Source organism: Xiphophorus couchianus, chromosome 16 (genome assembly GCF_001444195.1).
Source record: "Xiphophorus couchianus chromosome 16, X_couchianus-1.0, whole genome shotgun sequence".
NCBI lineage: Eukaryota > Metazoa > Chordata > Actinopteri > Cyprinodontiformes > Poeciliidae > Xiphophorus > Xiphophorus couchianus.
Genome location: NC_040243.1, coordinates 11,615,853 through 11,760,031, shown reverse-complemented (window position 1 = coordinate 11,760,031; position 144,179 = coordinate 11,615,853). Strand labels below are relative to the sequence as shown.

Sequence of the window (144,179 nt, the reverse complement as noted above, 5' to 3'; positions counted from 1 at the left end):
CAGTATATACATTATTTGCATCTCTGCTAAAAATATTTTATTTATTTAAAAAAAAAAAAAAAACGTTTGCTGCTCTGTGGATAATTTTGCCTTTAGCCTTGAAAGAGTGAACCTGAATGACCACAGTTGAATTGATTGACTCAGTCACTGAAAAATATTTTACTCCGTCACTTATAAAAAGACCTCTGATGCCCTTTGGGTTATCTGTATTGAGAAACACAGTCCAATAATATTTACTGAATTTGACAGAATGTGAGGTGACAGTCCTCTAAATGACTTCAGAATCCATCTGACTGCTTCTGTCTCCTGTCACATCCATGAACAGTAGTGACACAGTGCCATTAAAAGCCACATGTGACTATGCCACGGCATTGCCTCTCAGGGTTCGTCATTGTAGTTATGTTGTGTTGCTACAGGCTTTCTCCAGATTTTTCCTTTTTACATTCTGATACAGACTGATGTTAGATTCCCTCCAATTTTGTGGGGTTGGGTCAGCTGTGTCCTTTTGTGGTCAGCCCCAGTATTTGGTTTACATCTCTTGGGAAAAGCCATGTATTTAGGTGAGGCTGGGGAATGATGTACTACCTGAAAAGTGTTCTTCGCTTTCCACGATTCTGCACAGCAAAATTCCCATTCTTTCCCCAGTGTTGTTAACTGTGGATCTGACTACCATCCGTCCATCCCTTCAACCATCCAATTTGTCTGCCCATTTATCTTTTTTGTGGAGCTTAGTCGTAAAATACTAAGTGTGTCAATTTTCCTATGAGCTTGTTTCTAATTCAGGTTGTGTGCAATCTAAAACCAGACATTGTCTGCAGCAGAGGGAAAAACGGGATGTGTTTTGCTGATGCACATCTACTTGTCTTCATTTCTAAGATTCACCTAAGCCCTCTAAACATGACTCATTCCTATATTATTCTTTTAGTCAAATGGGATAAAAACAAAAGCAATAAAAGAAAACCTTCATTTCAGCCAGAAACACTGGAATGCAAGTGAAAAGTTAATGGTAGAAATTAAAAATGATTAAGAGTGTTGCTGTCATTTATAAGTGCTTTTATTCCTACAATCAATGACCAGTTAACTTGCTTTAATGTAAAATACAATATGTGCAAGCTGATGAGTTTTAGGTAGTTTTAGGTAAAGCAGTAATAATTTCAGTAGAAATTATATATTAGGACCAAAATGACCTTCAGGAATAATATTTCTGTCCATTATCAAAGCTTATAAATGTGTACCAGTACATATAAAATGCACCAAAATGATGTGTGGGGTAGAATATTGAATCAGTTGCTCAGGTTTCTCTTTGCCCTCTAATTACTATGAATGATCAAGGGCCTCTCTGATTCAGACCTCAAATTGAGGGGATTGATTAGGCATCTTGCTGGGGTAAATTGACAGACAATTAGCCGCCCAAGGCAGAATCAAAATATTTCATAAATACTGCCGAGGCTTTTTTGATGTTTCTGTAATGATTTGGCTTTGGAACAAACAAATAAAGCAGGCAGATCAGAAAAGATTGATGTGATGCGATGGCAGAGAAAAAAAAAGATTTTATTTACTCCAGTGGCTTCAAGCAATCTGGTGTTTTTTGTTTTTTTTTTCATTCTTAGATTCATTAAGTAAGAAACAAGGCTTTGACTTTGACGGATCGGAAACTTTGTGCCTCTTGTTGTTTTCAAAGTCTTCAAATCAAAGCCACAGGAAAATCTGTATATTTTAAATTAAAAAGTAATTATTTTGTGATAAAAATATTTACTGATTGTCATCAGTGTAAGGTAAATGTAATTTCTCAATTGTCAGAGCTGAAGTCAAACTCTCATTATTTGCCTTGTAGAGAGACCTGGCAGCAGGACTGACTGAATAATGAATGCTGTTGGGTTCCTTACCTGCTGTTTGATATATTTCGCATAACAGTTCAGAAAGAACAATTGTGTCTGGGACCATTTCTCTGATATTCTGATTCATCCGATCAAAATCAAGCATTTTATATGACCACACTGACAAAAATCCATCTTGTTTCATTATTGTGACTCTTATCAGCCGGGTCAGTCTTAGTCACAAGTCTAAGCCAATTTGTGTGGTTTGCTCTATCTGTATTCTTTAGACACTGCTGTTTGTTTACATAAAATGAGCCTGGCTCCTGTGATAAAGCTTTCTCTGGCTGACTCCACATTTCACCGGCACAGCTTCAGCAAATGTCTGATTCTGGAGTATGCTGATACCCTGACACTTTTTGATTTGTTTTTTCAATTAATACATTAAAGAAATGAACATTGGAAAATGCAAAAAGAAATGTTTCTTTTGTTACGTTATTTGTTCATTATTTTCATACCTGAAGTCAAAGCAAAGTCCAAAACCAATCAACCTGCTGGTTGATTGCTTGACTCAGTTTAAATTTTAAGTATCTTGGATGTTTGGTAAAGTGGTAATATTTCATTTTTTGTGAAAACCGCAACTGTATTTCATTGCATTTACTATCTAAGAGTTATTATCTAACACAAGTTGCAGATATGCAGCCAGTGGTTGACATGGGTCATGTGCTACCTATGACAGCTGAGCAGATTTCATTCATCGATGCGTACTGTTGATGCTGCACAAAGCGGGGAAAGAGCTGGTGACTCATCCTCACAAGCACTTTTCGGCAGCTCTTCAATTTTTTGGAGATGTTTTTACTACTCCTAAAAGACAAGTTCCCTGCCAGAAAACCAAACAATTTAAGTCAGCTTTATCAGGAAGGTCTTCCTATATGCAGCCCATTTTATGAATAAAGCAACAAAATTGTTGATAGCTAGCTTTGAGTTCCACAACTGACTAAGGAATATTTAGCTAAATGTTACGTAGGGGTTATGTGACTGTATAAGCTTAGGCCTGTATGTGTAATTTTGGTTCTGTGTGGATTAGAGAAATTACACAATAAATTTAAATGTGTACACCAAACACTTGGGTTTAAAATTCATTAAAGTTGATTGTTATGTCTTCTATAAAAAGATCATTCAAATGCATCATGAAAAGCCCACAATTAATATGACACTCATGCCCATGAGCGTGCACAAACTTCTGACTGTCATTACCCTGACAATAATTCCTGGATTATACTTCACATTTCATATTGCTGTAAAGGATAAGAAAGTGATTCTGTGTTCGCTACAAAAATGTCTGCATCAAAACGAATCACTTTCATTATTTCAGGCACTTGACAGAGAATGAGATTAAAAAGTAATTTCAAATGTCTCAAAAAAATGTGTCAGTGATATCTGGCAGCATGCAAATTCCAAATTAAGCCGTACACTTTTACTTTTTCACCCTGAATTCAATTATACTTGAAAGTGTGAATGCAATAAAGCAGGCACTAATCTGCAATGAGACTCAAGCTTTGTAGCACAGCCAGACACCGGCTGTTCTATCATTTTTTATAAAATACCTGACAGCTGGTCAGTTCCTGGTGTGTGGCTGGAACTGTGCTCAGAAAGCCTCAAAGGCTTGTCAAAACCTATCATCCTGCATAGAAAAGGAGTTGTGTATCCAATTTCCATTTCTTATTCTTTTATTTTACTGATGCTAGGTGCAAAACAACCATCTGCTTTAGAGTCACTGATTAGTTGGAAGATATTGACTTAAAAAGGCTCTCGACCTCGATTCAAAAATTTCCTTCATTAGATTAAATTAGATCCACCTGACATTTTTTATGTGTGAATTGTAGTCAAAGTCAACCAATTCCAGATTTGAATCATTCTTTGTACAAACAGAGAGCTTGTTGTCCTCTGAACTGTGTTGCCATAAATGTAGGGAGGTGCAGCTTGTGGTCAGGGAGTTCAGTTTTCTAACCTTATGAAACCAATTGGTTTTTCAGTCTTCTCTTCAGAGCCCAGATATGACAGATAATGAAGCTCATAGAGCAGAATAGCCAACGGATAAGATCTCTTAGGTGGTCTCTGCTTGAATAGGCTGTCAGTGACACAGACTACCCCATGTTACCCTCCCTGACTCACTGCAAGAACTCCCCTCTCAAACTCCTAATCGGGTGCTCAATGAAAATTAAAAAAAAGATTTTTAAAGAAACATTCTGGTTACTTTATATCCTCCTGAGACCCAGAGAAAAAAAAGTTTCTGAATTTATTTTTTTTTACACTACATGACTCTTTGGAGTGAAAAAACATCACTACAATTGAAAAAACTTCAAAACATGTTTTTATTTATTTTTTAGAGTATGTCCTTTGGAGAGGACATCGGGACTCTCTTGTGGCAAATATGAACACATTTCGAGGCCCAGGATGTCCTCTCTAAGGACCAACAGGATTTAACACAGTGGCATGTATGGTTTCAGAGTTATGAACAAAAAACCTATGTGCTCCACAGAGGACAAAAATGTATTGCTGGGTCTTATGTAATACTATGACAATATATCCTATCCTATGAAATGTTTTTTAAAAGAATAATATTTTTTATGTTGCACTGCTGTGTAATATACCGTCCAATTAACCTGTTTAAAAGACAGTGTATGCTTTCTTGTGTCTGTGAACCTAATGTATTAACATTCAGGCAACGACAGCTCTGCCTCTATTTCTCCTCTTGAGGTGTAAACAGAATGCACAGCCATCTGTACAACACAGAGCTCTTATGCACCGAGCTCCACTTCAAGACACACTGACATTTCCAACACTCATTCCAGTAAATGAAGCCTCATTTTTCATTGTATGAAATAGCTGTCTGTGATCCAAATATGTCTGTTTAATTCCTATACCAGGTGGTAGATATATTTAACCTGGAGCATCTAACATCTAAATGTTAACAGATTTTAAGAAAATACATCTTAATGTCAGACTTTCCAAGGGTGTGCCCCACAACGTTTCACAATCTTAGAACTACTGTATTTTACAAAAATCTTTAAATGTTATTATTTTTACATTTTTCTTTTGACGTTGACTGGAATTTTAAGATCCTTATTCAGTAATCTATGACTTCCTGCTACTCTTGGGTGCACAGTGCCTATGAAAAGTATCCACCCGATGGATGTTTTATCATACTTATCGCTTTCAATCAACCATGAGCAACAAAATTTAACGTTTTTGACTCAAATAATTACAAAGAAAGACTTTAATGTCAAATTCCAAACAGATTTCCACAAAATAATTGCAACTGAATAAAATATTTAGCATAAAAGAAGTGCATAAATATTTGCCACCTTCAAGTCAGCATTTAGGAGATGCACCTTTGGCTGCGATCACAACATAGAGTCTGTGTGGCTTGGTCTCATTGAGGCTTGCACATCTGAACATTGCCAAATTTCTCCATCCTTCCTTGAACTGTTCTTTCACTGCATGATGTTTTTATAGTATAAAGCACTTTGAACTGCCTTGTTGCTGAAATGTGCTATACAATTAAGCTTGAGTTGTGGGGAATATATCTCACAGCATGTCCACATGTCAAACAACTCATACATAATATTCCACACAAAACAGAACAGCGGAAATTATATAACTCAGCATCAACAAAGCGCAACGGAAGAAAAATGACGACACTTATGGTTTTGTATTAGTAATCAAAGCAATTAATCAGGTATAAAGGAAAGTTTAACATGTGAAAAAAGGAAATATGCAAAGATTGGTCCTTTTGCAGATATATTAAAAAATATTGAACAATGAAAATTGGAAGCTACTACCTCTCTTTTGAAAGCATATTTATTGCTGTAATTAAATGTAACATCAATCTTCTCTCTGTGACCTCTCAGTCTCACACTGCTTCATACCCAAATCTTTTAAGCACAGCTGTTCTATGATGCAAATACATGAGACCTTCATCCTTTATGAGGAACCGATGAGATTCAGTTGAGGTCTTTTGAAGCTTTAATGTGAATTGTCTGATTTGAACACGAGAGTGTAGGAAAAACCAGCAATTAGATTGAATTAGATGTGACCACAAAAAAGGGTGAAAACTGATCTCTTCACAACTCCTTCTTTCATCGTGTTTTCCTAACAAAGTATTGTGCTAATTATTTGTAGTTCCCACCTTTGAAATTGAACAATGCACGTCATTTGCAGCACATTATGGATGCTGGAAAGCCATGCAGTGGTCAAGCAGACAGCATACATGAATACATCATAGAGGAAAGCAGTGATGGTGCTTATAAACTGTTAGAGGAGGAGAAGTGATCGGGTGTAGGTGGTTTTCTAATGCAGACTGTTACCTGTTTAAAACCATGGCTTTCCTAATGATCACAGTATTCAGCTTCCAGCCCTGCAGGGATCCCACAATGAGTGAAAAAAAGCATTAATATTCAAATCTCTCCAGCCTTCCCTTTTAAATAGAAGGAAGCATTATGCAAAAGTCTGTGTGACTCATGATCCTGTGCAAAAGTATTAAGTAATCTATCATTTCTTAACACTTTTCTTCCAAAGAGCCATATTTTCTAGTTATTAAAGCAATGACAGTCTCTCATATTCAGCTGGGCACCCAATTATTTTTCAGTGCACTGTTTTTGTTATTTACTCACTTAACTGTTGAGTATGAATAATTTAGGCAAATAACTGCTAAACTCACAATACGAGGAACAACATCACCACTGCATAATGCTGCCTCTCTCATTTCTCCACTGGGGGTAATACTTCATTTCCAAGGTGTTGTGCAGTGTTAACTTTCAGCCACACAAAGTTGCATGTACATAGGTGTTATGGCCCCTGGCCTCTTGAGGCTGTGCAGGCCCCTTGTTTTTTTCCTGTTATGCAGGATCAGCTGTGCGGGCACACCTTTCTGATTGGCTGCCTAGAGGCTGCAGGAGAGCAGCCACCCCATTGGATCAGCAAAGCCAATCAGACGTTGATGAGGCCCACCTGCACCATATAAAAGACATCTGAATTCGTTCCTCCAGTGGGGCAGCTAACAGGAAGAGGTTGTGTAAAGCTGACCTCCATCTTCTGTGTTTGGTGACTGTTTTTGGACAGTTTGAACAATTTTGTTCTTGCTTCTTTTGCTAAGTGGTGAATCTGCTTTAGATAAACCTTGAACAAGCTAAAGTCTTGTTCAAGGTTTGAACATCTTGTTATTTAATTTGCACTCAGTGATTTCTGAATTTGTTGGTCCTTTACGTTTGTTTAATTGGGTTAAGTTGTGTTGTGTTTTGGTTCTGTGAAAACCATATTTTGTAATAAATCATTTTTTCATTCCACTTTTTCTCTGGACACATTTTTATGTTACCGCCCCTAAACCCCTAGACCTTGGGGCGGGGGGCGTAACAATAGGACAACAAGAACATTGTAAGGCATGTAGCAAACTGGCATTTTTTTTCCCTACACACTATTACATAAAATAGTAAAAATAATTTATGGAGTCTACGACTAATAAGTATCCTGCTCTCCCACCTGACATTTAGATCTCTCTAGAGTTTACCAAGAGTTATCTTAGGAATTAGTATTTACTGCTTCCTTGATTAATGATGTCCTTGCCTATATTTTTAGGTGGTTTTGGTAGTTTGCAGATATGCCCACCGTTTTCCATTTTAAGATGATGAAATAAAGAATCAGTGCTTTGCTCTATTTTTATAGTCTGGGCTATTGTTTTAAACCTCTTTCCAACTTCATCACTTGCCTGTCTGGAATGTTCCAGTCCATTGTATTTTTATGAGAGACTGGATTGACTAATTACTAATTAGGGGACTTCTAAAGGCATTTGGTTGCACTGGATTTTATTTAAAGGTATCAAAGTAAAGAGCTCTGAGCAACAATGAACAGCACACTATTCAATTTTGTCACAAATTTGACAATCTTTCATCTTTACCTTTCTACTTCACAATTATGTAGTACTTTTTCTTGGCCTACTGCAGAGCTTTCATAAAATACATGAAAGTTTCAAGTTATAATGTAAAAAGATTGAACATGATAGGACACTGTAATTCAGCTAGTCACACATTCACCATACTAAGGGCAAATCAGCCTGACAAGCTGCACTCTAATGGGAATCCTTAAAAGTCAAGAGTGAAAAATAATAGTCCCCAAGTGACTTGAACCAGTGACCTTTCAGCCTGGAGGAAACTGCTTCCCAACATGCATCTAAACACATACAAATAAATAAAAATACCTATGATGTATAGAAAACAAAAGGAGATACGTTAACTCAAGCCTTCAGAGGATATATCTGCTTTTTTCTAAAACTGTCTCTCTGATTTTGACATATGTGCATTTCAGAGTGGAAGTCCAAATTGACAGGTTGAGTACCTGCAAATTGAGCTGACAGGCAAGTGCGATGGATGGTGAGATGGAGCAGGCAGACGTGACAAGGTGACAGCGGTGATGGACCTGAGAGACACGGAGAACAACGAGAGTAACAGGTAAGTAATTCTGACTGATTGAGCACAGAATCCTCTTGAGTTTCAGAATGCAGTCCGAGTGTTATTCCAAACGTCCATCCCCCCACCCCCCTCCCCCAACACACACACACACATCCTTTTCCAGAGGCAGAGATCAAGGAATAGCAGACAACAGGGAAGGGTGAAAAAACAGGAGAGTGAAACCTCTGAGTTTTCAGCAGTTGTGACAGCAGAGGGATGTGAAGAGGTCACCTCAATGTTTCTCTGACTGTATCTGAAGACATGCAGATGGTCTTGATCCATCAACAGAGAGGGAAGCCAGAGCTGTAGGTCAAGCACAACTTAGTAGCTTGACTTTCTCCCATCTGTGAATGTACAATAATGTACAATAATTGACATGCCATTGCAGAGCTTTCTGCTGCTCTGGTTGTTGTTTGTGATTTTACTTTTGAAGGATGTCAGAATGCCTAAAGAACTGCTTGAATGATCGACAAAAGAACTGTCAGACGATGGTTGCATGGCAGAATCTTAATCTCCTGTCTTTTGATTCGACATGCTACTCACTTCAATGAAAACTTCCATTTATAAAGTGTTGTGATGTTACCAAACGACTGGCATGTTTCTGCTCCAGGTCTTACAGCTACTTTGATATGAAACTGGCAGCTCAACAGATTGCTGATGCAAGACAGACGGGGCATAAAAGCTGCAGGTTCCACTTGTGTAAGAAGTTGCTAAAACAGGCAAGATCAACAATAGTTTGCTGTAGGCTTATTGTTGCAAGTGTACATGTAAGTGTACTGGCCAGTAACAGGCATTAACGTATACCAAGGTTACAAAAATGAAAAAAAATTTTCATCATACATTTTGTATGGTTTAAAGTCCTTTTAATGTGATGCCAAAGATGGCAACCAGATTATTCTGCTGTTTGATGCAGAGGAATCAAAGCAAGTTTATCTGTATAGCACTCTTCATTCGCAAGGTAATTCAAAGTAATATATGGGAAGAACAAAGGATTTTAGGCATCAAATTCAACATGATTGAATTTTATAGACAAATTCAATTATAATGTTATAGACAAAATAAATGTTATAGACAACATGATTGGAACTGTGATCATGAACAAATGTATGATTTTAGCAGCAGTTTGAATAATAACAGCATGTCATTTTTACACATGGTTATAATATAGTTATATTACATATATATATATATATATATATATATATATTCACGATTTCAAACAAAGTTAAATAGAAACTGAACATTTAATGATAATTTGTAGGTCAGCAAATTATCATTAAATGTTCAGTTTCTATTTAATTTCGTTTGAAATTGTGAACTTCCTGTTGTTCCAATGTTTCTGAACTAACTGAACTTTATATCCTGGTCAGGGTCCAGTGCTGTGCAGAGCTCCTCTTGGTTCTGGATGTTTTAATCCAACTAGAAAGTTGTTCTTGAAAGTATAGAATGAATTTCTAGACTAGTCCAGTTCAGTTGGAGAGGTGTGAATAATCTGGTCTGTCCACAAACCTCGGTCTGTGTTTGATTTAAGTGAACTCTGTTGCACCTCAAATGCATATATGAACACCAAGCTGACCAGTGACCGCTTAAAAGCAGGAAGTGGATTACAGTGCAGGGGATTCTGGGTAAATACAACCAAAACAAATGTGCTATCCTAGCGATAGCAGGAGAAATATCCTTAGATTTATAAAGTCAAATTAAAACACTGTCAAAAATTGTAATCACGGGAGAATAAAATGTAGTGAGGGAGTTTAAAAAGGTGAAGAAGCATTTAGTTGTCAACCGAAATCCCAAATGCATCATCCACACTGACAAAAACACTGTGCTGCAACTCAAACCAGCAGAGTGATAAAGTGCACAGCATGCGAGGGAGATTGTGCTAAGAAGGGTCTTACACTGTCAGTGCCCCAAGCTCTGAGCTGCTAAAAAAGACAAAGAACATTCATATACTGAGGCAATATCAACCAAAAGCACCTTGAGGCTCATGAGCAGTGACTAACACACCGGACAGCAACAGCTTTAAACAAAAGGTCGCCTTACAGTGAAGCACCAGGACAGAAATTGCAACATTGTAAAATGCAAACTTAGATTAATCATGCATGCTGGTTACATAAGAAAAACAATTAAAATTCTGACCAACACAACTGTAAAGGTTACTAAAGAAAGGGAAATAGACTGCACGCACGCACAGACACCCCGACACACAATAGTTCACTCTGATTTATAATTCTATTTCTTGTGCTTGTGTTTAGTGTGTGATTGTTTGCAGCACACAGAGAGGCTGATGATGTTATCAGTAAAATCATCTGATTTAGAGCAGGCCTGTTTGGTGAGCAAGTTTGTTTATAAAGCAGAGCTAAACCAGAACCCATGTGAAAGGTAAACCTTAAACCCAGCCTCAGGGAACGTAGGGGACAGAGCGTATCAAAAGGACAAAAGCAAAAACAAACAAAGTCAACAAGCAATGCACTAGCAAACTGCAGTGAGGTATTAGCAGGAATAAAAGGATCAGAATTCCCTCCAAACATCAGCAGACCTCAAACCAAAGTAGCATTTAAGAAAGAATAAGAATGCACATCAAACTTATACTACTTTCTGTGGTTTTTAGAGGCAAAATAAAGGGAAATGACAGGCGAAAACCCCACTGACAAGACAATGCACAAAAATGGCAGCAATCAGAAAGAAGGTGTCCAGTGGAGATAAGAGTGGAGCTTAGAGAATAGCTACAGTATTGTTTTACATTGGCCTTTTACAGCAGGCAGACAAAGGAGTGGTTGCCTATTGATTTTGCAGCAATCAACCTGAATGTGCCAAATAATTTTTAAACACCCCCTCTGTTAAATAACATTGATAGATATACAGTGTTTCCTGTGATTAATTTGCCCTTTTTATTAAACAGATTAATTCTAGCAATTGTCTGGTTTAACAGAATTTTAAGAAAAGTATACTTAAGAAAAGTAAAAGATTTAAAGATTGTTCGATTTTCTTGCTCCTATCTCTTATTACAACACCTTCAAGACAAAAAAAAAGACAGCAGCATTACTGATGTTGCCTTCAACTTGTTTTCTAGCTGTGCAATTAATTGTGTAAATCATCTTATACTATTCTTCTACTATTCTGCTTTAATGTTTGTATCAATATCATGAAACTATGACTCAGTTGTACTTTTGGCTAAATAATTTTTTTTAGTCTGCTGGGGCGACTCTCAAACCTTGTGCCATCTTCTTTTATTTCATAATGATGCACTTCTTTGTTTTAATCCATAACATGAAATCCTGTTAAAAGACATAGATGTTTGTAGCTGTAGCTCCACAAAATGATTGGCTCAAGGGATATGAATGCTTTTGAAAACTGTAAATATGTATGTATAAAGGTTACAAAGTTATATACAGCTGTAAAGCTTTGCACTTTATTGAGTTTCAGTGATATCTGAAAATGGCAATATAGCATAGTACTGCAGAATGTGGTTGTGTGCAGGGAGGGGAAAATGCCCACCCTTGATGTCTGTAATGACATGATTCTGTAATTATTACTAGATCTTTTTAAGCAAGTGAGCTCTACTACTAACAGTGAAATTAATTAGCATTCTTAGTTGCTAATTGCTCCTTAGAAGCAGTAAAGCTGCTTATAAAACCTAATTGCTGACAGTTTTGATCTTTTGGAGAATTTATAAAAACAAAAAGACTGGGGACATAAACAAGCCATAGACATACTGAAGAATAAAAAGTGTAGAAAATGAATCTGGGTTGAATTGTGCATATTTTCCTATATAAATGTAAATGTCTCTTGGGGAAAAAAAAATCAAATTTTATTATCCTTGGTTACCCTTAAAATGCAAATTTGATATTACTATTTACTTTCCAACAATGACTTACAATCCTGTTAGGAATAAAAATAAATACTGAGGCTGACTTTTTTTGTGCTTGCCTCTCTATTTAGAACATATTTTCCCCAAACTATTTGCTTGCATGCTGTTGCAGCCAAGTGAAAAAGTCACGTTAGCCAGTCATGATGTCATTCATCTGCAATCATATTCATTGCATGTATTTATTTACTTGCACGGTTTATTCATCATATTGCCCCCGTAGAACAACCAATATTTAATGGATGTGCAAGGTGCCAAGTGACAAATGAGTTAAAACTCTGATGGTTTATGGATTTAGGCTTCGAAAACTGTATCTACAAGGGACGCCTAATGTTTGCTCGGCAACACAGACCACAAAACACACAGGCAGGGGGACAGATGGCTGTGTGAGGACAAACACTGCAAGTGGCAAACTGAGATGGAGCAGAGGAAAGGGTGGGGACGGAGGTTGGGAGTGGGGAGGGGGGTGCTTACCTTCCTGTGGAAGTGGCAGCGTGTTCCCTTGTACAATCTGAAATGGAGTGACAGAGACGGAGAGCCTAGACACCTTCCGCCTTTAATGAATGTTTAATATTGAACAGCTGGGAGCATTTGTTGAAACTAAAATCTGTTGTGTGTTTGGCAAGTATAATTGTGCAGACAATGCTATTGGGCTCAGAAACATGAGTCACCTGCAATTATATCAAACACAACAGATCACAAACATGACACCATTTGCCTTTATTGTATTTCGTGTATACTGTGCAATGCTTTAGTCGTATTAGTTGTCCTTCATTAAAGTATGATAAGACTGATTACGCGGTCAAATTGGTTGCATAATTGCTGTGCATATATGACAAATCAACTTAGTAAAATGAGATGAACATTGCAGATGAATACCCTCTCTGACTTACACGTTCAGAAAAAAAAACAACCTCTGAGAGAACAGACTGCCCACACTTTTCACACCAAATGTTCCCTAGTAAGACTCCCTTCTAATCACTGCCACACTGCCCTAGTAAATAGCCAGAGCCTGTTGCTTATGTTCGCATGATAGTTTTGGACTCTGATGCACCCAGTCGCCTCTGCTGTGGTGAACGGATCCGGACGGATCGTCCTTAACGGAGCTCAAACTGGGAAAGGGAAAAAAAAACAAAAGAAGCAGATGTGACTTTGTCTGCCAAACATCCGGCTGTCTGCGGAGGAGATAATGTTCACTGGTGTCACTCAGGAGTTCCTATTGTGTGTTAACATGCTCACATGCAGCGGATATTAAACAGCAGAAGGAAATGGCATGCTCTGTTAATGTACAGGAGGGTGGGTCATGACACTGTTTTTCGAGAATTTGTTGTGTTGATGCTTTGGTGAAAGTTTGTAATTATATTTATCTGTAGGGAAAGACGTCCAACTTTTAAATTGTACCTGTTGACCTCTGTCTCTGCTTAATCTTTGGTATGATTGCTCCACTGTAATTCTGCATGGATTACAGGAAATCTGAGCATCAAAGGCAGTTCAGATTGAGAAATCCCAAAGCGGGGGATTTATGTTTTGTAAAGTCTTATAGTATCTACGTCTGTAAAACAGTTGTAACAATTTGTATGCATTCAGCTATAGATATAGATAGATATATTTTTGCATTTAATCCTGTCTGCAGTAAACTAATCCTTTGCTGTATTATTCAATAGCTGGGCAGTTCCAGCGGGGAACATAAGAGTAGAAGGACTCTGAATTTTTTTCCATAAATATAATTCTAATGTCACGATTGATAGGAAAATCACACCAGGTATCAGTAGACAAGGACTTGCATATAAAAAGAGACTAAAATGAATAAGTTCAGTAATATATATGTAAAATCATGGAATCAACATATGAAAAGCATTGAACAGATGAAGGAAAGAAGAAGCAAAAAGGCATTAAAAGCAAAAAAATGTATATCTGAAATTGGATGTTTTTTAAGAAACAATCCCTCACTCCAGAGTTGAGTGACCTGTTGATGGAGTAATTCAGCCGTTTGATTCAGGTGTGCTGAAGCAGGGATGTTTGTGTTGGACAGTGACTCTTGGGGGCTCTTGAGAAATGTAGTCTGGTTAGATAATACCAACATTTCCTCTTCTCGGAAATCTAGAATAGGAAAGACACTACATCACACTAAAGCTATTATGTTTAATATTAGGAATGTTTGGAGATGAGGGGCTGATGTTTAGTAAATGACAGAGACACATGACTTTCTGAAGGAAGGAACCAGATCTGAAGACAGTTTGGTCAAAATAACCCTCAGGTGTTATTTTGACCCTGTCTGTTTCTCCATGCAGGAGACATTTTGAAGTTGTCAGTTCCAAAAAAGGTTTTCAACTAAATAAGCTTCAGTAAACAGGTAAATACTTGTGCCATTTTGCGTTAGTTATCAGAAGTTAATTAAATATTTGTCTTAAGAAATTTGTATGTGTGGATTATTTAGTTGAGAGTGTATTTTATGTCAACAGGCCATTTAGAAAAATATTTACTGTGAAAACAAGAATGCATTCAATCTGCATTGTATGTGGTAGAAAGAGCGCTAATAGAATAATCATGAAATTGCAGGACGTTAAAGTACCTGCTTGACTATGACTACAATTTTTAATATGATGTGTTGGAATATTTTCATCATCCTCATCAGAGCCTTGTTTGTAGTTTTTATGTTTGTTCTTTCAGAGCACTGCAAAATTTCTGGACTCCAAATCAGCAAGAGTCACCCCTGAGCTGTATACACATTAATCACAGCAAGTGTCCAGATTCATTCAAATCTAAATGTGCAAAGGCAATATGCTCACACGTCTTATCCTCGTTCCTTTTATTTTTCTTGACTTTAAGCAAAGCACTGATGTTAATTCATGAGGAAAGATGAATTTGTGTTGTTCTGAAAGCACGAAGCAGAAAGTGAGACACAAAAAACCAGCTGTCGTGGAGCCACACAGAAGTGCAAAAATAAAGTTGAGCTGACAAATGTGTAAAGAGATCTTTGTGGAGGCAGAAAAAAAAAACTTGAACAAAAATAACAACAGGCAACATATTGTTCACAGAGATTTCTACAAGAGAAACTATATTCCATGCTGCTATTTTAGAGGCATCTCTTTCATGATGGGACTGAAAATAGTTTTTTCTTTTTTTTTTTTTTTTCCCCAAGTAATGACAAGGGTTTAGTTTTCATGAGCAATTCTGAAGTCAGCAGTGACGTTAGAGTGAAGTGAAACAGAGAGCTTAGATTGGTAATGCAAAACAACATTGTTTTTTTTTTTCTCTGTGTTTATTTTTCTTCCTTTTGTATCTGTTTTTTGTAGAAGCAGAGCGGGCTGATTTTTTCCTCTCACTACCTCACAGAGTTGAGGAGATTTTAGAAAGCTGGTTGCATCTAACACTGACATTCTGATATATATAAACTGAACATGACACGGCTTTCAGGGGAAAGTTATTATAACTAGTTACTAAAACATGTGTTTGATACAGATTAAAAAGGTTAATTTATTTGCCATTTAATCTCAGTATAAAAGCAGCTGTTTGGTGAAGGCCTTAGAGAACCATAGAGAACAAATGACAACATGAAAACCAGTTAACACAGGAGACATGTCAGGGAGAAAGTTTTGAAGTTGCTTGAATCATTGTTAGGCTTTACAACAATATACCAAACTGGTTTTTACCAGGCTAAGTCTGACCCTGTACGAGCAAATACTTCGGTATCTGGTTGTTCAAAACCGGTTCAGATATCACAGAGCACAGGTGTCAAACTTTATGATAGGTATTTTGTTTACCTAAATACAAAGAAAGAACCACAGACAACGTTTATGAGTTTTCAACCAAGCTTCTGAAGAAGGAGAAAACATAGCAAACCACTTCTCCAAGGTGTTCACCATGCGTTCTGACTCCCTGCAGCAGAGCCTGTCTTTTTATTAAGCAGGAGAAAGAAGGGAGTCGAGAGTGAAATGTGGGAGAGTGATAAATCAAAGAATGGCTATTCTGAAACAAGGAAGAACTACATTCTACACACAAGCAGTTTAAGGAGTATCCCAAGACAAGAAGCAGCTGCACCTTCAAGGTTTAGGGAAAAAGCAAGTTTTGTCTTTCACACGGTTTAACAAATTCCTCCTCTCTGGGGTGTGAATACTAAACCTTTAAATGAAAAACAAACTGGTAACTGCTTATGTAAGAATGATAACAAAACATAATTATTCTAACACTTTAGTCCTAATGGGCTGGCTTCATGCAACTTTAAGATGTGTCTCTCTATAGCAGGGCTCTGTAGAGTTTGAGTACATAAGGAGTCATTTGATTCAGGTGTGTTGGACTTGGGACACATCAAAAAGTTGCAGGCCACTCACCCTAGAGAACTGGAGTTTGACATCCCTGCCATAGAGATAAAACACCTGCAGTTTGAGCTGACTTTATAAATCATTCACTCGGGAGGACTAAATTCAAATGAGCGCCACAGTTTTGAAGATTTATATTCATCTAAAAGAACTAATAAATCAGTAATGGGATTTTATGGAGCGATTCACATAAGATCCCAGTGAAATACTATGACAAAAAAATGTCACAAAACATAGTGTTTTGTGACAGTGATTGCATCAAAAACTTGAGGGATTCACTTTGTCACTACTTAAACATTTATATAGAACAGCTCTCTTCTGCCACATCAGGGATGTGAAGAGATTCATGTTGCTCCCACATTTTAATTAAAAATGACCTTCCTTGTCACATATGATAACCTCCTTTAGTACTAACATATGCAGCTTGGTGAACAATATGAGATTGCAGTTACGTCCTGATAAAATACTTCAGGTTTTTAAACACAAACTTCAGGTCTCCTGAGCTTCAGTTGCACAAGCCTTTTTTGTTTTTTTTTAATCTCACACACACAAAGTGCCACAGGGCATAATAAAGTGTTGCTAAACTGCCACGGATGACTCATAGTCAAGGTGAGGAGTGTAATCAAGTATAGCCATGGGATATTACTGCTTGTGATTTATGCAAGTGATCGTCTGAATGTAAAAAGTTCAGTTCTTCTCTACGGTGAGCAGGAGATCTAAGAACGGTTTCTATTTTTCTGCTAAATCTGTTTCATATGGTCTTCCATCACTGTCATCATTATCAGTACCTTTATGATGAAGCAATATTTCATTTTGCATGAAATGTTTTATCAGACGCTCTGAAAAAGATTAAATTATGTAATTTTGCCATTTTCCTGACTGATTGTGGAAACAAGGAACATGTTTTCTACACTATAAGGAAATATTATTATTATCAGAGATTCTTTTACCGAAATAGCTCTGATAAGTGTGGTGGGGATTTGCATTCGTCTTGTGAAGAAACTGTAAATTTTGCTTGTTAGAACGTAAGGAAGAAGTCTAGTGTACTAGCTAGTATTCACAATCTTTCAAGATAAATTATCAGTTACATTAAGTAATGTAACTGAAGTTCAAGAGCATAAGTTCATTAGAAGATATATCTATTAATAAAATTAATTATTTGATAGGTGTGATAAAGTTTCAAACAATTTGTTTTCTATAAGCAGTTCTGCAAGTCAACACAACAACCTGCTTTTCATGATCCATTAATTTGGGGTTATTTTATCTTTTTAATTTGTGCTCAACCTATATTTCATATCAGTTCACTCTACTGATTTCAGCTTAGTTTATTCTTGATTTCTATAGTGTTGCCCTTGGTTACAATGACTTTCTTTCCTGTGACTGCTCTGTGCAGCTCCCCTGGTATTTTTTGAAAGTCTCCTCATTTAGTTTTTCATTTAACACTTTCTAATATTTAGAACATCCCAGCGCCAGAATAATTTACAAACAGCAACATGACACTGCTTAGATGAAGTTGAGAAAGAAAAGTGGCCTCAGTTTCTCAACAGAACTTGAAAAAGATTTATGTTAAAGTGGATAAAAAAAATGAACGGTGAAAACTCTGAGTGTCATTTCTCAAAGCACATTCTAGCAAAATAATATAAATGATAATTACATACTAATTACTGAGTGAGAAGTACTTATTTTGAAGCCATCGATTTATTTTAAAATATCCAATTTGCAGCCCAACAAACCATATTCATCTTGGAGGGATATCTATAGATGTACGCTTATTTCCTGTTTTCTCCTTCTCCAATATAATATGAAATTATGTCAGTAACCTCTTTCATGACATGTCCTGACAGATCTCAAACATCCCATCACCAATTAGGTTAAGCCTGCTGGGATAAAGATTTCATTCTGCTGCCCTATTTATACACATACATGTCTGTGTATGCCTAAGTCCTGCTAGCTTATGTGTTTGAGTTAAAAAAAAAAAGCTTTAGAGTCAGGAGACAGGAACATGTGTTCAGAGTCTCAAACTCAGAGTCCATCAGAACAACAGCCAAAATGCCAACAGTTTTTTGTTTTTTTTCAGCAAAACTCTGATTCCAGGAAAAGTGTGCTGGTTAGACCTAAATTTCTTTTATATGTATCGATTTATTTTTTATAGCATCTCAAAAGTCTAGTAAATTATCGTGTGATATCACAGGCTAAAAATTAGTTCTATTTTCCTTTTACTGATTTCATTTCTCACATCTTGATGTGAAGTGTATTTTTGTCAAAATAACAACCTCATGGAGTGCACATGGCGTCAAAGCATCTCTTTTCCAAAGCCCATTATGACTTTTGTAACCATCATCTTAATGGTCTGATAAATGACATATTTCAGAATTTTTTCTTACAGTGCTCTACATGGCCCAGCTCATATCCCTTCATGTACTGAGAAAAAAATAAGCCCCAAATGAAGGCTAGAGGGCTTTATCAGACCATAACAGTTGAGAGGGATCATTCGTGTGCAGGGCTCAGGCCTGTAGCTTCTGTACTGAGATGCAATAGCAGTTTGATCATACAGCACTTACACTTTTTTGTAGTAAGTGCTGTATTAATGGTTTGCTCAGATCCATTTATAAATCTCCAGCTATGCTGTGTCTGCTCTATAACTGCTATTGAATATGTTGTTAAAGTGTATTGATATTTGTTCTGTCAGTGTGCAGCAACACTGTAAAATATCTGCCAATGGTTTCTACTGCTGGCATTGATATTGATTACAAATTTATTAAAGTCAACTACATTATTTAATAATGATGTTCAACACATCAGAGTCCACTGAACATTACCCCAAATCTAATCAGCTTTTATTACATTGCTCTAACACAATAGTGAACAGATACTCTGAACCAAACAGGTGTAAATTTGTGAAAAAACAAACGCTGCTGACATTTTTCTTTTTTTTTCTCTGAAAGGTTAGAATTTAACAATGTATTCATTGACACTCATTATGGAGACGGATGGCAGGCTTGATGAGAATTGCTTTCATTAGAGGTTTGGCATCCCGTCTTTCCCCCACAGTCAATATAGAAGCAAAACAACACAACAGTGGGCTGTGATTTGAAGTTTGGGTTAGATAAAATATTCAAAAGAGGAATGTGATGAGATTGTAACATATTATAAATATTTTTTTTAAGATTTCTGGTTACTTCCTCTTTTCCAATTAATTTTGTTCTCCATAAATTTCAATTTCAACTGATGGATATTCAGCAAATTCAGCATTTTTCAGCAAAGCAGATTGCAATTGTATTATGTGATTTGTATAACAATAATTTATAGGCCTGTGAAATGTAGTGCTATAGTCACAACACATGGTCTCTGTCTCAATAAGTTGGAGGCCAAGTAGAGAAATTTTTGGGTTTTTTACAGCATTTTTTGTCACTTGCTTCCTCAGTTATACTGTTGCTTGAAGAGATATTCTCTAAGCTTATATCAAAGCACATATTTTTCTAGGATTTGTAGAAACAAAGACAGAAACGTGTCAGGGAGACTGGCAGTGACATTGAAAGAACTACTAATATTGCTGCCAAACACCAGCTGCTTTCTTCTTCTGTTGACTATCCCCTGTATTCTCAATTTGTCTGGACTAAGCTGTAGTGTTGAAAGATAGAAAAAGACATCCAGGCTGGGCTATAGTCCTCCAAAACTGTGTGGCAGATAGTGTAACATTCTGTTGCAGACAAATATGAACTTTGAACTACAAACATAAAAATTTACTTACACACAAAAACATTCACTGTGAAACATGATAATGGGAGCATTGTAATCTGGGATTGGTTTTCTTTACATGAAAATAGGTTTGTTTTTGTTGTGTAAAGGAATAAATAGTTGCAATTAACATTCAAGTTTAACCAAAAAGCTCCAGTTCTTCAAAATGTAACACATCTTATTCAAATGACTGAATTACCTCCTACCTGTCCAGTCAAGTTCTCCAGAGTCCAGTTAATGACCTCGTTATTTGCCTCAGGTGCGATGAAGCAGAGACTCACCTATACGATGCAGAACAGCAGCCCTTGAGAACAAGACTGGAAGACCCCTGATGTACAACATTGCTAGGTCTGATCTCAAGGATCCAGTGGTTTTAGAAGATTGCACCTACACATTATCTCTCCTCTAGGTGGAGCCACTGTTCTCCCTCTTTCTGAAGAATAGAAGCGTTTCAGTGTGCTGAAAAAAGTCTAACGTCCATGTCCAGATGGCAGGAGCAGATGTTACAGGATTCTGTAATGCGGGGCACTGGATACAAAACCCTTAATTCATGTGGTTTGACTAGAACCTTAACAATGTTTTGAGGCTGTCATGTACCCACTGCTTCTACTATAGAGCAACTGTGACCACAGCAACAGCTTTATTCAATACATCCACCAAGCTTTATCTATGCAATCCCATCAAACTGAAGTACTGTCTATGAATTAATTCTAGGTCTCAGCAACAACAACATTATTCTTGAATCTGTTTCCCCCAAATGGAAAGATAGGTGTCATGGTGAAATCAGGTATAAGATGTCGGTCACCAATTTCCTACTAATATCTTGCTATATCTACATTTCCTCTGAAAGGAATAAATTACTGAATGATGCAGAGCAAACAGTGTCTTTAACCCTGTCATCCTAGACATTTCCTAGATATTGCACATGGTGCAGCTGCCTCGTAAATGCTATGTATAAAGTTGGCACTACTTTGTACAATGTATTCCCACAGAGAAGGCCTCAATTACCTTTATAAGTGACTAATCTAACATGCTTTTTAATTTGTTTACACACCAAACGAATCAGTCATTCAGTCTATGTGTTACTTAATTTTTTGTGCAGCATACAGCTAAGAACCTATTTTTACATTCAGATCCAACTACCAGTCTTTCTGGAAAATAACCCCTCAGGCAGACATCTCAAACTGCATAAATGAACAGTTGCTCAGACTAAAAGAGAGCTCACTGGAAAGTAAGACATACCTAATTACAGAGCTTACAAGAATCAATATTTTCAAACCATGAGTCATTTGAAGTCTGTCAGTTTTATGATGGAGCAAATTCTACTTTGAGATATTAGGTTTTCATGATGATACGAGTAATTTGTTCTGAAATGTAAGGAAAACTCTACCAACTTACAGCAAGATGTAAGTTTTTGAATGTGACATAAATTGAGAAGCTTGTCATGCCTTTATTGGAATTAAAGTTCTATGCTTGAAGTTTCAAACCTACAACAACATAAACCGAGAGCAAAAGGGTACAAACAATAACATTTAAAGAGCCCTGTTAGACATTGACACCTTAATACTGACCAGCTCAGTGGTGCTTTTATCTACACACAGACTAATACTCATGTATTTATAACTGCCAGAAAAAAATGGTTGCTTTTAAGATGCAAGGATGTCAGGTCCGATTTTAACACTATCCTCACCTTTGTTTTCTTCCATACATTCAAATGTGCTAAGAACAGGGTTAACTACTGTTGGCAGTCCTTACAACACCATCCTTGCGGTTACAAAATGTGATGCAGAAATCGAGATGTAGCCATTTACAAGGTCATCAGAGCAGTCGGAGGGAGTCAGGAAATTCTCGCCTCCTGCTATTCCTGTCGATCCGGCTGCCTCTCATGGCAGACATACTGTTCCCAGTCAGTCAGAGAGAGAAAGTCTGAACAAACTCTCAGTCTGCATTAACAGTTGATGATTCAAACTTTGAAGGTATTTACCAAACAAACATGTTAGCATCAAGAGCACTTTTATATTGAAAGGCAAAAACCGGACACAAAAGCAGATGTCAACGTCATTACATGATACAACAATAAGAAAGAAATTGGGCAAAAACTTCCCCCAAGAGCCTTTCAGGGCCAGAAGTCAGACACACATAAAAACACATCATATTTGCTAAATAAGATCGTGAGAAGCAGGCCATGCAAGATGACAATGATTTCATATGCACCAGTATGAAGTATGAAACAGATTGGTAAATGGCTTATACTTGTGTAGTGTTTATCAAGTCCATAGGACCCCAGTGCACTGTGTGCTTTGTCTTTTTTTTTTTTTTATCAGTGTTTATGTAAAAAAGCAATTTAAAAAAAATGCTTTTAGGGGAGTAATGTGTTGGTACACAGATCACTGCTGTGCTTTTCAGCCTATTTTGTAACTTTAAAATTGAGATACTATTATTGCATCATGTCTCCCAGTTCCACATCGCAGTAAATCATTATCAAGTTTGCCTGAAGAGAAAGTCAAAATGGGCCACCGAGAGGTGACACTGCACAGAGAGAGGGAGCGAGAGCAACATAAGAGGAAAATCCAATCATCCTGATAAATTCACCATATTTGACAACCATAACACACCAAGAACCACTTGAGGCAAACCTGTGTGTATTATAAATGTTGTTTACTTTTGATTGTTAAATATGAAACCTTTTTCTACAGATTGTGGATAAAATTGCTTTTTCACAGAGCGCTTTATTAGTTCATGTGGTAAATGTCAATGGGCCACCTCTGAATAACATTTGCCTTTAATAATCTAATCACATGTCTGTTCAGTGGCTCTTCAAGGCAGTATTTTCATGTTTTCATGGTCTTTCTGTATGCTGCCTTTTCTCATTATTGGTGAATAATGAAATCTGAGGGAGGAGATATGAAGTGGATCTGTTTATTTTCTTTGTTTTCTTTTAATTTTAGAATCTACTATATTTGTATAGCTGTCTGTGTTAATAAATTGTTAACTACAAGCACAATGCAAAATTTAAAATTCAAAATCAAAGATATCAAGGTGAAAACCTAACATTGCTTTTATTTATCATGTAACATATGTTATAAATTTTAAAGGTTCAAAAATCACACCAGCATGCTATATTAACAATAGCAACAACATACAACAAGATAATAACATATTACTTTGTATAAGTAATATGCATAGTTATGAATTTAAAATTCAACAATATGAGGACAGAATACTGGAAAAAAGTGCAAAGATTTGAAAAGCAGTCAAAAGTGCCGTACGTTTTTAAACATATCATTCATTTTATTTACTCATAAAATATGAATAAATAAAATCTACATAACACAGTTGTGTGTTACAATTCTGAAGGTAAATGTGTCAATTAGGGAAGGACACAACATTGTGTCATGTTTATGTTTGATTTTTTTTGGCCAGAACGGCTTTAATAAACGAGGCAAAGAAATATTAGTTCTTTAGCTAATTTTGGCAACAAGACAATTAAAAATGTTTCATGTGATAAAAACAAAAGACCAAAAAAATGCAGTAGGCCTACTCTGCAGTGACAATAAAGAAAAGTTGTGAAAATTACATCAAAGTCTAAACTACATGATGTTCCAGTTAATATGAATTAAAGGTATCGCTAAACAAATGTGTTTTTAGCCTGGATTTAAAGGAACTCAGTGTTTCAGCATCTTTTCGGTTTTCTGAAAGTTTGTTCCAGATTATCAGAGGACAGAAATTGAATACTGCAACCGCATGCTCGGTTTGGATGCTGGGGATACAGAAAAAACTGGAAGGTTAACATGACAACAGACCACTAATTTAATTTGGTATTTTGGTATTGAGGTATGAATTAACCAGCAAAAATATTTTGGAGGCTAATTTGCTAGGCTAAAGCTAGCATGTTAATTCTCTTTTTTTGATAAACTTTTGGTGAATTTATTTTCTTGAGCAGTTTCCATTTAGCAAAACTCTTGAAATAGTATTTCGTCATGTTCATTTTTATACACATACATGAATGTAGTAATATTCTATGACTCCCCACTCTGAAAATATCTGAGCACAGCTGGTAGAGCAGGTAGCCAATCTGGAGTTTAGTTTTGTTTGGGCACAAATTGCAAAATAACCACACAGACCGAGAAGGTAATCTATTCCAATTGCAACGTTGTCATGACGAGTGAAATAAAGCAGTAGCATTTTGATTTTCCGCTAACATTAGACAAAACTAAGCAGGAAACAGGTGAGCAGAAAGGAGCAACGTGTCACAAACTCAGCAAGTAGCACAGACACCTTTCGCTGAATGAGCGTTGTGTGTTTTTTTCTTTCATTTTTATCTTTTCTTTTTGCCTCATCTTCAATACCATAAAAAAACATTTTTTTCTGTATATATTGTTTTCTGTGGGATGTGATCTTTTTGCTCTTCCAGATTATTTTTAGTACAAAGTGAAAGACATAAGAAACACTCATCTTCCAGCTATGCTTATGAGGGTGTGCATGTCTACGTGTATCTGACAACTTGCAATTACTTGGCTGTAATCTCAAATGTCAGGCAAGAATAAAGGCTTTTCAAAGGCTGGCATTATAATGAATATCTCCTCATTAGCTGCTGTTAAATACCACAGGTTTGACCTGTTGATCCTTATTCTTTCTGTGAATGATTTAGGAAGAGACCCAGCTGCTCTGACAGGCAGTATTTAAACACGACAATGCTTTAAAGTAAATGTCAAAGCCAGCATGCCAACATGCAAAACTATGCAGTAAAAGTATATCATATTACCCATTTAAAATAATAAAAACAAACCAAAAATACTAATTGGCACTGAAAAGACACTACTATCAATAAACATTTCATTAGGTGAAGTGAAATTACTTGAATCTTATGAAATATAAAAGTATTACACATTTTTGGAAATATATTTTCCACCCTGTCACAGTTTGAGATATTTATGTATATTCTTTCAAACCATGATCTTCCTTTAGCACCATGTACTCAAAGGTAAAAGAAATGAGGACTAAAAGATCTAAAAAAAAGGCTTTTTTCTCAGTTTATTGATTTCCATGTCCCTCTTTTTCACTCATCAGTAGGTAAATTCCTTTTGCATTACAGACAAAGGCTCTTTTATTTGCTCATGTGCTATATGACATGTCCCCTCAGGTATTTTTCAGTTAATATTATTCTGCTCATTGCCAGTTCTGTCATGCCGTTCCCTTTTCTTTTAGCACACTGTGCAATTCTTTCATAAATGTTTACATTTAAGACATGTGACCAATAAATTTTTTAACTGTGGTGTTACAACTCTAATGTGGCAGGAAGGCCCATGTTGTCTAAGGTACCAAGCAAAGTTTAAAAGATCATGTGCCTTTCTTAACCTTCTTCTACTTCAGGGATTCTGCAAGAACAAGACTCTAAACATTGTCAGACACTCATCACACCCTCTGAATGAACATTTTGCATTTGGCATCCAGAACCAACACATTAAAACCAGAATCACCAGACTGCTTTTGCCCGACTGTTGTCACCTGAGTTTTCTGCCTTAACCTGTTAAAAAACTTAAATACTGTTGAAATTATGAACCTTGTATTCCATTCAGTTCTGTTGAAAAGATATTTTATTTCCTGTGGTGAATCAAATTATGTAACTTAATTTATTCAATATACAATTATTTTCAAAAAGTTGCTACAGATGCTGATGGCTATGTGCCTGAAGGTTGTCTTGTGTCAGTCCGTATCACAACCGTTCTGAAGAAGCACCTGACTGAAGACACTGTTATTTATTTCATTGAGGATTTTTTATCTTTTCAAAAGTCACTCTGTTAAAAAGCTCAGAGAGTAAACTTTAGATAACAGTCATTGTTCTGCTATTAAAGCTGTCCAATCAAACCATTTACCAAAGATCAGCATTAATGGTTTAAACTAAACATGAAAGCCCAGTTGGCCATTTTGTGTAGAAGAATTATTTACATAAAATGCGAATTCACGCACAAAGTTTGTGCTTTTGGTCAGATATGCAGTAATAAAACTTCTTTTTAAGACATTCTTCCTTTAAACAGCTAGAAAAAAAAAAATGCACAATCAATGCAGAATAGCAGTTTTACCTAAAATTTGTGCCTAGTCACGATTGCATCCTCCAGCGTTTTGTGCTTCACTAAATTCGTAGCAATTTAGTTTTGTCAATAGTTTCATGTTTGCAAAATGAAGAAAGAAGTATTGGTTGTTAGATACAACCATCAGGCAGAAAATCAGTGCCTCTCATTTCGTACTCCAGACTTTATTCTTAAAATCAATGTAACACATAAGACAGGAAGGAGAAAAAGTAAATTGGAAGGCGTAAAAGGCAGATGGTGGTTTTGGCTGATGGACAGTGTCTTGGATCAATCCTCTAAGGACTGAAAAGACTAATGTTTCAGCCTGCCTTCATTTGAGCCTCTTGAAATAAGCTCCTCTTGAAGTCAATTCCCAGCTTTTCGGGAAGTCGGCGTAGATCATAAACTAATTTTTGAAACTGTATTTTAAAGTGATCGCTGTTGTTCTGTATCTGTTCCCTGCAAATTCCAGCACATGCAAGGGGATGTTGTTCAGCTTTCCTTCCCAGATATTTCACACTTATGTTGCTGACTGATCTTTAGTGGTGTCAGTAACGATGGCCATCGATGTGGCTCGGCTGTACATGCCGAGATGCGTGATTAGCGCCCACACAACAACAACACTTCCATCAAAATGCCACTATCTGCACTTACTCCCGCCACATCCAGAGCTTTAGATGTGCTTGTTGATACAACAGCAAATAAACAGCAACCTGAGCAGGGCAGAGATACAAAAAATAACCCAAGACAATGCCCCTATAACTTATGATAACCACAGCAATATCCTGCAGTCATGCTTAGATGTGGCAGTATTGATTTGACGAGGGAGAAAAACAAATCTGAAAGAAACACTCTTCAGTTATTTTCTTTGAGCAGACGGCTTGAAGAAAGAGCACAGCAGATCTATCAAGGAGATTTGTTCTATCTAGAGGCACATATCTCACAAAGAAAGAGAAAGAAAAGAGAGAGAGAGAGAAGGTGGAGGCACAGAGAGAGAGAGATTTAAGAGATTAAACTGGTCCTTATTGCTGTTTTTTACAGCGCTACATCGGAGATAAGAGAAATCTCTCTTCAGGAATTGATGGATGCCTGTGATCTCCGACTGCTCTGGCAAACCTCACGCGGAATTATCTGAACATAAATGAAATGTCAGTCATAACAGTTTGATTTTCCATGCAACCCCAAAAGAGATTTTCAGAAGTGTATTCTTTCAGATATCCTTTCACAATTCCTTGGAAGTGGGCCTCTTGTTCTTATGTTCATGAAAGTCTTGACAAACATGCAGTGACATAAGAAATTAGTTGATTATAGGCTCTGCAAGCAAATCTGCTTCAAAGATTCACAGATGGCTGTTGGCGATGGTGGTGCCGTGTTACCAGCATCCTGTGGAGTCGGTACAGAGGTGGAAACTGTCACTGCAGAAGATGGTGAGACTAGAGGAGGGAACAAGCCAGTCATGTCTGTGAGCTTTACATCTAGCCCTCAGGATAGACATAAAGTATTTATGTTGCACTTCAAACCAGCAAAGTTGAGTCTTTGCTTTTGTTTCTTAGAGTTTCTGCTCAGATATTTTAGAGATATTCTATTATTTTGCACACAAGTGCAAACATGATAATAACCCATGATTTGTTTTTTATCATTTTGAGACGTTACAAGCACATGTGAATGGACTTCATTAGGATTTTATTAAATAGACAAACAAACAGCTATATAGTTAGCTGATGGAAAGACACGTTGTTTCACAAGGTGTATTAAAATGAAAATTCTCAAAGGAGTGACAATTTTCTAAAACAGCTCAGTTAGATTGGATGGAGAACCCGTGTTAAGAATGATTCAAACAAAAGAATATAATTTAGGCTAAACTGTTACACTGTAGCTTTGGCTGTATGTTTGGAGTCATTATGCTGCTTGAAGCTGATCCTTCACCCCAGACTAAACTCTTCTGTAACTTCCAACAGTTTTATCTTTTCAGGATTTCCCTTATTTACTGCCATCCATTTTCCCATTCATATCCTTGTTGACGAAAACAAAATCCTCTCAGCACAATACTGTCACCACCATATTTAACTATGGAGATGGTGTTTTCAGAGTTTTACATACAGGTAGATCTAAAAGAAATTGACTATCATAAAACAGTTCAATATTTTTTGTCACTCTTTCAAAAGTGAAACTCATATTGGACTATTATTTAAATTGATCACATGTAGAGTGAAACATGTACCCTTTATTTCTTGTAATTTTAATGACTATTTAAAAGCTCCAAATCTACAGTCTCACAAAATTAGAATAATGAATAAGACAGAACAAAAAAACTGATATTGTAAACAGCTGTGGATACTTTTGGTCATTCAGTAGTTATACTGAGGATTTCTCAGGTAATTATTTTATTGGAAGTAAAAACGTAAATGTATTTGGAAGCTATTCATAATGATTAAGAGGCAACACATTCTGATCTGTACAATTTAGAAATGTGTATATATTGCAAAAACACTAACAAAGCCTGAACAAATGATTTATCTAGAAGACAAAAGACTCTGCAAGTGGTGAAAAGTACAAACAATATGTTGTTTGGAAGTAGTTTGCTTAAATAGCTTTGTGTATTATTGTATACAAACATCCATTAGTCTCTGTGCTGTGTGGTGATGCCCCCTTCTGGAAGTAGCATGGTTGTGCATCATTTCCTAAGCAAAAATCATCTTTGCAAAACATTTTCAAGCAATTTGTTCATATGTTTGTTAGTTGTACATGTTGTAATTATTTAACTTCTGCATTCACTCACTTTCTGGAAATGCTCACCAAGGAGGTTAAACAGGATTTCATTCATTCATAAGAAAGGAAATATGAAGTGATGTGTCTTTCAGACGTTGGGTGTCAGTGTCAAAGTTCTGCACCTGTGTTTGTCTCAAATTACTAATGAACTCAGTCCCACATAGGTCACCAACTGTGGCCATTCTTGCCTACAATTTTTCCTTTTTTCTTTTAATTTTTGATAAAAAGGAAACTAAGCGAGATGTGGAACAAAGAGTGTACTGTGACTCCTGGAGATACTGTATTCGTCATTTGTGGTAACAGTATGATGTAGTGGGGCTGGGATTACAAGGGTTTAGGAATGTGAAGGGCGACAGTTTGGACAGAATGGCCTGTTGTGAAGGGTAACACCTGAACTTCTAGGAGAAATGGAAACTGATTGAGGCAAGATTGGAAATGGTTCATCTGAGGTCAAACAACACGTTTGGTAAAAGTCCTTAAGTATTATGTATGATCCCTGATTTATGAATGGGATATAAATCGAAATGCTGCTGACAACATAACAGCAGCTGAATATGGAAAACTTAGAACAGGTAAATGTGGAAAGTGTGTTTAATACTATTTACAGACCCAGGCCTATGTCTTTCATAAAAAATATAACAAATACACCGATGTTATCACTCTAAAAGGCTAGACCTGTGAATTGCAAGAAGTGTTTTTTTAACTTTTGTAAAAATCCTTTTCTCTGCTAACACATAAAATAAAAATAAATAAATAAATAAATAAATAAAGGAAAGGAGATAACTCATCTCAAACTCAACATTTAATTTTATTTTCCCAATTTTATGCTTAGGCTTGGTGAAGTCTGTCCCTCCCTTTAGGTTGACAAAGCTGCTTCAGTAAAAAAATTGTGTTGTAATAAATCAACATGATAGCCAGTATATTAAAAAAGTGCTTTTATTTGGGGCCTTACAGTTACAACATGTTCAGATGTGACAGCTTCTTTGGACAAAGTATGTCTGTAAAACTCAAAGCAGAGCCATATAATTTACACTGAAAACTTTAAGACCTCCACCCTCACAGCTGTTCCACCAGACTTAGCTGTAACAAACCCTGGTGGGAACAAAAAAAAAAAAACAATGCATCCAGATGGGATGCATTATGGTATTGCTCATTTTTTGTAGCAGGTTTGTGCCCTCGTATGTTTTAGCAGGCCAGCAGCTGGGACTTTCAGATCTCTCCTTACAAAAACAAGGAAAAACATGCAATAACATTTGGTGGGTTGGGAATATTTTTTTTCACATGTGTAAGGTGTATGTAGTGCAGGGCGGCGAGGGGATGTGGCAAGAATAACTGGGAGAAATGGGGCCCTGTGGAATGCAGAAGAAACCACAGTTGAGAAAGGTAAGTCAGTAAAAGGGATAATTATGGTAATCTCTGGAAGTGGTGCAGTTTAAGGGGCAACAAAGTTTAAAATGTCAAGTTCAAACCTTGTGCTTATTATGCATAAAAATAATTATTTAATGGAAAGGAATATGAAGCATCTAAAGTAAGTGCAAATAATTTTTCTTCATAACAATGTTAAAAAGGTCTCTGCCCCCTTTCCTTGCAGGGTTCTGGAGACAGGCCTTCTGCAGGTGTTATGTTTTGCCCTGATTGGTGCTCTGCTGGTTTAAAGCAGCAGACAGGAGACTTTTCCCTCTCCCTCCTCAGAACTCCATTTGGTTTGGTTTGTATCTTATGGTTGGGTTTTGTTAGGTTTGTCTTGCATTTGCTTATTCCTGGTTAGCTATGGATTTTTGCATTAATCTGTTTTGGTTTCTCATTTCAGGTTTTCCTTTTTCAGCTTGTATTTCTTTAGTATAATTTAATAAATTCAATTTTGATTAAGTCTCCTTTAACCCTCCTGTTATGTTCCGGGTCAAATTGACCCGTTTTAAAGTTTAAAAATTTGTTTAAAATAGTTGGAAGTATTTTTTTTTGCATGAAACTTTTTCTATTTGTCTTAATAGGTACACTCTACATATAAATTGAAAATTTATTCATTTTACACATTTGTACCAACCCCTGGGTCTACTTTTTACATAGATACTGTTTGGGTCAATTTGACCCGGCAGTCAGGTTAAAGTGCAAAAAAGATTAAAAAAATGTCCATTTCTATATGTTTCCTTGCAGCTATGAGCCATATTTCACCACAAACAAACCACACCCATACATGCACATGTGCCCCCACACAAGCCCACTTTCTCACTACTCTCTTTACTTCAGGTGTTCACACAACTTTTGACGAGAACCTTTTCTGGTCCTGTGGACAAACTCCACCCACACTGAGTGGAGACTCAGCAGAAGTGGAGGAAAACATAAATACTCTCTGCATGACTCATTTATCTTGATTTTAATCAGCGGGTCATTTTGACCCTGAACAGTATGTGTGTCTCAAATTCAATTATAAAGATCACCCATTGAAAAAAAAAAAGTGTAATATAAAAAAATTTACCAAAGGTCAATTTCAAGGAAATTATAGTTTATTTGTGTCTATGTTTTTTTCAGTGGACATTAAAAATGTAAATTTCATTTTTTATGTCCAAATGAGTAAATGAGTTGGTTGTCGTCATTGATCCTTAATTTGTGAGAAATAAAAAAACATCATTGCACAAATATTGATTGAAATGGTTAGTATTGATACAAAAATGTTTTGGAGGAATTTTTTGGTTTCTGTCACTATTGCATGATTAAACACTCTGTGTTGCATTGCAGTTATTAAAGTCAGCAAGAAAGGATTCTTTGTCACAGCCATCATCTAAGCCCAGTCACACGGATCATCTTGAGCCAGAGAGCCGAACTCATTTTTACCACTACATTCCTGGACTGTTCGGTAAGACCCATAGGGGTCCTTTTCCTCCCATGCTCTCTCCTCCCTCTTCTTCCAGATTCCTTCTTCCATCTTTATTTGACTCCAAACAGTAAAAGTACTTTCATTCAGCGGAATGTTTCCATTACTTTACCTCCTGTGAGTCCACTAACCTAAATCAATGGACTTTGTTAACTAAATAGCAGTTTTTATTCAGTTTATTTGTATGGCATAACTTTTTAACAAATGAGAGAAACTGCACAAGACAAAAAACAAAAACAAAAACAAATATTCATAGCCAGTTATGCACATCCCAGTTCTGTGTAGACTCAAATGAGATCAGTACAAATCATTCCAGTACAACCATGTGGTGAGAAATAACATTCAGCAGAATCAAGCTCTGGATAAGTGGCCACACCATTTATGACTGGCTCCCAATGGCCTTCTAGCAAAGGGTTAATTGCCAAATTGTTTGGCTATTAGAAGTTAATTCTTAAAAGTAATAATACAAAGCATCATATTAAAAAATAGTGAAATAAGACTACATAATGATAAATAAGTTAATTTCTAAAACTACTTCTTTTAAAACAATGCAAAAAAGATACTGAGCAGTGTATGATATACAGGTTTCAGTGTTTGTTGAACCCGCTACTTAAACAAAGGCCATTTATCATTCATATCTTTGTCTCTTTTGAGTCATTTTATCACATAATACGAAGAAGTTTGAGTTCTAGCCAATTGTTTGAATCCTGGCGACAAACTGTTTCAAAACCGAGGTCTTTTAACGTAGAAAGACAATTGTCCAAATTATGTTTTTTTATCTTACTTAACTACAATATCTATTTACAGAGAGATTTATCTTGCGTTGACTCTTTCTTTGGGTGGTTTTGAAATGATTTGATGAATTATCTCTGGGACATGTTTATTAACAGACTTAGCCAGAGGTAGATTTTAGAAAGAAAAACAGAGAGTACACAAAGTTAATGGCAACAATAGTTCCATTAATGACTCCATCAATGAGAAAAAAGCACAACTAAAAACATTAGCTGATAAGTTAAATTGATTTGGGAAAGAAAAAAGTGAAAGATGGAAAAGTTATTGCCAGTAAAAATGTGCATAACTGGTGATTAGCGAGCAAAAAGATCAGTGACAAAAGATGGTCTTTAGGTTGTCAAGGGGTCTAATTCTATAGCTGCATATTGACACAAATAACTCAGAGAGAGCAATACAGAGATCATTTAGATACATGACAGGAACACAAATAAAGTTAATAAAAACTAACTTTGTCTTTTTTGCAATCATGCAATTTGCATCCACACGCCATACTAAAATCTGATGATGGTCTTATTCCTTTTTTAGCACGTAAAAAACAAAACTAGTAAAAACAAGTTATTCCAGTTAGTCAAAAAATCAAGTATTCACACAGCTGAAGAAGAAGAATGTTGCTGCTGATGGAGAAATATCTGTTTGGACAAGGAGCTCGAACATTGGTGTGAATCCAACTGAACAGCTTGTTTCTACGAATAGAGGGGTAAAGTCTCTGTTGGGGAGGACACTGTCTATTTTTGTTAGTTGGAAGACCAAAGAGGAGTAACCAGTTTTATATAGAGAAAGTCAGATAAACAGATAAACACTCAAACCACTCTTATTGTTTTCTCTTCATCCAGTTGAAAACAATGAGCTGTTTTCAATAGGCTGAAACAAAAACAGTACTAAGAATGAAAGTTCCTGGTAAGGCAGGAAACCTTAAGTGACACCTCTTGTCCTTAAAGCAGCAGCCATCTCATCTTTTGTAAGCCATGACCAAATTTGTTTAAGAAATTTGTATCACTCAACTGAATGAGGTTATATCCCAAATCTGGGACTCTGTCTCCTCTAGTCCTTTAGTTTTGTCTTTCATAAAGTCAAATGTCTTTGTGGATTTAATTTAATCGTATTAAGTTTGCCTCCTGTCTGACTTTGATCAGACCTTATCTGGGAGGCAGGCTGGAGGCCTTCTGACTCTCATCTGGCACTTGTCTTGGCAGATTCTTACTCTATTATCAGTTTAGCTACACTGTCTTCTCCTATAGCACATTGTCAGCCTGTTATACCAATGAAATCGATAATTGGAACAGTAATGTTTGTGCTAATCCACAAATTAACACAAACATATAATGTCTCAACTTTAATAGTTGATGTGGCTGATACTGTTCAGCATTCAGAGGTGGTAACAAGTTGCTGGTTTTAATAACTTAAACTGGAATTAGATTGATAGTTTTCACTTGTATCTTCCTTGTAATTTGAGAGTGACATCCTATTCTTGTGAACTAGCACAACGACACCACACCAGTACATATGAAAAAAATTAGAATATTGTGTAAAAGTGCAATATTTCTTGCCAGTAATCTCAGAAAGTGAACTTATCATTTTATAGAGCTTCAGTACACATAGAGCTGTTGGTTTTGCAATGTTAACGATTGTGGCTCACATGTAACGAATCCCCAAAATTCAGTGCCTCAGAAAATTTGAGTATCGCATTGAACAACTAATCAAAAACAGCTGTCATGCATAAATGTACATTTATGTGCACTCAATACTAGGTTGGGCCTCCACCTGCATGAATTACTGCATCTATATGCTCTATATATCATGGCATAGAGGCAATCAACTTGTGTCACTGCGTAGGTGTAATGGAAACCGAGATTACTTTGATAGCTGGCTAAGATGACTGTCAAGAAATATAGCACTTTTATGCAATATTCTATATTTTTTAGATTTCCAAGTAATGTCCTGTCAAGTTTGAACCCATGCACTGCAGGTTTACCCTCATTGTACCTTATTTTTACATTAGATTTCTTTCTTGAATTCTTTTGTATACAATGTACTCACATAAGTCTTGAGTAAAATCTTTCTGTCCTGAGAACTGGTCGGAAAAAGCCTTCATACTTTTTCAATGAAACATTTATGTAAACTTTCACAACTGCCAAGGTACAACCTGGACTACAATGAGTGATTTGTTGCGCCTTTTTTTACTCTGAACTCATGGAAACAGAGAGTCGCTAAGTTCTCTTTGACTCGGCAGGTGCTACAAGAGCTCATTTCATGAACACCTGCTGGGAGTTTGGAGTATGTTCAACTCTGCGGCTGACTGACACTGGAATGCATTCGTCAGCATAGGAAACATATTCTGTATACTTCTGTTAGCTATTTCAAATAAGATATGTTCAGCCTCACCATAAGCTCACGGATACGCCTTAAAGATTCAGCAACTGTATCTGCAAGAGATCCTGGATCGGCCTGACCTCCAGTCCTGACCTCAGGTTTGACCTCTCTGCAGTTTGGCCATCGGGACAACCTAAACTTCCCAGGATGAGAAAACTTTAAATCTAAATGTTATTCTTCTGAGCCCTCAAAGGATACATTGTGTGGGTATCCAGAAGGACATACCAGGCTGTGAAAGAGGCTCTTTCTTGTTTTTTGCCCATTGGCCCCCTCCCAGTCTCTCTGGGGCGGCCTGTCTCTCTCCGACAACAGCTGCTCGCTGCCTGTGGAGCCCGGGGGTGAGCGGCGCAGCTCCAGACATCTGTAGGCCCCGAGCCTGGGCCGCCTTGGTCTCTCTTTCTTTTTCACACACACATACATTGGAGGCCACAGTCTGCCCAGCACAAAGAGCTACATTCATTCCGCTCATACAGTCTCTACTGGTGAGGAGACTGTCTGAAGCTCACAGGCTCTCACTCTTTTTATATCACCTGTCATTCTCTCAGGTAGCTGCTCTCTTTTAAACTTTTTGTCGATCTAGGGTAAGGTGATTCCAATAATAAACTTTAGAAGCTGTGAGGGCTGAGGATTGCAAGTAGATAGGGTGCACCTGTTTTTTGGTCTCCAGAACATGTCCAAATGTGACTGTCTTTGAGAAATCCGTGGGAAAGCGTATGCTTACAACTTTGTCCCTCAGTTAGCATTTTACCTCCTCACCCTGAGAACAGGCATTCCAGTGCTAAGGGCTTGCTGACTAAGTTCACAAAGGGATACTGAGAGAGGCCAAAACGAACAGAGATCCTTTGTACTGGGTGAATGTGGCCATGAGACGTTTGGAAGCAGCATGGTTTGTGAAGCATCACAAAGTTGCTTTTTAAGAGCAACTTCCCACTGATTACAAACTTTTACTTTCAACGCCAAAACTCAAGGCCGACCCTATAGGCCGTGCGTCGGCTTTTACAGAGCTAGTCGCCCTACACCACAACAACATGGAGTTAGTGTGAGAACTTACCTTTCCCCGAAAATGTGCACTGAATAACATATGCAAGTTAGTGCTGGGATCACAAATTTGAGGGCTTCAATCGATAGAGAGAGTTGTTCATTAACACGGCGGTATTTGTCACATTTGCATCTGAATCTTAAAACATTTGATTTCTGGAACTATTTGATTGAGCTGAACAGATTTCTTGGACACAGTTCGAGGATGGCAGTGTCATTTATAGAAAACCTTTTGTTTTTAAATTTTTTTGAATGCAGTAGAATAGTTAATACACATTTTTTTGTGAGGTGTTTTGAAACTGAGGCTGGGCACTTGAGTCATTTGCTTGACATAGCTTACAGCCACTGGAAACTTCTACATCAATGCATCAGTGCTTTTTTTCCAACAAATGTTTGTTCCCTGGTTTGCAAGATGGATTATTTACAGCTTCAAGTAGTCAGTCTACATATACACCTGCAAGTAAGAGACTGCCATGTTTTGGTTATGACTCTCTCTCTGGCAGCACATTTGAATCCAGATGGGCTTACTTAAGGACTGGCACCTAGAATTCTTTCATCCAGATGACAAAGTGGTGGGTCTACAGCAAAGAAGTTCTGATGCTGTGGAACATTTACTTGTTAAAACTTGAAACAGTGATGGGCGAGCCAGGCAGTCAATACTACAGGTTGTTACCGTCCACACAAATGTTCAAACATTATTTCTCACAAACCCATAAATTGTACATTGCACATTCCTAGGGTATATGAAAAGATAATATTTTACCTGCTGCTTGTTATGTTAGACTGACATTATTTTTCAAGAATTAGACTTACCTGTTTTAGTGTCAACAACTTTTTGTTTGTTTTATGTAATTGCTCACAACTCAAGTTTTGTTTTATTTCTTACACCATCAGTTTGCCTTTCAGATTTAGCTGAACTGTGTACACTGTGGGGGTTGCTAGTAGTGACACAAGATGAACAACATCAGTATTAACCTCTGTACTCTCTATACATTAGAGCAATTCACTTTGGACTCAAGTTCGCATGATTATTATACTAGACAAAAACCTATTGCGTGTCTCTTCTGAAACAAGGTGGTAGATGATTTTACTTAAGCAAAGCTAATTTTAGCATTATGACAAATAATCCCTTTTTGCTGTCCTCATGAACCTTACAAAGTTGGCCACCTACAGTCCTGCTCATACAAAGTCTTTTCTGCACACGTCTAAAAGGAAAGATTCACTGCAGCCTAAACAGGTTGTATACTGTAGGTTACCAATTAATGTGATGCAGTCCTGTGTGTAAAAGTGTTTTTTGCTACAATTGTCGAAACGATGTTCACATACACTGCATAAAAGATACAGACCACTTTTTTTGCGTAATGTCTGATATTAAATCAAACTGAAGTTTTCCTATTTAAGGGCAGTTAGGATTACCAAAAATATTTATATTTCCTCAATACCAGAATAAAGAACATGAAAGAACTTTTTTTTTCATAATTTAATTTTAGACGTTTATTGCCATATTGGAAAAACCCAGATGATGACAAACTATTTCCAGCCAGTTCACCAGCAAAATCATCCATGCCTTGACCCAAAGTAAACCTCTCACACAGTCAATGCAAACTTCCATTCTCATCTGCTTCTGATTAGTGTTGACATTAGCAACAGCAAATGGGAGATATGGATCTCATTCCTCTGCAGACAAAGCCTTATTCACTGGCAGACAGCTCAGATGTGGGAAGATGATTTTTGTAAGCCGGACGTGAGCCAGTATGCTCTGCTCCCTGCTCACATTGTCCTTTGAGCTATGGGGTTATTGTAACATGGATAAGTAGAAGAATGTTGACTTAGACATGGAAGAATATGAACGCTTACAAGAGTTTTGTTCCATCAGAGAGAGCATATAAGGAAGTTAAAGCTCATCTGATGTCAGGTCGCTATTCAAAACATGTACATATACATTCTTGACCCAAGAAGAAGTCCATTATTCTGGATAGCGACCAAACGTATGTAAACTTCTGAACTTAAAGAAATAAACAAAAAATGTCTAAAAAACATTCTCACCAAGTTTTCTGCATTAAACAAATAGAAAATTTAGGTAATTCTAATTAACTTAAAGCCAACCAAGTTTAGACAGTAGGGAAAAAAATCATAATTTTATTCGGCCTTAAAACTAAATAAATGAATAAAAGTACCTTACAAGGAACAAATTATCTGCACCATCTTTTGATACGCTTATATTATGAACAAACAGACCTGTGTGTTTTAGATCACTTACAGTGCATCAGTAACATTATCTTGTTTACGCAATTTGGGTTTGGCCCTTCTTTGGTTATGCTCTGCCTACAAAGTAAATGTATATCCTTGTCAAATGTAGATGTGATTAAACAGAACAAAAAAAGCTCCTAATGACAGCCTTGTCCAAATAACTATTTTTTTTACTGTGTGACTCTGAGGAGCAGCAACTCCTGGATGATTAGTTACACCACACATAAGTAAAATCCCAAATATTAAGAACAAGACAGACATAGACAACGGTAATGCAAACATAGCAGTGAGTTAGAAAAAGTAAGAAATTTAGGTCTCTGTGGTCACTGCGATTATCACATCAACAATGGCAGTAACGGCATTCAACAACTCTTTACTGCACTGGCTTTTACAGTCAGATTGTAAAAGTGTTGCAGAACAACATATTAAATCAAGTTTAGAGGCTGTTGACCTGTAGCACAACTAAATTCTGACATAAACAGCTCATGTGTGACCATACAATCTTAGATTGGCACTGTTTTAATATTCCACAATCATCCTCTGTAAAATCTTTCACCAGCAGTAAAAAGAGTCCTCCTCTTTGACTGTTTTAAGATAAAACCTTCACCGGTTGATTTACCCCCAACCCCAACCCCAAGTAAACATTAAAAGCGCATCTCAAAAATACACGTGTAAAGTTGCACATGTGATCAGCTTTACTTCAATAGACTCTTTCAACTTGGGCGTGCTGAGTTTTGTGAGTTTGCTTTTACAGCATTGATAAGTGGTTTTGAACAAAACCAACAAACGTTTTCCTATGTCAACACAAAGGAGACTTCCTGTCTACCAGTGTTAAATAACATTATATATTTGCTTATGATATACAGTATAAGACATACAGTACCAGTCTATCCTGACTCAGAATAAAGTTGTTGGAGATCTAAGGCAAACGTTCATTTGGTGGTGGGACTGGGTCCCCAAAGCAGCCAGCAGAGAGGCCCAGACTTCCTTCTCCCTAGCCACTCGGGCCAATTCCTCTGGGGTAATCACAAAGCTTTTCCTCCTTAGTCGAGAAACATATTCCTTTCAGTTCATTCAAAAGTACAAGATTTTAGATTTTTCTATTCAGCTATGTTAATTACAGTGTTGATCAGAAGTGTACATACACCCATCTCAATCAAGAATCTAACTAAACTTGGCCTTGATATTTAGAACCATTTTTTCCCCCCATGATGGAATAGTTCAAAATGATCTCAAAGAAAATTGTAATAAAAAAAGAAAGATCTCCTGAGCAGGGATGTGCACAGATAGAATCTAGTCGAACCAAGTCAAGTTTTTTTGTGCAGCACATTACAACACTGCAGTTCAAAGTGTTTATCACAATAAAAGCATAATACCGTACACAGTTATGAAACAAGCAATAAACATAAAATTTTGTCAAAAGCCATCCTCAAAATCATCAAGCAAATACTGTATATCCAAATGTAAAATATCAAGTCATTATTTTTAGCAAAGTTGAGGAATTTGGAGTTACTCCTTTTTTTTAGTAATTTATCCACTTTGTGAATTGCACCAGTACCAGGCTGATGGTACACTGTTTTTAGGCATAAAAGCCTAACTTTGACTCCTCCAACTGTCACTGTGGCCCGATTACTCAATCTTTGTCAAGACTAATGAAAAGTATTTTCCAAATTATGAGGGCTCTGCCCTGCGACAGACCAACGACCTGTCCAGGGTGACCCTTCCTCTCGCCTGAAACGTTAGCTGGAGATAGGCAACCAGCACCCCTCCTGACCCCACTAGGGACAAGGGTGTACACTGTACAGAAAATGGATGGATGGATGGATGGATGAATGGATGGATGGATGAGGGCTCTGGGTTGGGTTGAGTCTGTATGGTGTAATCACTGAACAGCAAGAAGGGCAGGGCTGACTACTGTGTTCCTGGAGCATCTACAGTCCATTAAGTCATGTTACTTGGATCATTAAGAGAGCTATTGACGCCTGAGTGTTATGTGACTTTTTGAGTTCTTTAGCCTACTTCCTGTTGCCAGATGGGCTCTATTAAAGTAATTTCTTAATTTTATGGGTCTTGAGGTTTTTAGGCCTGGATGGGGCCAGTGAAGCTGAACCAAAACATTTTTTATTATCCCCAGTTAGTTCATAATTTGATGGAGGGGCATTTATATTTTTACATCAGGCCAGATCACTCTGGGTCCCTTTTTTACCTTAACCCCCTTAAGGGTTAAGGTGACTCACAGGAAGAGCATGGCAGATGTCATGGTCAGACAACGGGGAAGCTCACAGGGGTCCAGTTGACCCCTCTTAGGATTACTGGAGGGTTAGTAAATTAACCTATCATTTGTAGCTTTAAGTTTTTCAGGTTCTGTTATGTAGATATTTTTGATGATATAACACATGTAAAAGTTAGTTAAAGTAAAAAAGGAGACATCTATAAGAGGCAAATTCTTTTTTAAAGTATTTTAAGTTTTTGCTCCTACTGAGAGCTGTGCTATGTGTAGCTAAGGCTTCTTCCACCCTTATCTCACTGGAAAGCATTGAAGCCAAAGCAGGAACCTGACATGCTGAGAGTCAACTCTAAAAGATAGGAGTCCAACCCAGCTGAGTTTTCTGTACCCTGCGAAACAAGCAAAGTTTCAAACTTTTCTCCCCTCCTCTTCACTGCTCAGAGCAAGGTTCATTTGAAAGGCACTGTTTGTTAAGGCTTTAGCAGTTAGTAAGTACTTCCTTTGTTTGGTGGGAGCACGGAGACGGGGGTTAATATCTCCCAGGGAGCGCCATACAAAGAGGGCCTTCAGCTCTTCTGGCCGGAGAAGGGTTGGCTGGATGAATGAGGCCAGGCCATGGGGCAAAGGTGCTAGGGAGGGCATTTGAGGGTGGGAAGTGCAGGGGGCAGGAGGCAGGACAGAGCTTCACAGGTCACTGGGGTATTAAAGAGGGATAGGTCAAGTGCTTGGCAGAGAGTAAATGATTAGAGAAGGTATTATTTACATCTGTGTTGCAAAGGTTACAAGAGTTACGATGGGTTAAGGTCACTATCAATAGGTAACTAAATACAAACAACACAGAGGAGATCAAAATTATGTGATTATGACCTCTGGCTGTTTGTTTTGTGAAATAAAACATATTAATACACAGTGGTAATGTTTCAAGAATGCTTAGCATTTGTGCTTGTTTAGACTACGTATTACAAGTAATGCACCAGGGGGTAAGTGTACATCACTATAGACTGTGCTACCATTACATGCCATGATCGAAATCGTGACATTAAGACTTTTTACTCCTTCAGTTAGTCAGACACTTCTGACTGTGAAGGGCTTTGGGATCCTCTGCACTTGACAAAGCTCTATACTAGTACAAGCCAATTAGCATTTACCATTCACTAGTAAAGCTTTACAGCATCTTTCAAAGTATTCATAGACTTTGATCATCTGTTGTACTCCTTAATAAGTTTTCTTCTTCACAGTTTCATGCATCTTTTCATCAACTCTTACCTTATTTTGTTCCTTCTGAAGAAAGACATTTCCTCTGCATGATGCTGCCACCACAGTTTTTTTGTGTGTGTTTTTTTTTATCTTAGAGATGTTTTTGCTCAGAGTTAGATTTCCAGCACACTTAATGTTTTGCTTATAGGCTAAAAAAAATCATTTTATCCCCTCAGAGCTATTATTGGCTGCTGTCGACTGCTTCTCTAGTTAATACTTTTCATACTTGGTTGGCTATGTCTTGGTAGATCTCCATTTGTGTATTTAGCCTTTCCATTTTCAGATAAAAAATCCTGACCTGTGTGTTTTTTTGTCTCAATGTAGTTTCTGAACTAATCTTGTTCAACAAGCGTTTGAAGCATTTCCAGAAGTCTGTGCAGAACAGCTTCCTCATTTTACTACTGTGCTGACTCCCAGAGGCAACTGGTGGCAGCGTTGTGAGGTACCAGATTAAAGTGGAAGAATGCCAGTCCATACTTTCAGATTTTTGTCAACATTACTTTGAAAATGACGTCTATTTTCTTCCACCTCACAGTTATACTTACTTTCATTGTCCTAGCAAATAACTTCCAGTTGCTGCTGTAATGGTGTGATGTGAAAATATTCAAGGGTATGAATTTGTTTGCAAGACACAGTGAGTTAATATCTATAATTAGGAGCCTACATGTAGTGTGTTAGTGCGGTACGTTAGAGCAGTGGTTCTCAAACTTTTTTCAGTGATGTACCCCCTTAAAAATATATTTTTAGTCAAGTACCCCCTGACACGGGCAAAACATTTTTGGAACTAAAAAGAGGTACAGTGCTGTAAAATCACTGTCTGATTTATTAAAGCCAAACAACTTATATCAGTGAACCTGACAAATACATCCATATTGCAAACATTGCATGGTAAAACAAAATAGAAAAACAGAAGACGGTGACCACCAGGAAGGTATAAAACCATTCAAACCTTTTTATTTTAAAGGATATTGAAACTAAATACTGAATATAAAATTCAGTGCATGAACACACATTTATATTTTATCGAACTTTTTACAAAATAATTTTTCCCAAGACTTATTATGAGGAACCTACTGATTTTTTAAAGATATTTTGAAAAGCTTCACGTACCCCCTGCAGTACCTCCACGTACCCCCAGGGGTACACGTACCCCCATTTGAGAACCACTGCGTTAGAGAACAATGGGATTTCTGTGATGGTTTTGGATGAGAGTGTTACAATGGGAGTTGGGTCTAAAACTTTTGGATTGCAACATGTGCTGACACTGGTGATGAGAGACGATGAAATAAGAAATAGCAGGGAAATGAGAGATAAATGTACTATAGCGAATCAAAGAAAGGCAAAATAAACTTGCACGCTTTTTTCAATGGTTATCCAACAATGCAGAGAAGAAACATATGGTGAACCTCATTAAAAATGCATTGTAATAATTACAGGTAATGTTGTAATAATTACAAAGAATTCATGCTGGAGAGCAGTTCTTCTAATCAAATGGGGTGTATCCATTAATGTGTTTGTAATTAGTTTTGCTTTACTGTTTTTTGCACCGCAAAGGTGCATATCTGAGAGTTGGGTAGGAGTCTCTGATTCAGTACTCAGTTCTACTCTTATATAAAGAACATGGATTTAGTTGTTTCAATAGGAAACTTCTCATCGAAGCAGCAAAAGTCACATACTGGGTACCCCAAGGCTTAATCCTGGGACCCCTCCTATTCAGTATCTATATGTTCCCACTAGCTCAAGTTATAACAACAAAATTAAGATTAGTTACCATAACTACACAGATAAAACCCAGCCCTACATGTCATCAGGTGGCTCTGAACCCATCCATGCACTGAACAATGCTTAGAACAAATTAATGCACGGATGAGGCATAACTTTCTCTGGCTAAAAAAATAAAAAATAAACAAAACTTAACAGAAGTTATTGTCTTTGGATCTCAAAAGGAATGCTCTGAAGTCAGCACCCAGCTTCAGTAATTACAGCTAGAACCTAGTGGTCAGGCCTGGAATCTGGGTGTAGAGATGAACTCTAACCTAAACCTTCAGAGTCACATAAAGATAGCTACAAAGACAACCGTCCCTCTAAGCCCTGCACATTGTCCTCTCTGCGTCTGACCATGCGGCCAGTTGTCCTTCTTTACTTCTGTGACTACGTTAGCTGAATGTGTGCAAGTCTTCCATCAAGATGGCTAATGGGAGTACAGTGAACCTTCGTTTTTCACGGGGGTTGTGTTCCGAAAAGAGCCAGTGATAGGCGAAATCCGTGAAGTAGTTACCTTTATTTTTTACAATTATTATACAGCATAATTAAATATACTACACTGAAACCAAAGAACACAACCTGTTTTCAGGCACAATCATTTTCTTAACAAATAGAACGCTTTCTTACAAATAACTACAGTAAAATAATCATTTTAATACAATTCAATACAAAGTACAGTAGGACAAATTGTGACTCTGACTGTGATGCTGCGGCCTGACTCCGCTCTGTAGTGTCTTTTTCTTCTGAAGCCTGTAGTGCAGGTGTGTTTTTTCGAGAGAACATAGTTGTCGGTAGTTGTTGTCGTTCTTTTTAATTCTGGGTAAATATTTGCCAAAATTTGCCAAGCTGTATTACGTATATTTAAATACCATAATGTTATTGACACACAGGTAGAGAAGAAGCGTGGAGACTGTTTAGCCAATCAGGACGCAGAACACAATGCACTGTGAGAAAAAGCTGCACAAAAAAATCCGCGAAGCAGCGAGGCCGTGAAAGGTGAATCGCATTATAGTGAGGGTTCACTGTACTTTGGGAAATGGATATGTGCATCATAACCTCTGGCTGGAATATTTTGTCTGAGTTCAAATACAACCTAATGTGGCCTGACAAAGAATTCACTATTTAACTGAAGGGAATGTTGCCAACATGTCAACAGTCTTTATCTCAGCCAATTAAAAAATGTATAATTTTTTTTCAACCATAAACATAAGGGGTCATTTGAAGGAGTGATGGAAACAACAACATAAAACACATCATTCTTGCAAAAGCAAAATGGTTCTTGCAACCGTAAGGTGGTAAAAAAAAAAGAAATCTAGTTTGTGAATATTCCATGATTTTTTTGACTACATATTTGTTTTTTGACCTTTAAAGGATTTAAATTCCAGCAACTTGCTAGCTGTAGTCTTTGAAAATTGCTTGAAATGATGTTGACCTTGCACTAACCTAAAACCAAATCATTTCTATTTCCCTTATGTTTTTCCTCTCACTAATGTGAACCTGTTTTAATTTCTACCCAGTTCGGCAAACATTTCCTCCCCTTTTTATTGCAGTCTTATCCCATAAATGATCTCATCCAATCCCCACAGCATTAAATTTGGTGTTCTGTTCTAATTCAAAGCAGTCCTTAGAAAGAATAATATTTACTCTCTTTAATCCCCCCCTCTCCACCTCTGCACATTCTCCAGCATGCAGAACTTGCGGAGTGTTCCAATAATAGCTGCCCTCCCATTTTTTGCCTTCTCTGAACCACCTTCTCTGCTCGCCCTGTGACGATATCAGCAGAAGAGATGACAAGGGTTTGAGTTCAATTATTTGCCAGTGTGAAAATAAGTATAATCTGTGGAACTGCTTTCAGAAGAGAATAAGTGTTAAATATTTTTAACTGGGATATCATTATGGGCAGAAACACTGTTCTCCTTTGAGGTTAACCTGAGGTCTCCAGGGTCTGAACTAGAAACTTCCCAGCTGTGAATGGTGAGGAGAGAGAGCTTGCCAGATAAAATAGTGTTGAAAGGTTTAACTGCTGCACTTGGCTGTTATAACTTCCTTTGGGTGCACCAGCAGAATGTTGTAAGCTATGTGCCTTTGAACCTTTCCTTTCCAGAATTCTGTAGCACTGGTTCTGCTGTCAGAACCAGCAGGTTCCCTTTCTGCAGTTTCATTGTGTGGAGGTCCTAAAACAAGCAAGAAGCAGAAAAAAATTATTGTTTTTTTTTTGTCCACAAAATACTCTTAACCCTCCTGTTATGTTCGTTTCTGAGGTACAGCAATAATGTTCGTGGGTCAATTTGACCCGGGGAGTGTTTAATCATGCAATAGTGTCAGAAACCAAAAAATTCCTCCAAAACATTTTTCTATCTGATTATTAACTCCAATATTAACCATTTCAATTCATATTTGTGCAATGATGTTTGATTATTTCTCCCAAATTAAGGATCAATGACAACAACCTACTCATTTACTCATTTGGACATAAACAATGGAATTTGCATTTTTAATATTTACTGAATAAATTCTAGACACAAAAAAACTATAATTTCCTTGAAATTGATTTTTGGTAAATATTTTTATATTACACTTTTTTTTTTTCAATGGGTGATCTTTATAATTGAGCTTGAGACACACAAACTGTTCAGGGTCAAATTGACCCGCTGATTAAAATCAAGATAAATGAGTCATGCAGAGAGTATTTATGTTTTCCTCCACTTCTGCTGAGTGTCACTCAGTGTGGGTGGAGTTTGTCCACAGGAACAGAAGAAGTTCTCCTCAAAAGTTGTGTGAACACCTGCTTTCTCGCAGTTTCCTAGTGAAGTAAAGAGAATAGTGAGAAAGTGGGCTTGTGTGTGCCGGGGTGTGCATGGATGTGTGTGGTGTTTGTGTGGTGAAATATGGTTCATAGCTGCAAGGAAACATATAGAATTGGACATTTTTTAATCTTTTTTTGCACTTTAACCTGACTGCCGGGTCAAATTGACCCGAACAGTATCTGTGTAAAAAGTAGACCTAGGGGTTGGTACAAATGTGTAAAACTAATAAATTTTCAATTGATATGTAGAGTTCACCTATTAAGACAAATAGGAAAAGTTTCATGCAAAAAAAATACTTCCAACTATTTTTACAAAATTTTCAAACTTTAAAACGGGTCAATTTGACCCGCAACATAACAGGAGGGTTAAAAACTACAAGAAGATAAAAGAATGGGACCAACTATTGCAGTTCATGCCAGCAAAGCCATTTGACATAAGACCAAATGACAAAATTCTGCACTGCCTGTGCTGCCACAGAGTCTGTTCCATCCTAGTAAGATGATATACTTCCAAATTTATCCAAGTATATCCCCCAAAGTTAATCAAGTAGGACTTTTTGTTTGCTATTTGACCACAAATGATTTTTTGAGCAACATTTTGTGGTCAGAATATGCGACATATGGCATGTTACAGTCTAAAATTAGGATTTTTAAATTTTTTTTTGTCAATAACCGCTTTTAATCTAATACAAAGACTTCACTTCACTAGGAATTTCAAAACAAGCAAAGTTCTTGGCTCTGTGAGTAACAAAAACGAAAATGCGAATGAGGAGAGTGAGTTCACCATGGCCTGTACATGCCCTGCCGTCCTGGACTTTGGTTTGGGTTTTGAGCTGGGAGACACAGAGAGTTCAGCCAGAAAACCACGGCTGTTTCTTTGCTTCTTGGCTTGTTCGTCATACATGTTTTCATCCAAGTTACTTGTAAAAAAGAAAAAGAAAACATAGCTGAGCTCTGATTCTTTTGTTTTCAATGCTTCAGTGCTTGTTGCTTTCTCAATGAGAGGAGGACAAGGCAGGAGTAAGGTTTTTTTCTGCAGAATATGGAATAGAATCATTTCTTTTGAACATACAGTACAGACCAAAAGTTTGGACACAACTATGTGTCCAAACTTTTGGTCTGAACTGTATGTTAACAAAAAAAAAAAAGCGAGCTGTGCCCACTCTTGCAGATCTAACGCTGCGCATTGATTTGGACCAAATCGTCCCTAGGATATCATCATGGGCAGAAACACTGTTTCTTGAATTGGCTTTCCAATTCATTCTAACATACTTTCATTTCATGCACTAGTTTTTGACATTTTGTATTGTACCAAACAGGGGTTGGAGAGTTTTTCTCTCTTCATTTTGAGCTGGAAAATATTTTAATAATATTGGGAAAAATATTTTCTAAATTCACATTTAAAATGTTTGATCTGGATTTTAAACAATGAATATGTTCGCATTTAAGACATATATGTAACGCATTAATGAGACAGTGTATAAAATACTATTTTTAGAACTTGAGTAGGAGTCTCAAACTTGAGTTGGAACCTCAGAGGAGTATAGAGCTTTTGTCACATGTGAGGAGGATCCAGAGAATTATTGCAGCCTTGAATGATGAGAAAATCTAAGAGATCTCAGAGGGAATGAGCTGCATGGAGGAAACTTTTAACAATGAGTCAATTAGAGAAGACTGGTAAAAAAATTAATCTCAAATACATGGGAGAGGGCTTGAGTTATCGGGACGGTTAAGACTTCTCCTAACGCTTCTTCTATCATCCTGCTGGTACAGTCAATGAGCTTCAGGTTGGCTCCAGCCCTGAGGTGGATCTCCATGGTGCCCTCCAGTGGATAAACCAGAGAGAAACTAATCACACAAAAACAAAACAACCCCATTCCTGACCAATTGTCTACTTTTGCTTATCATAAGCCCACACTCACTCTAAAATATGGTGTCATTGGCATGCAACAACACTACAAACATATTTGTGAAAATATTTAAGCAACAAAAGTGGTAGGAACAATAGAGGACCACGTCACATTTTTCCCTCCTGCACTTTGAGGTTTCAGTAAAAGTCCCCCGCTGGGGGCGCACTGACCAACTGGCCAATGCCTCAGCCACATTCTGCCCTTGCCCATACCACCACAGTGGAGACTGTAGCTAGGGATCCTCCAAGGCAGACTTGGAGAACTCGACCAATGAGCACCTTTCCAGAAACCCGGAAACCATGACAAACCTTAAGCAGTCAGGATCCCACGAACCAGCACATAAATGCCTACATACAGTATGTCCAATATATGAAAAAGCTTCTGATGGATTATTTCTGACACCTGCATTAAGGATTAAAAACAATGTGAAGGCAAAATGGACTCCAGTTTAGTACCACCAAGGTACTCTGATGAGTGTATGTGGCTTTCCAATTGGTCATTGTCTGAATGTCAGTTTCGCTGGTTTTCTATTGCAAGCATTTTGCAACTTTTCTATGCAGATCTTCTTTTAATCAGACAGAAATGTGCCAGATGTTAACACTCCACATGGCCTCTAGTGCAATTGCAGCTCCAGGAGCAGATGCAATGTCTAGATTACAACAAAACGAAACCAGTGTTGAGCTGTCTTTTAACCCTCCAATAATTTGGCAACAGTTTTAAGAACACTGAGCTTGATTACAGCTCTATAAAAAGTGTGAGATTTAAGACGACTTACAAACATTAGCTGGATTATCATGATGAAATTCAAAGATGAGTGCTTTGAGGGCTTTGTCCAGTCACACTATGTTTTTTTAGTGATTACATAGGATTACGCGGAGCAGCCTAATTCTTTTCAGAATCACACCCTTTTTAAGCACACCTATCACTCGAACCCTTGCACCTCACTTTCATTCAACTCCTCTTACCCTGAACTCCATCTTTCCTCTCCCACTCTTCTCATCTCTTTTGCTCTCTGTGGTTGTAAAGCCTTTCGTGACTAGCTGTCATTAATCTTCTTTTTCCAGGGGCAGGATCTTGACTGCATGCCAGGAGGTGCTCATACAAAGCCAAGACAGACATCCAAACAGAGACGCTTTCTTGTTTCCAGAGCACTACGTAGCTAAAACTCACACTGCTGCAGCCTTTTGGGCAATGTAGCGGCACACAACAAAGGAATGAGTCTGCATGCAATCTCACACCTAAAACTTGGTGCATACGTTCATTTACATTCATTTATATAAAAAGGAACTCAAGAATACTAACACATCTCTCTGTCTTTTTTTTTTTTTTTTTACAATTTCACGTGGAGTAAACCTTTACTGAATGTTTGGAGTTCATAGCCCTTTATCCTTCATTTGTTCACATACATTTTATTAGGAATTGAGTGATAGTGGGGGGAAAAAATTATATATATGGTTTCTTTAAATATTTCAACTAGTCTCAACTAATTTGTAAAACTTTTGATTACCGCTGCACATCATTTGGTTTGAGTCTATCAGTTTTGCTCATCCAGAGACTCAAATGTATTCCAAAATTGCTTTGCAAAATAAGTCAAGCTTTGTTGGATTTGTGGGAGAACATCTGGGGATGGCGGGTTTCAGAACTCACCACAGACTCTGAATTGGAACAATGTATAATTTTCCTTCAACTTCACAAATGTGTGCTACCCTATGTTGGTGTTTCAAATTGAACCCTAATAAAACACACTGAGGTTTGTGGTTGTATGATAAGATGTGAGAAAGCTCAAGATTCTGAATACTTTTTCAAGACACTTTACATGCCTTCTACAATTGTGATGACTTACTTTCTTTTTTAAATCATCCTTTCAATATGTTGTGTTTAAGTTCCAGCAAACCTTGCCAAGTTTCTTCTGGTTCACTCCTTAGTGCATCGAACCTTGGAAACACAAACACAGTAGCATGCAAGGAGAAAAATCTGTTACAACAACATGTGTCAATCAGCCACTGTTGACATCAGCATGTGATACGATCAAACTGCACACATCTGTTTACAAGAAAAAACAAAGAGCAGAAACATTTCCTTCTCAGCATGCACTGTGTTCTGCAATGGAATTCACTGTTTGCCATAGTTTTGAAATCTTTCTTTTTTGTCACAAAATATATAAGTGTTCAATTACCTTTATAAGTGTTATGGTGCAAACTGTCATTTTATAATTCCCTTAATCTTTGTTAGTGTCCTAGATGAGGCACACTTTACCTTACTGGCTGAGTTCAGTAGGTGAATTGAGCCACAGCGTCATCCTCAGTGTGTTGGCAGCAGACTCTGGACTTTGTGTCTCAGACAGCATATAACACACTGCAGCAATGAGGAGAAGACTGACTTGTAATTGTAGCATTTGCTTGTCATAAAAATCGGGTCCTTTGCCATCACAAAGAACTACTGTGAGATTTATAGTTTATTATTGCCAGTACAAATGTCAGAAAGAGGAGACAAATGAAGGAACAGAAATTCTGAGGCGTAATGACAACATATGACTTCTGTATTAAAACTCTGAGTCTATCTTGTTTTCTGACATTAAATCAGAACAAATTTTTCCAGTCCAATTTTCTAAACTTCTTCAGTTCAGCTTTCTAAAAGCGAAACTCGAAATGAGAGAAAATATTTTGTATTGCTTCCTTCAAAGTCAGACATTTAAGATTGCTCTGCCTTTATACAAGATCTTAATGTCATGGCTTTATAAGCTTCTAACAGGTTGACTATAATTTCTTAATTAAGTGGAGGCACACGTGGATGTATTTCAAGGCAACAACTCTAACATATTGCTCCTTTGTTTGACATTCTGGACAAATATAAAGAAATAATCAGATTTAATGTTAGTGAAAAGAAGACAGAATTGTGTTTTTTCTTGCCATTTATTTAAATATCTGGTCTCAACTATAACTGGATTTGTAATTTTTCAATTACCCTTTTGCGGCGTTCATTATTTTAGTTCTCTTGCAAACCTGCTCGGTCTTCATTTCCTTCTTCAGTGAGAGGAGATACAGTCATCTGCACAATAAAAACAAATAAGGGGCCACCAGCAATAGCTGTGCTGCAGTATCACTTACGAACAACAAGTGCACCATTCAGCCTTCATCAACCACATCAAAACACACACACACCCTCTTAGAGCACATCAGCCAACCTGTACAAACCACCACCACCCACTACTTAACTCACCCGCTTCCCTCTGCTCTTAGATCCTTCAAAGCTCTTTTGCTTCAGTCTAGACAGACCGCCATGCTTCTACTGAAACATTACCACTATCTTCAGTGATCCAAAAACAGGAACTTTAAGCACAGTTCAGACATATGAATAAATATAAAGTGATCATAATGTGTAATTGTTTCAGCGGGGACATTTCAGTGTTTGAAGTATGCTTTTTGTGAATTCCTGTATTCTCTTTGCACCGTTTGTGGGCTGTGTACATGCTGCAGATGTGAATATCAGGTGAAAATTGCTGCAAATGTGCAGTCATGTGTGTTTGGGAATTTGTATTTCTTTTAGGTTTTCTGTTCTCAAACCCATAATTGACTTGACTTGTAACACCAACTCATAAAAAATTTGAAATATCGTATGTGTAGGTACTCAGATTCAAAGCTTTGACTGTTGAAAAAGTCTCTTTTCTAGCAGATATCTAATTCAATAACAACAAAAAAGAATCTTGAAACTTAAAAAAAAAAAATCTGATTAATCTTTGCAACTTTATTGAAAAATAAATGTTGAATTCACTCCTCCCATTCCGCTAGGGGGCTCTGTAGTTGTTTTGCATTGGTAGTGGAGGGGAGGTGAAACAAAAGAAGAAACTTACGGCAGGCCACTAACACACCGAGACTGCCGTTAGCTGAAGCTACAATAAAATCATATTCTACTGGCGTTCATGAGTGTTGCCCAACGTGGTGAGTTATTAATGCTGTAAGTTGTGGGGAGATGAGTTTTTTGTTATCTGTTCTAAACGTGAGCTCGCTGAATTTGGTAGCGCTAATTAGCCCATTGCTAGCTGTGTTTGCTGCGCTGTGATAGTTGAATGCCGATGTTTATTATATGACGAAGTGTTCTAAGAATAAACTGCCTTATAACAGGTTAGTCAAGCCTCGCTAATAAATCTATGTTTAGGTTTGTGTTGATTGAATTCTGCAATACTAAGTATTGATGTTTTGTTTTTTCTTACTTTATTTACAGTTTAACCGGACGGCACGTCCGTGTAAAAGCACTCGGCAATAAAATTAACAACAACAACAACGACTATCTTATGTTCTTTGTAACAATAAACAACACAAGAGCTTTGATATTGAGATAACCGATGGTTCAAATGATGAAAATATTACATGCACCTTCTGGGAAATGTGGCCAATACCAATTTCTTTGTGTCTTTTTTTCTGCTTTCTTATTTTCAGTGTTTTGTCTGTAAATTGTGATGTTGATTCTTATTTACGTTTATGCACTAATTTTGAAAGAAAAAAACAACAACCAGGATGTGGAAAAAAAAAATCTACTGAACTTCTTTTCCTACACCTGCAACTGCAGATCACATCACTCTTAACTACTTCCTATATTATTTTCATTCTGAGGAAAACAGAAGAAATCATCTACACCTGCACATATGCTTTCAGGATGTCGGTCTGGGTAGCATGGATTTAATCATCTCTGAAATGTAATTGGGATTACAAATAAATGGCGATATGCTTTGTTTTTGTATTAACCAACCCTCATTTAACATGCTTGCACAAAACGCAGCAGCACAAGGTTTCAGTGTGTTTCTATTTTTTCATATTTGTCTGGTGGTGAAAAAAGTAGATAGAACAAAATATTTCACAACTTAATTTAAAGGAGGCTTGTTATGCTTCATTTTAAACCACTCAGGGTAGATCTATGGTCTCTATAAAAAATGTTAATTGCATTTTTCCAAAGACTTATTCTCAGATATTGAGATTTCATTAGGTCAATTCTGGTTATTATTGAGCTCCTTTCAGAGTGAACTCTTTCACTTTTATGCAAATAAAGTGCTGATGATACTCAGTATCTACACTTGCATTTTACAAGTGAGAATGGCTGCCCAATTTTACAACAGCACATCTTGGCCCTGAGTCAGACCCAGAAACATGAGAATTCAAGCCTTCTGGGCAACCATAAAGAATGCAGTAAGTGGTTTCTGGATGGTAAGTCAACAACAAAACTCTTGTCTTTTCCAGCAGTCATTGTACGCATACAGTGGTAAAACCAGCTGACCAAACATACTTCTGAGCTCTGCTTGGGTTGTTAGCTGAGGGGCTGGGCTGGACTGGGCTGGGTTGGGCCCCTCACTTTTGGTATGTAAGGGGCTGGGCTTGGCTGAGGTTCCTATGTGAGAGGGAGCGCTCACAGATTTTGACGTTATCAGGAGGTTTTTGAAATGGCTTGTTTTCCAGACACCAAAAAGCATCGACTTACTGAAGCAGAAGAAATTAAAATGGAAGTACAAAAGAATTGTAAAATGTGAAATTTGCATCATAGGTACCCTTTAAATATATAGTAAAAGTAAAAGCATTCAAAATATTTTATTCTGATGTCAATGTTCTCATTTTGTGCTCAAGATTTGTTTCTTTAGATTAGTTTTAACATTACATTTCTACTTACTGATTATATATAGTTCAGGATTCTTTTCCCCTTTTCGTTCTTATTTTTTCTCTCTCTTTGATTGCCAGCTCTCTCCCCTTCCCAGCTGTTTTCTATCATCTTATCTCTCCTCTGATTATCTCTTCTGGTTCCACTGTCATTTCGTTACCTCTTCCCCAGTACATTTAGCTCCCTTCATGTTTCTTCACTGGCTCCTGCTGTTACTACTTGTCATGTCATTTATCCTCCATTGTAACCTTGTTATTTCCCTCTTACTCGTGCTTCTGATTTTGTAAGTCTTCTATTTTGGTTTAATAATCGCTCTTCAACTCTCCATGCCAAACTCCTGTCTGTATTTTACCACCTTATGACACTTGCTGTTATTTGGTGAGAGCATCTATCTCTATGTTTGTTTAACAGTCTGAGCAAAAACCAAAAGCAAAACGTTTAGGATAAATTATTTGCATCATCTAGAAAGAATAGATTCAAATTTGATTGATTTCACCAATAAAGGCTTTTGAAGAAAAAAAGTCAAATTTCCTACTTTGCCCAATTTTTTAGATTATGTTATTTTGAAAATACAAGGATGATTGATGTGTACTTACAAAGCTAATCACCTTGCGGCTTGCTTGGTAACTAACAAGGTGAAAATTAAATGCAAATAACCTTACCTGCTATGTGCACAGTAGGTGTGTTACATTGTACATCATGCTAATTCCAGCTTGTAATGTAATTGTTTTCTTAAAGACTTGCAAATGTAAATCCTCGGCTTGCTTAAAGAGAACTTTTTGTACCCTGCTGGAGGGCATCAGTCAATCTGTCATATTTCACCACATTTGTCCGCAGGGGAAACACATTAACTTGCCTCGGCTGTCACGCTACACTTATAGCTGAGGGAGAGTTAGCGTCAGAGGGGATGTTAGACTTCGGCATGCCAATCTCACACTTCAAAAGAGCCGGCCAAAGTGACTCCATACGGCTAGCATTTGTGGCATGGCATGAACAGGATCAAAAGAAGGCGGTCAGTGGACCAAATAGGAACAAAATGCTTTAAATCAAGGCTTCTTTGTGTTACCAGGTACCCTGAAAAACAATAATGACAGCCGTAGAGTTATGGCTAATTATACTGGATTTGTCAGTCAGGGAAACTGTTTATAATTGCTTTGAAGTTTTTTTTTTGGAGGGTATATTACACAAGAACATTCCCTGATAGTGCAGAGTTCAACACAAATGGTGGTGCCTCTGTCAGTAACGACAAACACTAGCAATTACATCAAAAGGGAAATTATAAGTGTGCATACATTAGAATGAGATATACAAAATTCACAGATAAACACCCATATTTAGATCATAGCTAGTTGGGTATTTTTGTCATGGAATTCAGTTTTGAGAATAATTTTTCCATTCAGTATGACGGTAATCCTTTTTTGTACATAAATGTGAGTGTGCTATTTTAAACTTGCACAATAATTAGAAACTTTGAATGCCTCTATGTTTACACTAATGCTCTTGTAGCATTATGCACAAATAAGTTGTACATATTTTCCCTGTTTGTGAACTTATGCTTTGTCATGGCTGCTTTGTCTCTCTTTATCCCTCTTTCTCTCTCTCTCTTTTTAAGAGAGAGCAAGCACGCTTGCTATAGCATGCCAAGTAGAAGCCTGTGCATTCCTGCTTAACCTTGTCACTGAATGACAAGGCTGGTAGAGGTGCAGCAAGCAAACAGCTGCCAGACATGAGCAGAGAAAAAAATGGGACACAGCCAGTATGTCCTTCAACATTAATCAGGGTAAGATTTTTCTACAGGTAAATACAGGAAAAAAATTAAAACAATATTACATAACGGGGAAAAAAAATAAACAAATCTGTTATAACTTTGAAAAACAATAACAACAAAAATTTTTTTTAAGGATCATGCAGATTTTTGTTTAAATCAAACAGTCATTTAGCCAGTTTACACCCCAATTTTGTAACTAAGCATTGCCATTTTGTGATGTTCTACTTTGAAACAATTTTATAAAAAAAAAAAAAAAAATGTTAAACCCTTGCATATTAGCATGTTCCTCTTCTTGGTTAGGATTTTTGATTGTATTATAAAATTGCAATGTTGCAAATCTCTTGTGAAAATTGATTTCATTATTCCTAACATTTTCTAAAGATTTATTACACGCTTGTTTGTGTAATCGTGGTTTTTATTCCTCATTTGGACCATTTGAGTCTTGTGAAATGCATTACAAATATATTACTATATCAGAATAAACCCAAAATAACTCTAAACAACTGCCTGTTTACAGATAATTATTTAAGTCACAGATGACTGACTATAAATCAACAGTTGTCAAAGAAGGTGGAGCTTAAATCACAGATTCACAGTCTGACATGACTCTCATGGCACAATAATAAAAATGCAATGTTTCAAATCTTTAGAAAATTGATTTCATTATCCCTAACATTTTCTAAAGATTTATTACATGCTTGTTTGTGTAATATGTACTTTATGGCACAGTACATAAAGTTGCAAAGGGATGTCAGTATATAGTGAGGTCTACATGTTGTAGTCCTGTCTACTATCAGTACATGTTAGCATAGGATTGTTTTGTTTTTTCATTGCATCCATTCAAACATTAAAGGAAACTGTTCTCAATTGAAGATTTCACAGTACTGTTAGTGCTACAGATGTGCTAGTAAATTATATGCAAGTTTGATAATGTTTAAGGCACTCATTTTTTAATTCTGAACTCAGTGCTGCTCATCAAACTGACATCCCTTGTTGGAATTCCCACTTCAAATGGATTGTTTGTTCTATTTTTGAGTGGGAATTTGGAAAATCTGACTTCTGAGTATAAAGCGAGTTTCCCATACGGCTGACTCGACCCACAATGCACTAAAAGTCAAACAAACTGTAGAATCCTCCAGCTGCATTACTGAAAATTTGTAATGCGTATTTTGGATGCTTATTTAAATGTTTTCTTGTCTAGCCGATATGCCTTATGAAAGGAAACAATGGCTCCTTCAGCAGCTTTGTGTGCAAATTTTCAGAGAAAACTTGCTTCACCATAATGTTGCCACATTGCTAGTCAGTCTTCAGGCACACCTTGGGGTGTGAGGAAGCACAATCGGCTCTTTCACAGCTTTGACCCAGCTGTCACACCTTCTATCAGGGGCATCCACTGACTCCAGGGACAAAGACGATTGTTCCCAGAGGAGCAGCAATGAACTGAGCATCACACGATAGACAGACTAATCGCAAAGGTCGAAGTTACAGCAGGGCCAAGGGAGTTGTAAAAATCTGTTTGGTCGGAGCATTTCACTGTCTGCTCCTAGTTCAGATTCTGTGAGCCAACAAACAGTAAAGAAGTATCCCTTCTTTCTTTCAGGTTGGTTGCTTCATACTCCCAATCAAATAGCCCCTTTGTCTCAATGTTTTGTCCAAGCAAAGCCGAACAGTACACTGCATTGACGAGACGCAGACAGATTATCTTGTTTGAATGGCTTTTCCAGAGCAACAGAGAGGCCAGTATAACAATAGGTAACTTGTTGTAGGCACAACAAATCTAATATTCATTTAACATAGCCTTGTTGTAGGCTATCCGTGGGGGCTGCTCGCACTGGTACAGCAACTGTTTGTATTTGCATAAAACACTTCACCTCAGCACGACCACTAATTGGGCCAGTTGAATAGAGCAAAACGGCCTCTGATAACCAAAGACAGGCAGCAAAGGAGACAACAATGCAGGGATTAAAATAATTTATTTTGTCTGCACTGTGTGGAGTCTGTTTGTGTGCTTTCTCAAATAACAATTATACAATTTATTTTGCAAATATTTCACAAAAAGTTAGCAAAGTCAGATTTGCAATACTGGCATAGGCACGATGGGCTGCTGCGGTGTGTTAGAACGTGTCAGACCTCTCCTCAAGCAAAACAGTTTGTGTTGGAGAGCACCTTTAAGGAAGTGCGTGACAAAGGTTGGCACAGGTAACAAAGATGACTCTCATACTCCACATTTGGGCTTGTTTTATTACCTTCTGCAAGAGTTCAACATCTGTTAGATAGCAATCACTCACACACATCAATGATACCCACACACAGTATTTTATTTTTTCTTAAACCTCTAAACTGAACTGGCACAATACATCAAAGCAAAGTTTCTAAAAGTTAAAACTTACTGACAAAGTCCATTGTTATATTTGTCACCTCTAGGGCATTGTAGAGCATCAGCATTCGTCTGTAGAAAGAGCTAGCCATGCACGAATACACTTGTATGTAAAGATGCCATTTATACTAACATGCATGTATCTGAACTGAGGGAAGTAGGAAAACATTAAAACTCATTACAAAACTCCCCAGCCAATATTTAACTGGAAACCTTCTAGCTGTGAAGCAAATGTGCAAACTATTACTTCATGTTCAAATCCTCTCTTTTTGTTTTTTCATTGTCCATTTGCTTGTTTGAGTAAACAGCTGGACCAAGCAAAATGCATTGGGATGTATCGAACTAAGCTTTATAATTGTTGCTGTGTTGGTAAAAATTGTATTATTGTTGCTTTTTCGGCCCTGTGACAGACTGGCGACCTGTCCAGGGTGTACCCCGCCTCTCGCCCGGAACGTAGCTGGAGATAGGCACCAGCAACCCTCCCGACCCCGTTAGGGACAAGGGTGCACAGAAAATGGATGGATGGATGGATGGTTGCTTTTTCGCACACTTCCCTCAAAAATGCAAAGCAAGTATAACAAATTGGAACATTTCAGATAATAAAGTGGTTACTGTGTTAATAAAAATAAGAAAATATTTATACTCTTGAGTGTACTTTCAAGAACAGTTCCTGCCCTTAGAGAACTTTGAATGAATTAGAAGTTCTTGATGCTTGTTTAACATTTAAAACTTTTATAACTTTTCAAGGTAAATCCATAGAAATTCAAATAGAAATTTATCAAATAAAATTTCTCTTTGTTGTTCAGGTCTGTCCAGTTCTTAGATAAATCTTTGGCAGTTGGTACGGGAAGAGTTCAACCTCTATAAAAAAAATAAATGTTGGTTTTTCACTTTGTTTTGCCCTGCCAATGAAAATTTTGATTTAACCGGATAAAATGTACAAACCAAATTCTGCAAAGAATCCGACTTATGCACTCAAAATATGACCATTTACTCTCATATATTCAGTATATATATTTTGTATTTTTATTTTTTTTTACTTTATACTTGTCTTTCAGTTAGGTTAAGTTGTGTTCTATACAACTGCATAAATAAATACATCTAATTAAAAACCTGTACTACTTTTCAGATCACTACATACATTTCTGGATTCTTGGGCTATGAAAACTGCATGGAGCTCTGTCATGAATGGCAGCAAGACAGACTTGAACAGGTAGAATTTATTTGAACGTTTCAAATAAAAATCCTACAGAGAACTGCAACACTGCCACGTCATCCCCCTTGACCTGCCAAACAAGCAGACTGGTGACTGGTTCACTGGAACCAACTAGTTTCACCACTACTGCACGAAAAAGTTGACAAAAAGTATATTTTTGTTTACAGCATAAAGAGGAAAGGAACAAGCTAACCATAAAGGGATCTCAAGCTATGCACATTCTATGCCTTTGTAGAAGATTACTATTAGTATTTCCTTTTCATTTTTATAACAATGTATTTGTGTTTCAACTGAATGACTACTGGGCTGGCATGTCATGTCATCATGAAACTGACAAAATTGTGTTCATGAGAATTGTAAACATGCAGGAAAATCAAATTAATAAAAAAAAACGTTTAAAGCCTTATAATCATTTGTTTCTAAACTAGCTTTTTTTTTAACCTAGGGAAAAACAATATATTGCACATTTCAGACCATCACCTTACCAACATTGTAAAATAAATGTAGAATAGCAGAACTTAGTGAAAACTCAAAACATTAAAGTGAACTTGTAAAAAAGTTTTAAATTTAAGCAAAACCCAGAGTCCTTTTACCAGTCAGTGAGCACATAAAGCCCCCACTCAAAAAAAAAAACAACTTCATAACCTCCATAGGAAACAGGTGCTGAGTCAGTGAGGAAAGGAATGTCAGAAGAATGGGGAGGGAAGTATTGCGTGTGGGTATGGGTAAGAGAGAAAGTGTGAGATGAGCGTACGAGTGCTGAGAATGCGTGTGTGTGCGTGTATGAGAGAGTGTGAGTAATAATGGAGGAGAAGCCCAGGAGCTGAGGAGAGAACAAGGGGAGGAGACTCTCCTGGGGTTGCGTGCGGACATCAAATGTTTACCTGTAACAAAAAGAAAGGGGAAGGTGTAGAAGGCAGAAAAAGGAGAGGAAAAAAAAGGCCGTGGTTTACAGGGGTGGGCGGGGATCTGTGAGCTTCGCACGCAACTTAACAATACTACCTTTATGAAGACTGTATTGCATTAGTCAGAGAGCACACAAGTGTGCACCCAAACACACACTCACGTAAAGTATCAGAGACACGCACACATGATTAAATTAAACAGAAATAGATGACTGAATTGCTAGAGATTTCAGATGCATAGAAGAGGACTAAAAATGAATTGTGACTTAATAATAAGGAGACATATAAACCAAACATCTTGAACTTATATTAGTCAAAAGCTATAAATGTGAAATGTAACTTTTCTTTTGTATCACATGCTGACCTTCAAACTGAATAAAAGTCAGCATTCAGACTGTCCTGGTAAATTACCAACAGGCACTTTTACTCTCATTGTGGTTCTTTCTTTGGCTTTCTCTATCTCCCATCTGTAGAATCGTGACTCTTCATCTTAAGCGTTCATTATCTGAACTCTAAATAAAGAGCCTAGAATACCATTGGTTGTTGTAGATGAGATAACACATTACTATTAACAGTTGTGTGTTTGTTTAAAAGTTATATAAGTCTTAAGTCTTACACATTATTCTTTAAAGTCCTAATAAAGAGGATGCTTATTTTCAACTTGGTTTAGTATATTGGGAGTATAGTTTACATTTGCTTCAATGGCGATTGGCAGCTAGCGTGTAAAAGGCGGTGTTACTTGGATTTAACCCAGCGCGCCTGCAGTCAGAACGATATGTGTACTATAAATAATTTGGCTGTATAAGTCGTGTGATTGTGTGAGCTGAGATAGCGCGAGAACGCTGCACACACACACACTTTATCCCTAGTGAGTGTCTTCAGTCAGAGCACAGGTACAATAGAGAGCATTGTTCAGCTGGCAGGCCCCTGCGTGCCGACTCCCCCTCCATACCTGAGCACAGAGACAGGTGTATTCCTCCTAGTCACGCAAATGCCCTGCCACACTTCCAGCTCCCGGCAGAATGCTTGACACCATCGTCAGCAACCCCCGCTCTCCCCACACACACAGAGTGAGTTAGAAAATTATCATATTATCTTAATCAAGATCTTTCCCTTTTTATATTTTACATATAAAATAATTCTGACTGAAGGTTGGTTGAACTCAAATATCCTCTCTGGATTAGACTCAAGTACTGTGCAGGTCCAAAGTTTACATGCTGTCATTTTGTGCATAAATATGCAGTATCTTTTATTTTAATGTTTCAATGCTTAATCTTATTTGTTTTTTAGAATAGAAATTATACACACAGGCTCAAATATGCATTATCAGCCCAACTAAGACTAGGTGAACCTCTATCACGCATATGACCGCTTTGACCAGTTCAGTTTAACTGGTTGATTTCCTTGCAAATATTTTTGGGATCATGGTCTTGTTGGATCAGCCAGATACACATGGTGTCCTGTTGGAGCTCCTTAGACAAAAGAAAGTGAGTTAAGGTGTTCTCGAGAGCAACTCCGGAGCCACCAAAGCTCATGAGTACCATGAAGTGGAAAATGCTAAAAGTACACCAATCAGCCTGAAGTGAACTTAACATTGTCATGCCTAAGGGTCTGCTCTCAAAGAAAGAATTATTTGTTTTAAAACTAACACCTTCATGCTCGACTAAAAATTTGTAGTGTCTCATATGGAAAAGCTACATGTCTTTTGGTGAAACGTTTTATGGTCAGATTTCCTTTGCAGTTTTCAAATTGAATTTAACTAAATATTAGCGGGGTTTGTATGCCTACAGTAATCAAAAGACTTTTTTTTTTTTTTTACCATTTCTGCAAAATTGCTTAGCAATGCTTTCAGTGGAAAGGAATAAATTATGACACAACAAAATTTTATTTATTTCCATAAAAGGCTAAGAATATATACTGATGTAGTACATCTGGTGCAAATAATTAGGTATTTGTTTGTATATTGAAGGAGGTTAGCTTTGTTTAAATCACAGACATTTAGTTGTTGTGTTTCTTACTGAGGAGATTAAAAGAACAGTCTCATGCATTCAGTGTAAAGATTGTAGTTTAAAAGTCTGGTATGTGGCTTTCTTTGAAACCAGTAATATCATAAAATAAAGACAAAGATTTGCAGTAATGAAATCATTGAAACTTACAATAAGTATATATGTAGAAAAATAAAATACCAAAAACACAGCAAAAATACACTATCTTGTAGATTTTATGCTCTAGTTGAATCAAATGTAAAGGTATAAAGATGTGTTTTGAGCAGTGATCTAAATGTTAATGATGTCTGAGCGTTGTTTTTATAAATCAGTAAACTCTTCTATGATTTTGTAACACAATCACATATTTTAGGCACAATCAAATTTTTTTTTATATCAAAGACAAACTGTTGAATGTGTAAATGTCAGTAGATTAAACTTCAAAAAAGCTGTCAAGTACCATACTTAGATTCAACTCAATACAACAGCTATAGGAACGTTCTTAAGAATTTGGTGTTTCCATACCAAATGACTTCCATCTTATTGTCATTAAAACACTGAACAATAAAACAGTTCAACTTCATCGAAAGTTTTATTTAACCTTCACAGTTCAATAGTGGTTCCAGGAAATGTCTAAAGCAAAGCCTTATTTGTATGTTGAACAGGATGTTATATGCAAAACAATGAAATGGATAGTAGAGGTTCCAAGATAAAAACCCCACAAATGAGAAGTGTGTAGTTGAATAACAGCCTCATATACTGTAAGTGTACTGGGGGGGAAAAAAACAACTATTTGTCAGGTAGGATTTAAACTGGTTTAAAGCAGAGCTTACAATGTCAACACACTTTTAGCAACAACATACTGTATCAAAGGTGAAATATAGATCTAACAACAACGAATTTCAGTGTCAGTGCTAAATACATACATTTAAAATTCTTTAAAATATGTATTTCAGTACTGAGCCATCTTTAAAATGTGACTGGAGTTTTCAATTTAAATGCTACTGAAATGAAAGTTATGCTGAGCAATTATTCTGAACAAAAGATTTCAGTGTACAAAATCTTTTTAGTCGATATGGATCTAAAAGTGGCTGGAGGCTGATTCAATCATTAATTACAGCTTGCTTTCAAAGGTTGACTCTTCTTTAGATCTGAGTGTGAGTTGCTGGAAGGAATCCAGCCTGATCAGTGTCATAGTACAGAGGGATTAGCTCTTTATCCTGTGTGCTTATGAAGAAAACGTGTACACAGGACATTTCTTACAATGCTTAGGATTTATATTGACCCATTCTCACATTAAAAAACGTACCGTGGTCATCCTGAAACCTTGTTGTGACCCATGCTCAGCTTCCTTTAAAATATTTCTAAATTGTGGTCTAGAAAACATACAGAACTCTGCAAGTCAGCTGAACTTAAAATTACACCAGGTGCCAACATAGCCTTAGGTTTTCTGTTTGATTTCTTAAATCAATGCTCTTTTACTCTAATCAAAAGAGACATATGATTGTGCAAATGTATATATATATATATATATATAAATGTGGAGATAATCTTGGAAAAATAACATTTTTGTGGTCTTATCTTTAAATTTGTCTTGTTCCAGTCCAAAACACTACTGGTCTCATATTAAAAGATACTGGAAGTCCTTGTAGAGAACGCACTTATGCATCCTTCGGTGTCTTCTGGTCTCATAGACCCTTGTTGTCTATCCTGTTGCTGAAGCTTGGCCACTCAGAGCCACATAAGGAAACATTTGTTCCCACTCTGGTTGAATGGAGCCTTGTGTTGGAGGTAGTCAAAGAGATACAAGGGGATAGGACATCCAAACAGTCCAACACAAGAGCTCAGCTCTGAAGCCCCTCTCTGTCTGAGCTGGGCTAGTAATGAATGTGCTTCAGTCTTAATCACTCTCAGAGCTCACGCTGGAGATATGAGTGACTTGATTGTCCTCTGTGTTTTGTATGGCGGTCATAGAGGCTGTGGCTTCTAAATATTTCATCAGACTACAGCAGATTCCCATGGGTTTTCAATTTTACACTTGCATCTCTGTGAAAAAGACTAACTAAAGACTAAATGCATGTTAAGGGTTCTTAAAGTGATCCAGGTGCTCCCTACACTATTTGTATCTCATTTTCCCTGGATTTTCACATGCATTCCTCCCATCTGTCAGAGCAGATGGGGGGAAACTTCAGAATGATTTTTTTGTTCTCTGGAGATGATAATCTGGAAAACATTTGAGTGCTGATTACTACATGCCTACAACTGGGCACACACACATTTGCAGACTCTTGCGTCCATGCATGGTACGATTACAGACACATGCATTACGTGAACAACATTTAATCTCGCTGTTTTCTAAAACTGAGCATTAAAGCAAGAAGAGCTTCTGGCTATGTTATTTGCATTCACCGCATAGTTTTGGTTGTTAGACTGCTACCAGTTAATTACCCTTATAAGATATCTGCCTCTGCTAATCCTTAATTCAGTCTCAGTTCGTCAATAATGAACAAAGTGAGAAACTGTGTGAGAGAAGCAAGGTCAACACGGTGAACCAGACAAAAATGCATAACCCTCTTTTGCTTTTTCTTTTTTCTCTAAAGGAAAAGAAAACCCTTCACACAGCAGCGGTGGCTCAGGAATGTGAGGCAGGAATGCTGTTGAGTTACTATAAAGGGGGTTTGATCACTGAAAACAATGTCTTTGTGTTTTCATCTCCAGCTCTAGTCACGCAATGCCGTGGGCGCAAACCTCAGCAACTTTTCAACCCTGCACACAAGAAAGCCATCAAGTACCTGCAATTGACAGAATCGCGTGCAATTCAGGGTACTCCTGGACTCTGCTGGAGCAAAGCCAAAGGAGCTTAGGAAAAGCTGGAGTGGAGCTTCACCTGCTGATGCACAGATAGAAAGTATGAGCGTGTGAAATGAGGTGCATTGTAACTAGTTAAGAGAAGTCAGATGTTATGGCCCAATTTTATGTTTAATTTATATGTAAACTAAAAAGTAAATCTACTGCTACACACTAATGTATAGCACACGTTATGTACTACTAATGAGATGGAAGCTTCGTTTTATAGTTTTATAGTAGCACCATCGTGCTTTGGGAATTCCTCTTTAAAATTAGACTATATTCTCAGATTTTTATTTGAGAATAAAAATCTCAAATTTTGAGATTATATATATATACAGTATTTTTTAAGTTCAATGACACTTTTTAAATTGTTTTATAATATATATATATATATATATATATATATATATATATACATACATATATATATATGTATATATATATTGATATATATTGATATATCAAATATAACATCAACAAATACAAAAGGACTTGTGGTTATAAAAGTGGAAAAGGTGTAATACTTCAAGAATTAATGGCTGCGTTTGCTGATATTAACAATTCACAATTAACCTCCATTGTTAACCTTGCTAACAACAAAAACATGTGACAACTGCACTCTCTTGTGTCCAGGACATTACCTTTAGACAGCTTAATGTCTGAGAAGTTAAGGCAATTGCAAATAAAGAAAATTTTATAGCAGAGCTCAGAAGGTAGAAAAGAAGCTCTATTGCACTACCTGAAGCAGGTATCACAGGCAATCACTTAGCAGGTTATAGCTATTCTTTCATTCTGCGCTCCACTCCTTAAAATCCAGTCGTCCTTTTTGTTTTCTCTCTTTTTCATGTTTAAAGGAAGCTATGATCCCAGATATACAAGCAAGCCTGGAGGTGGTTAAGACATGAAAGTGAGGTAAGAGAGACAAGAGATTCATTCATGGGAAGGTGACTCAAGGCATCTCTGTATCTCTGCGCAGCGACAGATGATCATTATTACTCACACACACTGCTCACACGCAACCTGGAGTCAGTCCAACAGATGATAAGTGATTATATTGAGAATATAATAGTTTTAATTTCTGACCTAAAAAAATCTGTTTTTGTTACCGGACACCAGCTTTATTTAACATTTTTCATTACAATGAAACATACAACACACAGAACTTGGGGCACTGATACATAGATAAACAGGAAGGGGGAAAAAAAGGGAAAACATTACAAGATGTTACCCCTAGTTACATTTTTCATTTTTTAAGTCACTTCCATCTTCAAAACTGTCGTTTTTTTATGAATGTCTCGCTTTTTATATGAACAGAATTTTAATCACTGAATTTTAATAAGCATCTAAAATATTATATTTTTTGTCCTCCTACCTTCAGAAGTGTTTTACTTTGATGTTAATTCTTTCGTGCTGCAGATCGCTTACTCAACTTCATTTACCATAATGCCTTTCGCGCGTACGTCACCTGTCAGAAGCATGTGTCGCGCTGCTCTGTTCAAACTATGGCTCATTGAGGCTGCGGCGCTTCACGGGGGAGCATCATAACAGCGGAGCAGCAGTGGAGAACATCACTGTCCTGAACAATAAGGAGGATCCAACATCTTTAAATCTTGAACGGAAGTAATCTGGATCCATTTGATCCAATTTGGATGAGGATTTATATGCCGGATTTGACGGTTTACAACCAAGTTATGTTTCAGCGCTGACACGTGTGGGAAAGTTACAATTTCTGTCTTCATCTGTTTGCATCAGCTGATGGATTAAAATAAAGTACAACTACGGATCGTTTTGAATGGAATAGAGTTTTTATTCTTCCCGGGATGAGTTGGATCTATTCCTGTCTTACCCCTGGTGTTGTACAAGTCGGCTCACGGACACTCTTTTCTCTTGGGAGACACGCATGGTTCAGAGTGGTCAATGAGAAGATATTTATGGCCACCTTACTGTTTTGGATATCTGTAACTTATGCAGACTTGTGGATTTGGACGTATAAAAAGGAAACGTATATGGAGAAATATCCTGGAATATGAATGCTGTGCTTAGGGGATGTCCAGCGACTAATATGACCAATATGATTCTCCTGAACAAGGAGGTATGTGGGAAAAAGTCAACTTCTTGCTTTTTGGTCGTAAAATATTAATATGAAAGTGCTGATTAAGTTTTTTTTTTCTTTTCTGAAGCTTATTTGGTGGATAATTGTTCAGCTTCTCCATTAGATGTATATTTGGAATAATCTGTTATGTCCAGAGTGTCTGTTTTGGTCAAAGGTCCCATCGTTATCTTCCTAACACACCCTTTTGGCCAATTTCTCGTACCAAATTGCACCGTAAAGTCAAATTCTGTTATGTGACTCTTAATAGTTGTTTTTGCTGAGTGGTAGTTTAAAAGCTTGACATAATAATAATAATAATAATAATAATAATAATAATAATACAAAAATAAAAACAATAATTTATGATGATGATTAAGCTATTAAAACAAAATTTTTAATCAATAATTCAATTCACCCAATACATTTTATTTGGGTGAATTTTAATCGGTTTCAGTGTAAACAATGCAAGTCCAACAGCAAAAAGACATAAATCAGGAAAAATTTAACCAATTCTTAATTTTTAGGATCATTTTGGTCATTGGTTTTACTTACCATAATATATGAATATATGGTTTCCTAATATATGAAAACATTTTCAATGACTGATAAGATTTGCTGGTGCCTTGACTTTACCATCAATATTTTCACTAAGAGGTGAAAGGAGAGAGATAAGAGGTGACTATTCTACCTCTACACAATGCAACAACTTATGGATAAAAAAAAATTAAATGTAACAATATGATATTTAAGAATTTTATGTGACAACCACAGCTAAAGATGTGTTGCTTTGTTGCCAATGACTGCCTTGCTAGCAAGTTTTACTATAGCTTTAGCTGTGTCCCTAAAGTAGTTGACGTAGCTAAAGTAGCTAACGCAGCTAACGCAGCTAATGCAGCTAAAGCAGGATGCAAACCTAAATTCTTGCTTCAACACAGGAAGTATTCTTGTAAATTAATGTTTTCACCCATTCGTTAAATAATTTAATCAAATCAGCTTTACTGTAGTCTGCTGGACACTCCATATGACATATGAAAATGGCAAAAGTGTAACTTACCCTACATTTTTCTAAATTCAAATTAAAAGATTTTGGTTTTGTTACCAAAGCAGACCAGGTAATTTTGTTAGAATGTATGCAATATTCAATATCTCATTTATGAACTTCTATGTCTGTTTGAATATAAAATTATTTAAATTGCTATTTAATTTGACACCTTCCAAAATTTCATTTTATTGTGTATGTAAAAATAATCTGTACTTGTTCTGGGAATAGAGCATAGAGGCTGCTCTGTTTGAAATATTGGGTGTGGATATCTAATCACACTTCCTCTAATTATATTATACAACAGGTTGGCACGTTCAGTGTCACTGTAAACCCATTGTTTAAAATTCAGACATTTAGGTAAAGTAGCCATGGACCTGTTTAACATCCCAGCCCAGACCTGTTATAGGTTGTTTAAGACTACCTAGAACAAAAATATGTATGTACAATGTTTGTCATTATAAGCTTTCACCTAGACTACAGTGACTTCACTCAGGTGACAGTAACCTGGTTGTGTCAGGATCATCCTGTGCTGTGAAGTGCCTTTCATTAACAATGGCTCCCTCTACCTGACAATGCAGGTGTGCTTTATCTTCTCATACACCTCATCTGCAATACAAAACAAACAAAAAATTGCTCCCTTTGTTAAAACTTAAAAAAAAAAAAGTTCTACTGTATGCATGCATAGAGACTAAAGGAAGTTATCACCCTGCCTTTTTATTAAAAATCGTCTCTACACAAGACCCCCTTTCTCTGCTGAAGAGGGACCCTCTGTCTAATGCCAAGTGACTCTCATGGCCGGCATTGACGGAGGGACACTTGTTGCTCAAAGGAGACTGAAGTGTCAAATAAACTCGGTCAGAGCCCCCCGACACACAAGAATTCCTTTATCTGGCACCCTGGGAGGCAGACAAAGACAGACTTTGTGTCAGTGAGCAAGCCTTGACTAAACATAGGAGTTTTTTGTTTTTTTTCTTACGCTTCTTCTCACAACTCCGGCCTTCTCTTCCTCCTCCTCCTTTTGTCATTTAACCACCAGAGCGGGAGCATGTCTGTTGGTGTGACCTCTACTCGCACAGCATCTGTACAAGGCTCATCTCGCCCAAAAATGGACATCAGTTATTGGAAAAATATGTACATTTGTAGATTTATCTTTACGTTTGACTCTATAGTCATGAGTTATTACTCAGAAATTCACTTTCTCTTTGCTGTGTGTGTGCCGGCTGCACTGTCATATGATATACTTGTGGTGAACCGCAGCAGAAAAACATGCACAGAGCTGGACATAGCTGCCCTGGTTTTATTTTGCTAACCAGTTTAGCGGAAATTTCTCATTAGTTGTACTTCTGCTGTTGAAACTATTGTCTCGTATTTGAATAGAATGGATGGATTTTGCAGTTATCTTATGAGGTTCCACTCCTGATTTCAACAATTTCACTTTGCTGAAAACAATGTTTGATAGATCAATGAATTTAACTGAACCTTAGGTGTTTATAATTCCATGGTCAATGTATTTGAAAATGAAACTTTGTAGTAAACTTGGTCAATTCAAGTGGCCCAAGTAAGGCACATGTGCATAAGCACACCTTCTGGGCATGCTGATACATGCTAAAAGAGAGCAAAATAGCCCCCCTTGCATAGTGCTTTAGGCAAACAGATAGAGTTGCTGTGGTTGCTTGTGTTAATGGTGTGTTTATGAGCTTAGGTTGAATAGTGATTTCTATTTATGTCTGGTTTCCTGACTTTGATGGAGCTCATTGGTGCAAATACAGTACCTGAGCTTTGAATGAGTATTTTGTAACCTTTACTGAGCAACATATGCTTATTTTTTTCATCGCAAAAATAAATTATTACATCATGTTATGAATGGGCAGAAACATGTATCGCAGTATAAATCTTTCTTGCAGTATAGTTGAATGGGAGGTTATAAACCTCCATTTGAAATATCTCTTGTATACCTTTGCCTGTTGAACACTATTTAAGCTCCGCTCAAGTGTGTTTAGAATCAGCTCTAAAGTTTGTCTAAACAGGAGAACTGTCATTTATTAGCCGTGGAGGAACAATGGGGAGCTTGTCTCAGGGGTGGTGGTGGTGGGGGCTTAGTTGGGGGGTCTGTGGAGCCAGGGGAGGGTGGCCTGAGATTGGGCAGCAGCCTCGGACCAAGAACAAGCCCCTGTCTGATGAAGAGAACTGCTGACCCTTCCTGAGCAAAATGGCACCTTTGTTTCGAGGTGTATGTGTTTGTGCCTATTTGTTTATGTGCGTGTGAAAGAGAGAAGTGGAGAGGTTTTGAAAAAGCTTGGAGTGAGGGTGTTTTATTCCCCATGTGCTCCACTGAGGATTTTTCCTTCCCTTAACTTTTGAGATGGGCTCTTATGTTGTTTGCATATCTCATTCTTGTCCAAGTGCATGAAATATTAAAGTTTAGAGCATAGATGCACTGTGTTGTGAAACAAAGTTTTCACCTGTTTTTAAAAAAATTTTTTATATCCTTCAATTGGAGTGTCAAGATTCCTCTCATTAACTTCTTTGTCACAGATACCACCCACAGCTTTAGCCTCCTCTGATGCCATGACCAGATCATCTTTTAGACTAATTAGCTATTTTTCTGTTTTTCTCTGGATCTTTGCCATAGTTGTCAGCATGCTTCTTTGTTTCCCTCTATACAGGCCCACAGCAGTTGCTCCCTCTGTAGTGACACTTATTAGTGAGGGGTGCCTTTATTTTAGTGAAGCAAAGACTATAAATGAAGGTAGAGAAACAGGAGGACAGTGGATGCTGAAGAGAAACACATTTATATTTAAGTATACCTGCTTGGAAAATGGAATTAAATAAGGAGAATGTGTTTATATTGGGATTGAGAGGAATTATGCTGGTTTGAGAAGACCTGTGCTTCACTTAGCATGGTATAGAGGGATTTCTATGGGTACTGCATCTAAGTAACATTTAAACAATATATGTTGTGAAGGCCTCATGCTGCGTTACTTCTTTGCCCTTGACCCGACCAAGCGCAAGTGTACAAACTGTAGAGCAAAGTTATGTAGCCCAGCACAGCGGCATCTGTGTCTGTACTGATGGGAAAATATCACTCCATTCAGAGTCAGGCTCAGATTATCTGCACTCCACTCACCACCCCGACTAACTGTCATGACATTATGGATGTGCAAAAAAGGAATGATGCATTCAAACAGTAATAATGCCCTTCATTTACCTTGCATGAAAGAAAAAAAAAAAAAAAACAAAGACCTGGTGGAATTATCTACGCATTTGAAAAGCTTTAAATTCCAGACTTTTCTCCCAAAGTGACTTTGCCTTGTATCTCTGTCTTAAAGGGGAAAAAATAAATATTAATTGTGTGTTCCTTACTCACAGCTGTCACATTCCAGTGCATCTGTGGTCATAAATGGCCTTTTCTCTGCTGAGCAAGGTTAACAATGACAACCTCACTTCATTTTTAATGAAACAAATGAGCTATCCTCATGTGGACCACGTAATCATGTTTCTTCTCAGGAAATGAAACAAAAATCTTTGTCTTAAAAAGAATAAATAAATAATAATAATCAGAACATTTGTGACATATTTGCAGACCTTTCTGAGTTTCTCTTTGCACCTTCTGTAAAGTATTACCTTACTTTCAAAATGCCCATTACAAGTGGGACTGGAAGCACTTCTTTCAGTGAAAATACTGGGGAATTTAGACTTTATTCTGAGATTATTTAGTAAACTTTTAGTTTATAAGAAGCTATATCTGAAAAGTTGCAATTAGTGTGTTTTCCAGAACTGACTTCTTCTGGGCCCTATAATGAAAAAAAAAATGAAAAAAAGAAATAGTGGCACTAATTCAGATTAGACACGCATTTCTTGAACTCTGCTGCCCCCTTGTGGACATTGTACGCAACATTTTACACTAAAGTGGGAGTTCACTTCTCTGCAATCCCCATTTTGGCCACTTTAGTACCCATGGCAATAATCTAAAACTTTTGAAGAATATAATGTAAAACTTTTTTTTTTTTTCAACAGTAAAAATTTAGTTGTTAAAAATCCTTGTTCTTTTGATGTTAAACGCTTTTTTTGTATATAAGACAAGTAGAAATAAATTCAGGCCATGAATTATTTTTATTACTACACAGTCATATTCAATAAATTAGAATATTGAAAAGTTCTTTTATTCAATTAATTTGGTTCACTAATTGAAATACTTTACAGACTTGTAAAGGTACTTTAAATATGACAAATGAGTCAAATCATAACACATATTCTAATTTATTGAATATAACCAGACTTTAAATCCATATTTCAACATTTACATTGAATAAATATCAGCATGTCCTAAACTTGTTTATAAACATAAACTTGTCTTATCACATTATTTTTCATTTCAGTTCAGCTTTTAGATGTTTATAGATGAATCTCCTTATGTTCCTGAAAGCAGAACATGTCATCAGACCAACTAAATCTTAATGACTGCTGCTCTAAACTGTGCGTAAAGTAGCAAATTAATTAATAATAAAGGTTACTTACTGATACTTTGGTAAAGTAAGTCCCTAATTCAAGGTTGAAAGTTCAGACTTTGGTTTTCCAGCAAACCTGACACAAGTAGGAAAATAAATGTTATGACAAACATAGTTAGTGCAGTCCAAAATAATTACAAATATATGAAACTTTACTGAAACTAATGTCAAAGCATTTATTTTGGGGCATTTACTTAAATGGCCATATCTCTTAGAACAGGACCAACAGCACCTCTTTATGCACTACTGTATGTTTTCGCAGGGATGTTTGAAAGTGGAATATCATTTTCTTGTACCACTAGATGTCACAATTTGGTTATTTTTCTACATAAAATTGGTAGCAATCACAACCATGAAAAGCATTTTTCCTTATAATATCAGGAGAAAACCTTGAAAGAGAAAATTGTATTTCAACTTTTTTCACAACTTCTGTTTACATTTGCAGCAAAATTCATTTTTAGTTGCGGACAATGTTTTAGTCGCTAACATAAAAGGGAAAATGCACTTATTTTAACAAGTGTGCTTCATTTTATTTTGTAGCTGAGGCACATATGGCTACAGTCCCTGCCAGGTTGAAGATCAGAAAGAATGTAACAAACACTGTTTTACATTTTTGTTCAACAAAGTGTAAGACGTAATGGGTTAGACAAATTGAAACACGAATGACCTCTTTAACAGAAAGCTGATTCTAATCAAGCTGTAAGAAAATTTCCAATCCCCAATGGTTGCAGCTCATTTTTACACCTCTTGATTTTGTTATTGATGTCCATGGCTACATCTTTAGGCCTAAGAGCTAATAGTAATACTTGTTTACAAAATCCTTCAGATAAAAATAGTTTTTCCTAAACTTTTGGAACCTGTTCTTTAAAAGTGTATATCAATTTACCTAAGAACTAATTACTTGTGTACTGCTTACCTCAAGGATTATAATATTGCGGTTTGGATCCTCAATTTGAAGGCCTTTATAAGAATGTACACATAGTCTTGCCTGTTTTAGGATCTAAACTGAATTACAGCAACCAGTTTGAAATGCTATTTAATGTTATTTAGCAACATGTTTGTTATATCTAAACATAAAATTCTGATATATGTTAGTTTTACATTCATTCCTTCATTCATTCATTCATTCATTCATTCATTCATTCATTCATTCATCTTTCTTCTTCAATTTAACTTTTATCCCATTAGTATTGATAGACACACAGATAACTGCTGTGCATCAATGTCTTTTGCTGACATTACCCCCATGCTTGACTGCAAATAAAAAAAAATAATAATAATGTTTGATTACACTTACAAGGTGCCTGAACTGATTCAAGAATACATGATCAAAAGTTAACATTTAGTACCACTAGATGGCAATGTGGTTACAGGGAAAAAGGCTTGACTGCAGCTAAAAAAAATAATTAATGTTTGATTACACTTAAAACGTGCCTGAACTGATTCAAGAGTGCATGATCAAAAGTTAACATTTAGTACCACTAGATGGCAATGTGGTTACAGGGAAAATGGCTTTCCTGCTTTAAGATTAACCTAGTTTTCACTCTACGGTCACTCTGTGATCTATGGAGTAATGGATGTAGATTGGCATTATTATCTTCTTATTGCCCCTCATTCCAGCTCATCTCCCTTTGAAGATCAAAGTGTTAAAGTGCCTCTGTGTGTACCGACGCTGATAAAACCAGAGTTGCCCTCAATAAATCCAACTGTTCACCCTGTACATCTTGCTGTTTTGACCCGCTTTTCCAGCCTTGCAAGAAAAGTTATTGAATGAACAGTGCAGACTTCAACTTTTTATGACAGTTGCACAAAGTAAGTGAGGATAGGAGCTTCAAACTTGTAGCTTTGAAAATATGAAAATCAGTTACAATCAACAGGACCACAAAATGTGGCTACAACATTCATCAACCAGTCTCGGTTGTAGAAATATTGTAATGTAATTAAGCTACCTTTACTCCACCTCTGTAAATCTTGTTATGAATGAAGGTAACAGATACTGGTGACTTGGTTAAAGAGCAGGTGTGGCAGACTGTGATTGGATGACAACACAAAGCCAGATCAGGTGATATCTCTCTGTTCCCACAGTGGCCATCTATAAAAGTGTTTGTGCTGGTTTTGGATACAAGTACAGGTCAAGAAGGTTCTTTCTTATTTTTAATTAGTATCAACTCATTTTGAAGCCAAACATTTTGCATTGTATCTGATTCTTTTGAACCTCGGTTATAGTCATATTCAATACATTTGTAAATTTGGTCCAATGTAGTACCCTTTCAAAACAAGAGTCTGTATTGTTTTGTAGAGAAAAAAAAGATAAAAAAAATCCTGTCGACATGTTACCTGAAAACCCTAGAAAACTTTAGCTCATCTTGGATTAATGTGTTTCATTGTATATTAAGTGGACTCGCATACAGGCACACTGGAAAAGTCCTGCAGGGAAGACATACATTCCCTTTTTTTAATAGGAGGTTGCTTCTTTCATTGGTGTTTTTTCAGTATTGGTGATATGGCTCACTCCCAGGAAGCTATTGTGCGATGAGATAGTAAAAACAAAGTTATCAGTAGTGCCCTGTATATGTTTTCCATTGCTTATTAGGGTTTGCAACACCTTTATTGTACACAGTGTGTACACTGTAAGTAGACATTGAATGATACCAAAGTTATTGAAGTAAAGGGCTAATTCACAGGGTTTTTTTTAAGGAATCTGAATCAGCTCTAGTTTTAAATCTAAAATAAACATGTTGGTCAAATCTGAACTGGATTCTTCTTCTTTCTTTGTTTTACAACATAATTTGACATTCATGAAACTTTTCCTTTCTTTTGCAAAAACAAAAGAAGAAAGAACATTATACACTATAAGTCAAACTTAAGCAAACTTATTTTATATTGCTCATAGAATTTTCTAAACCTTAGTTTTCATTTGTGAAGCGACCTCTCATTTTGTAATATCCATGTTTTATATTATACATTGAGAGCAGGAGGGATTTACACAGAGCCTCAGTCTTGCTTGAATTGGCACTAAGTTCTTCGTATGTATGCTATCCAGGACCTGTTTTGCTAAAGCAAAGGTGGAATTCCAACACACTGCTTATCAATGTCACTGTTAACTACCACTAGTCTAATTATTCTTTTGTTTCCTTTTGACCCATAGTGAAACTTGAGAGTTTATTTCTAAATAATGTTTGCTGTCTGAAGAATTTCTATTTTCTTAATAAATGATCGCTGAAATCCTTCATCAGCTTTTGATAACAGCTACTGCAGATTAGTGGAGCTGACAACCTGACTGGGCCTGTTCTGAGCAGACAGGCGGGTACTGTCACAACTCCAGGAGATCTTTGTTTTTCCCCCCCAAGCTGTTTGCTGCAGACAATCTGTGGAGGCAGGTTTTAAGGTGGAGCTGCATTAGAGATACTGAGGAGGAAGTCTGCAATGTATTTTTATGTCCGTTTCTGTCGAGTCATTGGCTCGGGTAGACCTCTGTCTACTGTTTGAGTTAATCATTGATGCTGGACTTTTCTGTTACTCTGAACTTTGTAGGTGGGCAACGCTTTAGGAAAACATTTGTTCATTAGTTGCATGTTTTATATTTTGAACCTCAGAATGGTGGCTCTTGCATTACCCGCATTTTGCAGCTGTGCAATAAAGCGTCACATGGCGAGCCTTTCTCCCCAAGCATTTATTATCGCTCCGCGTCTTTGCTCCCTGCAGTCAATGTTAACGGGGTGTTGTTAGCGGCAGCCGCTCCTTTACAGGCTTTTCCTACAGTAAGCAGTGCACTTTTTCATCTTTCCACCGGGGTCGCCTCCACTTTAAAAGAGGCAATTAGAAACTAGGAGCCACCTCTGCAAAATGAAAATCTATGTCTTTTCCATCTGCTGCTTCCCTTCAGCCTTAATTGTTCTCAATCAGCAGCAGGGCTAAATGTGGTTCACGTGTGTAGGTGTATTAGCAGCTGTAGAAACGGAACCTGATCTTTTGTGTTGTTTCAGTGGACACATGTTTAGTCATAAAGGAGCAAGTTTAACAATAGTACATGCATGGGGCGTTTCAGTGTGGTGAAAGGAGACGGGGTTTGAGTCAGGTGGGCATGTGTTTGTGTGTGTTCCTCCAATGGTTTAAAAAGGCAGCTTTCCTTCAGTGTAAACTATGCAAGCCTAGCCTCTTTCAGACATCTGTCTTATTCTTCTCTCACTCAAGCACACATGCACATTGCTATGCTCCTCTATACAGGCTGCAATTTCAAAGCTTATGCAGCACAATGTGTAGACAGTAAACCAGGAAGGGAGACACTTTGCACGATTTCATGCATGTCAAATGAAGAAATAAATGGAGTATTTTTGATTGCAAGCTACTACTAAAAGGTTGGAGTCTAATCCAGGTGGCCTTGACCAGGCTAAAGTCACTCAGGTGAGACTTGACTTTTCCAGCCCTCCCAGAACTGTGGCGCCACACAACAGACTTCAGGCCCTCAGCTCTGGAAGGCCGGGTCTGGTTGAAACCAGGGAGGAGAGCCAGAAGGTGGATTGTACTGAAAATGTTTTTGGAAAATGTGAGTTAGGTGGTCGGGGACCCGGTGGCTACAGATGGTAAGTTTTCCTCAAGCCAGCTGCCAGCTTATCAACTTTAATGATGTGAGAGCGATGGCCAGTCCGTCGCCCCCTGAGTTTCTGTGTCCTTTATGCCCGCCAACGCAATAGGAATGGTAGCAGCGCACCAATAAAGCCCCACATGGTATTGATTGAGAGGTATTAACTTCTTCTCTGGTCTTTTTTAAAGCAAATAAGATTATTTTTTAAAATCCTGTCTTAGGACAAACTCCTTTTTGTGATCAATATTTCAAAATATTTAATTCATCATAACGGATTAAATCTTTAGTTTACAGCAAAATTGTTTGCATCTCTCATCGGTCAGTTACCAGGGTTTCAAAATGTTCCAGTTACTGTACTGAGATCATTATCATCCGGGTCTTAAATCCGCAAGACTAAATTGAACCATTTGCCTATGTGCAAATAAGGCATATTACTGCCATGCAGAATTTGATGCATACTTTAAATGTCTCATTTACTAAACATTGCATCTAATCATGATGATTATGATTTGACATGTTACATGATCTACTTGAGAGCAAAGGTAATTTATGGTACTTGGTTAATGGTCTGAATTTATGTAGTACCTTCTCAGTCAAACATTTATGTTTGATGGCCCAGTCAAAGTTAAAGACCAAATCCACTTGAGAACCTAAAGACAAAAACATAGTTGTTTTTTTTACAGATGGTCTCCACCCAATTTCACCCAGTTTGCTCTTTAAAAAAAACAAACAACAACAACAAAGAAAAACATATGTGCAAAGGTCATAGAGACATACCCCTAAAGACCTGCAGGTATAATTGCTGCACAATTTGGTTCCACATTATTGACACAGGGTGACTGAATGCAAATGCATACCACATTCTTCTTTTTTTTTGTGCAAAACCTTCTCATCTTCCAATAATTATTCACTGCTTTGTGTCAGTTTCACACCCCTCAGATACGTCTTGCTCCCAGGTCAGGTGAAAAAAGGTGACTACACTTTTCCCTCTCTGGCAAGAAAAACAAGTCTGGCAGTTTAGAAATATTTCCAGTTGCAACACAACATTAAACATCATAGCGTGGAAACTAGAGGATAGTTAATGAGGTACTGCTACTTTAAAACCGCAGTTGGCAAATTGGGAGAAAACATGATAATTTTACTCAGAACTATGGGAATGTCATACTGACCCACCTCTGTTTCCAAGCCGGAATTCACCTCCACATCTTCCTCCTATACTACTGCTGTTTAGCAGGGTCAGCACTCTGGTATCAACGTTCATTAGGAAAGCAGCGTGGTCCTAATTAGCCAAAGCTAGTTGGATATATGCCGCAATTGTGTAATGTTTCTATTTCAGTGTGCGAGTGAGTGCATGCTGTGTCAGGCCACCGTGCTAATCGCCTAACCCTAGTTTTATTGCCCTGTGCAATGTTGCAATGATGCTGAGGGGAGGCGAGCACATACACTTCATACTGAGGTAGAAGGATAATGGTCACACTGCCATTTAGAGGCTACATGCTATTTACTCTTTATGTTCGATGGATTAATTTATCATTGGACTCAGATTTACTCTTCTAATAAAGTTTGCACTGGTCCAACATAGGCTTTAGTGTTGAACTGCCAGTAGTAACAAAACCATAAATGTTTTTTTTTTTTTTCGTAAACTGCTTACACCTAAGCTGTACAGTGAGGCAATCATGTTTGCCCAGGTCATAAAGAATCAACAAGAACCATAAAAACACCTTACGATGTCTGGGTTTCTGTAGCCAAGCTATTAAACTGTAAAGCCATATTGTAAAAGCCTTGATTCGACTGATAGAGTTGAGGAGAGTGCAGCAAAGATGAAAAGAAACTTTGCTTTGCCATACTTTCATAATCCTCTACTGGGCTTGGTTTTAACCGGTAAGTACACAGGAAGATTCTTTGAATTCCCCGTCTCACACCCTCGCTCTACGTTTGCACCCAGTGCTTCTGGCTGCACGGACGCTTGTTTGTTGGACATTTGACGTCATCGAGAGTTCAATTAGTTCTTCAAATACACGCCTCGTTAGTTTTGCCATTGCAGTCTGAGAACCCTTTATAGTTTGTACGTTGGACTAAATCTCTAGATAAGAAAGAACAGTATGTAGGAATGTGTACTTTTAACCTCATCTAGTCTCTGACTAGTATCCTGCTCCTGTAGGTGGACTATATTGCATGGTATGACCACACCAGTTCATCCAGTGGTTTGGATGAACTGCTCCTCTCCCGTTTTCCTTTTGTCCTTCATCTCTTCTATCTATCTTTCTATAATTGTGTCCCAGACCCAGACATGTTCATAAATAAACAGGGTCTTTCCCTCCTCAACCAGACCCAAGCCATGTTTATGTTCAGGCCTGTGCTAGGAAAGGGGGCCATCTGGACCACTGAGCCTGCCTCACCACCTTCTGCTTGAGTTCAGGTGGAATCAAGATGTGCAGCTATGGTTTGCTTAATAAACTGACACGGGCTTAAGACACACACTCTATGATTTGGGAGATATATTTTTCAGACGTTTTATTGAGGATTAAACAATCCTTGACCTACATTCCACACATTTTATTGTTTTAGAACATCGCTATTTTCTCTATTTTCTTGAGGTCTAACATGGTAGAATAACACAAATCAATGACTGTTCTAAGGTGGAAGGAAAGTAATACATGATTTTGTAATATCTGTATTTTTAAAAGTGTGATGTAAATTTGCATTCAGCCCTCATGTGTCAATATCTTGTAAAATATCTTGCTCATTTGTCTTTGTAGGATAGCTTCAGTTCAGTCAGACTGGATAAGTATGAAAATAAGTATGCAGTTCTTCCTACAGATTAGGATTTAGTTCCAGACTTTGACTGGGAACACGATGCTGCCACCACAATATCATATTTTCTTATTTGAATTAGTAAAACAATTGCAAGCCATGCATTATCGTTCTTTCTCTTTGCAATTAGTAATATCAAGTTTATGAATGCAAGCCACAGCATATTTCTGTATGTTATTATTAAATAAATATATTTTTAAATGTATTGTCATGCCACTTTATCCTCCGTCTTACTGAGATGCACAATGTGCCCAAACATGTTTTGTTTTTATAATTACACCAGAGCACAAGTTGTTCTTTTCAGTCAGTGGCAGCTTAATTGTCTTGTTCCTGCAAGCTGTTTGAGAAAGTGAGTGAGATTTGTCAAGACAGACAGTAGAGGAGATTTCTGGTTTATTTACATTAGCTGGATATGGTCTCCTGGTCTTCATTTCATTTGCTCCAGGAGCTGAGCTATTAAAACTAATGAACACTTATTAGCCTGGGCTGGATCCTGAGCTCTTTGCTAAACATCCCTTCTGTAACTGTTTGTTTTACTTCTACCTGATTATTCAAACAGAGCGGTAAAACATGTGGCCAAGCCTTTAGCCCCTGGTCTCTACAGGTTGGCCCATAAATAGTCTGATCTATGATATGTGCCCAAACTGGAGTGGACTTCTCTTTTTCTTTCCTGGCCATCCTGAAGTGTACAAGGTTTTGCTTTGTCATTGTTTGAAAATTAAATAGTGCTTCTTTTTTTTTTAAAAATGTGATAACCTTTGTCTTGTTGTAAGGCTTTGCTGATGACTTTGAGCTAGACATCTCCCCAAATGCATGCTGGACATAGAGCCTGTATTTTATCAAGTGTCTTAGTTTTAATTTGTACGTAAATTAGAGATGCACCAATCAGAGTCTTATAGCCAGATTTTGATCTATGGTTTAGATACTAATTTAAAAGCATTTTCATTTTACTTTTGAATATATAACTAACAGCATATGAAATGTTTAATTAATTCTACAATTCCTGCCATTAGCATTCATTCCTTTTATTATTAGGTGCCTCATGGACTCTAACTGCTATAGATCTCTAAACCTGATGCACATCTTTAGTAGATGCTAAAGCACAAGGAGAATTGTGAGAACACTGTGTAATGTCAGAGAACGAAAAGTCTTAATAATATGACGTAATTGTTAATACAGTTTTTTGCCATTTTCCCCCATTGGGCGTTTATTATGTCGTTTATAATTTCTTGTGATAAATTATTTACCATGAGAAGAATTTTGATTTATCTTCGTCATTTCAAATTCCATATAATAATGGGTTAAAAAAAAAAGAAGATAAATATGAATAAACATAAACAAATTTAAAAATGACTAAATGCAGGTACTGTGCATTTTAGTGGCACAAATCACACTTTATATGATTGGTGTTTTCAAGAGCAGTATTTGTTTGTTTGGCTATGGTTGCTGCAAGCAGTTACCCTAAAAAACAAATACTAAATAGTTATTTGTGTCATTTTTATTGTTATCACAATAGTAGCACAAAATGTATAGATATATATAGCAAAATATTAAGATATGATTTTGTCTTTGTTATTTTTTCAATTAAGTTTTGTTAGTTCAACAAAAAAAATGTTCAAGGAAGATGCAATTTGATGTACAGAAAGCTCCTTTTAATAAGGAAACAACATAGTGACAGTGGACAAGCACCTGCACGAGCTCGGCATTCTGTTTTGAAGCCAAACTACAAGCCTACGTGTGTTTCTGGAAGATCCAGCTTTATAGAAAAAATAAAATAAATATTCCTCATTCAGCAAAAATTATCCTCTAAAGATTATGGTTTGTTAGCACAAGCTGGTAACGCTTCGGTGCACATTTATCTTTATCTGTGCTGTGACTTTAATGCTGCATGTCAGTCTGAACAACTTCAGTAATGCAACGTCAATTATCCCTGCGTGGAATTTCCCAGCTGTGAGAGTTGTGTGTTGTTATTTGTTTTACCTTATTTAAATCATGTGAGAAGACGTGCCTCTAATACTGTCCTCATGGATGAATACCAATGATGCACCCATCAAAAAACTGTGAAAATGGAGACAATGCCTAGTTTCACCTCTGCAGCTCTGCAGAGGAAACAAGCCAGACTTCTTTTTTTTTTTTTTTTTAATGAAACCTTATATAGTAAAATTAAAAAGTAGGGCTTCATGTGCTGCTATGTCTGGGTCTAACCCTGTTGTATTACATTTCGCTTAACATGGTATCTTTGCAAAAATCTGTAATTAAATATAAAGCATGAACGGCCACACCTATAAATCTAGCACCATTATAAAGGCCTGTGCTGGCTTGATATCTGGACTTCACCTACGTCAGTTCTGCAGCTGGCACCCGCTGACTTTGTCCGTGAATAGATCCAGGCTTTATACTATATCTGTCCCTGTTGTGATTAGTCACTTGTACAGATTTTTGCTCTAAAGTGTTCGGGAGATCTCAAAACAGTGTGAAACATTTCATAACCTCATGTTTTTTTTCACAGAAAATCACACATCTTGACAGCCGTTAAGTAAATGAAAGGAAAAGATTAGAACTTTGCACTCTAATGTGGGGAAAACATATCTCACTATTAAAACAGACCCTGGATACCCGTGTAACTTAAGAAGCAGAACTGTGACTATGCAGTGGAAGAATTAAAGACAGACAGGTCTAAAGAAAGCGTTTTTGGTCTTCAGAATGTGCTAATGTAGCTACTGGTGGAGGAAATCCTGAATCCTCACTACAGGGGCCTTCCTCTGTTCTCTTCAGCAGTGAGAGTTCCTCTGAAGTGCCTGATAGCGCACCTTTTTCTTGGATCCCTCACAAAGTCTTCCCCTCTCTTTCGGGAAACATCTGAAGATGTATTTTTTTTAAGAACAGGATAAATGACAGGGGTAATCTTTTGGTGTCCTGCAACCCCCAGCTGACCGTTTACTTCCTCTTTGTGTTTTGCTTTCCTCCGCTTTCTTTACCTCCCCCTCTCATCAGATAATCCCCTTTCGCATAGAGCAGTCAATTAAGGGAGCTTAGCTGATAGAAAATGAGACCATTTTGGATGCGAGGAATGTGTGAAAGGATAGTCAATAAAGAAGTGGGTTGTGACTAGCCCTCCAATTGCAGAATGGGAGGTGAAATTGAGCTTTTTTGTGGGATTGGTTTCCAGAAGAATGTTCTTTGTCACAACCGAGGGTCAGACTCCGACCTTCGAACAGTGGATTAAAAACTGCCTGAAAATCTTACATCCGCAGCTTCTTTTTTGTTACATAAGTGACTAGATGAGGGATTGTAGACGTCACCATTAGATAATTCTGTAACATTGCGGTGCACTGACGTTAGCAATCCAGATCTTTCTTATGGGAGCAGAAAAAAGGCAACATGCTGCACGGCACACACAAGTCCACCCCAACTTTCTCATCTGGTTATTAGATGTAAATAACTATGATTATGGCTCTGAAAAACAATCTGGCTGAATAAACTTTAGAATAACAGTTTTAAAGCTTCAACCAATGTGTTTTTAATTCAAAAACATGTGTTTCATTGGACTTTAGAGTAGTCCGGGACTTTTATTTTATTATTAGGTAACTTTGAGAAATACTTTCACAGGGGCATAAAAAAAAAGTTGAATAGCAGGTCTAAGCAAGCAAGTTTACAAAATAATATCCCAAGCTCTGGACATCTCAGGGAGCGCTTTTCAGTCCATCATCTGAAAGCAGAAAGAATAAGTCAGTGCAAATCTAAAACACATTGTAGGTTTGCAAACTGACAAGCCATGCAAGGAAAGCATTTATCACAGAAGTGCCAAAAACCACTTGATAACTGGATGAGCTGCCAAGCTCATCTAATCTTATCTTGTCTTGTTTGCTCTTAGTAATTGATACTTTGCAAAATAATTTTTTCTCTGCATATACGTCTATATACATCTGTGTACAAAATAAGGAGATGTGCTTTGAAACAAACTCCAGACTGTGCCACTTGGAGAGGAGCGATGAGGTGAAGGAGAAGGAAGGGAGGGAGGTAATTGCCACATTAAGGAGAAGGAATTCAAAATATATTTAATCTCCCAATCCCTTTAGCCCTCCCCCTAAGAGTTTTACAGTGTGCATGCTCTGTCTTGTTATGGGACACAAACAGAGTATGGAAAGGGAGAGACTGAGATGTTTGAGGTTCTGGCAGTCAACTGGCTCCACTAGGATGAACTTTTCTGGGAAGGTTCATGCTGACAAGGGCAATTTAATGTGCAAAATCTTAGTAGGTTTTATAGTGGTGGTTGTTATGTGTACACTCACCCAGAGGGCTTCTTCTCTTCTAGTACCTTTCCCTAATTGGAATTCCTTGATTTCTGACAAATTGTGAATTTGTATGAACCATTTACAGATTTTAAGATAAGACATGATGACTGGATGTTTTATGAAATACAGAAGGTCACCATATTGGTGACTTTCTGAGCCATTTTTCTTCCCACTTATACTTTATGATGATTGCCCAAAATGAGAGATTTTCTAGCTTGTAAGAGGCAGAGGCCTTGTTGGACCTATGTCACTATGCTTATTTAGGCAGCCTGTCAGGAGAACATATGGTATGCTCTATTTTTATATGTAATCATTCCTTCTTCGACAGCACTGTTAACTTTTTGCATGCTGAGGCAGGAATTCAGCTCAGAGTCCTGCTGGCTCTGACACAGCAAGCATAGACATTGACGTTAAGGCCTTCATAACACACAAAGCTCTGCATATCTATTATCAAAGGCAAAATAGAATTTATTTCTCACAGACTGTGAATATTTTTTTCCTGCAGTTGTTCCTTTTGTTAGCCTAGTTTTTAACATTAATATGCAAAGGAGTCTTTTGTCAGAAATGAGTTACAATGACAATCGGTCTAAAGCAACGTTTTTGAGCTTTCATTACCTTAGAGCAAACTAGCTAACTAACAAAGCTGTTTGTCTTCTCACCCCTTACCACGTTCACTATCATGTTTTAACAATGGTTAGAAATGTGCACACTTCTGGACAATTTTTATTACAAATGGTGATCTTTCTGGTGGAAGTCCTTACATGCTGAAGGACAACTTTTGCATTAAGGTATATTAAAATTCAGAGATGCTCACAAGTCATTTTTGCCACATTCAAGCCAAGTCTCAAGTCTTTAAAAATAATAAAAATAGGTTAAATCCTGAATAAATCAATCACAAAGTGTTTTTATTCAGAAGAAACACACATCTCATTGCAGTGACCTGAGTTTAAGCAAAAATAAATAGATGTCACAGGCAAGTTAGTTTTATTTTGAAATCTGGTTGATATCTTTGGAAAAAAACAAAGAGAGGCTCCTAGTTTCTTCTCTATTTTAAGTAGTCTGGTATTGTTTGATTATTGGGTGCTCTGGTTGAAATATGCTTTCTGCAGTAATGAAGAAATGTCCCCCCAAATTCCTGCCACAATATAGAACGATTGACAGGCTGATTGCACAGGATTGTCTTTACCGTGTCCCGACCATCTCATTAGAAAAACACCCGCCTGAATTTTAGGGCGCTGACAGGCTGATTCTGTGTGATGTGTTTTGCCTCTCGCACTAACACGCCGTTCCCCCGGCTGCCACGGTGAACACTGCGCTCTGTGTTGAAGGGGACGGCAGGCGAACGGATCACGTTTCCAGCAGAAGCAGGAAGTGAGAATTGGAGGGTTCCTGCTACCAGGCCCCCTTCTTTCCTTCAAGTCCTACATGGAGTCAAACTGAAACCATGTGTGCTCTTACCCTGTGGATCTGTGAGCACAGCCGGCCTCACTGCCTGGTTGACTGGTTGGCAAGGGATATAGACTTCCTAACAACATGTGATTTCAGGAAACATTCTTTCCCTCCCTCTTGCCATTGTTATTTGAATCCCCCCACCTCTTTGTAACTCTACTGGGGTCTCTTTGGGGAAGTGGTAAGTGATTCCTCTCTGTGTCAGGACTCTTGAGATGCATGGTCCCTCCCTTCCTGAGCTTTCAGTCAGGGTTAGGCGCACGATGGATGTGATTGGGGAAGTACAGTAGTGTGTCCCCAGGGTCACAGGTCATTTCCCGCTGCCATGGGTTAACTAGGGCCAGATTAAGAGAAATGTCTTAAACTCACAATGACAAGAGAAGAGTTCAACCTTGTTTGTGTATAGCTAAATTCATCATTGAGAATTGAAAAATGCTATCCTTTATACTAGACCTTTACAGTGCTGGACACAATAAATTATTTCTTTTTAGTCCACATCTAATATCCCTTCTTGTTTATTTGAATTATGTTTTTGCTGAACTGAACCTTCCTCTAACCAATAAAACTGTGCATAATGCCATCCATTACAATATTTTAGTCAGTCGTAACATGCTCAGACTTGGGAATACCCCTGGGATAAGGTATTTATGTTGATGGAAAGTGAGGGTGTATGAGGTTTATGATTCTGTGAAATACCCGTCTTTTCTTTCAATCCATCTAATGCAAAATGGCTGTTTACAGAAAACACTCACTGATGAAGGGATAATCTGTGAAAATATGTATTTCTTTGGCTCAGGCATTGTGCCTCAAAGAGTTCTGTTGATTTTCTGAAGAAAAAAAAAACCCTTTTAAATCTGTGGGTAAAAGTGACTTTATAAAGTTTTAAAAGTTAGAGAAAATGCAAGGATGTTGTGCTGGTTCTTCAGCTTTAGGACTTCTTTATTTTTTTCTCTCCTCTATTTAATGTGAAAGTCAGCTCTGAAAACCTACCATCCTCACTCCAGAAACCAATTTTTTCCCAATGAGACATGCATTGTCAGGACACCTGTGGGCTGCCATTTCCATTGACGGGGGCTGGGGGTTGAGGGATGGGGGTGTGGCAGCAGTACGGGCTTTTAATCAAGACGCGTTGACTAATCACCCAAGGATTAGACTCTTAGACAAGGCCTCTTTCATTCTGATACTTCGCACAGTGTAAAAACTTGTGGATACGATAGGGAGAGTGGGGTTGTGGATTTTTTAGGGGGATGAAGGAGTGCAGATGGCATACTGTGCCAGGGTTTGCTTTGTTTGATCCTGCCTGAGACCACACCCCCCCTTATGTCTTGAGGCTGAGTCCACTTCTTTAGCTAGAAGACAGCTCTGCATATTTCTCACAGCAGTCACATATGACGGTGCAATCACTGATGTTTATTACCCAACTATAGTCATAAGAAATTTAGAACAGGGTTTTGTTTTTGAGCAATGAAAGCCTTCGTGCCATCACTTGTGCTCTTGTGCATCTGTGTGCTGGCACGCTCTGACAAAGATTGAGTTTAGCATCCCATGAATTGTTTGTTTAAGTGTTTTTGCGAGAGGGCTGTGGACCTGTATATTGTTGCATGTAAATGAAGCAAGGAGACACTGTTAAGGCTCTGCGGCAAAATTCAGACCTGATGTTGCCCAGGCCCCTCTGGTGTGTATTTTAGTGTCTGATGAGGTCATTCATAATATGCAGTACACACACTTGGCCATGAGCAGCAGAGCACAGGCAGAAGCAAGTTGCAGGCCCAGATGTAACGCTGAAAGAAAGAAGTAAACTTCACATTGCTCAATACCAGGTGTTGGGTGATTGGTGCAAAATTTGCAAGGCAAAGTAGTAATTGATCACTTTTTATCGGTCTACCCTGGGAGAGTTTTTTGTTGCCAATATGGGGAGGAAAATGCAAATAAAATATTTACTTTCAATAGTATGTCAATTTTCCCTTGAACAATGTTTAACTAACCATTGTATGGCAGAAGTTAGAGCAAATTTGGTTAGTTGAGATGTTTCAGATTTTTGTACAACTTTGAGCCTCAAAAAGAGGCATGGATATGGGTCTCAAATAATGCAAGATTAGGCTTGTTACTAGACAGATGGAGGTCAACATCTTTTGATAAACCACAAATATTCTGCAAAGTTATTTGGTTATGAGACTGATGAGACTAAATTATTGATTTAAAAATATGTGATTATGCAGCTTATAATCACCACTCCGCAAGTCGGTCTAGATACATTCAGTCAGTTTCCCATGTTATCCTGTGTATAATCACCTAAGAGTTTTTTATTTGCACACTGAGCCTCAAAAGCTTGTCAGTTTCAGATTTCACACTCCTATCAGACTTACCTGCTACACACTTAACCATCTCTGAATAGAGCATGTAGAAAGTGCAAGCAGAGGCCCGAGACAACTCTTGTAACATGACAAAAGGACAAATTAGGGCAAACATTACCAGGATTTGTGTCATTTTCAAAAGCTTCTGTAGTGGTAGCACGTTCCTGAGGTCTTCTTTTGTTCATTTGATTAACCATGACTGAAGGGTGTGTTTGAACTGGGTTTCTTTAAACCGGTAGGCTGTCAGGAGATTTTGCATGGTGTCCGATTTGTCACAGTGGAACCTCTTTGTTACTCTGTGTTACTGTGTGGCAGGTGAGTAGGGAGTACAGTGTGCATTGTCAGTTATGTTTACTTATAGTTTTAACTGTGTGCACTCTCAAGTATCTCTGGCTCAAGCAAACATTGGATTTAGAAATGTACAAAAAGAAGGAATTACACTTTTTTGTTCAGGTCCTATGATTATAATCTGCTTCTTGAGACTATTGGAAATCTTATTTCCTTAGCTGAGTTACTCCAGCTATTGCGAATAGATTACATTTCTTTATACAGTCAGCAATAATGACGCCTGTTGTTTGTCTCTCCACTGCAGCAGCCTGGAAGTAACTACAAACCTTGCTTTGGAGGTGGTGCATTGTTTTACTCATCCTATGTGGAAATAATAACAAAGGAAATAAAATTAAATATCACTAAAGCATTTGCGGTTGGAGAGATAGAAAGGTGAGACACGATTTACAGAGAATGGGAGGTGCAAGAAAGAAGCTTGGCTGCAGATCCTGATTAAGTATGTGTGTCTGTTTATGTATGTGTGTGCGTCCGTGTGTGTTAAGAGGCTGTAGTTATAAAGCACAGTGCTGGGAACTAAGTGTTTGGCCCTCCAGGTGTGTGTGCCGGTGGTTGTCGGGGCTTGTGAGGCCTGCTGCGGAGGCGGCTACGTGACAGCCGTAATGATAGGTTTTGGCTGGTGAAGGCATGAGTGTGTGTGTGTATGTGTCGCTGAGGGCAAGTGTATACTTGGCTTTAGCTGACAAAGACATTCACACACATTTACACACAACAGAGCGAAGACGGTCAACAATGGGCTGCGTATCGTTCTCACATCCCACATAGCACAAGCAATAAGATGCCCGATATCAGGACGAGTGAGTACTTGCTAAGTTCTACAAGTCGGGGTCAGCCAACCTGTTCTGTAGAAAATAAAAATGCTCAGCTAAGTTGACAAAAGGGTCAAATTGAGGTTAAACTCTAATTTGGCAGAAAGAGCATTGGGTGCCTCCTGTCAGTCGCCTTCCTCATCTTTCAACAAGATAATCTGCATCTTCAAGCTCTTCTGGGAGCATCTGAACCAAAGTGAAACAACTCAATCATTCAGAAGGTTATTGGTTTTCTTTTAAATAATGAGGTTGACTCAATCATAGCGATGAGCAACAAGTTGGAAAGAGGCCCTCTGATCTCAAAAACCTGGACATGAAGACATATTTTTTTGTAACTCTTTTGAGATCATCACGAATTAAAGTTTTTGAACGTCCATTAAATGTTATACCCAAAAGTAACTTTGGTATCTGTTTTTTTAACTTACCATTTTTAAAAATGACTGTTTATTTTAATTTGATTTTTATCTCCTCTGGTATAAATTTGATTTGCAATCTGAATTTGAAATGAAATATATGGAGCTTAATATTTCAGGTCTTTATTTTATTTTCTTCAAGGTAAAAGAAAAAGAACTACAAAAATTGAAAATAAGCAAAAAGAAAATGATTACTTGCTATCCAGAATCCAGACTGAAATACTTCAATAATTTACATTTACCTTCCAAATTTAAAGACTCTGTGTCTATTATTCTATTTACCAATGCTAAACAAACTGTTTTATACCCATATTTAGATATTTTTTAATGAATTACTGCACTAAATAAGTTTGCTAAATAAAAATTGCTGAAATATAGTCTACAATGCAAATATTTTAGATATGATTTATTGGAGTTACATAACTGCGTTTTCTATGGAAGGCTATGAGCATGTGCTTCAAATTGTCAAAGACTTGTAAAGCATACTTCTGAGGGGAAAAAGTTTGAAATAGTTGGCTTTGAATGATAGTCTATTTAGATAGCTTATGTATTGTACCTTAGGAGCTAAACCTCAATGAATGCAACAATGTACCTGAACAATTTCTGCTCTATCATCTCTTCAGTCAGCATCTCAGACAGAAACTTAAAATCGGATCTGTTCATTTCTAAATTAGCTTTGTGGAGGGAGTTTTGTCAGAAGCTGTAACTGGAGCTCATTAAAGGGGATATTTACTTTTCTTCTGGTCGTCATGTATGATAGTAATATTCCTGCCTGACAAAGATGCTCACTGTTGTGGCTTGCGACAAGGCCTTGGGTCTTGGGGAAGCAGATCAGACTGTGGCTCTTCGTCCTCCACACAAGAAAGCTCTGAGGAGAACCTTTTTTTTCTTTTTCTACCGGCAAATTTAGCCATTGTCTTACCGCCCTTGCCGCATCCGTTTTGCCCCATTTTGAATTTGTCTGTTCTGTGATACCACAAAATGCAAAAATGCGCATACACGGAAAAAAGAGGAAGAGAGACAACAGGCAAACTATTGTCTTGCCTTACACAGAACACCCCTAGAACTGCTTATGTCTGCATGTCTGATCCTAAAATTTGATTTGCGGATTTTAAGGCAGTTGAACTGGAAGTGCTTAATGCCAAGATGACTCTTTAATATGTCACATACTTTCTAAAAGTGAGATACATTAAGATAATGACACATACAACAAATGATTTTCAGACAATCCTGTTAAAATTGGCAACATTCCACAATTTGCACCAAAGGGGAAATTAATAAAAATCCTAGCCGTTGACAGAGAAACAGTGGGAAACCAGTTATTTGGTTTGGAGGCTTTTGTCCACAAAGATCAGGAATTATTATCAGGTTCTTGTGAGATTATTCTCATAATGGACTTTCTATTTGAATATGACTCCACTGGGCTGAGATCAAAGACATCAAGAGGATATTTCCTGCTGTCTTGGTGCTTATGGCTAGTTCAAAGAAATCCAACTGTTGACGGCAGCTGTTCTTCTCAGAAGCTCTGACTTTGTCTTACAGAAGCTGCTACTTAGTTAGTCCCACAGCAGTACTTGGATATACACTGCACACCCTATGAACAGTGTTTAAAAAAAGCTTCACAGAGAGATACCAGAGCTTCTTTCTTTCATTCTTGACTTGTTTCTTCTCATTGGATTTCTTTTCCCACCCACCAGACAGCAGTTCTTAGTGGCAGTATCGGTGGATATATTTGTGATTTACTTTTCTCTCTCTCTCCTCTTGGCAGAAGAACAATGCTTTAGTTTAGACAGTGCATTCCTGATTGTTGACACACTGTGGTATGGAGAGGGATTAGTGAGAGCTTTGGCTTTTTGATTCCTCTGCCTTGGCTCATGAGCAACACCTGGATGTATCCATGACAACGGACATTACAATGAACTGCAACTTCCCTCCAACCGGTTTGACATAGAGTCCCTTGCCCAGCTTCTGCAAGGAGGGTCATTTAAAGCTACAATATCTAGCTTTTTTCTTTTTTTTTTAAATGTGTGTTTTTTTTATATATTTGCTACAACTGATGCTATTGTGATAGCATGTATGAGACAGATCTGTGAAAAAAATGAAGCTCTTCCACCTCCTCCCTGAGCTATATTGCGATTTGCAAAAATTCACCGCTTCTGATCAAAAACAACCAATCATAGCTGTGAAAAAGGTCTTAGTACTGTCAATCAGGCTTGTGTATGCACTGCTCAATGTACTAATATAGGAGAAACAGTTTACCCTTGTAAAAAAATTGTTTATCCACCGTCATCGGTGGCCATGCTAACTAGCCTGAGCATTCATGACAGGCTTTACTGTCTGGAAGGAGCTGTAGCATAGCAGAGAACCAGGGGGAGATTGTGAGTAGACAATACACAAGCAAGATTGACAGCGCCAAGACCTCACCCTATCTCTGATTGGTTGTTTCTGACCAAGCTCTGGGAGAAGGCACAGGAGATTTATTATTCACAGAATATCTGTCTTATGCTATACTGTCATGTCAAAGGGATAGTTTTAACAATTTTGTAAGAAACATTTTTTAAATAAAAATTACATACTGTAGCTTTAAGAGAATCGAAGATGAAAGCTTTTGTTTGTGAGGCGGTTTTATTCATTTGTACTCTTAAAATGTGTCTTTCCTCCCACCCCAAACAAGAATTGTTTTATTGGGTGTAGATGTTGCTTTAACATTTTTTGAGCAAGAGCCATTCCTGTTGTATCAAAACCGATAACCCGTGTTTGGCGAGCCCACATGTTGTCTGAGTGAGATTGCGTGATAGCCAAAAATGAGGCATGATTGTTCACTAACATGTAGACTGCTGAGAATCTCATAGTGAGATGCTCTTCAATCTTATCAACAGGAGCCCATAAGGCCCATATCAAGAATTCAGAAGATCACTTCCTCTGACATCATTGCCTGCAGAGTCTGTGCCCATTCTCCGGAATCTGCTGGTTCTTCTCGCAAACATTCATTCATCAACCTTGAGGACCTTAGGTTTCAATATCTCAATTTTACTAATACGTTTCTTCTGGCTAGAATAATGGTTTTGGAGTGCCTCAGCCTAAGTTCAAGTTTGAGTTGGGATTGGGGGAGCCAAAGATTAAGGTCATGCATAGCAAGAAGGCTTTCCAACCTCAAAGACTCTGAGTTCTTCACCAAAGAGAGGAAACAATAGAATACTTTGATTAACAGAAATAAACAAAATGTGAGTTTTATAATCGTAATTGTACCTTACTTATCATTGAACATACAGTAAATATTCTCTAAATTAAATTAAAATTAAAATCATACAACTTTAGAAGGGCTTACTTAACAGACATATGCTGTTTTTGACAAGATACTAATTCAGATTAGCATTACCATTAGCTGTGTGATAAGTTGTGAACAACAGTACCTTTCACTCGCTTACATTAAGGTGGTGTAATTTGCTGACCAAACTGCTGACTAGACGGAGCCTCATAAGATTTATAACTTTAAGTATAGTTGCCTGTCCACCACCGTAACAACTTCTATGGTGTTCGCTATGACTCAGGTCTGGTCTGACTTTACAGCAAGAGTCTGTTTAAATTCTAAATGCTGCGTTGTGTGCTGAAATATGTCTTTTCACATTAATTCTGCACAAAAAAAGCATTTAGCCTGTGTTTAAATTAAAGCGGTATTTGTTTGGTACGCGTGGTTACAAAGCAAGTAGCCTATGCTAAACAGTTTTGATATTTATTGATGTGCTTGACACTTCTATTGTTTACTAATTACATATGTTAGGTGAGTTACAATTTTAAATAGCGGATGTGCTAAAGAATAATAAATGGTAAGATATTATTGTATTTAGAGCTAATATAATCTACACAGAGGAATATAACGTATGAGTACAAAGCTACCTTTTATAAAAAGTTTTATTCCTATTTGATTCAGATTTTCTACTATGTGTCAGATGGTAAGGAATGTATTTTGCACATTTGACTACCCTTTTGTTCGTGTAGAAGGTATGTTTTGTGGCAAGCCAGACAGAGGACAGAATATGCCGAATGGGAAAAACCCATCAGCTTTATGCCTCTCTGAGTCACTCAACTTTTCCATCTTGCTCTCTGTTCATTCACCAGGTATTTATTGTGAAATAATGATTTCCACTGATGCCTGTATTGAAAACGTTCACAGGTGTTGCGACCTAATTCATTTTTCATGAGTAGAGGCATTCCAGGGAAAATCATTGCTTCATTGAGTTTCTCAGTTCTTAATAAAAATAATTATTGAAAGTCTAATCCAGTGGAACTTCTGATACAAGATTAATTTGTTTCAATAGACAGTTTACTCCGTGATGGACTGGAAACCTGTTTAGTGTGTACCACGCCTCACATCCAATGTTGACTACAGCACAAGCAGAAGGAGGGCAACGTGAAGAATCAACATGTAGAGAATCATACAATCAAGTATATGATTCTGCACGTAATTGAGGAAAATTCATAATTGGGGATGTCATGTGGCGTTGGCTTTTGAAAAAATTCAGATTCTGATGCATTCGTACTGCTGCTTTGGAATTGCTAACCAGTAGAGGGTCAAGTAGAATTGTGTCTATAGGTTTTTCAGCTTCCTACACTGCATTTTCTTTTGAATAGTTTAGATATGTTCAATGTAAAACATCCAGAACTAGGCACATTTTCTGCATATAACTGGAATTATGTTTTACAGAAAAATCCACAAATAGGTAAATTTGCAAATGCTGAATGCTGTGAATAGGTAGGGTTCATATATAAAGGCCAAGTTGTGTAAAATAAAGCATTTGTTACTGTGTAGAAATGGTTTTAGTTTGTGTCAATAGTTTGTATCAAGAAACTTTAATTGATAGTCACAACTCATCTTGTTTTTTTTTATTTATTTTTCTCTAAACTTTTTGATTTGGGTTTAATATTAATGAATGAAGATTGTTAAGCAGGGTTAGTTTAAGAGGAGGGAAACATATCTGTGTTAAATTAACAGGTCCTGGCCTGTTAACAACAAACATGCAAAATTAAAACCTAGATTGTCATTCCGAAGGTGACAGCAGGTAGGTTGGGTTTCTTCTAAATTTAGTACTTAATTTTCAAAACCCTGACGGTAAATCAACTGTTCTTCCTGATAGCAGGCATATCAGACAGACATGTTTACAATTGGAAGTGTGGGCTGAATGGAATTTAGTGAAACTGGACATTTTACCTCATCAAGAGTTCACAGGTGGCTTTTTTGGCATAGACTGTTGATTTACACAGTCAAACACTAACACCTGTTTGATAGCAATCAAACAGCAACCACAGGCTGATTCCATTGGCTGGTGTTGTTTTTAGTGTCAAATTAGATCCGTCTTCCTTGTTTGTAGTACTTGCAGAACTTTTGGTCGTTTTGGTTATATGTGTTTTTGTTATGTGACTCGCATGGATAAATGAGAAAATCTTCTGTATTCTACAAGTTTGAATTTCTGAGCCTGATTTTTCCTTCAGTCTAACTGATGTTTTAACCCTGTCATGCCGATGAGGAAGTATTTTTGGGATAGCTTGTCCCAGTGTAGGCATTGAGGTGTTTGCTATGGAAATAAACAAAATTCCCCTGTCCATGATGAAGTGTAGCAGGCATTAATTGTGGCCCTATGAAGGGCAGTGTGCAGCGTGGGAAGTTTGGTGAGCTTCCTGACCCCACGTACCATCACAGCACATTGCCCTTCATCACGTGATAAAGGAATTCTCCTCATCTTTTGTTTTAACATCCACTGCACTCTCAGAGTTGAGAGCAGTTTTGCATACTATAGAATGATCACTAGCTTGGCATCTTGCTTCCCCATTCTCCTCTTGAATTATTCTCAAACAGGATTTGTGGGAAGCTCTCTCCTGCATCTTTTAAATCACTTCAAGCGCTACTGAAGGCTTTTTTTTTTTTTTTTTTTACTCAAAGCAGGCACCAATCTAATGGCATCATTTGAACCTGCTCAGATCCAGAGAATCAACCCCTCTTTTTTTCTGTGCTTAGGTTTTTATTTTTTTTTGAGCAGGAGAAAACAAAAGGCTGGCGCAGTGAAGCGCATCTCGGCTTGCGAGTTGAATAGAGGGGCCCCTTTCATGGCTGTTTATGAGCTCCCCTCTTCAAAAACACACATACAAATCACACCCAGTTTTCCCAGTAGCTCCCTCCGAAACAAGGATGATTGCACCAAGGGAAGGGGAATGGTCCAAAATTGCATGGTGCCTCTCTTTGCTTTTCTGTCCAAGTTGGTATATATATGCATTAGCCAAACTGTTTTGATATGTCTCTGTGTGATCATATTTAAATTTTCTTATTAAAAAAAAAGCTTGACCTTTTGCCTTCTATAACAAATTCAACTCGACTGATGTAAAATTTTATTTTAATAATGAAAGAAACAGTTTGCAGGTGATGAATTAATTAGCTAACATATGAAGATGAGTCCCTAAGTCTGCAAGTAATGATCACTAACAATGAATTATTTGAATTTTAATTCTTGATTCTGATCACTAATCAATTTCGATGAATATTTCTTAAACAAATTCCCTTTGATATCACAGTAATTCAGTGGACTCCAAACCATTTAAACAGTTTGTGAGAATTATTAAAATTTGGCCTTTTGCCATTTGTTCCTTCAATTTCATAGCCACACATTTCCTTCCTATGTCTGTTTTGTGTTTGTAAGCAAATCACTTCTCACATGTTTGAACTGTGACATATTAGTTAATTTCCTATGGAGATAAATATTTTTGATGTGTGATTAAAATATTTATTAAATCTTACATAATTAAATGTGTTTATTTTCTCAAGACTTTTTCAGTTGAGTTTGTGTTTGATTCTTGTTGCTGGTTATGAAATGTAAGGTATTCGGACCTCTGACTAAATCAAAATAGCTCTTAGCAACCTCCTGTCCTGTGGATATTGTTTATTGTGGCAATGTATCCGTATTTTCCTACAGTGTGCTGTTTGTAGATCATAGAAAATGACTTGCTTGTTGAAGTGGGACAATAAAGACAGGACACAATATTTTTTATTAAAAATTATTGCCATAAAAGTCTAGTGCAACTTAACAATAATTAAAATTAGAACATCATATTGTTTTCAGAAGTAAAACTTTCCTGGTTTGTGTTTTGAAGTAAGTCAAAGGTTTCTAGCATTCTAACTAAGGGGATCATTTACCTTTGTGATACCGAAATTCTAAATGATGGTCAATAGTTCAAGGTTTTTGAGTTTTCATCTTGAAATATAGTTTCAAGTGCAGTTTCCTCTTTTGTTTTTGTGTTTTTCTTTCTATAAATGCACCAAATGTTTTGTACATCTGGATGGCAGGTAGAAATGCGTGTAAAACCTTACCTTGTCTTGCAAAATTAAACAAATAATTTTCTAAAATAGCTATTGTAGCTACAGCTTACCCATGTATAACATAATAGATGCCACCACAGACTATTGAACCCTTATGATTTCTCAAAAGATCATCATCATCTAAACTGAACTTAAATCCTGGTTTAAATGAGGAACCATCAAGTAAACAACTGTCTGATCATCTAAAAACAAGTAATACTCATAATTGTTCTAAACAAAATTAAGACTAGGATGATCTTTACAAATATAATTGTCAGTATATATGCATGTTTATTGATAACAGTAATTAAGCCAGGAGTCAACAGAAATTTCTATCTCAGTGAAATCTCAGTGCTTCCCTGTTGCTCTGTGTGATGCTGTCTTCTACAGGGTGTGATTTATTCTTCTTATACTTCAGGTCTAATGCCGATCGGTAAACAACTTCATGGAGCATTACCACCTGGTAAGGAGAGTGGACTAAAAAAACCAAAACACCCCCCCAAAAAATAAACATTATTGAAAATATAGAATATGGCCTGGTAGCTTTTACTGATTAAGTTAATAGAACTTAATCAGTATTTCTCCTTTCTCTTTCTGCCATTATCCCTGCTTAAGACACTATTGGGCCTATTAAAAGTCCTACTTTGTACTTGCAGATATTTTAATATTTTTTCTCACAATGATGTCACTAGGAGCTACTTTTAGTCTTAGGTTTCTTGTGCATTTGTGCCCTGGTTGACTGCATGAGAAACAGAATGATTCGGGGTCAACCAAAAATAAACTCTCAAAGTTTTATATGTGATCTTTTCTTTTTCTTGTAGTTTTTTTGGGGGGAGCGTTGGGTGGGAGGGATTTTATGAGCATTACATTTTTGGAAGACATTGGCCTAGTTTTAACGGCTTGAAAGTATCTCTTTAGATTTTTGGTGATTAATAAGTTACGACGACCTCTTCTGTGATGCTACCTTATCTCATAATCATCCCAGCTCCAGATATACCAAAGTGAAGGTGTAGTCAAACTTGATAATGTGACTGTAAAAAAAAACAGTAGATACTTGCCTCTCTCTGTTGATTGTCAGAGACGGCCACAGGGCTGACCTTCTATTGACAAATGAAAAGTCACCTAAACTTGAAGGAGCTCTCCCTTCAACTACTTTTTTTCCGTTCTGTGTCACATCTTGTTGAACGGGTACAAGGTTTGACAGACAGGAGGAATGCTAGCTGAGAGATTGGTTTTGTAATGCTGGCCCATTCTTTGGGTGTTCTTAAGCAAACAGAGCGGTGCTACGTCCTGTTTTTTACGGGTTTCTCACGTCACTGTTCAAACTCTCAAACAGGCCAGTCCCCGAGTGTACATTTGGGAGAGCAAACACCGCTCTAATACTTCACCAATCTGACCTTCTACTAACTTGATACACACAAATAGACAAACATGCACACACCTTTATACTGCTCTGTCCGCGCCGGTGGGAAAATTGTCAACTTTTATCTAGAATTAGCTGTGCTGACATAATTAATGCATATAGTATTTTTTTGCTTTATTGACACAAGTACTGAACCAGTGTTAACAGCCCAAAACCATTCAGCGTGGACTTTTTTAATTCACCTTAATGAATGTGTTTTTATTGTCTTCATGTGTGGCAAAAGCAATGTTTTCTTAGCGAACCGCAGCTCTTATAAACATTAAGGGTGGGTGCTGCATGTCATTTTTAAGTAACATATGAGTGCAGTGTTTTGGCTCCAAACTTTATTAAAAGTTGTGCCCTTGTGTGCATGGGTCAAATGCTTGGAAAAGCTGGTGGGAAATTTGTGGGAAAACTTGAATGCATTTAAAATGATGGATTCTCAAGTGCTCCCCTTATTCTTCCAAACTGCAATGAAATTTTGTAGAGGCTCTTTTTATTAAATGGCACCGAAAATATAAATGAAACATGCAGCTCTCCCGGGCTGCATGCAGAATGCTGCACTTTTCAGGCTTATTTGGTTTATGGAAAGAAGTTAGATGTGCATGCGTCTGGGCTTGAACAATACTGTCAAACTCTGTGCATGTTTTTTTCTTCTTCTTTTATTCAAACATAAAAGAACAACAACAACAAAAAAAAAACATCTACTGCTTTTATAGACCCTGCTGTAATCCTGTCTTTACTGTCCCTTTTTTTTTCTTTTCCTCCCTGATATACAAGGCATTCCTTTGTGGTTGTGTAACATGATTTGGGGCAAACAGTTAGAGAAACCGAGATGGAAGTGAAAGCAAAGAGATCGAGGGGGTAAACACCCTGTCATGCTGGGCTTGGTGCACGGCAGTGCGCTCGTATTTTTGAGCCCGGTTTCAACAGCAATGGGTAGCTGGCTTATCATCAGCCTGCTCAGCTTTTTTTTCTGTCACGCGTGGCTTGCCTTAATCTCTCCCGTGTACTGTAAACTGCACCTAATAACCCTCCGCGCGATTAAAGCAAACATCTTAATAACAGCCTGCCTCATTATCAGCTTGCATTGGGAAAAACGAGTGGTTAAGCCTGAGCTTTGCAATGTGGGCTCATAGGGAGGCCAGAAAACGAGATAACCTGCTTACTTAGTGCCTCCCATTGAGAAAATACAAAAAAAAATCCACTGTGATTTTTTTTCTTTTTCAGAATGTGAAAAATTATTTGCATTGAATCTTCTTATTAGGAGTACGTTTTTCGAGGTTATAGAGAAACTGAGCGCAAAAGCCAGAGAGAGTTGCAGAACTGAAAGTAACATGTCGCTCTAGAGGGTGCTGTTTACTGAGAAAACAGCTTATCACTCCTGCAGTTCTCCTTCAAATGTCTGCTCTCTTTTGCTTTCTAAAACCAATATATTAAACATCTGAATATTTACCTGATCCTGAATAAAGCAAAGGTTACTATTAAAGTTTACTCAGTTATATCTTAAATCCAAGCAAAACAAGTCAAAATAAATGTCAGTTCCAGCGAGATTTATCCAAGAAAAGAAGCTCCACTCTGCCCATGAATGTGTGGCGTTGTGTTGTGCGAGGCATTTTTGACACATCATTAGCCGTTGTAATCCCACTGTTTCCTGTTTGTGTGTGTGTTTGTGCGTGTCCCAAGTCACACACAGGCACAAAGATGTTTACACAAGTTTCACACAGCCAGCAAGAGCAGATGATGAAGTGTCATTCAGACCTATGCTGGCACAATGTTCACAGAGAAGAATGCATCTGCGGAGATGGCTACACCTGTGCCGTCTGTGATCTCCTGCGGCGAATTGCAGGGTGTAATCCCTAACATCGCTTGTGTTTATGATTGTGTTTTAGTTACAGGCCTGACTCCCGCTTGCTTTTGAGCTTATCTGGGACCTTTGTTACAATTAGTCATTACCTTGATTCCAGGAGCATTTTCCTCATCCTCCTGCTGTACATGCTTACAGTAGTCATATCCTTTGAACCTTTAGACGCTTTTGTTTTCCAATTGCACCCCCATATACAATGAATTTCTTCGGGGGTTTTGAGGAAATCTCAGTTGCTTGGGACACCTTCTGAATGTCAAAGCTTTCCACCTACTTGTGTAAAATTTAGGCTTTTCTTTCAACATTAACTTTTTTCTTGCACTGTACTATAAAGATCGGATTTGTGAAGATCCAAAGTACGTGTTGCCAAATTGACCGATTCTGAAGCTGTGGATCTTAGTACCTCTGTCAGGTCCTTTGCTCTCCTTGCTCAATTGAACAGTGCCATGTGCGATATTCAGAGGCTTGGTTATTGTTTTAGAAACTAACTCCGATTTAAACTTTTCAACAACAAAATGTGAACATTTACAGAAGCATGAATACTAAGGCATTGTAACATTTGAGAATAAACTTAACTCAAATGGTCAAATTGGTCATCTTCCAAATGTTTTCATTTTGTAAAAAAAAATTCAGCTCTAAATATAGAACACAGTAAACAACTTTACTCATGCCCTGGCTTTCCACAACAGGATCATTTATAGGAGTCTTTATTTTGGAACTGTTTCCTTATGTACTGACTATTTGAGGAGGCCTTTTTTTTCTTGCTTTATATGGTTCTTATTTCGTCATTAGTGACGGTAGCACCACCGTTGAGGTCATAAACAGGGAGGAGAAACTTTCAATGCCAGATTGAACTCACTTTTTATTTTAGTAAATATGCTAAATATAGAGTTCAGCCACTGCCAGAAGTTTGTTCCAAAGTTACTGAATGACACACCTTTCGAGAAATGACTCTTCACAAGTTCACATCTGCTATTATTATCATAATCCCACTCTCCCTCCTTATTTTTGTTCCATTCTTCTCTCCCTCTCTCTGACAGATGCACAGTAGTTGTCCTGTTTTCTGTCTTAAAATGTTTTGCGTAGATCATAATTAAGAGTAGCCTTATTCAAAGTAAAGGAACAGCATGCTTCAGCCCTCAGCTCTGACGTGGGTGGAAGAGAAGAACCAGTAAAAGGTCCTCATTGCTTACACACCCTTTGTATGGCAGTGCACTGTTGTAATGGTGGCATTTCAACCCTTCAGACTTAGCCAGGCAATTAGATAACATGAGAGTTGCCACTCTTGTGAGTTAACCCAGCTATGACAGTGCATGAAGGTACAAAAAGAGAACAACTCCTGACCAAGAACAATTACAACACTACGTAAAGTCTGGCCCAGTATGAGGAAGAGTATTGAAGTCTTATGTGTTTTTTTATTTTAGGATGATGTGATCCATCCGTCTCTCATCTGGTTTTTCTCTCACTGATTTGTCATGGACGGCACTACACACTGCTGTTCAGTGGTCAGTGTTTTGGAAACGGATCCTGCAGGCTTTGAATCCCTTTTTTCATTTGTACCCAGTATTATTCAATTTCACCCAGGGATTAATAAAATAGTTCAAACTTTGAGTATTACAGGCTTTGACTCTGTTCCTCCTAGAGTAACCTAGCTCAGTAAAGTGAAGATATAAAAGATATGGCAATGGAATATACCTGCAAAGTTGGACAAAAATACTTGTATTCTCTTACCTGTTTATAACAGCAAAGCAGATCTAAAATAATCTCACGAGTATCATACTGCTTTAGTGTAATAGTTCCATTAGTTTGAGCTGAAATGTCATTTCGCAGTTACTAAAAAAATGAAGAGATTCCATAGTGGTGGAACACTGATAGACTGTCTGTTTTAGCTCCTTCTACATGAGCTACAATTTGAAGCAACTTAACAATTTCAAACAATGAAATTAAAAGTATTTGCAACATTTGGTTGTTTTCTCAGCCAATGAACATGTTCCTAAGCCAACACTGTCTCCAATGTTTCAGAAGGTTAGTCCACTCTTGAACCTCAGAGCAGATTGACAAATCGCATCTGATCTCATGATTACCATAGTTACCTGACATTTTTCTGCTGAGAAAACCATAATACACTTAACAACTGTGTCTCTTGAATGTGAAGTATAGTGTTCAAATCAGTTAAAAAGCATACCAGACGTAAGCAGACGTAAGAATTTTCAGTTTGTGTGGTTTTAGTTAACTAAATCAGCTAAAACTAGGAACCCTCATATTACTAACTGTTTTTTTCACTGCTCTGAGAATGACATCTTTACCTTTTTACTAGGGGTAAGGGAACGTTTGCCTATAACTTTATAGAATTTCACTTAAAAAAATCCAAACTATCCCTGTAAAGGTGATGTGTGTTCCCTTAGTGGCTCACCCAGATGGGCAAAATGTTCCGTAATAAAGTGGATATGTGCCAGAAACATATACTGTTACTGTGATTAAGGCCTGTAAAATTTTTATTTCCTCTGTTGGCACAACTGGTTTCCAAATGTTCTTACATTTTTAACTTAACATGAGGACCTGGAACAGAATTTATTGGTTGATGTTTGCTGTGGTACACTTTAAATATTGCCGGTATCCTCAGAATGGGATCTTTACACAACTCATGCCTGTACTCTATTTTCCAAGGCTTCAGCCATCCTTACTGTTTGATGATTGTACTGTAGTCAACCATGATCCTGTTTGCTTAGCTACTCTCCCATCACCCATCATGCCCTCACCTCCCCCCCTGCATTTCCCTTCTCCCTTCCTGGCAGTCTCTTTTCCTTACTCACACCAAACAGTGGGAGCCTGTCACTGTGTCACCCATGGGGTGATGCCCCTCTCTCAGCCCTTTGGGGCCCATTAGCCTCTGTAGCACTCCATGTTTGCCCAATCATTCGAGATCCGGATACAGGGATGAATTGTTAACTACTGCAGGTCAGTCATTGCCTCCCTCCCTCTGCATCCCACTCCCCATTTTTTGCTCTCTCTCAACCACTGTTTACTCATCTCCATAGAAACCAAGTAGTTTTTTTTTCCTTCATGTGATCGCTACCAGTCATCCCCATTGCTTCTCATTGCCACCACAACTTCCTCTTCTCTTCATCTTCTCTGTTGGAGTGCCCAATCAAAAGGCAGCAAAGGGTGTTCACATAAATGCAAAGCAATGACGATGCAGCTCCCTCTGACTACAGATAGGGTTGAATTCAGTCCTTAAACTAATGAGAAAGTAAGATTTTATTTCCAACATCAGGTTTGCACAGTGTTACTGTAATTTGCAAAAAAAACAAACACCTTTTTAACTATAAAAACATTTTCACTGAAATAAATGTTATCATAGTTACATAAACCTATTGACTACTCTCAAAGTATGCATGTGTTAGTGTGCGTGTCTTATTTGCTCAGGGCAGGTGAGTGTTTGTCTACCTGTCTCCATTTATGAGATCAGTGTTTGCTCAAGGAATGCACCACGTCCGATTTGTCATTGACTGTTATTGTTCAGCTCATCCAACTGGTGCCTCGAGGTTTGGTCGCGTTGTGCCCCAGCAAGCGGGAAATATTTGCTTTTCTTGGTTTTTCCTCTTTGGCTTAGCATATTTGCACATGCTCTTGACAGGAAATGTGACTTATAGAGAAAACTGGCTTTCAAACTGGCTGTGAACTAGAAGATCTGTTTTATGAGAGAAAATGTCGAGCGAGTGACTTGAGTGTCGTTAATTTAGTGATAAATGTTTTCCATCGCTTTCTCTCTGATTTGAAAGCTGCTATTCTGATCTTTGAAAGTAAGAAAGAAAGTAAAAAGTAATAACTCTGAAATGACCAGAATATTTCTGACTTCTAACCGATTATCTTTAAAGACCATGTAGATAAAAGAACATCACAAAAAATGTAGTATTTTTATTATCTTTTGAGAGATATTAAAATGATTTCCAAACACGAACAAACTTTTTGGGTAAATAAAATTAAAATTTTTATCTTAATCTGGAAATCTTGCAGTGTAGAAGGAGCATAGGTCAAACGTCACAACACTTTAAGAACAGAATTATACAGACAACAGACAAAAAATGTAAGAAATGCTTTAGCAGAAATAGCTTTCTAAAAAAGTTAATTCTGCAGAAACAGATAAGCTCCGATGAGTAAACTTCACTTGTTAGGAATGAGGAAGTCTCAGCATTTCTTTCTCTTATTCTAATTGTTTCAGATTAATTACACAAAGCACTTGCAAATTTTGATTAGTTGGTGTATCTTGGCGTTTTAGTTGCTGTTTTTAGATGATGATAATTTCTGACCATTAAAGTTAAGAAAAATGTATGGGTTTATGGGTGTGTGTTTTTTTTTTTTTTTTCTTTTTTTTTTTTTTTTCGTGTGTGTTTGTCATCCTGTGCCACCATCTGGGTGGTCCTCACGGCTGGTTTGATCATAATCACCCAGTCCCATAAATCAGTGTCCGGACTCTGGCCAGGAGCTGATTCTGTGTGCCTCACTGGAGCGAGGGGCTTGAGGCATTAAGCTAAGACCCCCGGCCGCTGCCCTGCCCAAGCCTGGCCACACGTCAGCTCTCCACACCACCTTTAAAATAACTTGTCATGCATGACAGCCTTTGGGAAAGAGCCTCCTTCAAGTTAATACCAGCCATAATAGAAATATATGAATCATTTTTTCAAAACATAACATAGTTTATGTTAGACTTTCAGAAGTTTGTTTTTGTTTTGTTTTCTCTCAATTTCAACGAAATATGTTTGCTTATGATAAAATGTGTTTGTTCCGACTGCCAGTGGCTTTGATAGTCTTCTATAATGCTACTCTCAGAACAAATGTTTCCACCTGATCTAAAGATTAAAGTCATATCTTTGTCTTTGTAGGTCCTCTGCCTCTCTCTGAGCTTGAAGAGCAAGGATGAAGGCCTGTCGGAGCTGTCTGGCTTGCATACATCACTCTTCGCTGAGCTTTTATCTAGCCAGACTGGTCTGTGCTCCATCTAGACCCAGCTCCCGGCAAGTGCACAGTCCTGAGACCTGTGGCATTAATAAAGATAATGCTGTTTGGAATAATAACAGTCAATTCTTCTCAATAGTGGAAAGAGACAGCATGTACAAGTGTCATGGAATACAAAAGAAACCAAGATGAAAGGCTGAAAGGTGAGTCCGTGCACCTCTTCCGCTCTCAGGTGGGAACCTATATCAACATCTACACATGCGAGCAGTTCTAAGTGGGTTCCTATGCCAATTTTGAGCTGTAGAATCATGACACAGACATACAATTTGTTCTTTTGTCTGCCAAGATCACAAAGGGAGGCGAGTGACTTGTCTTTCCTTTTATTTTTCTCATTTCCCCTCTTCTTTCTCTTTCTCTTTATTCACAATTGTGGATGCAATTTAATTTGATGAGCAGGTGGCCTTTTTATATACATCTGACAGTGCTTTTGGTTCCCACCTCTGGCGTGTGGAGCTTTCAGTTGGAGTCAGTCATGTAGGTCAGGATTAAAGGGGTGAAAGGGGAGGAGGAGATACAGTTGGAGTCTAGGTAGTGGCAACCTCAGCGCCCTGCAGTCAGTACCATGCAGAGTTCTGCTTGAAAGAGTTATTCTGTTGCTTAAGCTCTCAGACGCACCCCAGATGGCTTTTGTGCCAGCCAGGGAATTGCTTTGGGACAGAAAAGTCCTTCAGACTTTGTAAGTCACTGGGCACAGCAGGTAAGGTGTTGTGGTGGAGGCAGGCAGAGAAAGCAAGATGTTACAAATTATTCACTTTTTCCACATTGAATCTGAAAATAAATCTGAAAATAAATCTGAAAGTGCAAAAGACTGATTTTAATGCTTTCGATATTAGAGCACCTGAATTCACCTAGTTTGAGTCAAAACACTTTCTCGGATGTCAAATAAAACAAAGCTATTGTGTCTGCATTACCAGTGGAAGCAGTTTTAGAATATAAAAAATACAACCTGTTTTCACTCCTTTGACTTTGATCTGTAGTTTTACAACACAGAGCAATTAAGCAACCCTGTTACTCCTTCAGGGCATTTATGATCCATTATGTTACCTGTCTAACATTCTTCTGCAATAACTCCATGGTGACCAGCAATCAATATTTTGTCAATAAACAAAACAGGTTTGCTGTTTCATGTTTTCATTCAGACAGAAGTCTTAAAAGAACTTTGTTTTTTTTTTTTATTAAGTTGCATGATGGTGAAATTCATAGAAACTCTGCCATCCAGCAAGAGGGTCCCTGACTTTATTTCAAGGTTTTTTTTTTTCTTAAAAAAAAAAAATCAAAACCCTTTTTTTTCCCTTGCTGGAGCTCTATCAAAGTACTCTAGCATTGTGCCACTGTCCTAAAGATGCAATAATAGAGTCTTTAGACATTACATTACCCTTAGATGTGATTGTGTGCATCCATGGTCTTTTGTCCTGTGATGGACAGGTGACCTATCCAGTGTGTAACTTGCTTCTGATAAGACAGGGAAAGAAATATGTTAAAAATGTTCCTGTCAATTTGCCAAATGAAAATAACTTGACCTTTGTCCAAAATTGTGTCATATTGATGCTGTGGATTAAGAGATACAACGATCTGACTATTCCTGGTCAATATGGCTGGCGGGACGATACTGGCAACCGTGGTAGCAGCGCATAACGTAATCAGTATGTTGCTGGGTCGACTCCCGCTCCCTCCACTTGTGTTATTGTGTGCTTGGGCAAGACACTTCACCCGCCTTATGTACTGGTGGTAGTCAGAGGGCCTGGTGGCGCTGCTGCATGGCAATCTCACCTCCGTCTGACTTCCTCAGATTGCTATACAAGTACAAGTCATTACTGTTTATCATACCACTCTGTGGTTTTCTTCAAGATCTTACCAGCCCATTTCAATTGCTGCAGATTCATTGATTAAGGGAGTAGTTTTGAATACAGCAAAAAATAAAAAAAAATATGTTTGCCTCTGTTAATGAATCAAAGCATATCTTTAAGCTAAAATGGTTGCATCAAAAAAGATTGTGAAAGTGCAAACTTTAGTATCTGTGGCTTTAGTAATCACACAATTCAAATTCTAATTTATTCAGTGTTTGACCTCCCAATCAGTCCAGATGAAAATAATGCTAAACGATTGAGTTGTGTCAGTATATAAATTAGACATGTATTTAGAATAAATGAAAATCTATTGAAAGTGTTGAAAGCCTTGTAATGTGGGTGCACTCCTTTTTGGAACAAACTGATTTTTACTATGTCAACTTCCTTTGTTTGTTTACTTGCATAGTTTTGCTTTTTGTAATGGTAAATTAATTCAGTCCAAGTGTTGCCTGACAGATTAGAGTATTTTGTCACTAAAACATGTTGAAGGTTATATCAAACCATCAGGCCATAGAAAAATGTGTAATAGAAAACTGTGTCGCTGTGAAAAATAGAGTGGTAAGAACATAGCCAGAATATCAGGCTGTGGTGTTTGAGGTCTGATCTGCAACCTCAACTCGGAGGAGTGATTTGGTTAGGCTCCTCTGTTAGCCATTTTCTGTTTGTCCCCCAAGCGTTTATCTCAGAGGTTTCACAAGTGGCCACTTCTACGTGCACTGATAAACAGCGGGGATTGGATCCAGACCCTGCTGGGTTCTAGCTGGAGCCCTGGGGCTTGAAACCACACAGGCCGAGAATGTTAGTCATTTGTTTATTATTGCTGATATTCGCCTGGTCCTAATCCTTGCAGGATTAGCTGGATTACATGTTTTCCTCATTCTACCTTTTTCCACTGTTGGAAAGTTTTCATCTTACATGGGAATATTTGCAATCCATGTTAACGCATGAAGGACATGTGCACAGAAGCATGCATTTAGGTTTGTGCTGTGATCCATGCGTTATGTCGATGTGTTTTGTTGGATGTTTGTTGTCAAGGTACTTTGACAGATACGCCCAATCCTATTTAAAGTTGTGACCGAGTTCAAGAAAACTCAGCTACATTGAGTTATGCTTTTTATTTCATGTTAGATCATCCTGGATTGTGGTTTTCTCTAGGCTAAAGGAGTGTTTAGATCTAACAAATCAGTGCTGAAGAAGTGTGTTCTTTTCTGGTTTCGGTCGGAAATACTCCTAGAGCCCTGTAGGAACCAATTAATCAAAGAGACCAAATGTCAGTGTGGCGTCACTGGATTCGGAAACTAATGATGTCATGGAGGAGGGATAAGTGATTTGAGTGGTACCAGTGTGTAGAGAAGCTACCGGCTTTGAGTCACCTGGATTGAAGACGAAACTGCATTCACTTAGTCTCATGAACTTGTTCAGCGTGACCTTTTCAGAGCTGATTCCAATCACTTCGTAAATCTCTTTCCAGTCTCAAAACACAACCTAGCACACACTCATTAACATGTCGTCCTCTTTCAGCCGCAGTGTGTTTGTGGGTGAGAAAGTCCAGCAAATCTGCTCAGACGCCCTGCACGCAATCCCTACTACCCAGTTCCTCCCACAAACATACAGAGAAGGGGATACACCAGTGCTGCAGAACTGACAGACGAAAAACATGTAATTATCTTAGTTTATGGGAGGCCAAAAGGTTAAGAATGGAAGTTCCTAATTTTCTGGGATGCTCAGGTTTAACTTGTTTGAGTAGAAATTCAGAGTAACTCAATTTACGTGATCTAGAGTGCATTTGTTACAAAATTAAGCTAGAATTCAAATTTGACCTAAATAGTCCACATAAGCATGTTCTTCACCAAACCCCAAGCATATTAGAATATTTAAAAATGTAAAGAGCGTAAAAATGGTTTCAGTTTAATTTTCCCTTTTTATAGGCTTATGAAAGTAAGCAAACCCTTAAATACTTCACATCCCTCAAACCACTCAGCAGTGGATACTATTGCTGGGTGGAACTGACAAAATGAATGTTCAGCCCTCCCTACATCCTTCCTCGCTCTGCACACAAAGTCGTTATACTTGCTGCTCATGTAAAAGCTCTGTAGCCAATGCAGTCACAGCAGAACTTCATGTGGTGTTTGTTAATTGGCTTTTTTTTTTTTTTTGGTAAGCGCAGATATGCTCCACTATGCATATCTTGCTCAATGTCCCTTGCACTGCTTGCCTTTATAAAGTGTCTGTTGTTAATTGGCTACACGGTCACAGTCTCCTGCTTTAACTATCCCCTGTGGTACCTGAATGTGGCCCATTTGACCTAGAGGCACTGAGGTGAAAGTCAAGCATTAAACAGCATCAACTTTTGGCAATTTGCCATTGTTTTTCTTTTCTAGCCACCGTCATTGTTTCACATCTTTATGGTTTTTAATATGAGCTTTGAAGGTGATCTATCTTTTACTGGGACAGTTTTGGGGTTGTGTAAGCAATATCCAGTTCATTTCAACACCTTTCCATAACCTTAACAGTTTGTTTTTGTGTGAGGGTCTGTCACCTTCTGTCAGGCACTTTTACCAACTTCCCTACTTGTCTGCCTCCTCAAAACCAATAAATATATTTTCCTTTTGGCCTTACCTATAAAGTAGATTTGACCATGCCTTCTCCTTACACAATACCAGGCCTCCAACTGAGCTGCATCAGCACTGCTCAAAGACCAGGGAGGACTGTGATCCCACCATGGGGTGTATAGCTGTGGCTCCAGCTGTGCTACACTTTAATCCCCATCTCTTTTAACCACAATGGAAAACATGTGCGTTCTCTGTGTAGGGTACCGGCCCACCATAGATGAGGCCGTTTACCTATGCTCTAAAACTAACATCTCACAGCTATGGTGACCGCTCCTGGTCACAGGTTCTGTTATTATTTGGAAAACTAATAGACAAATATTTTGTGATATTTTTATTTCAAATAAGATCATTTGACTTTCCATTATCACTTTTGGTTCCAAATTTGCTTTTAAAATAAATTATAAAAAGAATCAATAATAATGTCCAAGATATTTTTTTCTAGCTTTTTGGCCATGTGTGGCCATTCATTATTTCTACTTGCAGATTCAAATTTGTTGTAAAGTTTTGTTTTTAAATTAAGAATACATTTTAAATTGATTTTAAATCTGTCATATTAGCATTACATTGGTTAACCTATCAAGCAATATTGCAGTGAAGTATAGGTTCTTTTTATATTAACTTTGAAGCTTCCAGTATTCCAGTATTTCTATTGGGGTTTCTGCGGAGCTTCTTGTCTCAAGAAGCTCCGCAGCTTCAGAATCCAACATTTTTATTACTAGCTAAAGGTTTTTCTTGTTGCTGTTTACTCCTTTGACCTGCTCTCTTGTGGTCCACCATCTCACCCTGCCATGTTGGTTGTAATTGTTGACAATTGTATGTACTGAGGTTCAGTGTGACGTGACAAATTCTCAATTCCCTGCTGTTGTACTTTGTGACCAAGTCACATCCTGGCCTCCACAGGTGGGAAAGGTGAGCCAACAGTTGAATGATCTCTTCCGAGTGTAACAGTAACCACAGTTCGCTTCCCATGTTGTCCGGGCCCTGTTTTGCCCTTTCCTGTCACCTTATCTGAACATCCAGTGCAATCTAAGCTCCTCTATTCTCCACTCTGCCCATCTCCACTGGTGCTCTTCTCAGATGTCGCTGTGAAGACAGGATAAGCCCACTAGAGCTGAACTTGAGTTTAACTTACTGACAGAGTCCTGACGCCCCATTGAGGGCACAGTCATCTCGACTTCCAGCCACCCACAACTTCCTACCCCTTAACCTCTACGGCAAAGGAGGCACAGACAATGAACTTTACATCAGTTCTTTGAAGAAATAATTTATTTTTAATAAAATCAGAAACAAAAAAAAGAGATTTGATTGTCACTTGGGTTCGAGGAAATCCCTTTGTGTTGTATTTAGTGTATTTTCTACTTGCATGAGTAGGGACGTAATGTATATTATTTATGGCAGAGTGTACTTCCTCTTGCTGTCTGGGTTTGATTAAGAGAACTGGTCCCCCAACAGGCAGTCAACCAACTTATTTCACCCTTTCTCTGAGCCAAAAACTTTACAGTACACTCACAGAGCGTCAAAAACTTTCATCACCTGATAGTCAAAGTAGACACGAGCAGCCCTGAAATATTTGCACACTCACTCTGCTACTCTGAAAGGATTCAGCTATCCATGCATTTATTTATCTGCTAACTGAGTCTCTCGCTGGACTGTTTAATGTTGTTTAACTTGAAATCACTGACTGAGGCCAATTTGACACTAATTGAAGCAGAATAAATGACTGCGCTTTTGTGTTTTCAATACGTGGTAACCTGAAGAGAACTTGAATCATTCACGAATCATCTATCATTTGCATTCAGACCAAACGCTCTATAAACATGTTTCCACATGTGCTCATTCCACAGCGGCCCTGCCAAACAGCAGTCGGAACACTGCTGAAAGGAAGCTTATGAGAGCCCACTACGATTTTCAGGGAACTCCATAGAAAGAACTCCATTATTCTTAGGATGCAGTCCCTGAATCTGTCTTATTTGTTGAATCATTTGAGTTGTAAATTTTTGAGTTAATATTTCCTCTCTTAGTGGGACCCCGGCGGATTTTGTACTCTCACAATTTCAGGAGGGTTGGTAGGACAAAATCTGATTAGGGTGAGTGTTGTGTACGCCTGTGCATGTGCCTGTGTAATGGACATGAGCCCCTTAGCTTTGAATGTGGGTGTGTACATGCAGGCCTCGGCTCAGCTCGGAGATGTAATCTGATTTGCAGAAGGGAATGGGTCGTTTCACATGACTGGTTTAAAAGACCGCTGGCGCAAGGTTGTGCCAGTGTCCCTGATTGGTATGTGTGCTTTTTATTTGCATGCTTTGCATACACACACACACACACATATTATACATTTATATTTTGACAGTGACTTCCATTACGTCATTCATTTCTATAGCCTAAACCCTGACCCTTAACCTACACCTAACCATCACCATTACATGCCTAACCCTTAACTTTACCTAAATCCAATTCACAACTAAACCTAACCCCAAACTCCAAAACAGCCCTTCTTCTTATGGGGCCTGAACATTGGGCCCAATGAGGAGCAGTGGATCCTCATAACGTAGTATTTACTGGAAAAATAGGCCTTACTACATGAGAAATGCTAAAACATGCACACACACAGCATTTATTTGTTTTCACAACGCACTCTGTGGAAATATGAGTGTTTGTTGGTACAGGCTGCCACACAGTAGAAGTGGAAAGGTGTTGAAGTTTGCGGTACAGCTCAACAAAACCAGGCTGCCACATTTATTCCATTGGCCTTAGGTTTAATTGTGATTTGTTTGGGGAAGGTTATGTGAACTAAGGCCACCACTAATTAACAGCCAATTACACATCTGGAAATAAGTATAAAGCTCTACTTTGCTGTCCGAGGCAGGTTTTTGTTTGCAGTTTCCTGTTTACATTTATCTCATAATCATAGATTAATTTGAACTAATGGACCATCAGAAGTGATGTCAAATAATAGAAATAATCTTCTGTAGTGAGTTGCAACAGTTTTAATACCCTTAAACTTTTGACATATTTTGACAGGCTAGAACTACAAACCTCAATGTATTTTAGTGGGATTTCATGTGTGTATACACCAACACAAGGTAGCACATAATTTTGAACACGGTTTTTAAAATATTTTACAAGTAAAGATTTGAAAAGCATAGCTTGGTAATGTTTTTGTCAATACTTCATATAGCCACCTTTTGCAACAATTAAAGCAGTGTTTTTTGGCACAGGGGTCAAGCACAACCCACATATGGAGGCCTTAGTTCTCAACACAGACATCACAAGTTTGAGTACCGGGCTGATGACCTTTGCCGCATGTGTTGCGCCCTCTCTCAATACCCACTTTCCTGTCAATTCACTATCAAATATCAAATATCAAGAGCTAATAAAACCATAAAAAATGAAAGGCAGCAGTTATTTGGGGAGTGTCTCGATCTTCCACAGAGACTGAGGATAAAATCTTTGTCCAGTTTCAAAATAGACACAGCTCAATCAGTTTGGGTTGGAGAGCATCTTTAAAAAATCTGTGTTCAAGTCCCAACATGAAGTCCAAATTAGACTTAGGTCTTGATTCTGTATGTTCTGCTTGGATCATTCAACTATATAAGAATCTATTGCTGTAAACTGTTTTTGTTATGGTGTTGGCTGTATGTTGTTTTCCTGCTAAAAGGTTAAGTCTTTTGCAGCAGAGAAGAGGTTTACCTCCAGTATTTCTCTGTATTTAACTCTCATACAAACCAGCCTGTCCCTGCTGGAGAAAGCCATCCCCATAACACAATGCTGTCACCACTGTGTATTACCTCGGGAGTGGTTTGTTCAGGCTAAGTTGAATTATTAGTTTTTTGCCACACATGCCATGATCTCATCTAACCAGAGCAACTTCTTGCTATAACCACTACATTACAAGCAGTTGAGGTTTAAACAGTGACATACAATGCAGATGTCCACAGACATTTCACCAGAGCTGTGGATCTCTGTAGCTCCTCCAGAGTCATTATGGCCAAGTTGGTTTCTTCTCTGATTATTATTTTTTTTTTTTTGCACAGTGTGTCAGTTTAGGCAAATATCCAACACACACTGTTGTGGTTTTCAATTAAGCTGTATGCTTTCCATATTTTTAGATGACAGTAGTACAGTAGTTCACTGTGTAACTTTCATCAGTGATGGGCTGTAGGATGTAACAATTGAATGCATAATGTTTGTTTGTTCTTTGGCCTGTTAATAAATGTATTCTTTTCAGTCTTGAGATCATTACTTCTAGTCATGACAAACACTAGGAGGCTTAAGAAACACTAAGTGATCTTTGATGCCACACAATTCTCAATGTTTCCACACACTGGACATTTTATTAATGCAAAACACATCTTGCATGTGAGGAGTGACCTCAGAGTTTTCACGGTTGTCTGGTCTGGACACTTTTGAAAGTGCGTGCTTGGTATTTGTGCGTTTTCTTTTCTGTCCATGGCGGGCTCATAAGCAGGAAGCTCTGATCCCATCAGGCGTGTCAGCGGGGGCAGTTTTTCATAAGGTAGTAATCTCACCACACAAAGGGGTGTCCAATATTGGAGAAGGCCCCCACTTCTGAGCTAATCAAGACCTGACTAACTCTTCTACTTGCTCACCAACCTCTCTAAACATTACCTCATTGGAAGCTCAGCTAAACCTCATGCACCTCCAGTCAGCTGGTGTACATGATAACTCACTTAGCACAGTGTGGTAGCTTAGAAAAAAAAAAAGCTGAAACACTAGAAAGGGTATAAAAGAAGCAAAAGCAGGACACAGCTACCTGTGGCGCCTGGTGCCAGAGAAAGGTATTTTTAAAAGGAAAGAACCATTTTACCATGTCCTCCAGAAACTCTGTGAAGCAATTTCTCAGTATTCAGTTTCTCTCCCCACCGTCTTATTATTGCTGTTTTCCCCCTCAACTCTTGGAGCCTTCAACCTGAAAGGAGATTTTTGAGTTTGGGCTTTGTGTCACTTGGAAATAGTGCATTTGTTGCCAAGGTAACCTGTCTGGGACAGAGAAACTTAGACGCAGCAAGCACCTTTGACTTTGGTTTGGATGGATTTGGGCCTGGGCTGTGATTACTTTAGCTAGTGCAGCTTCAGGCTGAAACTTCTTTGCATCTAAATAACAATAGGTTGACTAAGCCAGTACTGACCTGAACCTGGCAACCTTATATAGTAATACAACTTAAATTGATAATGTGTAATTAAAAAAGCAGAGTGTTGTAGGCCCCCCCAGAAAATTTTTAATTTTTACAGAGTTGGCTGAGCTAACTTTCCAATAAAGGTTTTACTTTTAGTGGCATTTGTTGGAAAACTGCAAAAAGGCCTGAACTATTTGTAACTATAAGGCTACCTCTGGTTGAGAAAGAATCTAAAGAGTAAGAACTATCCTATTGGTATCCCCCACCATGTCTAATTTGAGGCAATCATGATCTTAAATGACTCCATGAATTAAGGAAATAATTATGCTTGCCGTCCTTCAGACAAATGAATCTGTTTAGCAATTGTCACCATTTGCAATGTTGTATGATTTAAAGCTGTTACTAGTAAATATCCGATACCAAGACAAGAAAAAAAGCCTTTACAAGCTAGGTAAAGTAGAAATAGTGGGCTTCTTTTTTCAACAACAATTCTCATCAACACTATCCATGTACTGTCAGTGTGTCACTTCTAATGAAATAGGTTCAAGCTTGTATTTGACAACATGCCTGTCTGTTTGAGGCTCTTATTTTGTGGCAAAAAAAAAATAATAATAATTCACGGGTGCTTAATTTTCTTCTGAAAATTTTGTGAAGTTAGAGGAGCAGAATGCCTGAATGCGTTTTCTGGTATGGCTGTGATCAGTCCTGAGACAAATAGCATGTCTATTGACAGTTCACAATGACAGTCATTTGTAGTAATTTCAATGTGCTGAGACTCCAAGTTGCCATCATATTTTTCTAGGGTTAAGGTTAGGGGAAGAAACAGATTTATAAATCATTGAGATACACTTTAAACACAGGCAATAGATGATACTTGGTAGTGTGAAATTGCAGGATGTTCTTTTTCAGCAATATTTGTTTATGAATCTATAGTTTTAATTAAATCACCTGAACCACTGTATGAGCCTATTTGAGGTTATAAACATTTCATCAATAATTGTATCACATGTTTGTTCTTCCTGGCCAATTTGAAGCCACTGAGGTTAGAAATCACACTTTTGACTTTACCAGCACATTTCACCCCACATATTTGAATTTTGCATCTGAAATGGTTTTACTTAAAGGCCAAATAATATATTGTGAATACATAATTGTCATTATGTTTCCCTTGAAGTTACACAAACCAAAAAATACACCTACAGCACCTTCCCCTACTGTCACATCTCAACGGCAGGTTTACTGTCTGTGTTACTAAGCCATTAAATAAGTATATCCAATAAGTTTAGTATATACAAAGTAGGTAGATATATTAAAGTTTAGACATCTCTAGAAGTGTCTACTACCCAGACTAGGATGATTTTTTGTTGTTGTTTTGTTTTTTTTGTCTTATCTTCATTTTTTTGTTCTTTAAAATGATCCCCAGTTTCTACATAGTTGGAACTTTATGAAATCAAGTTTGGGTAGAGCTGACCTAGGCTGAATTTGATTCCTTACTTATCAAGGGAAGCCTTTCTGAATCATCTTCATTCCCCCCATCCTTTGTCTTTTTCAGGTCATCCCAGGTGAGCTGCGAAAAGAGGCTGAGTAATGGAAACTCTATCTCAACAGTTTTAAAAGGTAAAGATGTCTCTGATTTCTCCTTTTTCATCACTGAGTTTGTTCACACACATTGCAGGCATATTACTAAGTCGGACAGTTGCCACACACAACTCCAGTGTGTTGGTTACTGATAAAACAGACGTTTTGAGACACATGTGATCACTGCGTACCATCCAGGGAATGACACAGGATTTGTACCCTTCATTTTCTCTTTTTGTTTTATTGTGTAATCTAAGTCATGACAGCAAAGTAAAGAATGCAGTGGCACTGAGATATCACTTCAAACACAGGAGCCTCAGATTCATTCAGTGGAACTGAGAAGATATGCTTTGATGGCCCACCGCAGAGTCGGTGGCCTTCAAAGGAACTCGGTAATGGGATTGTGCAGGGCAGCCAGCAGGCTGAATGACAGGTACTGTATAAGTGTACCTCTCACGGTGGTCGTGGGTGTTTTTAGTGGAGTTCAGATGAGCAATCATTTTCTATAGTTGTTTTAAGGCTCATAATATCTTCCTCTGCTGTCTAGTTGGTTCTGTCAGTAAGTGAAGGGGAACTGTGTATAGGTGGCACAGCGCCAACAGACGGGTACAGTAGATGGGCTTTTGAGGTAGGGCGATAGGGGCTGCCAGCCCTAGTTGCAGCCTCCGGCACAAAAAGATATACATGGGCAGGCAAAGACTCAAAGGCAGGTTGGGACCTGGATCCTATGCGCTGATGCTGCTCTCGCTGGCTGCACTCCAAGGTGAGGCACAGGAAAGAAACGTGGGAAGGGAAAAACCAGAATGCAAGCCAAAGAGAGAGAAAGATCCAGAAAATAAGCTACAAGAGCACAAAATCTGACCAAGGCAGCAAATAATGGTCATAGATTTTTAACAAAAATCATACAGACTGGATGCCATGTGATCTTTCAGTTGCAGCGGAATGAAAATGAGAAAATTTTAAGTCACATCCTGTACATTGGCGAACGTGATTCCTTGCAGGTAAACCAGCTTGTCGGTGCAGACAAGCAGAAAGAAGATGAGAAATAGTGATTGATGACTACTTATCCTCTGACACATTGTTCCTTCCCTTCTTTCGGCAAAGACCGGGCGGGCTGGGCCGGTCACACCACTTTGCTGCCATAACAACCGCAGGGTTGAGTGGCTGCTGTGCGGAGGTGGGCAGCATTATGTCATTTTTTCTGGGGAGATTACAAGAACAAGTGCAGGTACAGCAAAGTCTGGGTTGTCAAGATGCCACCTACCTGCATTACCTAATTTGAGATTGCTCACCGACCTCATCTTTATCTTTAACTGTTTTGTTGTACTCTGTTAAAAGCGTTGTAAAAAAAACTTTTTTTATTATTTCGAACCTCTGGAATGACATGAGAATCTTTTAAATCAGAACTTCAAGCATGCACTTGTTGAGGCTAATCTCCAACTTTTTTATGCCAATTTCAAAGCTCCTGCATTAATAAAAAGAACTTATAAAGGGATAGTTCTGATGCTTCTGAAGTGGAATTGTCTGCAGATGTTATACAGGTTTAATTCTTCATCTTGGATTAGTAGAGCAGAAACCAGGTTTCTGCCACTCACACAAATATCAGAGAGGTATAAAGACAGGCACTGTTTTATAAATACAGAAATGTCTTACTAAAATGAATGTTCAGATGAAGTTCAACGCATGCCCTTGATTTGTTTTGGACTCCTTTTGTATGAATTACTGCATCAAAGCAGTTTTACCTACAGGCGTTCATCCTGTTACTTTGCTAAGGGTTTTATTTAAGTCCAGGATAATTTAATAGCATCCTTTACCTCATCTGTAATATGTGATAGCTACATTTTGAAGCAGAAATTACAACAAAATTTAATAGATTAGTAGTATGTGTGTGAACTACTGTAACGTTTTTCAAATTTTATTTTTTTCTAAAATGCCTTAAATACACCCCAACCACATTTACTCTGATTAGTATTTGCCAAAGTAAGGTTGCTCTGATATCTGCCAGAGGTAAGACACTAACTATGCCAGATCTCTCCATAGAACCCCACTTCAAATAGCCTGAACTATCACAGATTTGGGTTTGGTTTCAAACATTTGTTTTAAATAACTCTTTCATCTATTAGGCAGTTAAATTCAACATATATAATTTTTAAATACATTCATTTTTTTCAGTACCTACATTATACATTAAAACATCAGGTTCCATTTTCAAGACATTTATTTCATAGAAACATTACTAGCAAACAACTGAAAAAAATACTGAAAAGCTTATACACTTTGAATTTTCTGTAAATTGGCTTGAGAAAAATGTGGATGTTCAAACTGTTTGTTTGTGGCCGTAGTCAATTATAACTTTCTATATCATGTTTCTAGGATCACACCTAATCGTGAGCTGGTCGGTCGACCTGCATCCTCCTGCAGCAGCTGTGCGCTCCTGGCCTGGCAAATGACTGAGTGAGCCACTTCCCTGACGATCTAGCTGTCAGGTTCGAGCCAGGACTGGAACTCGGAAAAAAGCTGTGACAAAAACTCTGAGGCAAAGTGGAGAGGATTCAGCAGCTCAGACATTGTGGAACACATCTGTCAACATCTGGATACATGCTCAGTAGAAAAATCGATGTAATAAATGTGCTAATGCCACAGTTACATCAACCATTTACACATTGTTTGACTTTCTCATTTTTTCCTGAATTGAACTTGGATAAATATTGTTTCTCCATGTGCATCTGCTCTTGATTTTCAGTGCTTCTTCATGCTGTGACATTTATTCATGAAAAGGGATCACCAACCGCTGGAAAATTTAAAGGATAGTAATTCGATGGACTTTTCATTTTGTGTATCTTTTGCACATGTACAGTAAAGAACATAAAATCAGTTTTGTACAGTGCCATGCAAAAGTATTTATACCCATTGAACTTTTACAACCCCAAACCTCAATACATTGTAATAGGATTTTAGATTCGATAAAAACAATAGTTTATAATTGAAATGTGAAAGAGCAGGATGGCATGGTTTTTAAGTATTACTGAGAATATTCTGAGACCTCTGTCCTGCACATGTACTTACAGTTTGCTGCAATTACATATTTTTGGGAATGTCTCTACCTATTTTGCTATTATACAGACTGACAATTAAAATAAATAAATTACCTACCTGCCACCACTGCCATATTTTACCATGGAAATGATTTAGTGTTACTTTCTTACCTTCTGGAGGGAATTTGTCTTAGTTAGTATAAGGGAGCCTAAAGACAAGCCACTAATGCATGCCCATTATTCTAAATTTCACAATTATGCACTACTTTGCGCTCACAAAAAATGCATTGAAGTTTGCGGTTGTAATGTGAAAATTTTAAGTGCTGTCAATGCGTTTTGTGATGAACAAAATCAAGCTATGTGAGATCAAGGTGCTGTGCTGAGCTTGTTTATTCAGTGGAACTGTAGCTTCTGTCTTCCAGTTTCCTTCACAAAGACACCATTGTTGCAGGTTTTTGATGAATGCCAACCGAAAACACTCCCAAACTGCATTTCTTTGTGACACATTGGCAGTCTTTTAATGTAGGCCGATCATCCTGGCGCACTGTTCGTTATGATGATGATTTATATCTCCATCCCTTTTGTTGTGTCTGCAAAAACTTGTTAGCAGAAATAAAAAAGTGTATTTAAGTCTGTTTGTTCTGTTACTGCACCTGGGGATTTATATGACTAATGCAGCTAATGCTAATTAGCTGCAGACTAATGCAGCGAGATGTTTGTCTTAATGATTGCTATGCGTCTTTTTTATTGCTGTTATAATGTTTGCTTCATTACAGGTTTTGTCGGAGGTGTCTCAATCATAAAACTCATAATTATTTTTTTAGAGAGATTCGGGATCACCCTCATTTTCTACTTCCTTGCCATTGTTAGGTTCAGTTATTTTAAAGGAACGGGGAAGTTTTGGTTTAAAAGGATATAGGCAATTATAAGTTTTGCACTCACAAAGCTAAGTAATAGAAACTATTTAGTTCTGGGCAGTGGTTTTAATGCAATCTTGGATAGGAATGTAATGCAACTTTTCTGCATTTGCTGATTATTTTAAGTGTTCTGTGTCTATTTGGAATGAGTATACTAAATACATCGGCAACACTTTTAAAAACAAAATTTAAACATTTGAATTACATTTAAAAACTAAGATTGAAATTGTTGTGATTGTTTTATATAATTTACACAATTTCAAATATACATACATATTTAATTGTACACATACAGAGCCACTAATATTTGGATACATGTCAATTTGCAAATTGGTAACAAAACACATGTTTTTTGTAAGCATTATTAACCTTCTGGTATAATTCTGACTGGATACTTGATCACTCTTCTGAACAAAATAATACAGTTTGCATAAATTGTCAGTATGCTGCCAGAATTATTCCAGAACCTTGTTGATGGCTCCAAAAACAATTTTTCTGCACATGTAGAAACCCATGCCAGCCTAAAGCATAAACATAATTATTGCTTTCAATTAGACTGAATAAGTCCAGCAAAATCACTTCCTATTCTAATGTCATTCACTGTCGATGTCTGCTGAGAACGGGGAGCTTCGTCCTTATGGGGGAAGGAGCGTGGGTGGAGGTTCTAAGAGGGTGCAGTCATCGTTTGAGGGGTTGCATATTGTCGTCACTTTCAGTTCAATGAAAAACTAACTGTATGCTTTATGCTTTTATTCTCCAGCTTGTTGTAGTTTTGACAAGTTTTGTCAAACATCATATGGATTAATTAAGAACTACATCTGAAGGAGACAACAATACAAAATGAAATAAGAAAAGAAGACCGAGGGCCCTCTCGCTGATGTTTTGTAACTTGAGCTTCATGACATCTTTATGGCTCTGGTTATAGTCAACAACATTAGCATGTCCACAATGCATTTCTCTGCTTGTCTGCCTCCCCCGCTTCTTTTTTCTTCTGTTTTTTTTTTCACACACATACACATAAACACAACTCTTCAGGGGAAAAAAAATGACCTCTATGCAGCTCTCAATTCACTGCACTTCTATAGCTTTGAATGGAGCGGCTCAACAAAAGGTGACATAATTTTCTCAGGGTTTGATTGGCCCCCTCCATGCCACAAGATGACATCATGTAGGCCCCGCAGAAACACATTAACATGACCACCAGCACCCTTACCCCTCTGTTCTTGGATGCTGGGTAGTAAAGACAAGAGTGCAAGGCCTGAGCAGTGGGGCAGGACTTGGCAGTACATCGCATTGCAGCGTGGCTGTCCATAATGAGCCAAGGCAGCGCCGCTCTTGTGTTTGTGGTAAACAGTCTTGGGAAATGATACAGAGAGATGAGAGGAAGGGGGATGTGCAACGCATTCTTGGACATAAGGTTTGAGTTCTCTTGAGTCCTTTACGTTGAGATAACATTACACAGACAGAAAACATGACAAAACCATCAACAAAAACTCTGTTGCCAATTAGCTTTAGCTTGAGTGAGTTGTAGAATGTCAAGAGAATAACTGTGGGTGTATATTTTTTTTATTACTTTTATATTTTGACAATAGCATTTTGTACTGATCAGCAGTCTATTTGCTGGTTCTGGTTTATTTCCGAGACTAAGAACTCTGCCATCTCAGAACCCAGCAGCTCTCTGTGTAGGAGATGTGAGGAGAACTGGTCAGTCAATCAGAGAGAGACTTCAGGAAACATAAAAGCTGTGTTGACCAATACATTCAAAGCATGGGTTTTAAATTGTTTATGCATTCTTTTGATCAAAAATATTGTAGCAAAGTATTCTTGGAGATACAGGCCTGTTCAATGTCTGGAGATGTTTTCACATCCAAGGTTTCAAACATGTAATTGTTCTGATCTTCGAAGTTACCAAAAAAAGTGACGTTTATATCTAAAAAACTGAAAAGTCATTTATTGCATGAATCCATATATATTTATAAATAGACTTTTGGTCCATAAAGGTTCCTTTGTAGGTATAAAAAAATGCTGCTTTGGTGTGTGTGTGTGTGTGCTTTACACTGAGAGGTGGGGTGAGGGGAAAAAAAAGATGGTTTATTAAGCTTCAAAATGGCCACAAAATGCCACCCTATATACTGGTTAACCCCGCCTTCCCAATTTACCCAGGCCAATCGAACTCCAGCTCTTATTAATGCTCCTTTAATAAAAGAGCTTGGTTTGAGGTGATCCTCCTCCTTAGCAGGGTCCTAAGAGGGCTGCTACAGAGGACACACCCACAAGGTAACAAACATTTCACACAGACAATTACACACTCTAGAATTCTAAACGTTAAAGAAAAACATATTGCTTCTTAACAGTGTGAAAGGTCTGATCTGTTTTATGAGTTTAGTCAAAAAGTAAAATGAAAAAACATTTTAGTTGAGTTTCAACGTTCTAAGCAGAGGTTGCTTTTTTCCATTCAAACTCTGCATAGAAGTTAAGGAACAAAATATGCCTGTGAAATGTCAACTCTCTTCTGGTTTGATTTAATTTGTCATAATTTCCCCTAGACATAGTGCACTAGTAATAAAAAATAAAGAGAGTTTATTCTTGTAAGCACTCCTTTATTCTTCTTATTTTGTCCTAAAGTGCAAATATGTGAATGAGACTTTTGTTCTTAAATTTCCAAAGAAAAATTTATAATGGTGTCCTTTTTTTTCCAGGCAAAAAAAAAAAAGACAGCAAAGTGGATTTAGTTTATTTTATTCATTTTACAGGTATTGTATACAAGACCATTAACTTAAAAAAAAAAAAAACAATAAACAAGAATCTTTGTTGTACCAGACTTTAACTCTTTGAGCTAATTTCCATATGCAAACCTCTGAAGACACAACAACATTGCACATAAAATCAAAACTATGCACATTTTTACCATTTAAACATGTGTGCTTTGTGACACTACAACACTTATACTCACCAGTCAATAGAAAAAAAAATCTTTTCAGTTTGAAAAGGCCAGCAAAGAATGACCTCTTTATGTGACTTAAATTGATAGTAAATACTCAAATAGGCAGGTTAACTGTATTTTTAATTTGTTTGAGCAATCAACACGTTAATTGAGAATTTTTTTTCTTCCCTGAACTGCTTTCTCTTCTCTGTCTTACTCATGATACCTCATTTGTACTTTTTAGTCTCCCTATATCTGTTTATATCAAATTACTTTGTTCTGTCATTTTACAATGTGGGAGTTTTTGCAGTTTACCCTATTTAATCAATTTATAACATAAGGCAGGAAGTCATAATCTTTCTAAAGTTTCAGAACAGCGAAAGTTCCCACTTAGTTTACTTAGGCAACACTTGGGATTCCAACTAAGAAGGCCAATTTTTTATCTTGGTGTTCATTCAATACCCTTACAGAACATATTAACATCACACACATACAAATGGCCACTTCCTCTTGGAATTGTCATTAGTGAGGATAATTTGAACTGAGGTTGACATGCTGCCCAGAGCCAAACCGTCTTGGTTCCCAACACTCCTGCAACATAGACGCCTTTAAACACACTCCAAGCCATTTCCTCAAATTGGTGCGGTATTCAAAGGGAAAGAAAAATGACGAAATTACCGCTTGGTTTTGGAACAGGTCCATGCTTCATGTTGATTGTTACTTTTTGCGAGATATTGCTTGTTTTGATGTGCATTCAACCTGTTTAAATACTTTCTTCTGTTTCTTCCTCCAGACAATTATATTTCCCATAAAAGGTTCTTCTTGAAGCAGTTAGTTTTGCTCTGTTCTTACTGTTTCTTCTGGTGTAATGTGATTAATTCTAGCGCCCACCTCGGACTTTCTTGGCAGGCAAAATTTCTGCAGTGTTTTTCTTAGACTTGGATGAGCACTGACTGGGTATTGGTTACTTTTGGCATGTAAAGGATGCGTGGGCTTCCAGTGTTCATGACGTCGAACCATTCAGCTCTTCTTGCGCATGAAAAGTGGTAGGAATCCACTACTAAGTCATCCATTTGTATTTTTGTCCACAAATGTGCTTGATAAAGTTTATGTTTAGAGAATGTTTAAAGTGAATCAACATCCACTTTATCAACAGTGGATGCATTAATGTATAAAGAAAAGCATTAATGCTTGGACTGCAAACAAGTGATATGAAAAGTACTTACAGTACCTTTGCACTCCCCAAACTACAACCACAAATTTCAATGTAATTCTGTGGGATTTTATGCAATGGACCATAACAAACGGGCACTCCGGCTAAAATGTAAGGAATTTTATTTACATATGTTTTGAAAAATATTCTGTCCATTTTGTTTACCCCACTGTCCCCCATTGACAATGACACATTGGTGAAATTAAATTTGCGTGTCTAGTTTGTCTTTACCAGCTTTGCACAGCTAAAGAGTAGCATTTTTACCTGTTCTTTACAAAGAAGCTGCCATTCTGTAAGAAGAGACAGAAGGGCTCTGAGAGAACAAATTTGCAGTTATTCTTACGGATTGGACTTTGAGCCATTATTGCTCATTATGGATATGTTTTGATCTAAACCATCCCTGTGGGATTCACTCCTCCCATTCCGCTAGGGGGCTCTGTAGTTGTTTTGCATTGGTAGTGGAGGGGAGATGAAACCAGAGAAGAAACTTACGGCAGGCCAGTAATACACCGAGACTGCCGTTAACTGAAGCTAACAATCTGAAGCTACATTAAAATCATATTCTACTGGCGTTCATGAGTGTTGCCCAACGTGGTGAGTTATTAATGCTGCAAGCTGTGGGGAGATGAGTTTTTTGTTATCTGTTCTAAGTGTGAGCTTGCTGAATTTGCTAGTGCTAATTAGCCCAATGCTAGCTGTGTTTGCTGCACTGATAGTTGAATGCCGATGTTTATTATATGACGAAGTGTTCTAAGAATAAACTGCCTTATAACAGGTTAGTCAAGCCTCGCTAATAAATCCATGTTTAAGTTGATTGAATTCTGCAATACTAAGTGTTGATGTTTTGTTTTTTTCTTACTTTATTTACAGTTTAACCGGACAGCACGTCCGTGTAAAAGCACTCGGCAATAAAAATAAACAACAACAACAACAACGACTATCTTATGTTCTTTGTAACAATCCCATTGGAGGTTTGGTTGTTTAGGGGTTTTGTCCTTCAGGAAGGTGAACCTCCAGCCCAACTTAAGTCTTTGGTGAGTCCTAACAGGTTTTCTTCATTGATGGCTCTGTATTTACCTCTACCCATTATTCTATCTGACCTAGCTCTGACTAGGTTCTCTTGCTCTGGAAAAGAAAAGCATCCCACAACATAATGCTGCCACTACCATGTGTAGTATGATATTGTGTTGGCAGTGCAATGTCATTTTCCCTCCAAATATTGAATTTTGGAAGCAAGCCAAAAATTAGACAGTTCATGTCATGTACAGATTACATTTTCCACATTTATCTCAAGTGGATTTCTTTCAGATCTCCCTTTCTTCTTGTCAACCTTTTAATATAGAGAAAGTTTGTAGATTGCTCAGCTAGTTGTTCTGACAGTTATTTTCCCAGCCGAACTGTGGATCTCTACAGATCACGAGGGGTTGTCATATGGCTCCTGAATGCTTCTTTGACTAAAGTTCTCCTTGCTCAACCTGTCTTTTTATGTGGTGGGTTTGTAGTTTTACTATATTTTAACCATTTTCAGATGATGAACTGATCACGACTATATTTGATGTTCAAAGCTTGGAATTTTTGTTTAACTTAATTCTGTTTTGAACATCTAGAAAACTTTACCTCTTACTTGTTCCTTGGTTTCTATTATTATGTGTGTTGATTAAGGTTCGCTAACAAACTACAGAGGCCTTGACAGAATAACTATAATTATGCTGGTAGAAAGTACAGGGGGATTCATTCACATATTAGGGGAACTCTGAAGGGATTTGGTTGAGCTAGATTTTACATTGGGGCTGTTTTTTTTGTTGTTATTTTGACTTAATTTACAGGCAAATGTCACTGAGACATAAGGTCTCACTTTTAAGAGCAGTGAAAACAAACACAAAGCCCGCTTTTCATATTTTTATCAAATCCATGTATCATTTTTCTTCCACTTTGCAATTATGCAAGGTTATGTTGATCTATCATGAAAAATCCCCTAAAACCATATTGAGATCAGTAGGTTGCAAAACGCTGTCATAGAAGGAACATTGTCATGTCTTGTGCATAAAAAGGTGATAGACTTGGTTGGCAAGTTAACATGGATGAGGGAGCTGCATGGCAATTAATTATTCAGTCTCACTCACTTCATCAAATCACCTCCATCACTCTCCCCTAATCCTCACTGAGACGGAAAAGGGGGAGACTCGGAAAGCAGGAAAGGACGAGGAGGAGGGGAGTGACAAACCAGGCCAAAGGCTCTGCTGACATCCATGGGAATCTGCAGATCCATTCATTGGCAATTATCGGCATCAATGCGGAGAGGCAGCGGCAAGGCGAGTGGCGGGGGCAAAGGGGTGTGGGAGAGTTTTGGAGGGTGGTGTTAGGCATAGTAAAGGCGGCTGGGGGAGGGTCAATCCAAGGGGAAAATAATGGTGGACTGGGAGAACCAATGCACTGCAATGAGAGCTAAAGTGAGAGGTGCTAATGTAGGTTTGTTTTTAGTTTAGGGAAAGTTGAGGAAAGGAAAGGGTTCTTCCTCACCCTCTGAAGAAGAACCCCTTAGTGCAACATTTCCCCTTTTTTCCTTGTCTGCTCTCTGGACATGTAATTACAAGAAAGGAAATATTAATAATATATATTACAACATCAAGGTACAGTTTGTCTTAGATGAAAAGCAGACTAAAAGAATTCATGTGCTTTTATATTTCCTTGTTTAAACACACACACACACACCGACATGCCCACATGTATCATACATCACTCTGACAGGCCGTTTCACTCCTGGACTCAGAATTCAGACTTAAAGACCACCTCAAACAGTCTGCGTTGTCCCCGCCCGGTGAGAACGTCACTCTCATCCTGCTGCACACCACGTCTGAACTCCGTCCAAGTGCGAGAGAGAGCCAAATTCTGTCCGACAACAAGAATTATGACAAATGATTTATATTCTTTCCAGATACATTTCAGCAGAGGGAGATTCTGCCTCTTTAACTTTGAGTAGCCTTTATTGACCTTTACTGGCTGTCAAAGAGGAACCACTGCATTTAGGTGAAACACTCTTGAACTTTCAAGAGTTGAATTTCTCTACAAGTGTTGCTCATTTCTTCTCCCTGTGAAAAAAAGTAAAGTCAAAGGTCAGGTCAGCACTCACCCTTTTCGCTAGAAGGTCCGGGGACATTTTGGAGTTTACCTCGGAAAACACTGTCAGTTCAGGAAGTCTCATTATGTCTGTGGTGAATTTAGATAGATGGTGTCAAGTTGTCAGCTGCAGAGATAAATGATGTTTTAACATGAAGCTTTCAAAATGAAGTATCACAGTGTTTGATATAAGATGAGAGCTTGAATAATAAATCTTACTTTCAGATTTTGTAGATTTAAAAATATATATCTTGAATGGGAGGAGAATTCATTGTTGAAACCCTAAGTCGTGTAATAATTAGAAAATTTAAAAAATAAATGTATAAAGATACTCAGTAGGTGGCAGAGGAAGAGTTACTGCCCCTAAAACTATAGCTTTACACGAAACACTTTCCATCTTTAGAAAGGTTTTTTGAACATTTTGATAGGGACAAAAGTATGCATCTGTCATGCTTTGCTCCCTCGTTCTTTTTTATTACTTGTCATGACTTAAATGAGAAACACTACATTGCCAAAAGCATCCACTCACCTCTTCAAATCACTGAAGTTGCAAGCACTTCCATGGCCACAGGTAAAGTTGGACAATCTCAAGAAAACATGTAATGCAGTGAAGACATCCATAAGTTTTGAAGAACCAAAATTGTTCTTGTTTTTTTCCCATGTGTTTCTCCATCACAATCTTACCACCATCTTTTCTGGACTTTATTAATTCAGCTGTTAAAAACATACTTCTAGCATGAATCTCAACAAACAGATGACATGTATTATTTTCATGACATATTTGCATCCATGGCACTTAAAATATGATCTACTAAATATTGCATTGGTATTCTTCTGAATAATCATTTTGGTTGAATGGATTTTTCTGTGATAATTGCGATTCAATATTTTTTTCAGCTCTGGCCACCAGGGCATAACTTCAATCTCTTAGAAAACAATGAAGTGGAGCTGATTGGGAATGACAGCAACCCGTACATGCAACAGTAGCCCACATAAAACCAGAAAGCAGGGTCTGTAGAAGCTGTCTGTGCTGCAGAGTGCACAGAGGTCAGCAATCTTCTGCAGACTCAATAATGACAGACCTCCAAGCTTTATGAGTATCTCTGGAATAGTTTGCAGAGAGCTTCTTGGAGTATGTGTCCATGCCCAAGTGGCTATATGCAAATTTTGCATTATCGTTACTCTAAGTGCCGCAGCAAAAAAATTAATTTTGGAGAATTTAATTTGGGAACTCTGTTTCCACACCAGTGCAGTCATCCCTCATCCATCCATAATGGAATGGATGAGGGAGTCTGGTATTGAACAACGTAACTGAACAGAGCAGAGCGAGTTCTGACCCACATATGTGGGTCCTCAAAGAGAATTATCAATCAAAATTTTCCTATTTTACAGAATAGTAACAAGTAGCATAACATACAGAGCAAGTCTGTATTTTATGCAGACATGGCTCCTTTTGAGAGCCATGACAAAAAAATACAGATTTTACCAATAATCATCACATGAGATGTGTCTTGTCAGTGTTTGATAAATTATCTTTAAATGTATTTTGTAGTGCCTATCAACTGTATGGAAGCGAAGAAAATAAACCTTGAATTTGAAATCGGGTGACATTCTACTTGCGTCATCAAATTTATTACAGTTTAAAGATCAGATTTCCTCAAAATAACTTCACACATTTGTTCAAATCCACAGCCATCAAGTTTAAAGTACAGTGCATAGCGAACTCCGATGTGAGGACTGTCAGAAAAAACACCTTTCGCTATATTTATTATAAAAATCCGATCCTAATAGATCTTGTAGAAAGGAAAGGTTATAGAAGCATCAGAGTAATAACCAACATATTTAATGAGATATAAAATATTGTCAGCAGTTGTTGCTGTCATTCATCAATAAGGGTAAAAGCATTTTCAGCCAGATGTGCATGCCACTGGCTCAGATTCCACATTTTAGGGTTAAATTCTTGGATAATTTAGACCAATCCTAGATGCAGCAGAGTACTGATGACTTTTAAAAATCTAAGAATACAGTAAATCTATTTGGCTTGAAAGATTAGTTTATTTCTTTTTCAAGAAACTGTGACATTATGTAGCCATAGCAATGCAATGTTTTTGCATTGACCACTGTGGTGATTCCCAACTTGCAGGAATCCTTTGGGTGGGGAAGCATTGACCTCTGGACACACACATAAATTCATTTTTATGTGCAGCACTTGAATTTAGGTGCCTGATATCTAAAACTGGCAGAGAGCTAAAGAACACCTAGAACTCTTATGATCATGAATAACACTGCACAAAGTTTTGGTGCAACAGTCTAAATATTATGGATCAATTTGGATCTTTGTGAATTTTTCTACATTATATCTAAATTTTAAGCTCATCAGAAAATAGACTTCCTGTTCACTGTGCACATATTTGCTAAATAGACATCGATCTCAGGTAGCCAATCATTGAGCCAGATAAGATCTGTCATTCTTATCCTGGCGCTGGTCGATAGCCATCAGTTCAGACGGTACTGAGCCTTTGTTTAGACAGCCAGTGGGGCCAAAGGCAGCAACATGTGAATTCACTGACTCACCTTACCACTCTTACTAAAAGAATGCCAGAGAAAAGAAGCAACATTTCAATATGTTTTTGTAAATATTCATTTTTGGTTTCATAATAGAGGAGAAAAGCTCAACATTCAGCTTGCCCGCTGTGTGTGCACAGAAATTCAGGCCGGCTTTTATCTTGAAACAGAAGATGGTCGAAATCCTGTGGAGTCGGGCTTTTTGTTCCCTGGCGTTTGTATTTCAAAGGCCGCTTTGTCTACCTGTTCATCCTGCTTGAAATGTAGCCGGGAAAGTTGATGTTTCACGATCTAATCAGAGAGCCCAGTAATGTCCGTGTTCCTGCCAGAAATTCATGAGCTTCATATTTCTTTGAAAGTTCAGGGTCCAGCGCCTTTAATAATCCATCCATCCATCCATCCATCTTCTTCCGCTTATCCGAGGTCGGGTCGCGGGGGTAGCAGCTTCAGAAGGGAGGCCCAGACTTCCCTCTCCCCAGCCACTTCTTCCAATATTTCTTTATGGAATGTCACATTCATATACAACACAGGGACAATGCTCGATTATCAGCCAATTTGCATATTAGATGTTGCTTTTAGTGCAGAATAAAACTCTCCTTTTTAAAGCTAAAATGGTTTAGTTAGTTTATTTTCACATGTGAACAAAATAAGTTCATGCAGATGAAAATGGAACAAGTTGGAACAGATTATCATTCATCATCAATCAAAATATGTTAAAGGACAATCATTTAGTTCATCTGTTGTAAAGCATACTTCAGAATAGCTTTATGAATTAAAAAATGTTTGATTCAGTTTTTTATCAATGTTTAGCAATCAGGAAACCCACTGATATCTACTTAGCAAGAAATGTGACACTTTTTACATCAATGCAAGAATATTTATTCAAACTTGCATTGACCACAAATCCAAAGTGACTTATGTCTTTGGTTAAAATAACAAACAGTGCCCTGCACGCTTACTGGAATGCAGGGCAAAACAACATTTAAATTGCTTGTGTAACTTAAGTTGCAGGAGCAAAATCTAAAACAAAAAAAAAATAGAGCAATCAAATTTTTAATTTCAGCATAACCATAAATACTTAGAATAACCCCAACAGTCCACTTAGTCTTTTAAAACATGTCACAAGGTAGGAGTATAAAAACAGAGCAATCTTCAACCACACCAACAATATTATTTAGATTGTATATGTTTATTACAGAAAAGCTAAATTTTTGCCTCATTTGGACAGAATCTTAGTTGTGTTTTTACCATTTTCAAAACACTTACATTTGTTATGGTAGGACAAACCTCACAAAATAACCAGTTAGATTGGATTTAATGGTTGTCATGGAAAGCTGATTACCCAAAGGTTCTGCTCTTAGCTGCCATTCTCTAAGCAGTGAGCTCTGAAGATATTTATATATTTTTTTACCTTCCTTAATATTCTATTCACTGCACAAAGGGACATACAGTATTAAACACCAAGGAAAAGAGCGTCGTAAGTTTAAAACATTGAGACACAATGATTATTTTTTTTAATTATAGTAAAAAAATTTAAGAAAAATCTTGTTCCATTTATTTAAATTGATTATTTTATTATGAGATTTTGTTTCTATATAATACTAACACACAACAGTGTTCCATATTGTTGAAGATCTTGTGTTATGATGAGCATAATATAAGATCTGAATGTAGCAGCAGGTTTGATCTTTTCTTAAACATGCTTTTTTTTCCTTTTTTACCGAGATGGCTTTTTACACTTTTTTTTTTTTTTATCAGGGTGCCAGCAACTACCAAGTGCAACCTATGTCTTATAAAACATTATAGTTTTATGTCTCACACTTGCAGCAGCAAAACGGCTTTTAGAGTGACTGCCATTGTGTTCATTGCTCAGTTTGAGAAAAAGCATAAACCTACAACCGTGCCGTGAAAGCCTTATTTGTGTCTTTATGTCAGGAGTATGGTACAGTGCATGCCACGATTCAGCTCTTTCTGGGAAGTCTCATTGTTTTCACTCGTGGATAAAAACAGTCCCACAGCAAATCTTCCTGAGAACGACGACCAGCAAATGTCTCATCTCCACCCAAACCAGCTTGAATGACAGTCTTAGTTTTTGGAGGTAAGTGTAATCTGGCACCTGTTAAGACCAGGGCCAAGTTTCTCATGGAATATATAGGAAACCACTTATTGTCTGGGAGCATGAAAATTACATTTGTGTTCATTTTTTCCCCCGCTTTTCTTGTTGGTGAGAAAACAAAACTGTTAAATGCTCTTGCTAAGACCATCAAATGCCTTACATCAAACAATCTTCAATTTTACGGCACACTATTCTCACATTTCACCCTGTGCACCCATTAAGTCACCTGGGAACTCCCCTGACTGATGGGAGAGCAAGAGTCAACCCAATATAAGAGAAAGAGGGAAGTGATAGTGACATTGTGGCCTAGACTGGGGAAACAGTCATCTTAGCTATCTGAAAAATTCCTTCAGCATAACATGTGCTAGCTCTGCTTTATGTGTTTACAACCTCGGCGGGTTAAAGTCCTGCTGAAAGACAGTGTGAAGCTGTATCTACCACAGTCAGCCAGAGCCAAGATTCACATATCACATGATTAGTGTGATGACCATAATGACGATGGCGGTGGTGGGGTTATCAGGAGGATGTGATATATACTAAGTTATTGGCCAGGAAAGCTGCATATATTTTTTTTTATTTGAGTTCTTGACCTTATTTTAATTTGGTGTTAAGAAAGACAATTTGAGGATATTATTTGTAGCTATTTAATGCTTCCACATGAAAGTAGTGTGATTGATTACTAACAGATAGTGTAGGAGGGAAGGAGTGTCTTGGGATTGGTGCATATCCTGTTTTTACCTCTTCTTCCCACTGCTGGTGAGTGCAACAGCTGGTCATAAGCTCCAGGCTCAGGCTAATGTGTAGGCTGGAGAAGCCTCTCCTAAGAGTCTCCAGCTGAACTGTGCCTTAGCCTGGAGTGGTGCTCTGGGGTTATCCGGCCTTTTGCCTGCCCCAGGTTAACCTTTCAGTTTCATCTCTCCCCTGGGCAAAACCCATTGCCATATTGAACACATTAACCCATTGACCCTGTGTGTCCTGCCTTCTGATACATGGGACGATTCATTTTCATTCAATTGCAGCAATCCTTATTACTTCAGGCATCAGGTAAAGTAGAAAACATGTAAGTTATTCTGCCTTATTGACATAACTGTAAAATAATTAGTCTACACAAAAACAAGATATTGCTTTTCGGTAAGCCACAAATATGTAAAGCCAATGAAATGTGAAAACTGCAGTCCCTTGCAAACATATTCAAAGCTGTTGCTGTAGTTTTTTATATATATATAACTTTAAAAGGTCTTATGAAAATATTTAAATTAAGTCTGAATAACTGTGAGGTGGACTAAATTAATCTTTTTTGAGGTGAATCTGTACGATCGTTGCACATTCAAAGACTGAGAATCTTTGCTCAGTCTTCTTAGCAAATAATTAAAACTCAGTCAGATTGGATTCATAATGTCTTTCTCAGATTGAAAGCGATCCATAACTGGTTTAGATTTGATCTTCGACTGGGTCATTCTATCCCATTACCATGCTTTAATCTTGACAATTTTACTGCAGCGTTTGCTGTATGAATTGGGTTGTTGCCTTGCTGGAAGGCGAACTTACATCCTAAATTGCACCTTCTATCAAGCTTTCCTCCAATATTGAGTTTTCTTGAGAAATCTGGTCAACTGCATCAAATTTCTCTGTCTTTGATGATGAAAGCATCTCCGCAACACGATGCTGCCAACACCGTGTTTTACTTTTGGAAGGGTGTACTCAGACTAATGCACAGTGTTAGTTTTCCAAGTGCTTTGCATGCAGACTAAAAGGTTCTATTTTGGTCTAATCTGACCTGAGTACCTACTTCCGCTTGTGTCTTCGATATTGCTGGTGGAAAACTGCAAACAAGGAATCTTATGGCTATCTTTCTATAATGGCTATGTCTGTGTCACCCTTCCACAAAGGCCAGATTTTTGAAGTGCATAACTAATAGCTGTGGACCTCCGCAGTTCCTCCAATTACCATGGGTCTCTTGGAAGCTTTTGTCTTTAACACCTTCTTGCCTGGCCTGTCAGTGTGGATTGACAGCTGTGGTTTTGTTGATTGGTGGTACAACAGTTCAACATTTTAACAGTTTAAGACAGAAAGCTGTGTAGCAGTCTGATGGTTAATTTTCCTGTTTCTGCAGCAGCTCGGTATCATAATGAAAGGACCAAGGCATTTGTAGAGTGATTATACATTGTGGACCAGGGAAGTTTAGAACACAGTCACACCAAAAGCTGGCTCAAAATGTATTCAGCCAGAATTAGCAGGACATGCTCAGCATCTGCTGATTATAGCTGAAGGCTGAGTGTTTGAGGCAGTATGCTGCAGGGTTGCTGGGTTGGTCAGGTGGGTGGCTAAAGGCAGGGAGACTGCCACGGGGTAGGACCGCTACTCTATCAGCCCCTGATCTGGCCGTCGTGCACAGGACTTAGGGCAAAAGCTGAGGATTATCTCCACTGGACTTCCACCTCTACCACCCACCGACTTTTTGCAAGGCAATACAGAGCCATAGTTCCTGCTCCCTCTCTCCTAACTTGCAAGTGAAGACAAGGCGGTGAAATGCACACATCATTTTCTTGTCAGTTGTGGACATACTGACTCAATTTTAGCTTCTGTAGAGGTTTAAACACAAAATCAGCTTTTAGCCAAACTCTCTGTGTGTGTTTTAGAAGTACTGTTTGATTTTCGGTGCAGCTCTATTTCCCTTTATCGTAAAAAGAAGCTCCAAGAAGCTGACAGGAAACAGAACTCGTTTTGCATGTTTTTTCAAATTCCACCTGAATTATTCACTCACTCAATCACTCATCACTTACTGATCAGCTCAGACAGCATTTGAAAACAAACCAACTGAGACATTTTAGGATAAGTAAATTTGGTCTTAGCTGCTTTTACTGGAACAAATATAGCACACTGCGATCATTTGACTTCTTCTTTTGCTTTAAAAGGATGCACATCATTCATTTCAACGTGACTAGCACAATTGGACGACCTCCCAACGGTTAGACTCTTGATTCGAATGATGACCACAGGACCTAAAGGCCTTTCACCCCGTCCACTGGTGGGCTTCCCTCCACAGGACGCTGCTTTAAAAGAGAGCTTGAGTTTCATTTCCTCATAACTCATGGCCTACTGGGAGCAATCCACATTTCTGCAAATTCGCCTCGTGTGTTTGTTAAGCAGGGAGAACATGGTTGTAGTGCTTTCTGATGAGCAGCTTTTCTGTCATGATGTCATTTACATTTTCTGACAAGCATCTTGTACTTATGTGGCTTAATAAACAAACATTAGGTGAATGAGTTTACTGCTGAAGTAAACACTACAACAAATCAGACGTCAAGATCAGATGACGTCGGTTGTAGCCCCTGGTTGACCCTGCAATGCGGAAATTGAAGGCTTGAGAAATTTAAAAAACATAGAAAATACGGAGAATTTATTGGGGATAGTACAATTAAGTAAATTACCTCATGATAATAAGAATAAAGCTGTAATGCTTGCAGAGATTTCTGTGATTGCTGGCTATGTCCTTTCCTTTTTGAGAGCTCTCGCATATGATTTTCATCTAATCTAAGTGTTGCAGCTGTGGGGAGAGGAGTCGAAGAGATTTGTGTCATTCCCTTGTGCATTTCTTTTCCTGGGTTTTGCTGATGTAAACTGATATCAAAAAGATTAGTGTCATATTTAAAGATAGAGAGCAGCTTTGTAATGTCTCTTTCTCAGGTTTAGACAAGCCCAGCAAGTTAAAAAGGCCTGTAAGAAGGCTGATGTGCGGTGGCATGTTCTGACGGCGCTGCCTGCTACACACCCTGGCTCAGTCTTCAGGGCAGAGGTTGCCGTTTCTGTGTTGCGTATGCAGGTACACGGTTTATGTCATATTGGAGGTAAGGATGAGGAGCACAGTCGACCCATGTTGGGCATGAAGCCAGATGAAATAGTGACAAAGATATTTAAGTGATGTGATGATAGCAAGAATGGAAATAATGATGTCATCGTTTTAAAAGCTGTTATCAATGGATTTTATCAAATGTTCTAGCTTAAACCGACAGGCCAGTCTCTTATATATTTAGTTTTTTTCAATTTGTGCTGCCTTGCAAGTTGCCTTAGACTACTATGAGTTGTATTAAAACAGTCAGTCTTATAATCTATCAAACTCCATCAATCTCAGAATTTCAAAATCAGTTTGAAGAATGACTCCTCAAACTTTCCACTGATCCACGATATTTGGATATTTTACAGGGTCAGGATTAATTTCAGAACCACTTTATAATGAGACTAATCTAATCATTGATTATAAAAATAATTAACAAGAAACAGTAATCAAAAATATTTTTTCTATCAAGCAGCCTAATAGCTATCCCAGTGATCTGCAATTCCAGTCCTCGGGGTCTGGCATCCTGCACCTTTTAGATGTGTCCGTGCTTCAGTACAACTGAGACAAATAATTAGGTCATTAGCAAGACTCTTGAGAATTTGACTGCATACTGAGGAGACATCTGGAGGGACTGATTACCCAATCAAGAGTCTAACCTTGGATAAAGCTGGTGTCTGATCTGATTGATTTTACATGTCCAACACATCAAATTCGGCTGTTTATGTCAGAAATGTAAGAGAGGACACTGAAAAGTGCTTGTGTTCTTTTCTTTTATTACTTTTTATTGCATTCACTAGTGTTCTGTGCAACTGCCAAAATCTTTAGCTGTATTTAAATACAGCTAAAGATTTAAGACCAGCAATATCTTTCTGTACTCGTGTACCACATAAATATTAGAAGCAATACTTGCTGAATACAACATCTACAAGTCCCAAAACTGCATAGCCATAAAAAAAACAAGACAAAAAGAAAACGTTACAAAGGAATGTAAATAAATTCTTAGCATTTTAAACTCTGAACATAGTCATTGACTCTTTTGTCATGTACATGCAAATTGCACAGTTGTAGATTGACTATTTACTTAAAAGCGGGTCAGTAAAAATAGCAAAAAGAGAGACTGGTTGAAAGCATATGTCTAAGCAAAGGACTTTGTGGATCTGATATGAATGGACTTGCATGTTATTTACCTTTTACGTAGTGTATAAGATATCTACATTAATGTAGATATCTACATCCTCTATAACTTATGCAAGTTATAGAGGATTTATCTGAAGATATTCTTCCCACCATGCTCCTTGGTCTGGCCTCTGTAAACCATTTTGGAGGCACGTAGCTGCTATACTCCTGCCTCCACTTGCCCATGTCTGCATGCAGATTGCCCCGAAATAGCTGGCAAATGGCCACGTAAGTGTGCGCAGACCGCATTTGCCTGCATGACCAAAAACCCTCACCTTACAGATTGTTAAAGCGCAATGCTGGTGGGAATTGCATCAAAGTAGACTCATATCATTTAATCTTGAAAAAGCAACAGGTATGAGGACCATCTGGGCCTGCAACTCAGATTAAATGCAGAGTTAATTCCTCCTTGCTAATTTTAGCAGAGTGCAGCAGTTCTCACAGAGAATCAGGAAGTCCATAGAAAGGAAGTGAATATACAGGTTCAACAAGACAGGGTTTACAGAGGACAACCAATTTGTCTTGTTTTTGTCAGGTTTTCCAACAATATTGCATGCACTGCATTTGTAGTTGTCAGTAAGCACAGAGTAGGCCCCTTTTTGGAAGGCTTACATAAGTACCAAGACAAAACGACCACATTTCATGACTGACATTTTATATATCAATGTACATGCTTGCACAAAGGTTAGCTCATTTACTTTTATGGTAAAGTTTGGATCTTTTAGTGAAGGCTGCAAGCAGCTCAAGATAAGGTAACTGCTGACTGAGTTAGCTTAGCTTTGACAACACCTGGGACTATTTAGCATCTTGGCTAGAGCTACAGTAAGCTGCTGGAGAAGGTTCAGCTCAGTGGGAGAGAAATAAAATCTACAAAGAGAGAAATTACTTTCTAATGTAAGCTTGGAGGGAAAGTTACCACATGTCGCTTGTCAGAGTTATAAACCAATTCACACTTTATGTCTCACTTTGTCTACAGTGCATCTGGTACAATGTCATTGACCTGGTTTACAAGTAATATTGGATAGAAAGTTGAAATGAAACATATTAAGGATTAAGATGGATAATTACACAAATCAAATGTACTGCTATCACTTTGATCAACCAAAATGAAACAGTGAGAACTAGCAGACAAATATTTGACCACAAGTTTCACAATTTATGAGTTTGTGGACACAAATGCACAAATGGTTGGAGAAAAAAAGAAAAACAGCCACATCTTATTTCATTTATTTGGGTAGGTAAAACATATATAAATGCATTGAGGCATAACATAATGAACACTGTCTAACAGTGTTTTGGTTGACCTTGCTGATGCAAAAACAACTGTGCTCTGACAATTCATAGACTGAATTCATAGATTGCTGATGGTGTAATCTTGGTGCAAAAAACTGCAACTGGTGAGTCAAATTTTCTCGAATATTACATGTAAAAATATCCAGAGCTCTGGAAAACTTTCGAAGCCTTTTGTTGCCTTTTTTTCCTCACATGGTCATCATCTTGATTCAACAACAACAAACCTCTACAGCATCATATAGAAATTCAATGTTATTCATTTCCCTTGACTTCCTTGCCTGATCATTGTATATCTGCAACTCTCCCATGAATTCTCTTTTTATCTTCAGCAGCTGCTAGTTAAACTGTTTACTGATACAGTTTGAAGCTAAGGCTCCTCTCATCATGATATTTCAAGACAATAACAAGTTTTTTTTTTCTTCTATCAGCCCAAGAGCCAGGCACACTACTTTTTATTGTAGAAAAGATTCTTGCTTTTCCATTTTTCTCTTTCTCTACTTTTCATGTAGTGCTGCGTTATTTGGCAGTGATCTTTGTTTTGGCTCCATTTCCTGTACCAGTACCACACCATGGCAGCTCAGCCCCTCCACAGACTGTAAGGGTCTGGGTCACAAAGAGGGGTTTCTGACATAGTTGTGTGAGAACCTAGGGTAAGCCCTCTGTGATGGGTGGGGAAATGTTCCGCTCCTTGCCCAGCATTGACCAGACGAGACAACCGCAAGCAAGCACTTGATGGTTGGCTCAGATTTACTTTTTTTGGGGCCACTATCCCACCTCCATGTTCTGTGCTTCATTTTTGTTTTCTTGATCTGTCTTGAACAAAACCACACAAAGCAGAGGGACTGGTGCAGTAAGACTGTCGAACAGCTCCACTCTCCGCAGAGCCGTGAGGTCATAGACTTTGAGCCCAAGCCTAAAACTTGGCTTGCTGCATGTGAACTGATTTTGAATCTCCAACACTTTGAGCCCCCTATTTCATCTTCTTCTCATGCTGTTTGCATTTGTCCTCTTCTCTCGGAAATCTGACATCTTAACACCTCATCATCCTGCAATCTTCTGGTCTGGCAAAGAGGCAACGGAACATATGGGATCCATAAGACTCATATAGATTACTCAACTTAAAATTTCTCAGGATCTGATCCATGAATAGTGGACTGGCTTTCTCACACAGCAAAAATCACTGGTGTCTTCTCATTTTGGCACTCATATATAGTGCCATTATGTGATGTGTTACATAATCACTGTCAAATGGGCTACACGATGATGGCTTTCACATTTGGATTGCATTTTAAGGCATATACAGTGCCTTGCAAAAGTTTTCACACCCTTGAATTTCTCACATTTTATTACATTACCACCACACAAAGAGGCTTGTATTAAGATTTCATTAAAAAAAACAAAACACAAAGCACTAAACAATGATGAAGTGTTTAGTTTCATTGTCCTGCTACAAGTCGAGCCACTGCCCAATATTCTGCAGATTTTCTCTTAGGATTACTTTTATGCATCTCTCAATGAACTTGGACCAGCTTCTTTAGAACATAGAGGACCACCATGGTTTACCAATGCCCTTCTTCTAGCTTTTCTTTAATATTTAAAATTTTTGGGTAATATGGGTAAAATTAGTGATTTTTGTACATGTAGCAGCATGTGCTTTCTTGCCATGTTCCCAAATAATTCAACATGTCTATCCAAATGACATTTTTCTGTTTTGGTCATAATTTATAATCTGTCAAGATCTAAGTGAATGCATACCATGTTATTATGTCAGAGAAGGCTACGTGAAATTTAAAATAATTTTGCTAATTTGTGATACTGCACAAAATAATTTCTAAAGGAATGTTTATAATAACCTAACCATGTTTTAAACTTCTCCACGACTGTACTCCTGACTTGTTTCTCATGTTTCTTGCTCCAGTAATGTTCTCTAATAACCTCTGAGGCCTTTGTAGAAAAACTGTACTGATGTTAGATTTGCCCAATGTCAGCAAAATATTTAATTTAGATTGTGTTACTAAATAGTGTGATAATGTTACCAATTTAGTTTAAACAACAATAACTGGATATTTTTTCTTTCCTTACTATTATGTATTGGTTTAAACCCTGTCAATGAGCTTTAGTGTAAAGGGCAGATTCTAAATGTTTTACTAAAATATAAAATTAAATCATTAGAAACTATCTAATTATGTATTAATTTGTTATAAGTTTTCATCTACATTTCTAAAAATACTTGATTTTTTTTGTTGTAATACATCAAAATTCGAAAAGTAGCAATTTTGCAAGACACTGTAGAGCTATAGGCTCTGCTGTCTAGCCATGTCTTTCGCTAAAGGTGCCAGATGCTAAATGTTTCTTCATCACTGGCTTGTAAACTTGTCTTTCTTCAGATCAAGTTTAAACAGCCACAAATTGGCAAAGATTTATGGGATGCTGATTATTGACTTTCATGTTAAAATGACTGAGAAAAAGTATTTTGTAATGGAGCACACAGGAAAGTAAAATCTTTTTTTTAATGACTGCATTTGGTTTGAGCCAGCTCTTTACTTAACAGTTTGACAGAGTTACCCTTTGTGACATGTGCAAAGCAATTGTAAAAACAAAAGAAAATAACTTTGGCTTCATTTCCATGTGTGCTATGATGTGACCTACACCCTGCAGCTTCAAGGGCCTTTTTTCCACGATGCAACGCTGATTAGCAATATCCTTCTCTTGTTCACACCATGCTGAAATATTATACATGATGGGACATGAAAATAAGTCTTGGGAACATATTGCTTGTCAGTCACATATCACCTTGTTTTTCAAAAACAACAACTTCACAGACACAATGGTGCCAGCATTGTTTCTGCAATGCCCATTTTTCTGGGTGTATTTTTTTTAGTTTACAGTGAGAAATGAGAGAATCCAAAGAAAAATGGCATACTTCCTGCATTAGAACGTGTCATGTTTCTGTCTGACACAAACAGCGCCTTGTCTCCCAGTGCAATTTACCTGTCCCGTAGCCATAAGGGCTGTTGTTCCCCTTCGCTTCGTCAGGGTGCAGAGCACAGTTCACTGGGAGGACAGGCTTATGTAGATGTTGTCTTGGTGATGTAAAACTGCTTGACAATGAATCCGGCCTAATCAGCAAGAGAGAAGAACACAACTGCTTTTTTTTTCTCTTCTGCAGCACAGGCCAGCTTAGGATTTCCAAAATTTTCAAGAAGCAGGAATAAAATAACAGAATAAACAAAACTTGCTCAGAAAAGTGCAAAAAATAAAAATAAAGATAGATTGAAGTTCACAGTGACGATATAAAGTAAATATAAAAGACTACTGTGCTGCCTTGGCAGATCTGGTACCAAGTTTATAAGTAAGCTGAGCCCCACCCTGCTCTCTCAGCCTACTGTGTTGAAGGCTTCAGGCCAAGCTCAGTGAAAAAGTGTATGAATACAGAGTGCACTGCTCAGACTTGTTTGGCCTGTTACTGTAGCTGCAGAATATCACTCCAAACGGACTGTCAGCAGGTTTATATCTGATTGCCCAGTCTATGCTCTATATTTGTTTTTTGTACACTTGCTTGTGCACATGGTGCATGCATAAGACCTGCAAACTAAAACGAGCAATTAAGAGATATAAAGTGCGATAATGTGTTGTTCACCTTCCGAATGTTGACAAAACACAAAAGCAGTGCTTTCCTCTATATCCATGAGTATTTTGACAATTGAAGCTCATGAACAGATTGGATCAAGCAAGCTTTATAAATCCCATTCATATCTCAAAACATAGCAGATTTTATTATTAATCACTTGAAAAGTCTCGCTTTGACGTTTAAAGGAGACTAAATTTGTTCCAGAGCTAACTGGCTACTTTATAACTGCATAGCTTTTGGAATTACGGTGGAAATTAAAAAGAGAATGAGAACGAAATCAACAGATTGGGTGTGTGGCAGTGCAAGTTTTTTATGATATAATCAAATTTACAAGAGCACACTGCTAAGTATTTTGCATTGGTAAAACAAAAAGTCCCAACTTATGAATCCAACATATGTTCTGTCCACAAGGACGCTGTCTTGTGTGGAAACAATAGTGGATGGATGTAATACATGCATGTCCAGCTGCAACCCTTAAGGACTGGTGTCTTGTCAGTTTGAGATGTGTCTGCTTCAACACAGAGAATTAAAATGGTCCAAATGCCTCCTCAACTTGTCAAAGCAGAAGCCTGCCTAAACGTTTTGACTGAAACACGCAGGATACTGACCCTAGACTAACGTCTGACATCTCTGCATAAAAGGCCTAATTAAAAAAGACAAAATAAATAGTGTTGAATTTGACATGCAAAGACATATTTTAAACCTTTAAAATAAAGTTAGATATAAAAAGCTTGGCCTAGATACTTGGTGGACCTCAAGATTACTACGGTTCTCTGAAAGAGAGCTTGGCTGATTTTATTTAATTTTCTATTTGCTTCTCCTTCTAATCCATCCTTCTACACATGGTGGCAAGATATTTAATTGTATGTTATTGTCCAAACTACTTGTCGGATGAAATTTGTCACAGATCCAGCCATTGTAAATAATTTAATTATTACTACAACTTCAGCTATGGTTTAAAACTAGGTAGGTTGTTCTTTCCTCACCCATAGAGATGAAGAAACATCTGCCTTACTATTCTTTTATATTTTCTGTAGGTTAACTTTGTATTTTATTGATAACAATACATGTGCTGCATGCCATGCTATTTTTGATTAAGATTAAAGTAGCAGAAGCAGTTTGTAATGCTGGATTCCAGGGAGGTGATTGGCAAACCTGAAATCAGTGATTTGAAGGGATTACTCAAAACCTTTAGACACTTGAGTATTTGAGTCTTCATTGTCAAGCTCCATGTTTGTCCGTAGTGCAATTTTTTTCATGTTTATCATAACACAATTGGTGTCAGGCTAGTTTGTATTTGATTTGTTCTTATTTATTAATAATCTTATAAGCGCTGAGACCTCCCCAAAAAAAAGGAAACAATATTTGTTACTCAATGTGTCTCATTGGCCATATCATGTAAATTAGGAAAATGTCTGCCTGTTCATTTATTTATGAGGAAAGCTCACTCTGATTGGATGCCAGGAGTGAGAGATAGTTGTTAATCAACTGCACCTAAAATGCACCTTTGTACCTTCCTCTGAGAACATTTTCACCGTCATATTTGTTTGTTTTTGCACAGCATCTCCGAAAAGAGGCAATTCAGAAAATATGAGTCACACAGAGTCCATGAGCTAGTAGTTTGAGTTCAGCAAACTGAGATGGGTGGGTGACACATGGTAGCTAGTATGTGCTACTTTATTTGTCTTGTAAATTACATTGAGTTGAAATGGCTGCATACCTACCAGCGTTGCTT

The 144,179-nt window shown here is 37.7% G+C and overlaps 1 long non-coding RNA gene across 2 annotated transcripts; it reads left to right on the top strand.

Moving 5' to 3' along the window:
* Positions 1–61,277: 61,277 nt before the first annotated feature.
* On the top strand, positions 61,278–120,285 carry LOC114160009 (uncharacterized). 2 transcript variants are annotated; one of them, XR_003598696.1, is made up of 7 exons: positions 61,278–61,347; positions 64,981–65,170; positions 65,967–66,024; positions 66,529–67,204; positions 105,313–105,588; positions 116,595–116,659; positions 118,994–120,285. It is a non-coding gene; the product is annotated as an uncharacterized LOC114160009 (long non-coding RNA). The 2 variants fall into 2 exon arrangements; XR_003598697.1 differs by lacking the exons at positions 61,278–61,347; positions 64,981–65,170; positions 65,967–66,024; positions 66,529–67,204 and adding an exon at positions 88,933–89,393.
* Positions 120,286–144,179: the final 23,894 nt, after the last annotated feature.